This window comes from Lacerta agilis, chromosome 6, assembly GCF_009819535.1.
Source record: "Lacerta agilis isolate rLacAgi1 chromosome 6, rLacAgi1.pri, whole genome shotgun sequence".
In the NCBI taxonomy this organism is placed as follows: domain Eukaryota; kingdom Metazoa; phylum Chordata; class Lepidosauria; order Squamata; family Lacertidae; genus Lacerta; species Lacerta agilis.
The window spans coordinates 44,206,389-44,329,752 of NC_046317.1; the positions used below are offsets into that span (position 1 = coordinate 44,206,389).

General features: G+C 43.0%; 7 protein-coding genes, 1 long non-coding RNA gene and 4 other non-coding genes across 19 annotated transcripts; 8 read left to right on the forward strand and 4 right to left on the reverse strand.

Moving 5' to 3' along the window:
* Positions 1-435: 435 nt before the first annotated feature.
* LOC117048440 (riboflavin-binding protein-like) lies at positions 436-11,202 on the forward strand. Of its 2 annotated transcripts, none has more exons than XM_033152254.1 (6): positions 436-550; positions 646-817; positions 1,666-1,765; positions 2,645-2,773; positions 8,054-8,165; positions 10,832-11,202. In XM_033152254.1, exons 2-6 carry the CDS (start codon positions 676-678, stop codon positions 11,075-11,077), a joined length of 729 nt encoding a protein of 242 aa, XP_033008145.1. In that variant the 5' UTR covers positions 436-550; positions 646-675; the 3' UTR covers positions 11,078-11,202. The 2 variants fall into 2 exon arrangements, with proteins under 2 accessions (XP_033008145.1, XP_033008146.1); XM_033152255.1 differs by having other exon boundaries at positions 482-547; positions 644-817.
* Positions 11,203-17,840: 6,638 nt separating this feature from the next.
* On the forward strand, positions 17,841-28,838 carry IPP (intracisternal A particle-promoted polypeptide). 2 transcript variants are annotated; one of them, XM_033152256.1, is made up of 9 exons: positions 17,841-17,979; positions 18,714-19,059; positions 19,756-20,187; positions 21,556-21,711; positions 21,836-22,003; positions 24,682-24,819; positions 25,714-25,836; positions 26,696-26,916; positions 28,092-28,838. In XM_033152256.1, exons 2-9 carry the CDS (start codon positions 18,768-18,770, stop codon positions 28,314-28,316), a joined length of 1,755 nt encoding a protein of 584 aa, XP_033008147.1. In that variant the 5' UTR covers positions 17,841-17,979; positions 18,714-18,767; the 3' UTR covers positions 28,317-28,838. The 2 variants fall into 2 exon arrangements, with proteins under 2 accessions (XP_033008147.1, XP_033008148.1); XM_033152257.1 differs by lacking the exon at positions 17,841-17,979 and adding an exon at positions 18,241-18,380.
* Positions 28,839-31,154: 2,316 nt separating this feature from the next.
* On the reverse strand, positions 31,155-34,714 carry TMEM69 (transmembrane protein 69). 2 transcript variants are annotated; one of them, XM_033152262.1, is made up of 3 exons: positions 34,413-34,714; positions 33,244-33,299; positions 31,155-32,523 (listed from the first exon to the last, which is right to left on the reverse strand). In XM_033152262.1, exons 2-3 carry the CDS (start codon positions 33,286-33,288, stop codon positions 31,831-31,833), a joined length of 738 nt encoding a protein of 245 aa, XP_033008153.1. In that variant the 5' UTR covers positions 33,289-33,299; positions 34,413-34,714; the 3' UTR covers positions 31,155-31,830. The 2 variants fall into 2 exon arrangements, with proteins under 2 accessions (XP_033008153.1, XP_033008154.1); XM_033152263.1 differs by lacking the exon at positions 34,413-34,714 and adding an exon at positions 34,263-34,369.
* Positions 34,715-38,355: 3,641 nt separating this feature from the next.
* On the forward strand, positions 38,356-66,078 carry GPBP1L1 (GC-rich promoter binding protein 1 like 1). Of its 3 annotated transcripts, none has more exons than XM_033152260.1 (12): positions 38,356-38,481; positions 52,691-53,507; positions 54,840-54,955; positions 56,494-56,623; positions 57,588-57,862; positions 59,007-59,079; positions 60,407-60,600; positions 61,494-61,634; positions 61,811-61,969; positions 63,447-63,568; positions 64,818-64,920; positions 65,167-66,078. In XM_033152260.1, exons 3-12 carry the CDS (start codon positions 54,896-54,898, stop codon positions 65,314-65,316), a joined length of 1,407 nt encoding a protein of 468 aa, XP_033008151.1. In that variant the 5' UTR covers positions 38,356-38,481; positions 52,691-53,507; positions 54,840-54,895; the 3' UTR covers positions 65,317-66,078. The 3 variants fall into 3 exon arrangements, with proteins under 3 accessions (XP_033008151.1, XP_033008150.1, XP_033008152.1); XM_033152259.1 differs by lacking the exon at positions 38,356-38,481 and adding an exon at positions 38,549-38,752; XM_033152261.1 differs by lacking the exon at positions 38,356-38,481 and adding an exon at positions 39,835-39,854.
* On the reverse strand, positions 57,536-68,273 carry LOC117048445. 2 transcript variants are annotated; one of them, XR_004426845.1, is made up of 3 exons: positions 68,176-68,273; positions 61,204-61,346; positions 57,536-57,800 (listed from the first exon to the last, which is right to left on the reverse strand). It is a non-coding gene; the product is annotated as an uncharacterized LOC117048445 (long non-coding RNA). The 2 variants fall into 2 exon arrangements; XR_004426844.1 differs by having other exon boundaries at positions 61,204-61,349.
* Positions 68,274-68,353: 80 nt separating this feature from the next.
* RPS8 (ribosomal protein S8) lies at positions 68,354-73,302 on the forward strand. The gene is made up of 6 exons (XM_033152264.1): positions 68,354-68,477; positions 68,963-69,069; positions 69,983-70,082; positions 71,344-71,519; positions 72,389-72,518; positions 73,141-73,302. The coding sequence occupies exons 1-6, from the start codon at positions 68,474-68,476 to the stop codon at positions 73,248-73,250; spliced, it is 627 nt and encodes a 208-aa protein (XP_033008155.1). The 5' UTR covers positions 68,354-68,473; the 3' UTR covers positions 73,251-73,302.
* Positions 69,798-69,898, forward strand: LOC117049327. Its single transcript, XR_004426955.1, has one exon. It is a non-coding gene; the product is annotated as a small nucleolar RNA SNORD46 (small nucleolar RNA).
* Positions 71,618-71,689, forward strand: LOC117049325. The gene has a single exon (XR_004426953.1). It is a non-coding gene; the product is annotated as a small nucleolar RNA SNORD38 (small nucleolar RNA).
* LOC117049326 lies at positions 72,833-72,899 on the forward strand. The gene has a single exon (XR_004426954.1). It is a non-coding gene; the product is annotated as a small nucleolar RNA SNORD38 (small nucleolar RNA).
* Positions 73,303-74,137: 835 nt separating the features above from the next.
* LOC117049289 lies at positions 74,138-74,270 on the forward strand. The gene has a single exon (XR_004426927.1). It is a non-coding gene; the product is annotated as a small nucleolar RNA SNORA35 (small nucleolar RNA).
* A 1,056-nt stretch (positions 74,271-75,326) lies between these two features.
* BEST4 (bestrophin 4) lies at positions 75,327-88,108 on the reverse strand. The gene is made up of 10 exons (XM_033152265.1): positions 87,885-88,108; positions 84,511-84,695; positions 83,050-83,144; positions 80,993-81,226; positions 80,650-80,804; positions 79,598-79,675; positions 78,973-79,146; positions 77,480-77,560; positions 76,589-76,743; positions 75,327-76,087 (listed from the first exon to the last, which is right to left on the reverse strand). The coding sequence occupies exons 2-10, from the start codon at positions 84,660-84,662 to the stop codon at positions 75,667-75,669; spliced, it is 1,545 nt and encodes a 514-aa protein (XP_033008156.1). The 5' UTR covers positions 84,663-84,695; positions 87,885-88,108; the 3' UTR covers positions 75,327-75,666.
* Positions 88,109-93,342: 5,234 nt separating this feature from the next.
* Positions 93,343-106,099, reverse strand: LOC117048447. 2 transcript variants are annotated; one of them, XM_033152268.1, is made up of 2 exons: positions 105,794-106,099; positions 93,343-94,719 (listed from the first exon to the last, which is right to left on the reverse strand). In XM_033152268.1, exons 1-2 carry the CDS (start codon positions 105,810-105,812, stop codon positions 93,479-93,481), a joined length of 1,260 nt encoding a protein of 419 aa, XP_033008159.1. In that variant the 5' UTR covers positions 105,813-106,099; the 3' UTR covers positions 93,343-93,478. The 2 variants fall into 2 exon arrangements, with proteins under 2 accessions (XP_033008159.1, XP_033008158.1); XM_033152267.1 differs by lacking the exon at positions 105,794-106,099 and adding an exon at positions 95,272-95,683.
* Positions 106,100-123,364: the final 17,265 nt, after the last annotated feature.

Consider the following 123,364-nt stretch of genomic DNA (forward strand, 5'->3'; position numbering starts at 1 on the left):
CAATGAAACCCGCCCCCCCAAAAAATACGATAATACAATGAAGCCTATACAAAATAACAACAAATAATAATGGCACCCATTGACTTCCAACTTACCCAATGAATCTCATAGCCCTTAACTAGGCATGCCAAAAATTAAGTAGGCATTCTATGGCCTCAGTATCACTTCTATAAAGGCCCTGCTCTAACTTCTTAGGTTAATGCATGGTACAATATGGCCTAGCTGCTTCTGAGCCTTAAACTTCAATATATCTTTTCTGAGCAGCATTAGGTCACATTGTGCAGTCTGTTCTAGAGTCTTCTGACAGACTACTGTTGGAGACAGGATCCTAAACTAGATGGAAATAGCTATGTAAGTTATTATGCCTTTGCTGCAACTGACTCTGAGATAAGTCTGTTAGCTTTGCAAAGGGTCAGGGAACTTTTCTTGGCAAATAAACTATGGGTTTCTGCTGACGGGCAATGTATATATAGAGAGAGGAGAGAAAGAGCAGCAGCATTTTGTGTTCCAGCCTATCTCAGAGACGAAAGAAACAAAGCCAGCAAAAAAGGTGTGTTATGCCCTACATTTATTTCTGAAAATTTCATGGAGCTTGCTCCTCACCGTCCCCAAATTCTCTGACCATAATGTACTATTTCCATACAGGGCTATTAAAAAGACACCAGCAACGAGAATATGCTAAGGTTTTCAGTGCCCCTTTTCTTCGCTATCTTAGCAGTGTCAATAAGTGGAAAGAGGCAATGTCTGGAAGGAGCAGCTCACAAGCTCAGACCCAGCCAGGAGAATAACTTGCATGAATGCACCCTATACTCCAAATGTAAGTCCTGTGGAATCTGTGAAATATTTGCAAAACTATTTAAGTAAGCCTTAACTAACCAGCTCTGATGCCACCCATATTAATTTGATGCCCTGAAGAATTTATTAAAGTTGAGTTTTTATATTGATATATCAATATATAACCAATACATCCAATGGCACAAGAAAAGTCAGCTGTCCAATTGGTTATTTGCATCTATTGGATCTTAGTGAATGTATGTGTTTTGGCCCACATGTGAAATCTTATTATCACTTGCTCCAGGAATGATGTTAGGTTGTTGTAATTAACAATGTGTGATATCCTGTTTGTGCCTGAGCTTTATGCATCAGGGTTTTGCTTCTAAATGGGGCTTGCACTGGTTGGAGTGGGGTAAGAACTGTCTTTAGACATGTTGCTTGTGAATTTGTCAGTATCAACAATTTCAGCTTATGCTCATGATTTCCAAAGGGTCCCCCCAAGTCTTTTTTTTAATATAGAGATGATAAGTGCACTGAAGGAATGAAGATCACATTCTTTTGTATGAAAAGAAATCTGTATTACTGTATAATTTTATATCTGTATAATGTTAAATTGTCATTTCCAATATCAAATTTGAGTTTGAAGTATTTAATTAAGATATTTCCTTTGTAAATTTTAACTTCCCAGTATTCCTTTGGTTTTAAAACATGTTTTTAGTAGCATGTTTTTCATTTTACAAAAGTACATTAAAAATAATGAGGGAACTCACTTCCGATTTTTAACTAAGGGACCACTGTGAGGACTTAACAAAATTCTATGTCTTCAAAATTGTGATTATGTTACAAAGTAAACCTTCAGAATGAGATATATTTGTTTTTAATTCCCCACAGCCTCTTGTTGCTCTGAAGACATTACAAAGGAACTAGCTGATTCACCAGTGATTAAAGTAAATACCACCTATTGGAACCGATGTGGAAATAACAGTAAATTGTAAGTGACTTGCCCTTGTTCTTTTTCTCCAAGTGCATTCAATTTTTTCCCTTCATTCAAGGGTTCTTGTTTGCCAACAATCACCAGCATAACTTTGTGAAAAGCACAATATAAGGCTGCTGCCTTTTTTATGGCTTGTGTACCTTTAACAGTAGCATTGCATGCAGAAATTCATTGGGTTCAGTTATGCGTTTCATGAAACTGCAGTTCTTCAAATGTGGGCCCTTGTGTAGACAAAATGTTACTATTCATGCACCAGAGGGAAATATTTAGAGGCTTGGGGATCCCTGAAGTTTGCAAAAGTTCAATAGCTCTTACGAACGTTGACCAACTATTGTTTGGGATGGAGGTTGGAAAAATGAGGGGGGAAGGTAAAATGGAATAGAGTATCCTGGGAAAGGACAATGCTGGCTGGCTGAAACCCTAAGCAGGAACACTGAACACTGCAAGACTGGTGCAAATAACACTTGCTTGATAAAGCACAATGGCAGAATCTCCATAGAAGTGGGACAGATGCCTGTGGATAGTATGTGTTCCATAACCAAATAAGTTCTATTACAGAGTGTCTGACCATTTAAGTGGAGGTAGTCAAAGGTGTTAGGCTAGAGTAATGGCACATTATTCTCCTGTGTATTGCAAACCATAAATACATGCAGGTCTTGAAATATGTGAGTGCGAGGGGCTGAATGGCAGAACTCTAATTTTATTGTAAACCGCTTAGAAATGAAATAATAAAAATATTTTGCCTTGGTACCCTAGCCTAGCCTAAAGTGTTGCATTCCAATAAAGTTCTTTGGAAAAAATGCAGGCTGATCTCTTAGAACATAGAGGCAGTTGTTTATCATGTAATAACAATGGTTATTTCTAATGTAACAACAGATGTCAGAGCTATATGAAGAAGATAGAATGCTTTTACAGGTGTTCACCATATACTGCACATTGGGCACATCCCCTCTACGCAGCAGCTATTGTGTCTGTTCCCATGTGCCAAAACTTCTGTGACGACTGGTAAGTTGGGGGTTATGTTTCTCATTTTAATAAAGCAGTATATTTCAGCCATCAAATGCCCGGGTAAACAGGGAAGTTATAAAATTCCTATTAACAGTTAACAATTAGGGTGACAGACACACCTCAGGGTGGTTGATATTGAAGCAGGCACTCTGGATTCTTGGTTCCCAAGATATTTAGGGCTTTGCGGGTGGCGCTGTGGGTTAAACAACAGAGCCTAGGGCTTGCTGATCAGAAGGTTGGCGGTTCAAATCCCTGTGATGGGGTGAGCTCCCATTGCTCGGTCCCAGCTCCTTCCCACCTAGCAGTTCAAAAGCATGTCAAAGTGCAAGTAGATAAATAGGTACCGCTCCGGCGGGAAGGTAAACGGCGTTTCCGTGCACTGCTCTGGTTCTCCAGAAGCGGCTTTGTCATGCTGGCCACATGACCTGGAGGCTGTACGCCAGCTCCCTCGGCCAGTAACGCGAGATGAGCGCTGCAACCCCAGAGTCGGACACGACTGGACCTAATGGTCAGGGGTCCCTTTACCTTTTATGCTAGTACTAACAGCTTGAATTAGGTATGCACAAAACCTTGCACTGTCAGAACATTTGCCTTAGCGCTATTTTGAATACAACCCTGACATTCCCACCACCCCATTACATCCCTGTACCTGTTTTACAACATGCCCCTTATTTTAAGATAAAGGCAAACAATACAACACACATGCCAGTTCTACTGATGAACAACTTTATTCTACAACACTTCAGCTCCGTAGAATGGATGACAAAATTCCTGAACATCTCACAATAATCTAGAGAACCACACAACAAGCTCCACATTTACAGTGGAGATTTGAACTTCTGTTTCTTGACAAGAAGCAGAGGTTGCTGATAGACTTCTGTTCAAAGAACAGAGTTACAGATCCCATGGGGCATGTTCAAGACCTTAGATACAGCTTTCTGGATTGATGTCTACTCTCTGGGAGTGGTGTTCATGTGTGTTAGTAATAGGGCAGACTTGTTCCCAAATGATAAAATATTAGTAATTCCTCTCACAATATATTGCACCTATCTCTAGCCATCATCTAATTCACTGAGGAACACTTTGAAAAGACAGTGAGGAATAGTGAGCAGCACTTCTAACACTGCTCTGGCACCCCAGATACCACTTATTCACAACACTTTAACCTCCAGGTTCACAACTGGGGGACCAGGTAGCATTCTTCAAACAGCTGGATTTGACCTAGGGTGCTCAAGTTATTTACCCACAAATGAGTCTGCTTCAAGCTATATGCTGGGAAAACTTTGAACAATGTTTCTACTTCTCCTGCATACCCAAGGCGGAAGCTGCAGAATTCTTTTGTTATATAGACAGTAGAATATGTTTAACGTACTGCATGACTGCTAAGGATATCATCCCCATTCCCCACATCCTACAGAGATCCTTATTTCAAAATCCTCTGTACCTTTGTTGTAAAGGGTAATTTTCACAGTGTTCAGAAGAAACAAGAACTTGACTTTAAAGGACATAAGGAACCTTGCCTCAAGCTTTCCTCATTGTTTCTAATGGCTTGGAATTTCCTGCGCCAAAAGCTCATTTTTCAGTATATATGTGGACTTTGGAGAGCCCTTTGGGGTAGCTTCCCTTTCCAACCCACCTGCCAAAGAGTCCTTGGACAATTACAGAGGAAATGGTGAACTTGACACATTTAATAATTCTCAGCACTGACATAAGGATTTGTTTTAAATGAAAACAGATCTCTCTGGTGAATCATACTTTGGGAAAGTACATTGCTTTTTTGTTATTATTTCATTTATTTGACACTGTACACCATATGGTTTTTCTCCAGATGTCCTTTTCTCCAGCCCTCGGTATACTTTAAAGCTGGGTCATCATAAAGCACTTTTTTAAAAAAGGCAAACCAAGTAATTGATAAAGCCTCTAATTTTCTACACTCTTATTTGGAAGTAAATCCAATTGAAATAAATGGGACTAACTTCTGAGTGTGAATGCATTCTAGTGGGCTGCAATATAGTGACTATTTTATCATTCGTTGGCAGCTTGGAAGTAAGTTTGTCAGATCCAGTACAAGGTAGGCCTCCAGAGTTTTCAATAGTTTGACCAGGCAGAGATTAAACAAAGCTTTTCCTGTCATAGCGCTAGAATGAAAGGAGAAGCCGTGCTTGTGACATATCCCCCTCCTGTACAGTAATTAAAGTAGTTCCCTGTTGGATCTGACGATCACAGCTGCAAAATAACCATCCTGGAAAGCCAATGCTCTTGAGAGCTCTTGAGAAGGGGAAGGAGCTGCAGAAGGAAGAGACAGCTGTGTGCATATCCTGCCCTGCCCAAGCCTTCAAGAAGCACTGGGGGAAAGAGAAAGTGTGCTGCTAATACACTATCCTGTCACTCTGAGCTGGAAATGAAAGACAAGTCATTATATTGCCCATGGTGAGGGCTGTGGAAGGGAGCAGGCGATTAGTCTCTGATCCTGTTCCCACAAGGATCAGGGACATGCTGCCTTCTTCTTTCCTTTAACCTTCTCTCCCTTTGTCTGTAATTGTTGAAATGTCCTTTAAAAAAACTGACCTAGAATATTAATCAGAACAGGAGTTGTATCATCCCTACTTGTGTTGACAGTACATAGCCTTGAAAAGCAGAACATTAGGCAATACAAAATTCAGCAATGACACACATGTCGCAAGCAGTATTGCCAGGCTGCAACATGGGGAAGCAATAGAGACTTCTCTTGTCCTTTCCTTTGTTAGTCCTTTCATCTACTCTGCCCACTGCCAGCTCCCACGATCAGGCCACGCAGCAAGCAGTGGAGACACAGACAGAGAAGCCAAAGAAGAAATAAGTGTGGCAACTTATTTTCCTGCTTTAGAGAAAAGGTGGGGAAACTGGAGTCCAACCACATCTGCCCTTGCTGGCTAGGCTGATGGGAGCTGGAGTTCAACAACTTCTGGAGGTCCACAGGTTCCCCATCTCTGCTTTAAAGCTGCAGTGTAAATTTCAACGTTGTCACACAATTCACATCTAAATAGCAAACCTGCTTTGAGAAGATTAAAGTTCACCCTGGCATTAGCACATTATCGCAGGCACTGCTTACAGGCAGATTTTTACACCTGTAAGAAATGAAAACGTTACCTTTAGGAGCTAATCTTAATTTCAAAATCTTACTACATCTGCTAAGAATTGCCCAGAAGAGTCAACTGAGATGCTCATAGGAGCCTGTAGCTCGCGAGTTTCTATTATATTTATATATTTTCATGACCAGACTGGAATAATAAAACTGAAGAGATGCCTTTATAGCATATTAAACAATAAATTCTTCTAGCAAACCATGAATCTAGGGTAGTTTACCTTACTAACAGGAACTAATATTTCCGCTAGCCATATTTAAACTAAGGCATGCTTCTTATTTATAATATTAATGTGATTATACAAAATGGACTCTTTGATCCCAGTCAGAAGTTAGGGGGGTTGCTTGAGTTTTGCCAAGGCAAACTTCTACAAGATACAGGCTAAAAAGGCTGGCAAAAGATGAAAGGAGGAGGGGAGCCAATGTTGCTAGTGTTATTATGACTCAAACATATTTTTTCATTAATTTCCATGGCAACATAAACATCATACAGTGTCAGCTTTTGAAAAAAACATGCTATAAAAGACACAGAATTTTAAAAGTGTGTTCATATCATGCCTTTAATTTTAAGCACAGGTTGCATTCATATAAATGGTATGACTAAAGCCAAATATGAACTTACTGACCTGGTATTTGTAAACTAATAATATGCTGAGTACATAATAAAGAACTGTGCTTAATTCTGTAAAAAATTAGATAAATTTTCTTGCCAAACAAGAGATCATGCTTCAAAGTCCAGTTTGTGCAAACATGTTATTCTTTAAGCATTTTCTAGCTGAAAACAAGGTCAAAGGAACTGGTTCACCTGTTACTGAGGGCCCCTGCAGACAGGAATTTTAGTTTGTATTCAAGGTGATTTGTGTTCTTCTGGGTATCAGGATGGTCATATGTGATCTTGCATTCAGGGCAGTTCGCACCATCAAAATACTGGATCACACAGCATCTGTTACAAGCTTTGCGTGGCCCATAGCTTCCCTACCACCCAAATGTTACTTTTCAGATCACAAATGTTCTAGGTGCTTTTTAATCCAACATTTATAGTACTGCAGTGCTCAGCTACTCTGGCAATGCACAGACTTAAATTTGCTTCTTGGTGATGTCACTACTTCCACATACTTCCTATTGGTGCTGTTTTAGTGGAAACAACTGAACTTTTAGCACAACAATCACATAGAATCATAGAATCTTAGAGTTGGAAGGGACCCAAGGGTCATCTAGTCCAACCCCTGTAATGCAGGAATCTCAGCTAAAGCATCCATGACAGATGGCCATCCAACCTCTGCTTAAAAACCTCCATGAAAGGAGAGTCCACCATCATCTTTATACTCTTCTTTTTTTAAGGGTATAAGGTTGCACTAAAGTGGGATGCCACAATACTGTAAGGAGTGCAGGCTCATTCACTTCTACTGTTAGATCAGCTGGCATTTACTGAGCTGGCCAGCGGGTGGAAAGGAAAGGGATTGTGTGTGAGAAGTGTGTAGGGCCCTGTTACTGACCTTAACTGATTGGAGAACTGGGCCCAAACTAACAGAATGAATTTCAATAGGAATAAATACAATGTTCTATATTTTATTTATAATTTTCCACATTCACATTCACCTGCGTGGTGTAGTGGTTAAGAGTGGCAGACTCGTAATCTGGGGAACCGGGTTCGCGTCTCCGCTCCTCCACATGCAGCTGCTGGGTGACCTTGGGCTAGTCACACTTCTCTGAAGTCTGAAGGTGAGTCAGCCCCACTCACCTCACAGAGTGTTTGTTGTGGGGGAGGAAGGGAAAGGAGAATGTTAGCCGCTTTGAGACTCCTTCGGGTAGTGAAAAGCAGGATATCAAATCCAAACTCTTCTTCTTCTTCTTCTTCTTCTTCTTCTTCTTACAAAAACAATACACAAGGTTTTACACTTAGGCAGGAAGAACCAGATGCACAGATATAAGATGGGGGACACCTGGCTTGTCAGTAGTACATGTGAAAAGGATCTAGGGGTCTTAGTAAGCCACAAACTTAGCATGAGTCAACAGTGTGATGCAGCAGCTTTGAGCTAATGGAATGGAAGCAAACGCTATCAGCCCAGCCTACACACCTTCCTCTGTGTTGATTTATGAGAGATGGCACAAATGCTCATAAATCAGTCATCTATGCTTTCTTTACCTTGCAGGTATGAAGCTTGTAAAAATGACTTCACTTGTGTTAGCAACTGGCTGACAGACTGGGCAATTGACGAAAAAGGAGAAAACCACTGTAAGAATGCGTGCATCCCCTACCACGAGGTAGTGTATCATAATCAACCACAAACAGTGCGCGTATGTGAAGGAGCCAGAAAGCTACATAAGAGCTCTGCATTCAACACCAGGGATCTAGTCTAGTAGATGTTCCTTCAACAAGAAAAAACTCACCTACTCAAACCCCACCGGTATTCCAGTGTCCTTTAGTAGAACTTGTACACAGTAGCAGAGCAGTAAAGATGAACAATAATCTGCAACAAGTCACTTAATTGAATTTCTAAATTGTGACGTCCATAAGACAAATTCTAAACCATGTGTTAGAATGAAATGATGTGTTGTTATTTGTTAGAAATAGATATATCTAAAAATATGTTTTCCAAACTTCCAATAGCTGACCTACTTTTTCTGAATTAAAAGAGAGTTGTTTTAGAGTGAAAGGAGGAGCCTAACACCTGTGTTTGTGCACTGCTCTGAACTTTCATTCAGAAGTCATTTCCAGAGTGATCATACAAAGACACAAAAATTCAACCTTATCTTAAGGCAAATACTGGTAATTCTGCTTCATCTGTATTGGAAGGAATTGACAGTGCAGTCCTTTGCATGTCTATGCAGAGGACTTGCTCCTGGAGAAGTGGATCTAACAATAGCAGACTGAATTTATCTCAAGCATCTCTGTTGCAGCCCTAGTGGAGGCTGATTGAAAGGAAATAAAGGAAGAGCAGTGAGTGAGTATAGAGGGCTTTGTGAACCTAACAGTCCTCAGTTTGGGAATCACTGATATAGATTAAGAGGATGCAGGTTTTGTATTTATTCCTAACTTTTACATTGCACCTTTCCGCCAAGAAACTCAAGGCAATATGCATGGTTCCTCTCCATTTTTATCCACACAATGACTCTGAGGTGTATTAGGCTGAGAAGTAGTGACTGGCCCTAGGTCATCCAATGAGCTTTAAAGCTGAGTGGGGATTTCAATTTGAGTCTTCCCAGTCATAGTCTGCCACTCTTAACTACCACACTGGCTTTCTGCTTACTTTCTCAAAGCAATATCAATTTTGCCCTTTAATAATGGCCCATAATACATGCTAATTTACCAGCTTGCAGTCTGTTCATCAAACCACTTCCATTTGCTGCCCAATCACATCCCAAAGTATGTTACTGCTTCTACATTTGGCAAGATAGAAAGGGGCCATGTATCTCGGCTGGAGATGACTTGGGTGACATCCACACCATACTTGGGATGACTTGGGTGACATCCACACCATACACCATACATGACTTCCCCCAAATAATCTTGGGAATTGTAGTTTAAGGGTGCTGAGAATCAGAATTATGTGAGGGGTAAACTACAGTTCCCACAATTTAAAGTGTGCTTTAAATGTATTCCTGCCAACCTAGCAGTTCAAAAGCACATCAATGTGCAAGTAGATAAATAGGTACTGCTCCAGCGGGAAGGTAAACGGCATTTCCGTGCGCTGCTCTGGTGCGCTAGAAGCGGCTTAGTCATGCTGGCCACATGACCCAGAAGCTGTCTGTGGACAAGTGCCGGCTCCCTCGGCCAGTAAAGCGAGATGAGCGCTGCAATCCCGGAGTCCCTTTAGCTTCACCTTTAAATGTATGATGTGGATGTGACCATGCTTCACATGCAAAAATGTCCATACTTCTGTTCCTGGTTAAAAGGATCAGGCTAACTAGTGACAGGAAAAACCTCTGAGAGCCTAGAGAGCAATTGCCAGTCTGAGGAATTGCCAGTCTGAGACTCTGTCCATGCAGCTCCGGAGAAGTAGAGACTACAGACCATGTACTTCTCCGTTGCTGCTTTTATAGGGCTTTACGGAATGAACTTATCTCTCCGCTATTATGTGAGTCTCCTGGATGTCCCGAAGAACACTACGCCCATTGGCTCCTATCAGATGCCAACCCTAAGGTCACTGCTGCGGTGGCAAAGTTCTGTGCTGTCGCTATTAAGCTTCGGTCCGCACAATTAGGTGGCTCCTGATCCTTCTTTTGATTTAAGTATTATAATAATCTGAATTGTTGATTTTATAATTAATTTCTAAATTTATTCTTTTAAAGCAATAATTATTAATTTTAATGTACTTTAATTTTAATATGGCCAACCCCTTTTAGATCAAATCTCAGATCAATTTTAAATTGCATTTATTATTGATTCTGTATGTGTCTTTTTGTGTGTGTGTGTGCTGGTCGTTGACCGTAATAAAGTACTTACTGTAAACTGTAACTGCCAGTCTGAGCAGGTTAAAAAATGGGCTAGATGGAAACACTGTATAAGCCAGCTTCCTATGTTCTTGTGGAAGCAAAGAAAATTGAGATTTCTGTTTGAGTTGGCTCACAGCTGAAAATAAAAGTGACTAAGATCCAAAAGGAATAGAGCTGGACAGCGCACTGAGGGAAGAAGATTTGTCTCTTTATTTCCATTGCTTTTAGCTTGTACAGTTAAGCAGTCAGCCGCCCCGCCCCCATTTGTACAAGTGGCAGAAAGGAGCAGTGGAGGGCGAGTGCTATGTGCCCTAAATGGGCTGTTGTTAATCCTGGACCAAGCTTTGCCAAGCATGCCGTAGTAGAAAGATCTAGAGCAGGAGGAACATGTGGCCCAATTTTGCAAAGCTTGTGTGTGATCAAGAGCCATTTCATTTTGTGTCTATTGCATTGGATGTTGTAAATTTAGCCAGTTTTTTTTCTCTGACTCCTAGATGTATGGCAATGGGACTGACATGTGCAAGAGCATGTGGGGAGATTCACTGAAGGTAAGTGACTCCCCCTGTCTATGCCTTCAAATGGATGAGATGGATAGCAAGGTCGTCAAGCTCTTGGAGGAGAGGGCCTCCGGCAATAGTAGCAGTAGCAGCAGAAGTGATGAAGAGCAGTTCTGTCGCCTCAAGTTGGACAAAATAAAGAAGCTGAAGGAGCCGAAAGACGAAGGTGTGGAGACATTCTAAGTGCCAGGGTTTCTTTATGTTTTAAAGTGACACATGTTGCACCTTTCCATTATTAAAACAATACTCAGGGTGGCCGTCAGCCACACACACAAAAATACAATAAAGTGACTGAACAATTAAAATAACTTAAAAAAATTAAAAGCCTGAAAAGTAAACAGTGCGGCAGATAATGAAAGCATCAACCACCATTAAAAATGCCATGGCTAACCAAAAGCCTACCTCAACAAAATGGCCTTCACTTGGTGGCAGAAGCTAAAAGGAGAGGGAGGCAGACAAACCTCCACAGGAGAGAGTTCCATTACAGGGGGCTGGCACAGAAAAGACCCTGTTGTACATCACCAGTCAATGTCAGGATCCACAAAGGTGCCTTTTCACCAGATCTCAGAGTGCGGGCAGAATGGCATGGGAGGGCAGCAGTGCATAGGCATTTAGGACTTCATTTGTGATAACAGTTTGAATTGTCTAGATGTTGCTGGACTACAACTCCCATCATTACTGACTATTGCCCAAGCTGCCTGGGGTGATAAAAGTTGTAGTCCAACAACATTTGGAGGGCACCATGTTGACTGCTGTAGCTAGTTGGGTGCTGACTCTAGTGTGATTATTTCAGTTTGCCCTGCTCTCCATTTGGAAGAGTAGGCCACTTAATCAGCATTCTTCAGCCTAGGGTCCACAGATGTTGTTGGACTTCCAATTCCCATCATCCCCAGACCATTGGTTAAGCTGGCTGGGGATATGGAAGCTGAAATCCAACAACATTGGGATACAAGATTACATCATGCTGAAAGGCAACATAAATCAGCTGCTGGCTTAATCCCTTCACTCATTTACTTACACAGTGCATAATAGAATTACAAAGCCAGCTAATGAATACACAAGTGAGCAAGGAAGCAGTGCACCTGCAAATCCTAATGAATTGCAAAATTGTATTATTAGGTTCTTTCAGAACCCACTTCCAGCTCTGTTTAGCTGTATCCGTACTGAGCGGGTTTCCATAGCAACCAGACCTAACTGCACTCTTCACTAATCTGGTGTCAGCCTCCTAGCAGCCCTGCATAAGGAAGTGGGATAAAGTTCCAGGCTGCAGATATCGGCAGTTTTAACAATTCCTGCCTGTTACCTTTGGCATATGTCACTTGATTTGAACTCTGGAGTTCTGCTTGCCTTCATTGATTAGATACTTGGCAACAACTGAAGTCAAACCCACACCATACATTTATCCCAAAAAACCCTGGGAACTGCAGTCTGTTAGGTGTTGATGGTTATTAGAACCGCTGCCCCCCCCCGAGCTACAATTCCCAGCACTATTAACAGATTACAAAATATGACCTCTGACTAACATACGTAGTTTTAAAAACATTATATTGTCATTTTTCACAATAGAAGGGTTACAGACATAAGCAGTGAAAATAATTGTAAAAAAATAAATAAATGATAAGGGTACAGAAGGAAGGGAGGGAGGGAGAAAACCAGGAAAAACTGAGTGTGGAATTCAACATTACCATAATGGCTGCTCTTGGGAGGTCTGCAAGGGGTAGAATGGATGAAGTAATGATGGCCCTCTAGTTCCTTAGATAAAAACAATTAAAAAATTAGAAGAGCAATTGAATGCTTAACTAAGCATGAAATAAGTCAAATATTTGTGAAAAGGGATACCAGGTCTCTCTAGCTTTGACCATGGACAATTTTTGAACCTGCTGGATGTCTACTAAATACCTTCCCGCTCCAGAATATTGGGATCTACCTGATCATCCCCAGGATTTTCAGTATTGATACGAGATCAATAAAACTCAGGATACTGTACAGGAGCCTGCTACTGTAAGGAGGGATCAGAGTGGGCAAAGAATGCCCTAGCAGTAGCCAGCGCTTGCTCCAGGTTTTAGAAGACCCTGGCTAGTGTCCTCGGGTGGGCCCTCTTTTCATAGATTTATAGAATTGTAGAGTTGGAAGGGACCCAATCTAGTCCAACCCCCTGCAATGCAGGAATCTTAACTAGATCATACATGACAGGTGGCCATCCAGCCGCTGCTTAAAAACCTCCAGTGAAGGAGAGCCCACAACCTCTTGTAGCAGTTATCCTTTAGATATTTGAAGATGGCTATCATATCTCCTCTCAGTCTCCTCTGGACCAGGTTAAACATACTCAATTCCCTCAACCATTTCTCATAAGGTCGCCTTACATGTTACAAGCAATACTTGGAACTAGAGCTATGTGGAACCAGGTCTAGTAGCTTCAGCTGATGGCCATAATGAAATAACTGGCCCTTAGCTATTGGAGGAAATATTTTTGTTATGAGGGAAACATTGACAAAACTTCTGTCAAATCTATTTTGTGACACTAAAGCCGGTCCCAGTGAAGGCATTGCTCAATTGTGGATTTTGATTGTTTTCCCAACGAATCAGTAGTTTCCTCTCCTTTTTGTGTGTGCTGACTAAACAGTTACAACAAGTGTGAATCCTGAGAAGAGAAATGTGTGTGTGTGTACATATTTTTTCTTTCACTCCTCTGCAGCTCTTGCAGTGGGGGACCACACCCTTTAACTCCTGAGCCCTGCTGTGTCCCTGGTTTACCCCAACTCTAGAACGGACACATTGAATCCTTGGCAAATCAAGCTTTTGGGTCTCCTCTCACTCAACACAGCTGTAATCAATTAATTACACAGACTCTAGAGATAATTTTCTTGTTAAGCCATTTTCCTTCTCAAGAAGGTGATTGTCCCCAAGGGGGAAATGAAATGTACTGTAACTAGCATAATGTAACACTGAAGTTTTACAAGCAGTGCTCGGGATGTTTACTCATAAAAACAAGCTGCCTCAGTGGATTGTATCCAGGCTTAAGCGTTTAAACAACACTGTTCTCAGCTATACATATCAAATGTAAAACTCCTATAACAAAGGAGAAAGATTTTGTAGGGGCTCTGGCAAGCACAGCTTTTATGTCACAGTCCTACAGGAGCTGGGAAATCTGCACATGGAGCCTGCTTTCCCTCTGTAGTTTTGTTGTACAATTATGCTCCCATGTGCAGTTTTAGAGTTGGGTTAGACATATCCCATTTCACTGTTCTTGTCCTGACAGTAATGCCCCACACCAGATGGTGTTGGGACTCCAACTCTCATCGACTCCAACCTGCAAAGCCAAAGATCAGGAATGGTGGGAGTTGTAGTCCAACAACATCTGGAGGGCCACAGGTTCCCCACTCCTTCCGTAAAACTAAAGATATAATTTTGGTAGATTGCTGCAGAAATCAGAAACACTCACTGTTCTTTCAGTCTTTAATAATTTTATGAGGGATGGCTATTAACCAAGTCATAAGCCACTTGGTTCCCAAATCAATTTATTTATCTCCTGGCAATCCTGCCAAATAAAGGTATGGTAAAAAGCTTCTTGACCGAAACTAAAGTTGTTCTTAAAACATTCTAATAGAGAAAGTCTCCACATTGTAATGCTACATTTCTCATTGTATGGGGTGCCCCAGCCATGAGCCTGCAGCTGCAAACCCCTCTTACTGCTTGATAACATGTGATGGAGTCAGTGTGTGTAGCAAAATACACTTGTGTGTCACAGTAGCTCCCAACAACAAATAAGCTGGTCACCGCTGCACTAGTCACATAAAACTTCAAAATGTAAAACATGGAGCTACGTTTTCTGTATAGTCTGCAACTTTTGAGAACTTTAATTTCAGAGAGGCAATCTGGAAACCTCAGTACATCAGCAAATCTTTTTACTGGTGACTCAAATTGTAAACAAATGATGTCACTGGAAAACCATTGTATGCTTTAAGAGAAATGTGTTTCCCCAAAGTTGCCTATGTCCCTTTGAGAATATTAGTGAGAGAAATGTTGAACATGCTAATAAGTAAATTTTTCAGAAGAGGGAAAGCAAAGGATTTAAAGGCAGGAATTGTTAAGCAAAAATGGTTATAAATGAATAGTAAAATTGTTTCTGGTATCTGGTAAATCTGGTACCAAAAAAATGCATTAGGTGCACCCTGTCATTCACCTGGTATGTTTTTGCACTGAACAGTTTTATAAATCCTGTGTTATGAACCTCATACTAGTAGAAACTAAACAGAAGAGTCCCCACCCCTTCTATTCTGCTGTGACATTGTTCCCGGTATTCTGAACCATTATGCTACAAAGTTAAACAAATGGAACAGACTTTTTTTAGTAGATTAGCTACAAAACCTTAATAATGGAAGCAAATGTTATTACGGGCCACTTCCATAATAGTTAACCCTCCTCCTATATTAATCACTGTATTTAAAACATGTTGCAGTTGTGCCCCCTGCTGGAAGCATCCACCTCTGTTGTATTACTTGGAAAAATGTTAAGGATTCCCTCCTACTGGGATGATTTGTGGTCTCCCATTATCAAAAAAACCCCAGGAACTGTAAATGTGGTGTTAGGTTATCAAACCCTGAGAGTCAAGTTTCAAACAGCTGCAATCAGACTCTATTGCAATTGATCCATGTGCATTTCAAAACTGGTTAAACCACTTACTTTAAACCATGGGCGGGGGAATCTGTGGCCCTCCAGATGATTTTGGACCTCACCTGGCCCCAGCCAGCATGGCCAATGGTAAGATATTATGGGAGTTGTTGTCCATCAACATCGGGAGAGCCGCACGTTCCTGATCTCTCTATTAAACAGCACTTGTCTGATAATATGTCCAAGTTAAGTGATATGAACATCTGTGGTGACGTGTGAAAAAATAATTAAAAAGTATTTCAGTATACTGTATAAGAGTGCATTTCTGCATATGATAATGTTTGTATTTGCTAGTTAGGACAAAGACAAACTATAGAAACAGTGGTGCAACATTATTTCAAGTATAAAGTTGAAGCCATGATAAGGGAACTTTATCCTCTCTTAACAATTGTAAGGCTTAAAAGAGCTGCCATTTTCCTGCAAGCCCTGTCTTCTAAATACTGTAAGTTAAATTATACAGTATAATAATTTATCTAATTTTTCATTTAAAAAATGCAAATGTTTCTTCTCTTCAGCATCATGACTCCTGAAGTGACCAGATTGCTTGGCAGTAGGTCTGGTGTATCATGATTGAAGTAGTATTACGGCCAGGTGTAACAGCAAACAATGCTAACTCACTCCAGTCAAGGTGCATAGTACCCAACACTGGCTATGTTAGCCACAGGAATCAGGTGAGGTGAAAGCATGAAAAATCATCCACATACACCCCCAAAACCGCTGAACTTTCACACCATTAGTAACACCAGATATATCATATATTTTTACTTACTGAATTTTCTGCAGCAAGTGGAAATCCAGACTAAATGTAAAAAATAAAAAAGTATGGGCTGGCATTTTGCTGGTGACACACAGAACACGTGAAAATGTGTGAGCACGTGCACAAGCAGCACCAATTCCACAAGGAAGAAAAATAAGGATCGCCACTTGTGGTGCAGTACTGTATATGCAGAAAATAACTTGGTGTGTGCGATGTTCTCAGGCAAGCATACCACAGGAAAAATGCATACAAAATGCTAGGAGAAATAGAAGGCAAAAATAAAGGGGGTGGGGGCAAAGCTAACATCCCTTGAGAACCACGGTGATTCTTTGAGAGAAACGGGTTGACAAAATGAGGCAGAACTCTGCTCTGAAGCTGAGTGGGTGAGGCATGACACTTGCCACTCAGGAGTCCTAAACGATGGTGTCGTGGTGTAGCAGTGGCCCAAAAGGCCACAATGAATGTGTTAATGTGAACCCCTATAGATCTTTGAATATGCTTCTATAGAGACATTATTGTAACCTGTTGCTTTAAGAAACAGATGATTTGGCATGAGACCTTCCCAACTGGGAAAAAAGAACAAGCAAATGCTCAATCATAAAGACGCAATTCATAAGCTAGAACATAAGTTGATACATGGAACAAAGGCCTAACACAGGTTCCCATGCATTGCATACTAACAGAATGTAACAGATTATTAAGATCAAGGTTTATTTAGCAATGCTTATTGCACATGCGTATTAAATTAGGTAATGTACATGCGTACTAAACTAATGAGGTAATGAAGAAGTTGATTGGTTAATTTGAAATCCTTTTTTAAAATGTTATAAATACCCCTGCCCATACCTTTGGGCAGGGTTGCAGGCTTGCGAAAAGATTCGACTGTAACCTTTATTGCTTTGCAATAAATAAACAAAATGGACTCCTAGCTCCTCTCAAGTCTCTTAGTTTTATTGGCGTATCTCAGAAGATAGGCCTTTTCGCCATTACAACAATGGGGGGCACCTCAGAAATGTGTGCCACGGGCAATTGCCCCCCTCGCCCCGACCACGCTACTGTTCTGCTATTATGGGATATCTTGGACTTGGGGAGGGCAGAGTAACCCTACCCCTCGACTTTCAGCACCACGACCATAAAAAAACCCGTTTCTCTTGCGCTTTGGTCTGCTGCTCCTGATTTGATGGCTGTCACTCAGCTTTCCCGGTCCCAGCCAGTAGGGAGGCCGCCCCACCGCCCACCTTCCTGCGGCTGAAGGGCGGGCAGCGGCAGCAGCGCGCCCGGCTTTGCTCCTTCCTGCCTGCTCTGAGGGGATCATCCTGCCTCGACAACGAATGGATGCCTTTCTCGTGGGCGCAGCGTTCTCTCGCGTACGCACAACCACGTTCTCTTCCGCGCATTCTCTCTTCGACCCTCTCCTATTACGGGCAAAGACCTTCACAGTCTATAATGCGCAAGCGCCAAGAGTTGTCTTCCTTCTCCTGCCCGTCTCCGGCTCCCCGAGACATGCGCAGTGGTATCTCACGTCCCGGAGAGCGTTGAATGGACGCTTCTTCCCAACTTTCTCTGGTGCCGGAAAGGCCGGCGCTGGGGGCGGACGCAAAAGTTGTTGGGAAATCAGGGGAGGACCATGAATGGCTGAGTGGAAAAGAAGAAGAAGGTACTGTAGTGTCTACCGTCCGTTGCGCGCAAATGAACACGCAAGGCAATCCCGTGTTTTGATAGCTCACAGTCCCCGCCTCCCGCCCCGACTGTTAGTTTTAAGTATTATATGCAATAGATTTAGTAAGTTCTCCCACTGCGTCAGCCTTCCCTTGTTTTAGACCTGAGTGCCGATTAGCTTAATTCGGTACTGTAGTTGAGCACAGAAACATAGAAACAGAAGCTTGTCTCTGTGCGTGTGCGGAGTGCTAATTCCATTAATATTGTGCTCCCTTACGGAGCTTCCATTTCAGTAATGCCACCCAGACCGCTTCTTCTTTTCCCAATTCCGTATTCCTGTTCTGATTGTCATGCTGAGGATGTGACAAGGTCCCCATCTTTTTTCCTGAAGTGATGCAGGTAAAATGAATAGAGATTTCATTCTCAGGCCTTCTTAGTACAATACTGTACCTCAACAGATACGGTAAACGTTGTTTGTGTTGTGCCTGTCATGTTCCTTTTGGTGAAATTAAATTAGGGCTGCACCCCTAACAGGCTTATTTGGAAATAAATCTGATTGAAATCAACAGGATTTATTACCTGTGGAGACCAAAACTGAAATCCAGGCTGATCAGACCTGGAAGCATCCTTAGTTTATTAAAGGGGGGAAATGTTATTGTCACTCAAAATTATGTTCAGTACTAACCCTGTAATTAGATCTTTCATTTTCAAAGGGTTTCTTGTCCTTCCTAGATCATCATTGGGGGATGATGGGCATCACTCACTCCATTTCTCTGTGATCCTGCCATGGCTTGTGTGCCTTGTTCCAACACTAGCGAATTCCCCTTCTTGGCAGACAGACATGCTCGTCTTATACTGGCCCAGATCAACAAGATGAGATGTGGGCAGCACTTCTGTGATGTGCAGCTCCAGGTTGGTGAAGAAGTATTTAAAGTCCACCGGCTTGTCTTGGCTGCAAGCAGTCCTTATTTTGCAGCTCTGTTTGCAGGAGGGATGAAAGAGTCTTCAAAGGATGTTGTACGGATCCTAGGTGTGGAGGCTGACATCTTTCAGATCCTGCTGGACTTTATTTACACAGGTAGACTCCATTTCTGAAACATTTTTGAGACCTTGTTATGCTTTGTGACAATGCCTTAGTATCTTGGAGCTTGTGAATCAAATGTATGTGCTGTTTTATAACTTGTCACTGACTACATCACAGGCATCCCCCAAATTATGTCACAGGGTCTTCATTTGTCTGAATTGTAACACTTAGAGTTCATATGAGTTGCTCCCTTGACTGAATGTTCATCCATAAGAAAAGTTCACTCTGCATGAAAAAATTTAATGTGAGGTAGAGGGCTTCTAATCTAGTTTTCTCTGTCATGCTAATCATGTGCTGGGGTTTGGGGAGGGGTAAGGAGGAACATTTAGTCTTGTCAATGTCTATGTTCCCAGTTTGAAGTTATAATTGAGACACATTTGCAATTCTTTATGAACAGAGCTAGCTAATTACCATAGCATTAGCTGTTTCATCATCCGTTTAGTGGGGTGGGGGGAAACATTCAATCTGTGCTATTTGGTTTACTAAAAAGGGTGCCTGTGCTGTAATGTTTCCTGATCAGTTAATTATTTTGATGGCTGATGATACTCCCCCTAAGATATTAATAACATGACAATAATGTACGCCAGTAGTATCCTTCAAGGGACATTCACAATTTTTGTGGTCAAACCGTATGCTATTGTATTGGCAAGATTTTGTACCAGCTGAAATAGTTCTCTGTTGTGTGTTTAGGCATAGTCAGCATTGGTGAAAGTAATGTCCAGGAGTTGATTGTGGCAGCAGACATGTTCCAACTCACGGAAGTGGTAGACCTTTGCTGTGAATTTCTGAAGGGGCAGATTGATCCTTCAAACTGCATTGGACTCTTCCAGTTCTCCGAGCAAATTGCCTGTCACGATCTGCTAGAATTCACAGAGAATTACATCCATGCCCACTTCCTGGACATCCAGGACGGAGAGGAATTCCTGGCTCTGACAAAAGACCAGCTCATTAAGATCTTGCGAAGTGAGGAACTGAGCATAGAAGATGAGTATCAGGTTTTCATAGCTGCAATGCAATGGATTCTGAAGGACCTCGGGAGAAGAAAGAAACACGTGGTGGAAATACTGGATACAGTTCGATTTCCGCTGTTACCCCCACAAAGACTCTTGAAATACATAGAAGGTAACTCAGTGTAGGACAGTGTGTGTGTGTGTGTACTATAACTCTGTATCTAAATCTGTATATCTTTTCACATCACTCAGTGACCCATCGTGGGCTCTTTGGACTAATTTTGTGAAGCCTTAACAACTAGAAACACTGGCATCCCAGCAGAGCTCCAAAACCTCTGATTAGCATTTAGGTCTGGAATCACTATTACATTTAGCACCTGCCATATTGGTGCCTGTGATAAAGCTGAAAATCATTTTGGAAGTTTGCAGCTGTGGGTAGTACTGGGTAGATCCATTAAAAATACCTCACAAAATGAGGCAGAACATGGTGGCATTTCACTTCTAACAGGCAGGGAAACACTGGATACACACATAATTTTATCTGTATGCCGCCTTTCCATAGTTCAAACCATGCTCAAGGCAGCTAACAACATGAAAAAAATAACTACAACGTAACAAAAGTAGTCATAACACATTAGAAAGTACACAACCAAACTGAACAATTTCCACAAAAATCATGAAAAGATCTAAAATAATGATACAAAGAAACAACAGCAACAAACTCCCCCACCCTCACAAAATATGCTCCCATCTACCAGAAAACCCCAAATACTGGCGGTTTGGTCAGGGTGAGGGGTAAGGCTGAAAACTTCTGCAGGATGGGGTGTGGATGAGTATGTGCCTACATAAAAGTGGTTTATGTATCAAAGGAAAGGGTGAAGACTATAGTTCAACATAGAGCCTCTGTACTTTTTAATCTGGTCTGGCCTGTATTAATCTGGTCTGGGGTTAAGAAAGCAGGAGGAAAGTGATGTATTTTAGTATATGAGTTTATTGATTGTTTTTAAAAATGTGCTGTGACCTATGCTGAGCTCTTTGGCTGGGGGCAAGCTGCAAATCCAATAAATCAGTAGCGGGGAAAAAAATTTCTGCCCAAGGGCCGCATTCCCTTCTGGGGTCCACATACTAGTGATAGGTGGGGCTGGAGGAAAAAGTTGGGAGAGCAAGGAATTTCAATTTTACCTTTGTATAGTACACTAGTTTCTACACACACTTAAACATCTCTCTGTCTTCCATCCAGGTAAGCATGAGTCATTATCAGGGTTCAAAGACACATTCTAGCCACTCAAAAGCACCTAAAGAGAGTGTGATGCAAAGGCAGTGAGGGATGTGGCTTGGGGAGATGGTGGGTCTGGGGAAGAATAGATGATCTGGGGAGAGTCCCAAGGGTCAGGCAGGCAGGACTGCATTTGGCCCCCGACCTGAGGTTTCCAAGCCCTGCAATAAATCAGTAACAATGTAATTGCTAAAAACTACACATCCACCTGGTTTATCTGTAGATTGACTATCACTGATTGTCCCATGCTTTTGTCTTCTCAAGGGGTTCCTGATTTCAGCCTTCGAGTGGCCCTTCAAACCCTGTTAAAAGAATACTGTGAAGTTAGTAAATCTCCAAAGGAGAGCAAGGTTAGCAGTTTCCTGCAGGCGGCAAAGGCACGTCCCAGGAGGAAAGCCAGGAAGTACCTGTATGCAGTAGGTAGGAATCTTGTCTCCTCATTAGCATTTCATGTCTCTTCAGAACCTGAACTGCTAGAGAAATGCTGCATGAGAAGAGCCTGTGGAGCTGCTAATGGTGCCTGCCATCTTTGTTTTTTGAATAGGTGGATATACTCGCTTGCAGGGAGGCCGTTGGAGTGACAGCAGAGCTCTCAGTTGTGTGGAGCGTTTTGACACTTTCAGTCAGTACTGGACTACTGTGTCTTCTTTACACCAGGCTCGAAATGGGTTGGGAGTTGCAGTAGTCGGAGGAATGATCTATGCTATTGGAGGTAAGTGCAAAGAATTGCATTTCTGGGGGTGGGGTGGGGGATAGGCTGTTCTTTAGTACTTGCCACAGGTCTTTCTTATTATTCACTTAAAGGAAGGAACTCACCTAGAGACAACATGTAGCATTCTAAAGCCACAGTATACAATAGGTACAATGATGTCCTGAGTTTGACAGGGAGAATATCTGGGCCTTGCCATTTGGAATTCCTAGGGTGTGGGGACTCTGGTACATGCCACTTTCCCAGACTTCTTCAGTCCTTGCACCATGCAGACATAAACCTATTCATTGTCTTGCTAACATATACACGTGTATTTGATTGCAGACATTCATAGGTATGTAGTCAAACACACAGCTGTAGTTCCACTCACATATAGGGTTATCAAGGTAAAATGATCAATGACTTTACTCAGTGTCCCATTGTACCTTCCACCCCTGAAGATCTCTTTTTTCTGGAGGAGACTGGTTGAGCCCCTGTACTTTTTTCAGGGTGGCAGGAGGAAGAGGAAGAAAAAACATTGATCACATTTGCTTTTACCTTCCTGAAGCCTACATATTTTTGTATGATCACCTCTCACACTTGCATACACACACAAACCATGGTTTAGTACTACAGTGGTACCTCAGGTTACATACGTTTCAGGTTACATACGCTTCAGGTTACATACTCCGCTAACCCAGAAATAACGCTTCAAGTTAAGAACTGCTTCAGGATAAGAACAGAAATCGTGCTTTGGCAGCGCAGCGGCAGCAGGAGGTCCCATTAGCTAAAGTGGTGCTTCAGGTTAAGAACAGTTTCAGGTTAAGAACAGACCTCCAGAACGAATTAAGTTCTTAACCCAAGATACAACTGTATATGGATGAACTTGAGTGATGCATCAAGCTTGAGTGCTTCTCCCATGCAGCTGGGAGGTACACATTGAAGGAGTTTAGATCCTGACTTAAAACAAATTCTGATTAGCTGGTTTTGTAACCGTGGTTTGGAATTAAAAGAAGAAGAAGAAGAGTTTGGATTTGATATCCTGCTTTATCACTACTCAAAGGAGTCTCAAACATTCTCCTTTCCCTTCCTCCCCCACAACAAACACTCTGTGAGGTGAGTGGGGCTGAGAGACTTCAGAGAAGTGTGACTAGCCCAAGGTCACCCAGCAGCTGCATGTGGAGGAACGTAGACGCGAACCTGGTTCACCAGATTACAAGTCTATCGCTCTTAACCACTACACCACACTGGCATATTACAAATCTTAAGTTTGTTTTAAATCAGGATCCCTGGTTCATACATTACACTAAGACAGGATTCTGTAAAAGTTAAACTAAACTTAGCAGAAGGACATCTCCTTACTGCATTGGGGGTGAAGGGGGTGAGCTGGTTCTCAGATCCTTCATCTTGATCCACATAGCACTAAACCATAGTTTTGTATTAAATGGTTTACTGTTTTGCATTAAATGGTCACTGTTTTATTTATATATGCATATAAGCAACTATGAAACCTACCAGAAATTTGTGTGTTGCCAAATAAACGTAGATGCTTCAAATAATCTTCTTTCCTGCTCTACAGCCACCACTACTACTAAAAATATGATTGTTTGTTGTCATTCAATGGCAGATATTTTTTGTAGGTTTAAGGAAATGTAGGAAGCTGCCTTATACTAGGTCAGACTATTTGTCCACCTAGTGCAGTTCCACTCTAACTGGAAGTAGTTCTCCAGACTCTCAGGTGGAGAGAGGTCTTTCACATCACCTGCTACCTCATCATTTCAACAGGAGGTGTCAGAGATTCGAACCAGGAATCTTCTGCATGCAAAGTGTTTTTATTTATAAACTGGAACACCAGGCCCTCATAGGAGGCATTGCATCCAAAAGTGGAGATGTGCCTTATCTTAGTTATACTTGCTAAGGATGTGGTAAAGTTCCTGCCAAAAGCGAAAACTAAGGGCATCTGTAGTATACAGACTTCTGCTGTGTGAAATGAAAAGTTTTGTAAATACTGTTAACTGTTGAAGCATTCCATCCTGTGCTTGCAGGATACTCACTGTCCTATTAATTAACATCTTGCCATTGCTGTTCCTGCTGCATACTTTTCTTCCTTTTGCCATTTAACCCCTCAAACCTTTCAGTAGTTAGAATTTTGCAGAAATGCAATTATTGCATATTACTTAAAGAAGATGGTATGATTTACATTTTCCTTTATGCTGGATAACCTGTATTTTGGAGATAAAGTCATACCAGTTTTGACTGGCGGTACCTGTGCACCAGAGAACCCATTTAGAAATTGGGCATTTTGGGAAGGAGAGGACCTTTGGCTTCAGAAATAGAGCATTGCATCTTGCAACTATTCTAAGATGCTCAAATGGATGAACTATTCTGCTATTACAGGTAGGTAGCCGTGTTGGTCTGCCATAGTCAAAACAAAATAATAAATAAAAAAATTCCTTCCAGTAGCACCTTAGAGACTAACTAAGTTTGTTCGTGGTATGAGAAGTCTGGTGACTTCTGTTTCAGTGTATCTGAAGAAGTGTGCATGCACATGAAAGCTCATACCAAGAACAAACTTAGTTGGTCTCTAAGGTGCTACTGGAAGGAATTTTTTTATTTTATTCTGCTATTAGTTGATCAATATATTGAAGAGATAGCATACAAAATATGTTTTAACTTCTCTCTGTTTTTGCCTCTCTTCTAAGGTGAAAAAGACTCTATGATATTTGATTGTACTGAACGTTACGATCCTATTACTAAACAGTGGGCAGCTGTAGCATCTATGAACCATCCTCGCTGTGGACTTGGAGTGTGTGCTTGTTATGGTACCATCTATGCTTTTGGCAAGTCCTTTTACTCTACAAAATCCATTACCTCCTTAAGCTAGGGGCAGAGTTTCATTAGTGTCGTGTACTGTAGAAAATAGGAATAACACCCAAACGTGTATGGTAGCAACTAACTAGTAGCTTCTCTGGAAAAGTATCCTTTTTTCAGTAGCCAAACAAATATTTTCCTTCAGTAAATTCTTGAAGATTCCAAAGCCTGGAATATTTGTTGGTGTCGTAACTGAGAGCTGCCTTGCCTACAACTTGCTTGCTGTCCTGTTGGAGTCTCCAGACAGTTTGCAGAGAAATTAAGCTGCAATCCTGTCCTCTGGCTTGCAGTAGCAGAGCTTGATGGGGTGGTGCAGCCAGTGCTACATCTATAGCCCTGGAAAGTAGAAATGCAGGGGGGGGAAGCCATGAGGGGACAAGGGAAAATGTGCAAGAATAAATCTTGGCTCAGTGAAGATGCCAGGATTGGGCAAATTGCTATCATGTGATAGCAGCAGGGTTGGCTCAGGATCCAATGGATCCCATTTGGGGGGTTTCAACACTACGGTAGCTGTTGCTGACAGAGATAGTGAGATACTCATGCAGCAGAAGTTGCCCCCCGTTACTGTCACCACACAGAGGCAGCTTATGGTCCAAAATAGTTTACTGCTGCAGAAAATCAGGGTTCAGTAATACAGCCCCAGATAGCCTGTAGGCTTTGTAGATAAAGATATGTACAAATAGAAAACATTTATGTTGCTCTAGCAATCTGGTCTTCCAGATGTTGGGTTCCAACTTCATCAGCCCTAGCCACCTTAGTTTAGACAGCCTTTTTGGCTCAGCTGCCATTGTAGCTGCTTCAAAGAGATAGAAATGTTAACAATGTTTTCTATCCCTTGCCTTCAAACTTACTCTGGTTTTCAGGAGGCTGGGTTGGAGCAGAGATTGGCACCTCAATTGAACGTTTTGATCCTGAAGAGAATAGCTGGGAAGTGGTGGGCAGCATGGCTGTGCCACGCTACAATTTTGGGTGCTGTGAAATGCAAGGTGAGTGGGCTTGGATATTTGAATAATTGTTGCTTATTGTTAATACAGTCATAGACTACACTTGGGCTAGTCTGGCACTCCAACTTGTGCTAAACCCTGCAGCTAGACTGCGGATGGGGACAGACTATCGGCAGCACGTAACTTGCATGCTCAAAAGCTTGCACTAGCCCATAGACTATCAGGTCAGGTTCATGTTTCTTGTATTTATTTACAAGGCTGGTTCCAGGATACCTCAAGGCTTGTGTTCTAGGTGCCAGGTAGAGAGACATGGAAGGCTGCATGTGGTATACACACTTACCTCAGATTAAGTCACATTTCAATTGAACTTACTTCTGAGTAGGCATGCATAGAATTGAGGTGAGCATTTGGAAAAATTGATAACCTAACAAGTGGTGTGCTATCTTGAAGGGCATTGAGCAGACTACGTGCAACAATTTTGTTGCATTTTGCAAAAGAGCTGATTGTTTAGAAAGCAACTTCAAACTGCAATCCACAACCCACTAATTCAAGAACAGTCCTAGTAAGGAAGACCATTGAAATTCCTGGGAATTACTGGGCTGCAGATTACAGTCCACAGTGCATGTTTCCTAGAAATCCTTGAGTACCAACAGTGCTGATGTGGCATAGGTACACAGACGGAGGAAGAGGAGTGCGGGGGGAGCATACCTCCCCCGGCAGCACAATCCCGGTGGGGTGCCATCACAGCTGTCCCCCTGCCTGTGCTGGGCGCCATGCCCCTGCAGGCAGTGTGCCACACCCCCAGGACACACCCCAGCCCCCGCCTGCTCTCCACCCCCCAGTGCTGGAGCATGAAGCTCCGCCACTGCATAGGTATAATAGAAATTCCTTGCATTTGCAGGTTTAATTTATATTGTTGGGGGCATCGGTAATGAAGGAATAGAACTGTGTTCTGTCGAAGCCTATGATCCAATATCTAAGCGCTGGTCTGCACTCCCTGAAATGGGCACCAGAAGGGCATATCTGGGTGTGGCTGCTCTGAATGACTGTATCTATGCTATTGGAGGATGGAATGAGACTGAAGATGCCCTTCCAAGTGTTGAGAAATACTCTTTTGAAGAGGTAGGTTTCAGTTCCCATAAATCAGATTCCAAGGTGTATTCGTCATTTATGCTGGTTTGCAGTAGTTTGTCTCATTGATAGGTACAAAGAAATGAAGTTGTCAATAATGCATTCAACAGTACCCCAATGCAGCTGAAGTCGTGTTTGTGTGTGTGTGTGTGTGTGTGAAGTTATGTTCAGATGCACATAGTTAAAGCAATGAACCTGATGTTGGCCTATACTTAGTTTAGACTTCTCAACTGAATGACGTTCAGGAATATCCAGTTTTCCGTGTTTTCATAAGAAGCCAACTAGGTAGTGTATTAATTGACTGGTTCTTGTGGCAGCCATGAAGCCACTCACCTGTGCAAAGTGTCTGGTTGACCATTTTGGCTGCCACAAAGCCACTCTTGCCCAGAGTAATATTTTAAGTCTTAAGAAAACCAGATTGCTTCCGGGGGTGGGGTGTTTAAATGGATAAACGTACTAAGCAGGGAGAGAGGGGGAAGTAGAGCTCCTCCCACAGCAGAAACTTTCACCTGCTGCTGGAGGTTCTTATGTCCATATATAGCCTAAGGGTCCTACTTCCCAGGTCATGGTAAGTAGGCTAGTTATTATAAAATCTCATGCCACTATGCCAAGTAGTAACTAATGGGGATTACAGTCCTTCTGTTTTCCTGTTGTCACACCATGATACACTTGCTTTTGAATGTGCAAATATTCCTTTTTTTCCCCATCTCGTTTTTACTCAGAATTAATTTGAATAATTGCCACCCCCTGGTTCTGTACTTAGGCTCATTTGGGAGGAAAGATAGAAAAGAAATGCAACAGCAGCAGTAGTAAACAGTAGTAGTAAACCTGTGGGTATAGGACAGGCACCCCCAAACTCGGCCCTCTGTCTGTTTTGGGACTACAATTCCCATCATCCCTGACCACTGTTCCTATTAGCTAGGGATGATGGGAATTGTAGTCCCAAAATAGCTGGAGGGCTGAGTTTGGGGATGCCTGGTATAGGGCAGTATATCAATTTAATAAATAAAATTATGATGATGATGAATTAGAATTCCACTACTAAGAATACTGTGAATGGTCAGTTCAACACAGACCTTCCTACAGTTTCTTTACACCTGCACATCTCTGGAGAGGAACATACTACGTAGAAAACATTTTTTTTAATTATTTGTTTCATTCATTAGGAAAAATGGATAGAAGTTGCTTCAATGAAGGCCCCAAGAGCTGGAGTATGCGTTGTAGCTGTGAACGGCCTCCTTTACGCCACTGGAGGAAGGACTGCCAGTTACGATTCAGCTGCCCCAGTAACATCAGATTCTGTGGAGGTTTATAATCCGCATTTGGATACTTGGACTGAAATTGCTAACATGATCACCAGCCGCTGTGAGGGAGGTGTGGCAGTGCTCTGAAGAATAGAACACTTAAAAACAACTAAGATTGGGGAGTGGATTTTTAAGGAATGGTGACAATTTGGGCACCTTCTAAGAAAGATTGAATTTGGAGACTTCCATTCACAGGCTCTACTGAAACTGTATGCTTCTCCATGTGGAGCACAGACTTCATAGGTGATGGTTGGTTGGTGCCCTTGACACTTGGGAAACCCTTTGCTGTTCGTCACATGCCAAGACACAATCAGAATGCAGCTGGACTTGCTGTATTTGGAGTGGAGAAGGTTGAAATTGTCCTAACCACATTACTTCTTAATGGGGATCCTGAGCAACATAATTTTCGTCTCATGAAAATCCACTATATTATTTATTTATTTATGAGCTGACTTTGGCCTTCCATAGCCTAAATTAGTTTCCTTGGAGAAATGCAACAAAATGATAGAGCTGTTGTTTACGTACTTGTTTGGGACTTTTGTTTTAGCTGCTCATTGCCTTTAGGAATAAGTCAAACTTGCTTACAAAATGAAAGTAGTTTACATCTCACTCTTATTTATACGTACATACATACATACGCCACCTCTTTCCCTGATGGGACGCAAGGCAGCTTACAGATAAGAATGTTCCATTCCCTGGCTCATGTTGGGTATTAAGAACCTGCCCTTGGCTTTGGGCTTTTGTTCCACATATACATACTTAAGCTATGTAGGACTGTTTAACACAGGAGACAACTGGAATATTAAAAACCAAAAACAAATCTGTCTTCACATTTCCTTACAGACTGCCCAGTGTGACTTCCAAAGGATCCACATCATGCCCTGTGCTTCCATGGTAAAGCAAATAGTTAAAAGTAATAAAAACAAGCACAATAAAGCAGTTGGATGAGAGAGGGAAATGGCAGTAGCAAAATGATCTAACATCAGATGGTAGCCTAGCAGTTCATTTGTTATATCATAAATGCCTTTTCCATCTTTGTAGCGCCTTACCCCATACAGTTACATCTGTGGAGAAGCGTCACTATTTATGGCCGATTACCATTACCATGTCAGTGGAAAACAGTTCACTATCTTATGACACACAACTCTACTTCTCCTTTGCATCTGCAAGTGAGGCACTGGATGTGCTGGACCGATGTCTTGCCCCAGTAATGCACTGGATGACAGCCAACAAACTGAAGCTCAATCCAAAGAAGACTGAGGCAACTTAGACCAAATGGCTGAGAGGATGGGGTTACACTCCCTCTGAAGGAGCAGGTACATAGCTTGGGGGTACTCCTGGATCCTTTGCTGTTGCTTGAGGCTCAAGTGGCCTCGGTGGCACAGAGTGCCTTCCATCAGCTGTGGCTGGTGGCTCAGCTGCACCCTTTTCTGCGCCCCTAACTTCTGTTGTCTGTACTTTGGTAACCTCTATGTTAGATAACTGCAATGCCTTATACATAGGGCTGCCTCTGAAGACTGGAAGCTTCAGCTGGTGCAGAATTCGGCGGCCAGGTTGCTCACTGGGCTATATTACACAGATCCTGGCCCAACTGCTTTGGCTGTCAATTAGCTTCTGGTCCCAATTCAAAGTGCTGGTTTTGACCTATAAAGCCTTAAACGGCTCAGGACCACAAAATACACGAAGGGCTGCTTCTTCCCATATACAGTGGAACCTCTATTTGCAACCATAATCCGTTCCGGAGGTCAAAACAGATCGCTGGGAGAGGCACTGTTGTGTGCAGGCACCGATTGCCCACTTCTGCACATGTGTAAATGGCGATCGCTGCTCCGGCGCATGTGCAAATGGCAGCAAACCCACCGGTTACTTCCGGGTTTGCCGCAGTCGCGACTTGGAACAACCGTAAGAGGCGGTGGTAAGTAAGAGGTTTGACTGTACTGTCCCAGACTCCGCGTTCATCATCTGAGGCCTTTCTCCGTGTGCCTCCACATGAGGTTCGGAGGGTAACAACACAAGAACAGGCCTTTTCTGCAGTAGCTTCCCATTTGTAGCATGCTCTCCCCACAGAGCTGCACCTGGCACCTGCATTATGTATCTTTAGACACCAGAAAAAACGTACCTCTTCAACCAGTCTTTTGGCTGATTAATATTCTATAGCTTTTAAAATGTGTTTGTGGTAAGGAGGGATTGCTTTGTTTTGTTTTAAATATTTTCATCCATTTTTACCTTGTACTTTGTCCTGTGAACTGCCCTGAGATCTTATGATGAAGGGTGGTATATAAATCAAATCAAATCAAATAAATAAATAAATAAATAGCATGCAGGTCCTGCTCTTGGAACACTAATTATCCAAAATCTCAGTTATCAGAACCCAAAGAACTATACCCAAACCTTGTTATATGAATAGCTGATTCAGATATCCAAAAGGCCATTGTTTGTCTACTTCCCTATTTCTAAGGAGCAATTGGAGCAGGAGAAATCAGACAAATCATTTTTTCCTTTGGACAAATCACAGATTAGAAATGTTCCCATAGGAAATAATAAAAATCAGCTTGTTATGCAAATGCTTGCCTAACAATTTCCTGGGAATGCACTGTTTTGGGAAGCAGGACTTGTGTGTACTTTTATTGCAGTCTAACCATCCTTAACTAGAAGTCCCATTTATGTAGTACTAAATATGGGGAGCTTCCAGACTGGCTGTTTACTGAGCATCCATCCCCAATACATTTGCACAGAGATTGAACACCTACTACCAGCTAGTGGTTGCTATTACAGGCTTCTGCGTTAGCAGCCCACTGATCAGGATTTAGCAGAAAGCAAGTTCCATTAAAACAAGAGATTTACTGTCATTTAACAACTCTAGAATTTTTTTAAATAACATAATTGTCTATGGCTAGTAATAATTCACCCACAGCAGTTTTAAAAAATTGTGAAAGGGGAAAATATTTTACTCACTAAGAATTAGCCTATATAGAGAAACAGCAGCATACAACTTGTAGTTTACAAAGCAATGGATGGATGGCAGTTGAATAGGCTGTGGAAAAAGCAATGCAGTTAAGTACACCTTCCAGCTGAGCACCCCAGAAGTATTTAAAACCACAAGAATTTGATGGCTATTGAAGTTTCTCCGCTAAACTGGACATTTGTGGTGTTCTTTCAATATTCGGTGTGTATCAGAACATTCCACATTATCAAGAAGTTTCCACAAGTCTTATCTCTGGTATAATATTCAAAGAAGTAATTTTATTGTACAGGGAGAGAGATGTGCTCCACAGCAGTGGCTCAGCCACCTACCCATGGAAGATGCCCTAACTAATCTTTGTGCATTAGAGCAGAAACATTATCCACCTCTACTAAATTGTCATTAGCAAATTCATCTTAGGTCTTCAGTATCCACCCTTCCATGGAGCTTGTTCTTTCAGTCCATAAATTCAGCCATAAGTTCATAAGCAGAGAAGTCAACCAACTTTTTCTCATTCCCTCACAGTAATCTTCAGAGGGGAAAACATGTAAAACAGATTATGAAAATAGTTAAGGAGAGAGGCCCCCTCTCATTGGGCAGGCCAATGCATTTTTGGTTGTTTATTTCAATACTTCCATTTCACTTGCATCGCGACTTACGTTGTTTTTCTGGATACATGTTTGCAAGACATAGTGTGGTAATCAGAGAAACTGTGGCTACTATAGTCAGGATTGCCCTCATGGCTTTAAACCATTTGGGATAGGTGGGAAGAAGACTAAGATCATAATGCAAGGCTATCCCTAACCCTATTATAAGCATGACCCCAGCTTGAGTGAGATCATCTTTGAAAAGCAAAGTAAACCAGGCAAGTACTGAAGGAACAACACTGTTAGCCAGATTAATCCAATCAGGACTGGCAGGACTGCCTTCTGGCAAAGCAAATCCCCATCTGATCCCTCCTAAGAAAGATAGTACAGATGCACCATATGCAATCTGAGCAAACACCAACTCTGGGTAGGAGACCTTCTGGATAGCCATTAACAATGGCACTGAAACAAAGGGAATTAATCCTGCAATGCCCAAATACAGAGCAGGCTTTGGAGAGTCCTTGAGTGAGGGCATGTCATATCGCAACAAATCAAGCTGTCGCGGCTCAGGTTCCGGAGGTTTTTTCTTCTTCCAGCTGCAGCAGGAAGAATGGAAACCCTGTGCCTTCATTATCCTGGCAGATGCCTGCCTAAGCAGCTGTGATTTTGGCAGCACAGCCAAAGGGGCAGGAGAGCCAACTGCCTTACTCCTTCCAGGTTGCAGAAGTCTTTGAAGACACATCATCTGCAATTACAAATGCAAAAACACTTCACATCACTCAGCCTTGTGGTAGCTTAAAGAACCAACTACAGTACTTCATACTTTTCAGAAGGATGCTTCTTGCATCTAATAAAGTGGACCATAGTCCATAAACGCTTATATCATTAAAAATGTATTAGTCTTTAAGGTGCCATTAGACTTTGTTTTTGCTTCAGTTCTTAATTGGGGCCTCTGCTACAGCTAAGGGTTAGCAATTAACAGTGGTTTATATTTCCATTTTTATGCATTTGTCCAAGGGAGTAGGGTTCCCCACCACCACTTATGCATATTGGGAGGGATTCAACTAAGTTTTACTCAGAACAGATCCATTTAAAGTAATTGACTTAATCATGTTCATTAGTTTCAGTGGGTTGGGTCTACTCTGAGTAAAACTTAGCTGAACACTACCCATTATCTCTAGTTAAATCCCACCAACATATGAGAAACTCACCTAGGCAAGACTTGTATATTCTTTTAAATTTTGCACTTCTAAAAAGCTGCAAAGTAACATTTATTCCCACAGACATATATTAATTCCCTCCAACAACCACTCCAGTACAGAGCACCCGCGGAGCACATCCGTCGCATGGAGCGGTAGAACCGGAAGTCAAAGCAGCCTTATTTCACTTCAGTGAGCAATGAGAGTTTCAATATATAGACAGGTCTAAAAGCAAACAAAGATGCAACTGTTTTGGAGACTTTTACCTTGGAAGGAACTTGGAAACAACATCGCTGTAGAAGGTGAAACATTTTCAGAGATTCTGAAAGATAGGGATGGTTAGCGAAATATGCTCTTGCATTACCTCACCTGGAGTATAATACATGGATAAGGGTGCAATCCACCACATTTTCCATCCAGCACTAGAACTGGTGGATGAAATTCAGAATATCCCAGAGACATTTGGGAGGTCAAGTCCCACACAGTCCAGCAGTCAAAGCTGCTGTTTGAGGTGTGACCATATGAAATCATTTCCAGCCACACCAAGCCAGTAATAGGAACCACATGGTACTGTGGGCTTGCAAGCCCTGTGGCAATTGCACTATCTTCACTCCCCAGTTATGTTTAGGATTTGCTGGAACCTGGTTGCGTATGTTGGTGGATGATGTCAGCAACGGTGGATAGCTCCACAGACCTATTAAAACAAAATTAAAGTGGCACAGAAGCTAACACAGGCTTGCATCCAGTGCAGTGCTGAGTGAACATCCCATCAGAGTAAATGGAAATCTCTCCCCCTTTCCTTCCCCTGCATCTGCCTCAACCTTGCCCAAATCTGCCCTGAAGGGTTTGGGAAACCCCAGAACAAATGAAGGGGCATGCAGGGGGAATCCCATTGTACAAGCAGGAATCTTGCAATGATGTGATGCTTACTTAGTGCTGCACTGGGTATAAGTCAGACAAGCAAAGACATTCAAAACAAAATAGATACTATACGATATACTTGCATGTGCCCATTTATTTCCCTCCCACCCAAGTTGCTCCAAGGTAAAGGCAATGCTGGAGGCAATACAAAGTTATTGCAACCTCTCATCAGTTAATACAACCTTGTAAAGAGAAGGCTCATATTTTAAACCATAGCTGTCAACTTTCCCTTTTTTGCGGGAAATTCCCTTATTCCAGCACCGTTTCCCAATGCAAGAAAAAGGAAGGTTGACAGCTATGTTTTAAACATGTTTAACAAAGCCATTGTAGAATTTTAAGCCTGTGAACAAATCACGGGCCCTACCTAGTCCAATAGCCTGCTCCAGACAAGGTGTATCCCTAATAAATTTGTGCAAACTTTCTCAAAAGCAAAAGGTAACACATGCATGTTATGCACTTCCTCACATGAAGAACCGCACTCTTCCGCGCCTGTCACAAACCCATAGAGCCTCACCCTTTAGTAGCAGGGAAAAATCGAGGGCGTTGCAAGGGGCTCCCGGTTGACACTTTGGGCTGTAGTATCAACCTATTTCCTCATTATCTTTCACCTCTAAGCAGCAGACACAATAAACGCGAGTCGCAGCCTCTGTAGATTTCGTTTCGTTACAAAAACGTGCTTGATAAAATTGTCCCCGGTGCGGAAACTGACTGCCTTCCCAGCGGAATTCGCGTTTTCCAAGCTTTGCTCCAAAATCAGCAACTTTTCACAGCAACCTAAACACAACCCACATTCCGCCTGGAAAAGGGGCGTTTCCTGTCCCTTGTTTTAATTCCGCCGGGTGCGCGTGCGTCGCGCTTAGTCTCTCGGCTTGGAACAGAGGCTAGACTCCCGCCCTTGCGCACTAAAAGAAACTACGCACGAGCGGATCCTCCTCCTCGCGTTTAATGGCGTTGCAAGGCCAAAATGAAAGGCCCTATTGCCGCCATCTACAGGCAACAACATTATTGCACTTTCCTACACTTTTCCATAAAACCTTGTACAGTACTAGCTAGATCCAAACTCAACTTCTCCATAAGAAAAATAATCCACATCCAACTACAGTCCTCAAAATAACCATCCTTTCACCAGAGTTCCCACAGTGTGAGCTGAACAAAGTAGGCTACTCCCTCTAGCTTTCTTTAAAAAAAAAATCCCTACAAGGGCAAGTTCCATCTACACAAACTACACCAGACACCTGCACATTGCTGGCCATGAGCCAGTAAACTATGAACATTCCAACTCCTTATCTCAAGGCCAAACTTGTTATGTCTCGGGGCAGCTCAAAACCTCACAAGATGCAGATCCAGTCTTCCCTTCTTAATTTAACTGGCATCTCCATCTGCTCAAGGCATGTCTTCCCTGAGAATTGCAATGTACTTGGGCAGGAATCTGCAAACATTTTGGGAATGGAAAGTGGCACATTGATCCTATGTAGAAGTGTTTGGTGGCACTCCCTGACTCTGTTTAGGATTGGACTCCAAATATTTGAGGTTAATGCATACAACAAATAGAATTTAAGGACACACATAAAAGGTAGGTCTGAAAAATATTCCCAGGGAATCCTCTGCTCAGTAGGTAGCAATTGCAGTCTTCTCACAGCCCTAAGAACTGCAGTCTGTTACTCAAAGATAAATACTAATCTGATCTGCTTACATAGACATGCGTCTATGCATGCTCGAAACACCGTAGAGCTAAAAATCATAAATACTCTTAACTACTGTCTCCTATGGACGCGGGTGGCACTGTGGTCTAAACCACAGAGCTTAGGGTTTGCTGATCAGAAGGTCAGCAGTTCGAATCCCCACGACGGGGTGAGCTCCCATTGTTCGGTCGCAGCTCCTGCCCACCTAGCAGTTGGAAAGCACGTCAAAGTGCAAGTAGATAAATAGGTAGTGCTCCGGCAGGAAGGTAAACGGTGTTTCCGTGCGCTGCTCTGGTTCGCCAGAAGCGGCTTAGTCATGCTAGCCACATGACCTGGAAGCTGTACGCCGGCTCCCTCGGCCAATAAAGTGAGATGAGCGCCGCAACCCCAGAGTCGTCCGCGACTGGACCTAACGGTCAGGGGTCCCTTTACCTTTACTGTCTCCTATAAGTTAGAACAGGTGGTCATTAAGCCAATGGGAAGGAAGGCATTCCAGAAGTTAACCCCAAGTGATGTTCAGGCATACCTGGTGTTATTAAACTGACTATAAATGGTGACCACAGTACCCTTGTGAGTTGAGGCTGGTGTTGGTAGGCTGTATGCCTCAGTCCCTTCCAATTTCTGGAAGTGTTTGAGATAATGGGACTAGAAATAGGCAGAAGGCTGAGACGTAGAGTCACACTGATTTCATTTTTCATTACCTACAGCCAGTGCTTTTTTCTAAAAAAAATGTTTAGGGGTGCTATCATTTTGACTCAAGAAAATTACCATTTTATCGTTCAAATTATAAAATAAATAAATACAGTAAATGGACAAAAGTTCAAAGATTCACAAAATGTTTAGGGGTATGCGTACGCCTTTGTCCCCCCAGAAAAAAGCACTGTCTGCAGCACATAGCAAACATGTGAACAGCACATGTGCACAGCACTTGTCCCCCACCCCCTGCAAATAGGCTATTAAAAAGGCAGTCAGTGGTAATGAGGTGGCCTGATAAGGAGGTCCCAGAACTTGGTCAAAGAGGTCAAATCTTTAGAAAACATAGTCAAAGCCACAATAATAGAATCAGCTAAAATGTATACCACAGATCAGTGGGTTTCCCACTGACATCTGGTTAGCCAGTGTGGGAAAATATTGCTGGATTAGATAGGCCTTGAGTCTCAACCTGAAGGACTCCTCTTATGTACTTACTTGATGTTTTTACACACAAGTTGTTATGTATCCATTCATATACACTGTATATACTATAAATAATATACAGTAGATATCAACATGATAGTAATTAAGTTATATATCATTTCTGCTATGCTAATTCTCTGGTTTGCCGTCATGCTAACTCTCTGGTTTGCTCTTCATGCTGAGTCTTGTTGCTGCTGTCTCATCCTGCCTTGCAATGAATAAGGAAGTGTGAAAGACAGAAAGGGAGATACAGCATTTGAAGGAAACAGTTACATTATACATCTATTCCTGTCCATGAAATATATTTTTGAGTGCTGAAAGTACTGTAGAAAGCACTGAACAATTTTTGGGGGTTCGGGGACATTATAGTAACTTCTACACATAAATTCATGTTTCACAGCATATCTCACATCACACTCTTTCTAGCTTCGTTTGATCTTTATGGTTTGTGACTGTATGTATAATAATATTTGTATTCATCAGACAGCCATAATATATTAGTTCTTTCTCCCATTAATTTCTCCTTTACTTGCAGTAACCCAATTTTCCCACCCCATGTTTGATAGCTTTATGGAAATTAATTAGCTCTGCACAACACACCAGGAATCAGAATAACAGTGAAAAATGTACAAAGCTAGCATCTTTTGCCTGTTTATATGGCAAAAGAAAGCCAACTCCATGTAGTCAGCATTGTGTCAACATAAAGTAGTATAAAGCACAGGATCTGGCAGCTGCTGCTGTTTTTGCAATTTCAGTTTTCTGCATTTGCAAAGATTAGGTAAAGTTTATCTGTCCCCCCCCCCGTTCAAAATTATTTGCTGTAATGCTATTTATTCTAATCCTAAATCTGTTTTGGAGGGCACGATTGGTTTGTCTCTTTTTCCTTCCTGACAGTTAGCTATTGTCATGTAAGGTTTATGTGACAATACTTAATTATTTACTCTATAGAGTTGACTGACTTTAATCAGTGAGAGAATGGTGGAATCAGAAGACTGCAGCCTTTCTGGAGTCTGTCACTGCAAATTAGTTTGCTTGGCCCAGTTACCTAGACTTTGCTGTAGAAGAATGTATAAATTGCTTTGGCTCCATTTTAGGCCTGATTTATGCATACGAACGTAAAAGTCTGGTTAGATAAAGTTGCTTTTAAATTCCTGAGAATCATTATTAAAATTTATGTAGCCTGTGGTGGGGCTGTTTGCACTATTGGGCTCGCAGTCGCTGATGAATAGAAAACTACAGACAAACAAATGTTTCGGAAAGCTTTTTCTTTTCATTCCTATCAGCAATATTAGGCAGGTCTGCGCGTTTCTCGGTGGCGGAATGCCTGCTTGTTCCACCGGCTTAAATTCTTTGGGAGAATAAATGACTGCCTGGCGCTTTAAGAATGAAGAGACTTCAGAGCCATGGCTGGGGATAAGGGCGAAGGAGGAAGAAGCGAAGTCCATAATGTATTCCGGCAGCAGGACCTTAGCGTGCGGGGAAAGCGCACAGCATCACGGAAGTAGCTGTGAAAGGCTGGTTTGCCTGCAGCCTCCGATAACACAACCAGGAGGATACAAGCTCACGCATGCGCAGAGCAGAAATGGAAGGCGCGCGAGAGCCCTGAGCAGCCTCTTTGGTGGGCGGCACGCGAAAGACTACTTCGCCTGGCTCAGGCGAGCCAGAGCACGAGCGGCGGAAAGCGAGTGCGCGTGCGCCCCGGTCTTTGGCACGGGCTGGGTCCAGGTGGGTGTGTTTCCCCCTCTTCCCCCCCCTCTTCGCACGCGTGAGTAGCCCCGCCCCCTCCGGCCCCCGGCCGGGCTGGGCCGGGCAGCCATTTTGGGCAGAGCTTTGTTATGGTTCGGTGTGGGGAACTCAAGCGACACAGAGAGTGAGGCGGGAGGGGGTGAGTTGGGGCCTGGTCCCGTAAGCACGGCCTTGTGTGGAGAGAAGGGAAGAGGAGCTGGACTTGAGGCGGCGCTGAGCGGCAGCCAGTGGCCTTTGGGGAGAGAGTAAGGTAGGCAGCGAGCAGGGGGAAGCCCAGAGCAGGCGAGGGGGCGGGAGCATAAACAAGTGGAGGTTCTGTTGCAGGAAAGAGCCGAGGGGGCGGCGGAGGCCCTGTGGTGTCGCTTGGCGGCCGGGAGAGTTGCTCGGGGCAGTTGTTGGTTTGCGGAAGTGTCGGGGGTGTAACGCTCGGGACAAGGGGCTTCGCGGAGAGGTGCTTGGCAAGGGTTGGGGGGGGGGACGTGGAGGCGGTGATAGCTAAGAAGAGGGTAATGGGGGGACCTGCTTGGAGGTGTGTGCGCGGGCAATTGGGGGGCAGGGCAGGGGGGGCGACTGGAGGTGTGCGAGGAAGGATCAGCTGGAGTAAAGAGTGAATAGCGGAAGGAGGAGGCTACGGTAGGCCTCTTGAGTGCAAAGTTGAGCAGGAGGTGCAGAGTGCCCAGGGCAGGCAGTCGGTGGCATGTGATTTTCAGGGCAGGTGGGAGAGTTTTGTTTTGTTTTGTTTTGTTTTTTGTTGGCATGTGGGTGAAATGGATTTGGGGTTCCAGCGTGAGTATAGAAAGGGAGGGAGAAGCTGATCAAAGCAGTTGTGAGACTAGGCTAAGGTGGGGGGGGGTCTGAAGTGTGGTTGGGGGAGGCGGGGGGGCTGTCGAGTAGGGCACAGGATTTTATAAAGTGCGAGGAGTTATTCTTTAGAGGAAAGGGGGCAAATGCTGGCTTTTTGGACAACTTGTAGACAGCTTGTTTGAAAACTCGAGACAGCAAAGTGTGGTGGGTCAAAACTAGGAATATTTAAGAAAGAATGGTTGACTTGGCGTAGTTTCCTTATAGAACAGTTTTCGTTTTCTTTTTCACACACACCCGCCCCAAAAAACAACAGCGACTCTGTGTTCAGGAACAAATATACCAGTGTCAGGACTGGATAATTATCTCTTGCCTTCCATGCAGACTGCCTTGTAAAATCTAGCATTGTTGTTCTTGCTGAGCAGGCTGAGAAGGAGGGAGTTTACTTGTGGGTGTGTTTGTAGGGAGGTACAAATAGAGTATTTTGAATATTAAGGCAGGAGGAAGGCGTATATACTTGTGTAATACTTTTTTGCTGCATATGACTCAAGGTAAGGAGTAGAGTGTCAGATTCTGGCAGTTACTGGTAGATTTTTTTAATGCTTGAATGGAATGTGCACTTGTGTCTTTCCTGTTGGCTATATAACTCTAGATGCTGCTTGAAATTATTTGGGTGGGGGGTGTAAAACATTTTTTCTATAAAATTTGGGTGGCTGAGTTAAAATATAAATGTTAAATAGAATCTAGTGCAAGTGTGGAAGTTGTTTTGTGTCTTAAAAGAATAGTTGCTTTGCCTGTTCTGCACCAACATTGCTTGGGAAATAGGGCAATTTGTCTATATGCCTTCTATGTAGAAGATAGTCTGAAGGAAACTGAACAATTCTTAACTTTTAAAGAGAATGTACTAAAGTAGTACTTCAGCCCAGTAACCTTAACAGTAAGAATTTGCATCTAGAGATCCATCAGTAATGATTTAGGAAATAGTTTGACTTTTAGATGCAATAGAAAAAAAGAGTTCCAGTGACCAGTGTTTTCTTAGGAGTGGGGGGAGAGACTTCAGACTTATAGGATCTACTTTTGTTTTTTTCTGGAACCTCAAGATCCATCAACCAGAGTTGGGTGCAAAAGGCATACCTAAAATTAAAGAATTCTGAGCCCAAGAATTTGTTTTTAGTACCAGACCTGAACTGATCTGACAGTTCTTCCACACACATAATCCACTCCTTGTTGCTCCCTGCCACCCCATTGTCTTCATTTCAGCAATCTGATTTGTGCATCTTGCTATTATTAAGCAATTGATAGTAAGAAATCGTTGCCAACCTCCTGAAAATCACACAGATCTTCCATTAAATCCCCAATCTCCGCACCCCTGTCTTGGGTGATCATTGTCAGGGTAGGGATGAGAACTAAGTATATTATGAAAGGATAATAGAATTTTTCAGTCATTTTGATAGGTACTACATTTATATAAACTTGAACACACTTGTGCACGAGTCACATGTTCTTTTTTAGATGTATCTCAAAGAGATTAGTGGGTTTGGGATTATTTGTATGTCAGCTAATACTTTTTAGTCGATTTACTATTTGCAGTTCTCCCTTTCTACACAACAACCATAAGTGAAATCTAACCTTACAGTCCAAGTACTGATTGCTGCATTAACACTTCTGCTAATAGTAATAGACAGATACAACTAAGGGTGGGGATTTTTAAATTAGATTTTGAGTTGTGTTGTCAAATTTCTGCTTCTGTTATATACCCTACTGTAGTGAGAAATGGAAATAAGATTAGAAATTTTCTTAAATCCTGCAAAATATTAACATTGTTATGCTAAATGCTCTTCAAATATGTCCACCCAGTTAATAGTCTGCAGCATTCCTATTCACACTAACTTCAAGCTGCATTAAGTGTAGTGGAACTTCTGAGCTAACATGTGGTTTACTGCACAGTTTTGTTTTAGATACCTGAGTTAAACCCAAGTGCTTTGTACATAGTAAAGCTTATACAGAAACTTGTTTAACACTTAGGCATTCTGGTGCTTGCTAGTTTTTCTGCCTCTGTAAATTAAGAGAAGAGTGTAAGCCTCACCACTCTGGAAGACTTCACTGCACCCGAAACTTTGACTGCCCTAGTAACAAATTGTCAATATTTATTTACCCAATAGTAGCAGTGCAAAAACATTTAGTATTAGAAGAAACAACAGAACTGGGGGGAAAAATTCCCAAAGAGGATAGGTTTCCATTTAAGTTTCTAGAATTTTGTTAACGTTTAAGGAAAGAGATGAGAATGGCTGTGTTGCATTCAAAGCAAGTACTGAAAGAGAAGCCAGTACTGCCTCACCAGTTGATTTGCATGGTACTGTATTCTGTAGCCTTTACTGACTTATGGACAACTGTTAAGGGGGAAGGAATGACTATTGTGAAAGAAATATGTTAGTCCGCTTTTTTGCTCCAATCTCTGTATTTTAGAAAGAACACTATACTTTGAAATATGAGGTTTTGATACTTCCCATCTCTCCACTTCCCCGTTCCCTACTCCTTTAGCTGTAAAAATAGTTGAGTACTATAAGGTAAAGTCAAACTAGATTGAGACAGGTGCAATGCATTTCTAGGGCACACATTTCTTTAAAAAGGTAATGAGACTGATGCCTAATTTTTATTCTCTTTCCTGGCTCCTAACATGTCTCCTACAGTAGGCGGCAGCATGTTACTGATTTGTCATTAATAATGTTAAGCTCAATCACTTGTAGCATAAGCATATATCGGGTCGCCAACCTTTTTGGACCATTTTGAATGTTGAGAGAATGCTGATGGTGCCAGTTGCAATATGGCGGCCATGGGGGAATGGCATGGCACAAAATTAGAGAAAGTAAAGATATTGTAGATTTTCTGCCCCTGAGCAACCTCATGCTTACCGTGGGAAATCAGCTGTGGAGGTACTAATGTCAAAGGCACAATAGCCTTGTTTTCCCCAATGGCAGTCCTAAACCAAAGCATAAACTGCCACCCTGTATCTACGTACATGAGAACAAGCCCTGTTTAAAAAAAGAGAAAGTCTTCGGAAATAGACGTGTGTACTGTGAGAAAATAGTGCATACCTGGCCTTTCACATTTTTTGTAAAATGGTATAAATATGACCTTGTAACATAGTTGCAAGTACCGTATTAGGTCAGAAGAAGAAATGCAAAAAAATAAATTGTGATGGTCTTAAAATCTAAGCTTTTTTTTAAAGACTGTAATATGTTTGGTTCATGGTGGAAAGAAAATTCTGTTAGAGATAATAAAGATAAAGTCTGAAGGGTGAATTCCACTGTGTATTCAATCAAACATGGGATTCACTCATGGCACACTTAAAAAAAAGATTTTAAAAGTATGTAATAGATGCTACTGACAATTAATGCAGATACAGTATTTCATTGGCTTAATTTCTGGAGTGTACACAGATACTAGTATTTTACAGCTGTGTGGAAATATGGGAAGTAGTAATTCAGGTTCAGGTGTAACTGAATTACAAAAAAAAATGGTTAGTTGTGTAAAATGGCTGACTTGTCTTCAATTTGTCTGACATGACTTTAAAAAAATATATTGAAACAGACTGCTTTTATTTTAGAAATATAATACATTATTTTAAAAGGGGGAGACTCAAAACCACTTATTTAACAATGTATGGTGTTTATACCCAAATAATTTCATCACCAAAATAGCTATGTATTTGTACAGGCATTTAAATTTGCCTATACCAAAATTGGAGCTTACTTGCAGCCCACTATGGGTTGAATCCAGCAACCATTGGATAAATGGAATGACTTCTGCTCCTGCAATAGAACTTGTCCTCCCCATGACCCCCAAATCTGAGGTAGTGGGTTGGGGAGGTGGAGGTACATGAATGAAAGCCATTCCACTTGTGCAATGATGTTTTCAGATACAACCCAGAACATTTTAAAGCTTGGGAAGTTTTAAATAGTGTGGCAGTGGAACTGGTCACCTTAGACTTTGTTTTATGGATAAATATATATGTTGTGATGGTCATCACCATTTGATGTTGATAGACATCTGTATTAACCTGAGATTCAAACAAGAGTCAGCATCCTCACATAGCCAATTTCACTCCTTCCTTCACCAGAGTGAAGCAGAGGAAGCTGCATCCAGACCAGGAGCCATAGTTATGGCTTTCAAACAAACCAGAGTATGAAGCCATGGTATTAAGGTGGTCACTGCATTAACTAGTTCGTAGTGTGAATGTATCAAGAAGCTGTCTGCTGCAGCTTCCTGGCTTGCTCATTTGTGCAAAGGAAGAGGTGAAATGGTTGTATGTGAGTTCCTGAAACTTATGTAAATCTTGATTTACTAAGCCAAGATTATCCTCTGAACATCACCCATGTACAGTGGTACCTCTGGTTACGTACTTAATTCGTTCCGGAGGTCCGTTCTTAACCTGAAACCGTTCTTAACCTGAAGCACCACTTTAGCTAATGGGACCTGCCGCTGTGCTGCCAGAGCACGATTTCTGTTCTTATCCTGAAGCAAAGTTCTTAACCTGAAGCGTTATTTCTGGGTTAGCGGAGTATGTAACCTGAAGCATATGTAACCTGAAGCGTATGTAACCCGAGGTACCACTGTATAAAGTATGCATAAATTAATATGGGTTCAGCAAACAATATGTTGACTTGGATGAAGCAACTCAATGATCAATTTTCAGTTGAGCCATGGCTTATATGTGTGGCGTTATGGATGGCAAAAATAATAATAGTCTAGTAATAACCCACTTCACAGTGATATCAATAATGATGCCTCTCTTGTTTCAGTGTACAAAGGGTAAATTCTTTGTATGTTAACCTGTAGTTCTGATTTTCAAGGGTTTCACAAAAGCTTTAGTAGATTAATGTGGGACATATTAAGCTACTAGTGAAATGCTTGTTGTGATGGACATTATATGTGTGTGTGTGTGTGTGTGTGTGTGTATAAACGCACATGTGTGGAGATACCGTGTACACTACACACTTACCAGGGGCACCTGCAGTTTGTATATAGAAATACACCCTCTTGCCTAAATAGAAATATATGATTTTTGTGGCCACAATGTAGCCTACTGTACAAAGGTAACAGTGTTCGAAACTCCCATTGTTTTAGGCACATTGTGCGACAGGGAATTTTATTAGCTTGAGCAGTTTCTGAGCTCTGGGCACAGTACTACGCCTAAGATTTCAGATTAAAACTGCAGTGGAAGGAAGAGAGGACCTTTTCTGACTCCCCACTTCCAGCTACTCTCTGAAGACTGGAGAAGAGACCCTCTTAAGAATATTAGGGGGGTGGGCAAGGGAAGGACTAGACCATGTGAAAAATGAACATAATATTTTAGCTGCAGTTCACTCATTTTCAGCTTTGTCTTGTTATTGAAAAAGCATTCCATCGTTGTACCTATAACCTAGGTTTAAGGTGCCATTTAGCTCCTAGCTTTCATATCTGTTTCTAACATTGGAAGGTAAGAGATATTCTGTCCACTCTTGTACCTAGTCCTTTCTGCAGCCCTTTGGCTGAGACCTTTCTCACTGCCATTTAAAAGGTTAATACCAATACCAATAACACAAGCAAGATATGATTGCATAGCATTCTTGTTGGCAGTCTAGCTACAATAGTCTAAACTGCAGTTTCCAAAATGTCTTCAAAAACAACCCCTTGAAAAGCTCATTGCATTATTCCAGTCTAGAAATTAACCAGCCATAGCCAGGCTGTCACTTGTCAAGGGTTGCAGTCAGCATTTCAGGCATAGCTAATAAAAAGCACTACATGCCACTGAAGCAATCGCACGTTAAAATGGCAAAGTTGAAGCCATAAGCACCAACAGGATGCACACCTGATCCTTCAGGGAGAGTGAAATCCTTTTCAGAACTGGTTGAACAGCACCTCCCTGGGCAGATGAACCACCCACCAACAGCACTTCCATCTAGTTACAATTTATTGGTTCTCTGCCAAGTACCAGGATAGCAGTGCTTCATCAGGAATTGACAGAGCTGGGTGTCAAAAGCCCCATAACCCTTTATAGGACTTATGAGTTCCTCAGCAGATAAGTTGCTGCAGAATGGGTTCCCAATAAAATAAAAATCTGAAAACCACTGGTGTAAATCATAAGCACTGCAGCAGTTGTCTGAACCACCTAAGAACATCCCACCAATTCACCTTCTTCCATCTAATCAACCATATTCAAGGTTTCAGTGGAAGGAAATGAAGGTGGAAGAACCATCTCCAGAACATGGCTTGAAATTTCAGATTCAACATGATAGTTACTTGATTTGAAGCTTTCTCAGAATACATGCAGATCCCATTACCTGAACATAATGCGTTTCCAGAAAATCACTCATTAGGCGAACAATCGCATAATGATCTGATGAATCTCATATTCCCCTCCTAACATTTAGTTTTGCCTTCAGTCACTGCCTCTGCTCTGCAGGTTATATTAATCACATACCTTTTGAAATTTTTATTGATCAGGGTTGACCATACCAGTTTGAATTTTGTCATCCTAAGGATGGAAGTAAGGGCTGTTGTTCGCTTTTGTAGAAGGTGAAAAGATGTGGTGTGAAATGTTTGTACTCTGTTCTATATGAGTTGGGCCAGACTGCTGTTGCTCCTTTTTTCTGTGCTTGAAAATAAACTAGGATTTAGACTGAAGCAGTGTTAGTTTATTATACTGGTTCATCGTAAATACATTCTGCCATATTAAACTGAAAGATCAAATTCAAAATTGTTAATATATGAAGATGTTTTCTTTGGTGTGGGAATAAGTTCAATCCTTCAAGTTCTGAGTGTCCAGATGCTAGTGCTGCTTGTGACCTATGGGCCAGTAAGTCTTAGTATGTGGCTGAACAGCACATTCAAGTGTTTTTGCCTACCAGTGTCTTCCAATACAGAATTCCATTGCTCAAAATGCATTTACGGTATATGGGAAAATGCAATGTAGCACTAACTAGCAAAGAACTACCTGTACTTACATTGTGTTGGAAGTTATGCAATCAAGAGGTGTAAGGAACAAATTAGGTTTCAGAAGATGAACTGTGTTTTTAATTGAGAACATGGTAACTGATCATTATTGGGTAGAATTAATGGAATCTGGACTGGTTTTTTGCAGCTTTATGTTTAAGGTTAGATAGTACCGGTAAATCTCATGTGAATCACTCAGTAATTTGTTTATACCTAACAAACATTGAGCTGTAACTGTATGCATCAGTGATTAGAAAGCTGTATGCATAAAACATGCAGTTTTCTAGAGTAAACTAGGTAGGCTCTTCTGCACACTCAGCTGTTTGCCATATTGGTTTATTAGTTGCGCTTAAGTCACAGTTTCCTGTGAAGTTGTGGTTTGACAAACCTTTGAAGCATTGAAGTAAGGCACTCAAGAGGAGGTAATGAGATGGATGAATTGTCATATTGCTAACTTTCAGACAGATGAGTGATGTATTATCTGTCACATCAGGGGTAGGCAACCTAAGGCTCATGGGCCGGATGTGGCCCAATCGCCTTCTCAATCCAGCCCACGGACAGTCCGGGAATCAGCGTGTTTTTACATGAGTAGAACGTGTCCTTTTATTTAAAATGCATCTCTGGGTTATTTGTGGGGCATAGGAATTCGTTCATTTCCCCCCCTCCAAAATATAGTCCTGTCCACCATATGGCCTGAGGGACAGTGGACCGGCCATGGCTGAAAAAGGTTGCTGACGCCTGTGTCAGATTGTTGAGAGGCTCACTGGGACAGTAGGTTCATCTGATTTAAACATTTACACACAAGGTTTTGACCACTATAATATGGATGTGGCACACAAACTTGCAATATTACCGTATATACCCGAGTATAAGCCGACCCGAATATAAACCGAGGCACCTAATTTTCCTACAAAAACCTGGGAAAGCTTATTGACTCTAGTATAAGCCGGTTCACCTTTGCCACTGTGGAGGAGGAGGAGGAACGAGCAGCCCGAAAGCAGCCCTTTCGGCTGCTCCTTCCTCTTCTTCCTTTGCCAAGTTTGCATTTATGCGAGAAGTTCAGGAATGGAACAAGCTGCCTGGGGATAGTAAAGAACCGCCATTCTTGTACACTTCTTAAGGAATGGTTGACTGGGGAGAGCAGGTGGCGGCACGAGCGGAGAGAAAGGGCTTCTTTCTCGCCGTCCCCACCACCTGCCTCACTCGAGTATAAGCCGAGGGCAGCTTTTTCAGCACAAAAATGTGCTGAAAAACTAGGCTTATACTCAAGTATATACGGTACATATGTATACATTTTTGAAGGGGGCATGATTTCATAGTGTTTCACTAGATATAAATTGCAAAGCCACGAGACACGCAAATAGCCATTTTAAAACTCTTTAGAAAGGAGCAGTACTAAAAACATTATAAGTAAGGGCTATTCTATGGAGATTACACTTAAATTTTTGTTCTCAATTCTATTGGTTATTCAGTGTCTGTGGTAACATCTGTTAGGTCTTTAATAAATGCACAGATGTTTGCAGATTTACATGTAACTGCATAGTGTTAATTTAACCCTTCTCTGCTTTGCTTCTCAGGTAAACCTGTAGTAAGCTGAGCAATAGCGTGGAACATTTATCCCAAAATAAAACCCAGTTACAACTTTGTTGAAAGGAAAATAATTTTAGTATTTGAGTTAAGTGAATAACTTTTCCTCCCAAGAGTTGTAATGTTAAATTCCTGAATTATACTGTATATTAACTTTCACTTTAAGTTTAGACAAATATATTACATCATTCATTCTCAATTGTTATTTGCTAGAAGGGTAAATACTAGTTATCCTTGGATGAGCACCCAGCTGACACCATGCATCTGTTTCAGCTGGAGAGCTGTAGTGATAGATGCCACAGCACTGCAATGTGCTTTTCTATTAATAATACTGACATTTTTGAACAACTAAAAGTACACACCCAGAAACACAATAATTGAACAATAGGACAAAAACAACCTAACTTTAGGAATGGAAGCAAGAAAAAAGTATAATCGAATCTAAAGATACATGGTATACATCAGGGGTCCCCAAACTAAGGCCCACGGGCCCGATAAGGCCAAGGGACTTGTTTATCCGGCCCGTGGAGACCCCCGCTGCCCACTGCTGCTGCCTGCTCTTACCGGCACAGCGCTGCGCTGCGTGGCTGCCCACTTCCGGGTCAGAGGAGCACCAGAAATAACTTGTGCGCATGCGCAAGCGTTATTTCCGGTGCACATCCGGGTTGGAGGAGGCCCATGCACATGCACACAAGCTATTTCTGCTGCTCCTCCGACCCGGAAGTGCTCCGGAAATGGCGCATGGGCGCGCGCTCTGGCCCTAGGCACAGTAAGTCTGCTAACCCCTGGTATACATTCTACTTGTCTTTGTTTTCTTTGCCTTTGTTTTCCTTCAAAGGATCCTCACTTCTGAAGGGAAAGTTGAAGTTGGGATACAACCTTATCTTGCTGCACTTAAGCTACACTCTGTATAGGAAAAAGAGGTGGGGGAGATGCTTATGTGTAACATAGATCAGTAGAAGATGACTAATCAGAATCTAGAAAAGGGTTCTGTATTTTTTTCAAACAATTTAAAAGTTTGCTGCCTCTTGTAGCTCACCCACTTCTTGCATACCAAATCCAACATTCCAACCCGGGCTTTCAGCTGGGTCCTAGTCTTGACACCTAATGCTTTGCTCTACGCAGCACATTTAAACCATGAGGAGCCCTGTCGGATCAGACCAGGGGTCTATCTAATCCAGCTTTGTGTTCTCATAGTGGCCAACAGATGGAAGCCCACCCAAAGGACATGAGTGCTATGATACACTCCCACCTGTGATCCACAGCAACTGGTTTTTATAGGCACTCTGCCTCTGATGCTGATGTAATATAGCAACTGTGACTAGTTATTCTAAATGTAGAGTAATGGGTATCTCTGCTTGCATGATAGAATGATTGTGAGGGCGGTGCAGGTGGATGAGAGTGGGTAAGCCTCATTGCACCAGCAGAAACCCTTGTGTTGGCTCCTGCTAGCAGAACTACTTAGCCTAACAGGTCTATTGTCAGTAAAATATAACTGAGATCCACCCACAGGCTTTTGAGCATGCTAAAATCAAGTTACATTTTCAGTGCATTTTTAAATTAAAATTTAAACTGTGTAAGGCAGACGCCCCCAAACTTGGCCCTCCAGCTGTTTTGGGACTACAGTTCCCATCATCTCTGACCACTGGTCCTGTTAGCTAGTTGTAGTCCCAAAACAGCTGGAGGGCCAAGTTTGGGGATGGCTGGTTTAAAGGGAAGTGCTGCTGGCCTTACATTCTTGCCATGGTAAACCATACTTAATGATTTACTGTGAGCATACCTTTCTGGACTGTTACTATTTCCCTTCTAGGGCACAGTGGAAGAAAACTATGATCCCTGGCTTAGTATTGCATCTGAATTGGGAATTACTATTAATTTCACTCCCAAACAGACCATGGTTTGTGAATTATGCTTTATTTCTACTTGTGCTAGCAGAGAGAACACAACAGCCCAGCAAAACATGTTCACAATAAAATATTAAGTATGCAGTGTGATGTGTGAACTACAGTGTGTTGTCATGTCAAAAATATAAGTATTGTAATAAAAATCTGAAAAGCTTTGCATTTGTTTGGATATAATATCTAAATCACATTTAGTGTTTTGATTCCCTCTAACCCCATCATATATATAGCTGTCAACTTTTCCCTTTTCTTGTGAGGAATCCTATTCGGAATAAGGGAATTTCCCTTAAAAAAAGGGAAAAGTTGACAGTTATTATCATATATTTAAGTTCAAATACTCTTGGGAGCAGAATGGTGTGTAGATGAACTTTTGGTCTCATTCAGCAGGGTTCATCTTCTTAATTATTTTTTGAGATACTTCATTAGGTAAAACTAACCTATCTTTTTAGTTTTGTTTACTTCAATAAGTCAGAAATGTTAAATTGGAATCTATTCAGCTTAGGGCATCAGGATATGTTCCAGGAAATCAACATTTCTGGTTTGAGTTGAATCCTGAGAAGGCTTTTGTGTGTGTTAATGTCTCTTGCCAAATGTTGAATTCCCATCTAGGAGATATGGAGTTCAATTTCCAGGTTGCGAATGGATCGTTAACAACATCCCTTCCTGCCTTAATTGGTAAAAGAAAAGTTATCACTTCACTGGGGACCTGCATGACTAGAGGACCACAGTTCCTGGCCATGCTGGCTGCACTGATAAGAGTTGGAGTTCAGTAAAATCTGGAGAACCACAAATTTCCCATTCCCAGCAGAGTAATTATGGGGCTAGTATATTAAATCAGTGATTCTTTTAAAAAATAATGTGCCAATCTTGACATAGAACTTTTTGAATCAGGCTAGAGCGGCTTTCCCTGACTTGGAACCCCTTCCACCCCCAACTACAGCTCCAGCTAGCATAGCTAATGATTAGGGATGGTGGCAATTGTAGTCCAAAATGCCATGAGAGCATCAGGCTGGAAAAGGCTGGACTAGAGCATATCAGCTTACTACTTTGCCTTGATTATAGCTCCACATTGGGCTATATGAGATAATAGAATCTTAAGAGTTGGAGGGGATGCAGGGGTCATCTAGTCCAACCCCCTGCAATGCAGGAATCTCAGCTAAAGCATCCATGACAGGTGGTCATCCAACCTCTGCTTAAAAACCTCCAAGGAAGGAGAGTCCTCTGCCATTTGTGGGAGTCTGTTCTACAGCTGAACAGCTCTTACTGTCAGGAATTTTTTTCCAAATGTTTAGTCGGAATCTCCTGACAACTTGAAGGCATTGATTCAAGTCCTACCCTCCAGAGAGGGAGAAAACAAGCATGTTCCCTCTTCCACGTGACAGTCTTTAAGATATCTGAGGATGGCTATCATATCGCCTCTCCTCTTTTCCAGGCTAAACATACCCAGCTCCTTCAAGCGCTCCTTGTAAGCCTTAGTTTCTAGACCCTTAATCATCTTGGTTGCCCTCTGCACATGTTCCAGCTTGTCAACTTCCTTCTTAAATTGTGGTGCCCAGAATTGGACACAGTATTCCAGGTGTGGTCTGACCAAGGCAGAATAGAATGGTACTGTTACTTTGCTTGGACACTATACTTCTGTTGATGCAGCCTAGAATAGTGTTAAGCTTTTTTTTTTTTTTGCTGCTGCTGCTGCATTACATTGTTGACTCATGTTAAGCTTGTGGTCCACCAAGACCCCTAGATCCTTTTCACATTTACTGCTAGTATTCCAGGTGTCCTCCATCCTATATTTGTGCATCTGGTTCTTCCTGCCTAAGTGCATTTGTCCCTATTGAAATTCATTTTGTTGGTCTGGACCCAGTTCTCCAGTCAAATCTAACTTTAGTGGAAGTATGTATCAAAGTGAAATTCAGGCCTTAAAGAAATGAACTCTATGCAGAATACCTTAAATGCTGCTGTTCTGGTTTTTTTTTGACCAGTAGGAAACCTTCCATAATTTACCTTTTGTGATTGAAGGCCTATAATTTCTGCTATGGTGATAATGGAACATGGAATTTTTAAATTCTAAAATGCATAGCATCCCTAGTGATGTGCTGGTGTTGTTGTTGTGTGTGTATGCGTCCAATTTAAAATAAGTCATAGCTTAGTAGCTGTTAGGGTTGATTAATTATAGACACTGTATTAGTGAGGGTTATTTTGATAGGTAGTAAAATCTAAGATTTACATATTCAGCATTGCATAGTATTGACTGTGCTCAGTCCTCATTCAGTTGACTTTGCAGGTTTTGCCCCCTTGTAAAGTGGTTTGTGTTTTTTTTTTTGTATATATCTGCAAGCCTCAAGGTTCCCTCTGAGCAGGCAGACAACTTTCCTTTTATTTCTCTCTGGCTCTTTTTTGGGGCGCTTTTGTTGGTATTCACTGAATTTGCAATTAGAGAGTGTTATTTGTATCCTCTGTTGGTAGTGCATGTTGGCAGACCTGTGTTTGAACATGGCGGCACCTGCAAAGTAGGTATGTCTGGAGTGTTGTAGTTCAAATCCTTATTCATGAGGCTCACAAGGTAGCTTTGATGGTAATAATAATAATAATAATAATAATAATAATAATAATAATAATAATTTGTACCCCGCCTGTCTGGGTTGCCCCAACCACTGTGGGTGGTAAAGTCTCTCAGCCTAACCTACTTCATGAATCTATTTCATGAAGACAAAATAAGGTGGATGGATGGGGTACAAATAGGATAACTTTCAAGTTATGAATGCTGAAATAGGGTGTTGATTGAAAATAATCACAGGTAACTTAAAAGCTGGCTTGCTTCATGGATTTCAGTAGAAACTGAAGACATGGAAAACTTATAATATGTTATTGAGCTTTTATATCCTTTTTGCTTCATTTACTGATAGGTAATACTGTCTTTCTTTCAGAGAATACTTCGTGAATTCTACACTTTTCAGAAGATCGTCACCCAAATTCATTATAATTCACCAACTTTCTCTTTTTTAAAGCAACAACTCAACTAAATTAGTTCAGGGAGAGATATTTTCTGGCTTAGCCCTTACTTTTAGCTTTAATTGAATGCATTCATAGCAACAATAGGACAGAAATCATTGTGATCAAGTTGCTTTTAGTTCCTCTGCAAGGAAATTTAAGTTACATTATGTGAAAATCCTTTCAAGATACAGTTTTAAGAATGCTAACACCTTTTTTAGCAACTGTAAAAGTGGTGAAGATGAGTCTTGCATTTTAGAACTTCTACAAACAGAAGTTTTTAACAACATTTTCAGAATTTGCAAGATACTTCATGGTCCTGCCACCCACCTCCCCGCCCCCATTCCAAATCAAGTGTTGCAGAAGATGAACAGAGTGGATTTGTGGAGTTCACCATTAATCATGGTGTCTTTCTGAATGCTGTGCATATGTGATAAGTACTGTTTGTAATGTAAAGCTGAGTTGCATAGCATTGTAACAACAGCAAAATTAATGAGGTGAATGTAGTTGTGGCTTTTCAAAAATGCACACTCCCTTTTAGGTATTTTTTTCTCATATAAGTGCAGAGAGCAATTAAGATGAGCAGCTAGAGGGGTGAGGGGTGCAGTCAGGCACGAAGTGCGGCTTCTCGTGCTTCCTTTGGACTCACCCTTGCCACAAAGCTGGCATAGGTGCACCCTGGAGAAGGAAGAAATCTGGAGAGCCAAGAGAAGTGCTAAAAGTGAGAGTGGTGGACTGCAGAGGCCGGACTAGGTAAGTCATTGTGGGACTTCTTTTGTTTATAGCTATATGAAAATACACAATCTTTGCGCCTTCATTTCCATCTCTGTTGTGATATTTCACAACAGGTATGTTCAAATGATCATATCTTGATTTAATAAGAAGAAATATGAAGTCTTGTGCACCCAAATTGCAGCTGCTCCTTTCCTCTCTGCATGAGGTGGCAAACAACAGGGAAGTTTTTAGTTAAAAATATATCCCATTTAGTAGCTTAGGAACTCACCAAGATTTGAAGCCATGGCTTGAGGTTTCCTTCAGATGGTGTCTTAGAAGCATAGAATCGTAAGTTGGAAGGGACCCGAGTCATCAAGTTCAACCCCCTGCAATGCAGGAATCTTAATTAAGCATGATACATGACCATGCAACCTTTGCTTAAAATCCTCCATGAAGGAGAATGCACCACCTTACGAGAGAATCTTTTCCAAAAGAGAGAGAGAGAGAGAGAGTCTTTTCCACTGTTGAACAGCCTACTGTCAGAAAGTTCTTCCTGATGTTTAGTCAGTATCACCTTTCTTGTAACTTGAATCCTTTGGTTTGGGTCCTAGCCTCTGGGACAGGAGAAAACAAGCTTGCTCCATCCTCCACGTGGCAGTCCTTTAGATCAGGGGTAAGCAACCTAAGGCCTGTTGGCCGGATGTGGCCCAATCACCTTCTCAATCCGGCCCGCGAATGGTCTGGGAATCAGCATGTTTTTAGTAGAATGTGTCCTTTTATTTAAAATGCATCTCTGGGTTATTCATTCATTTTTTTCTTCAAAATATAGTCCAGCCCACCACATGGTCCAAGGGGCGGTGGACCGGCCCCATGCTGAAAAAGGTTGCTGACCCCTGCTTTAGATAATTGAAGAAGTTTGAACAGTTTTCCAGTTCAGACAAAATGGGAAATGGGATATTGTTGACTGTGGATTTCTTGTTATGTGTTCGTGCAAAAGTCATGATACTGTTCAAACATGCTTATTGTGAAAGAGGGAGACCTGAGTGAAATACTAATATGCTGGAGGGGAAATTAATCCTGAATTCTTCACCAACTTTTTCTAGTTCCCAGCAGCAACCAAAGAGGTTGATGGAGCTCAGTTTCTAGTTTTATTTGTTTGAATTGAGCATGGAGGGTGGAAAGCAACAGGAGCCATTGAACTACAGTAGTTCAGAATGGATCTATGTCAAGTTGTATATCCTTCAATTAGCTCTTGGAAAGATACTGAGTTGCTGTCCAAGCTGTTGGGGGCAGGCCCAGTGCTGTCCAAGCTGTGTTGTCTTTGCTCTGGGAAGGACTGACAGTGAATATGTGTTGTTCATCTTGTCTTAGATCCTGGCCATGAGGTTTGATGCCTCGCTTTATTGAAGGAGAGACACTGGACCTAAATGGCGCAGCATGACTTTGTTCCTGCCTGGCTTAACTTCTCTACACCACAGTCTGCGAAGGTAAATGATTGAATCTTGGATCAAACTCTTCAATAACATTTAGTCAAGTTATGGCCAGGTTGCCTATTTGATTATGAAATGCATACATGGCTTTGTAAAATAGTTAAGTTATATTGGCCATATTGAGCCTGCATTAAAGTGCATCAACAATAAACGGTAGGACATTGCTACCAGAGTTGATAGCCCATTTGTCAAACTAATGCTTGCATTAAAAAAACAAACAGAAAAATTGCATTTTTGGACAATTTGTCACTAATGATGTGGTGTCATCATGACATGGAAAAAGCTGCAAAACTTAAATGTAAACCATTGGCCTCTTCAAAACTGTTTCTTGCTTCATTGGGCAGGGGTTGGTTTAAACTCTTGTGTTTTGTGTGGCTGGAATGTAGCCTATTATACAGAGTTACATTAATTGATCCATGCACTTTTGCCTCTGGCCACACCCACCACTGGCATGCATCCCCTGGAAGGTTCCCAGGGAATGTAGACCTTGGGTTGAAAAAAGGTTCTCTACCCCTAGTTGGAATAGCCAGTCTCTTAAAGTCATGCACAGAGGAATCCAAACATTACCATTACAGCAACACACAAAATTGTTAATTATAGTGGTACCTCTAGTTACAAACTTAATTTGTTCCGGAGGTCCGTTCTTAACCTGAAACTATTCTTAACTAGAGGCGTGCTTTCGCTAATGGGGCCTCATGCTGCCGCTGTGCTCCCGGCACACAATTTCCGTTCTCAGCCTGGGGCCAAAGTTCTCAACTCGAGGTAACTCTTCAAGGTTAGCGGAGTTTGTAACCTGAGGCGTTTGTAACTCGAGGTACCACTGTAATGTGTGGGGCAAAGTGTGTGCCTTGAGGGACAAAGTGATGTTCTGGGAACAACAAATGCTACAATATGACGGAAGCTAAGTTGGTGTTGTCCTGGAAGCCAGACTACTGGGAGCCCCTTGTAAGAGTATATATATAATTTGGATAGCGTATTTACCCTCAAGATTAATATGTGCAGCATGGGAGTGTGACATTGCTCCTGTGTGCCCAGTAGCAGCTATAGCCAGAAGGCTTTTTGCTAGTTTTGATAGGTGCACCAGCATTCCTGTTCCTGGTTAGGACAGACCTGGTCGCAATAATTCACACTTAATATCCAGATTGGATTATCATAATGCATGGAACTATTATAATGCACTCAGTGCGCACTTTCAGTGGCTTCTTATAAATGAAGAATCTAAATGCCATTTTCCAATATGGGTCCTAAACTGTTTGGCAGTTGATCAATCTGTTACACTGAAATAATAGCATGATAACTTGCTGTCACAGTGTATTTAAAAGGCGCCAAGGAAGGAACAGATTCTACACAATTGCAAGCGTGTGGCTGAAGCTGGTACATGTACACATCTAGCTTTGTCGGTTGGTTCTGGTGGTCACTGGAATATCACTTTTGAACAAAGTAGGAAACAGTCTGTTGATAAACTCCTGAAAACTCATGTGGAGCTCATAATTCCAGAGCCTTTGCATGTTTTGATTATTATTTTTCCTTTATAGGCCCCTGGAACCACTCTTGAGAAGCACGGAGAGCATCTTCCTCGGGGAGAGGGCCGTTTTGGAGTAAGCCGGAGACGCCACAACTCTTCTGATGGCTTTTTTAATAATGGTCCGCTCAGAACTGCAGGAGGTATATAAAAGGGCTCATACTAGAAATTGTACACACTGGTCTTGTGTTTTATTACTCAGTTAGGTGCTGCAAACATTTAAATGCTTGAAAAACCTGATTGTCTGAGATAAAAGTGTGGAGGTTTTCAGCTTACCCAGGATTTGTAAAAATTGTTTCCTATGAGAGAGTAAACTGTGAGCACTCCGCCTTATAGAAAGTAGATGGTATTCTGATTTTCATAATGTGCTAGGAGTCTGTTGGCATACTTAAGCAAACATCAAGAAGACAGTTGTGATAGAAGACTATAATGTCATTGCTTGTATGGTAGAACGGTTAGGGTATATTGTTCACTTGGACTTCACAATAAAGGCTGTAGTTCCAAGATCTGGTTGGAGTAGTAAAGGTGATATTCTGAACTGACATAGAGCAGGGATGGGAGACTTTTCCTTCAGGTGGGCCAAATCTGTTTCTGCCCTACACCTTGCAGGCCAAATTTGGGCAGGGTCTCCCACCTGTCAATCACCCAATATCAAAATGAGGTGATGTGCCTCTTTGAAAGAGCACTCCCAATATGCCTTCAAAGAGGCTTGCTCCAGGATTGCTATGGTGTTTGCACTGAATGCCCTGCTAAAGTGAAGAATTTTCCCTCCTTTTGAGCATATGTTTCCATAAAAATCAACTAATGGGTGGTTAGTGTGCCCTGCTTCAGCAAGGGAACAGCGATGAGCTTTCTTCCAATTGTTCCTTTGAAGCCACTTCAGTAGCTGCATATGGCATGCGGGGGGGGGGGGGGGGAATAGATGGTGTGATTTGCCAGACATAGCTGGGGTGCATTGTAGGTCCAAACTGGCTCCTGCACCAGAGGTTCCCAACCCCTGACATAGTGCATTGTTGCTGCACACTGGCTTCATTAGAGATCTGTACTATGGCAGATATTTTAGGTACTGACTATTTTTATTCATACAAAAATCTTCCTCTCATGCAGACTGCTGGCATCAGCCTTCCCTGCACCGTCATGATTCTGTGGACTCTGGTGCTTCTAAAGGAGTTCATGTTGGGCTAGCTGGCAATCAACCTGGCTGGTATGGTTCTTCACGAGGCCATGATGGCATGAATCAAAGAGGAGGAACTGGATCCCATCGCCACTGGAATGGCAATTTCCACTCCCGAAAGGGTTCAGCCTTTCAGGAAAAGCCACCTACTGAGACGAGGGAGGAAAAGGAAGAAAAGGAGAAACTGCAATTTGAGGAGGAAGACTTTGTAAGTGTACAGTACTATGTTTTCAACAAGGTTTCCTGCTGATTTTTCACAAACACTGATTTCTTCTATGCTTTCACGTGTCTCTGTGTTTCCCCAAACTGCATAATGTGTGAATTCTCTGCTCCGAGAGATGTGTCCAGAACATGTGTCCACCTGCATGTTCATAGGAAAATTCCTTTCTTTGGATATAGATGGAAGTCCCCTCCCACATGCCAGTTGGGCAACCAGTATCATTTTAGTTCCTTGCTCCTTCCAACTCACTTTCACTAAGGCTAGATGCTGATTAGACATACAGTGGTACCTCGGGTTGCATATGCTTCAGGTTACATACTCCACTAACCCAGAAATAATGCTTCAGGTTAAGAACTTTGCTTCAGGATAAGAACAGAAATTGTGCTCTGGCGGCACAGCAGCAGCGGGAGGTCCCATTAGCTAAAGTGGTGCTTCAGGCTAAGAGCAGACCTCCAGAACGAATTAAGTATGTAACCAGAGGTACCACTGTACTGAGTATTCCATGTCTAGGCTATATAAAAAATTAAGTCTTCCTTCTTTTCATGCAGTACATCTGCTTCTCTTAAACCTATTTGTATCTCCAACCTAGTTCTTTAATAAACTTGCTATTTGCTCACACTGGTTTGCAGAGTAATTAAGTACAACAGCAAAGGAACACTGTCAAGATGTTGGTATATAAATTGTGAGAGAATAATTGTCAGGGCTGGTCGATTCCTCTTCACATTACCACACAAACGTCTCTTGGTCTTTTATAATTTTTATTAAGAATTCACAAACAGTATTAATGAATAGTTCTTAACTTCAACTATCACTCCACAGAGTCATTCAGTTCAGATACCTTCTGAGCTCTGCTTCTCCCCTGACCAGCAATTCTCAAAAGGTTTTTCCCGCTCTTTTTCTAACCTCCTAGTGAGGACTGGCTTGTACCTCCCCTCCCCCGAGTTGGAGTCATAACTTAACCCTTGCCTCTGTGAACATTCTAACTCTCTTTCTAACTCTACTCTGACAATAATGCTGAATTTAAATACAATTATTAAGTTTTTAAAACTTAGTCCTAACTAAGTAACTTGAAAATGAAGTTAATAAAATTCTGTATCATAGTAAGACATATGTTTTTCTTTTTGTTTTCTAGCCATCATTGAATCCAGAAGCTGGAAAACAGAACAGCCAGAGTAAACCAGTTGGGACTCCATCTGGTGTTTGGGGTAGGTATTGAGGCATCATCGAACAGCCATCTTCTTAGTAAAATATATAAATTGTCTTTCCATTTTCAATCTCAAGAATTCTGAAGCAGATTGAGCTGAATCTTAGAATTTTCAAAGATGCCTTGGATATTTAGTGGTAGAGTTGTAGAGTCCTTGGGTCTCACCAAGAAATGCCTGTGTTCTCTTCTCTTCTCCCCCCACCCCCATCATATTTGACATTCAGCATCCTAGACATTTAAATTCTGCCCTTTCAGTATCTAGAGCACTTCTCCAATTCTTTCCAGCATTGTGGAAAGTGCTGTGTTTCCCATCTAAGCACTTCCCTCATCCAAACCACCAGACACATGGCACAAGCAAGAGAGTGATGCTTGAGCCCTGAGCCTTAAGAAGCCACATAGTCTAAAGGAAGGAATCGATTCAATGAGTTATGGATCCTTTTTAATGCCCAAAGCAGCCCATGCCATCTACTAACCATTAATCACACATCTACTGTACCAATGCTTCAGCCATTTAATATCCAAAGTAGTCATTAACATTGTTAGGCCCTATGCATACCACTGGTTACAGACATATAGCCAGAATGGAATGTACTAATTGAAAGTTAGACTTTTTGTGAGAGGCCTAAGCTAAGCATGGCTACTTGCATCTTAGTGCTTACCTAAACTATATTGGGCATAAAGATGAGCTTGTAACAATATGCACAACTGATAATTCCTGCTGGTCCAGGTTTGTTCACTCCAAAGAAGAATCTAATGGAAGAATAGGGAATATAACTTGTTTCATCAGATTGCAATTATATAAAACACTGCCCTTTAGAATTGGGCTTTTGGTTGTTGTTGTTGTTCAGTCGTTCAGTCGTGTCCGACTCTTCGTGACCCCATGGACCAGAGCACGCCAGGCACGCCTATCCTTCACTGCCTCTCGCAGTTTGGCCAAACTCATGTTAGTAGCTTCGAGAACACTGTCCAACCATCTCATCCTCTGTCGTCCTCTTCTCCTTGTGCCCTCCATGAATTGGGCTTTATTTGAACTTAATATCCATCTTGGTTGAAAAACTAAAATAAATCTATTTGTTAACTACATTTCCAGACTAGTCCTTCTCAGATCCTATCCTATGATGACCTGTCACCAAATATTTCCTATTTGAGCAGGTGCTAAAATAACACAGCTGAGAAAAGAGTGAACTTGTAACTTTTGAGGACTATGTTTCTGCATTCCTATGATAACAAGTAACATCTATAAAACCACCCCTTCCCATTTGAACTAGGGATGAACTGCATTTTTAAAGAAAATTTGGTGTGTTTCTCTTCCCTACCCCTTTTACTAGAAAACCCTCCTAGTGCCAAGCAACCTACCAAGATGCTGGTCATCAAAAAGGTTTCAAAAGAAGATCCTGCTGCTGCCTTCTCAGCTGCATTTACGTCACCAGGGCCTCAGCTTTCAAATGGCAACAAGGCAACTACCATTGTCCCAAGTGTCTACAAAAATCTGGTTCCCAAGCCTGCAACACCCCCTTCCAAGGTATGCATAGGTTCACTCAGGTAAAAGGTAAAGGTACCACTGCAGGGGAAGTTTTAACATTCTGTTGACTAACCTAAGGGAAATATTAAATTGTGCTGTACTAAGCCTATACAATACTATTAGAATGTAAATGGAAATAAGGTGTTGATGTTGAAGGTTAAGTGTTTTTTTTTTTTTAAAAAACTGGTTATCTTGAGTTGGTGTTCTATATGCACTTCCCTCCCTTTCTCCCCGCTCCCCAATGTGAGGATGTGCCCTCCCTCCTTTGCTGAGAAGGGCTGCATTATGACAACCAAGCTTTCCAGTAGACACAGGAACATTTGGTATTAAGCTCTCAACAATCTCTATTTACTTGTGACTTAGGGACATGTGCCAGGTTCCCTCGTTACTCCCGTTCTGCATGCTTTCTCCCCAGCTGTTCCTGGCTTCTACTTTTGTTTTCCCTGTCTTCAACTCTTAGTGCTTTCTCTCCAGTTTAAATGTTTACACAGGGTGTTACCATATAATTGCCATGCACAACATGTGTCTTATAGGATAAATGCAGCCCCCTCTATTTGCACACATTCAGGGGGATTCTAATTGCCCACTGTTGCACCTTCTCACCTCCTTGTAGGAATAAGCAAGGCCTGCCAAATCCCGTCACAAGTAGAAATGGGGATGGGAAACTTTCTACATTACTCTGACCACTTTTCTTTTCCTTCTCCTTTTCCTGGATCCATGATGGGGCTGGTGCCAGTTTTTTCAGCCTGCTGACAAAAATATAAATAGTAATCAAGGTGACTGTCTAGTTTTAAGCAAGACAAAAAATTAAGTTACTAGATTAATTATTGATGTTGCTTTTATGCAGTTTCTTGCTCCCTAATGTTACTGTATTTGTTCTCTTCTCATGGTAGCCAAGCCAATGGAAAGCTAACAGAAGTGAACATAAAACAGGCTCGCTCTCCTCTAGCCGTGATTCTGCTTTTACAAGTCCAGTGTCTGTAACCAAACCTGCTGTACTGGCCAGTGGCTCTGTTCTCGCCTCTTCCAAAGAGGTAAGCTTGAAAGGTTGAATTAAAAAACTGGATTTGAAATTATTTGAACATCAGTGAACATACACTTATGATCACTCAGCTTAAATGATACAAATAGAAATGAGGTAGGGAGGACAGGATCCCTCTGGTAAAAAGTAAATTCTGGAAGATTTGCAGCATTTTTATTCTCTCTACAGAGTCCCTCCAGCATCACCCCTCCCATTGAAATAAACTCCTCTCGCTTGACAAAGCTGATGCGCCGCACCACAGATAAGAAGAGTGAGTTCTTGAAGGCCTTGAAGGATGACCGGAATGGGGAGTTGCCAGAGCGCCATGAGAGCAACAAATTGGAGGATGTAAGGGTGCAGTTTTGGTTTTTCTTTCTAGAGTATTAAAACGATAGGGATTTTTGAGTGTGAAATGAAATGCTGTGTTAAAGTATGAGAGTATGAGTTGCTTGACTTGTCTGGTAATCAGCTACTTTTTATGGGAATTTGAATTTTGGTTCTGTTCTTTGACTTGTGCAGATAGGTGATAAATGGTAGTTAAAGGGTGAGTTTTCGCATAAACAAAATGTGTCCTCTTCATGCACAGTATGTCTACTTAGCGAATAACCCTTGCGGTTTCCAGTACGTTTCCGAGCACAATTCAAAGTGTTGGTGCTGACATTTAAAGCCCTAAACGGCCTCGGTCCTGTAGACCTGAAGGAGCGCCTCCACCCCCATCGTCCAGCCCGGACACTGAGGTCCAGCACCAAGGGCCTTCTGGCAGGTCCCTCACTGAGAGAAGTGAGGTTACAGGGAACCAGGCAGAGGGCCTTCTTGGTGGTGGTGCCTGCCCTGGAATGCCCTCCCAACAGATGTCAAGGCAATAAGCAACTATTTTACTTTTAAAAGACAACTGAAGGCGGCCCTGTTTAGGGACGTTTTTAATGCTTGATGCTATATTGTTTTTAATATTCGGTTGAAATCCACTCAGAGTGGCTGGGGAAACCCAGCCAGATGGGCGGGGTATAAATAATAAATTATTATTATTATTATTGCAGAAATTCATTTTTAATCTATATATACTAGTTTTTTCAACAAATAAAGCTGTATTTAATTTTTAGAAATATAAAGTGCATAACACAAAAAAGTATAGAGATTTTCATTCTCCCACTCCCTAAATAATTGTGCTGGACTAGCACATTAAGGTAATTGGAAGCTTTTAAAGTCTTTTTACTTTTGGGAAAGGAAGGGTGATAGAGGTATTAAAGAGTACTGGCTAATGACCTTGGAAGCAAAAGACCTTATTGGTTACAATAAGGTTATAACTAAGCACTTTGTGAGATGTCTGTGCGACCAGATCTGATGTATGCAGAATACATGGTTAAGTTATTTGTTGGGAACCCATTCACAATCCTGATTGTAGGATGCATCAAGGCTCGAAAATTGTACACATAGCACCCTGTTGCACATGTGGTTTTACTTTGCTGGATTGTGTTCTTATCAGTAGGACTTGCTTAACATTCCAGAAACTACAGCTTCTAGATAGAGGGATCTTGAAAAAAAGAATATTTTTACAATGTAATTTGTTAGTATTAATTATGGTCAGGAAGGCTGGGTATATATTGATTCTTTTTCCAAAAGTATACTCCTTACAGAGCAATTTGTGCATGTTTTGAAGTCTTGCTGGGCTTATTCCATAGAAAGTGTGTTTTTGATTGGATAGATAGCAGGACAAGAGTGGTTGTTTTTTATGCTATGATCTAAGAGTAATTTAGACATATACAAGGTCCACCTAGCTCAGCAGCCTTCACCAGGCAATTTGACTTATTTTTTTCTCCCTTGCCAGATGGAGGATGGCAGCACACCAGAACCAAAGGAAAACTGGGAAGAGAATTGTCACCAGAATGGTCTTTCTCTGCCTTTAGAAGAAGGGGAGAACCTTTCTCACTCATTAGAAGCAGAACACAGGTGAGAGGGAAGACAGACTGCTGAGGAAAATATTTTTCTACCAGCGTTGTAAATAAATTAGTGGAATAAGAGTCAGAAGTAAAAGTAAAACCTGAAACTTCTTAAAGTTCTATCACCAACACAAGATATTGTCAGTTTTTGCTTCTATTGTTTGCAGCATAGTGTGCCATTTTGCTATCCTGCAGTGGGTGCTCATATACTGGGAGTGTCTTTGCACAGAAGCATATTATTTCAAAGGTGATGGAAAGGGTGACTCCCTAACAGCTATCTATCACACATAAGGCTAGAATGTTTTTGTAGAATAAATTAATAAGTCCTCTGACGCTGCCCCAGCTGTTTGAGCACGACAGTAGATATTTAATGTCACAGCTAGATCAGGCCTGCATAAACCTCTACCCAGTAACTGCTCAACCTCTGATGCAGTGCTGCTCCCTCAGAGCAGGCATAGGAGTAATTGCTCCTTATCTGTTAGGGATGCTTTAGGTGTGATTCCTGCATTGCAGGGAGTTGGACTAGATAAACCTTGGGATAGCTTCCAACTCCACAGTTCTATGATTCGTAACAGGAGTAGGGAGCAAGGTGTATTTGCCATCACTGTTGGCAGTGATGTTGCTGCCAGAAGGTAGAGTGAGTTGGGGAAGAGACATTTTCTCCCATTTGCTCTGGAAGAGGCAGATGACACAACTATTTTGCTTATAAAGGACTTTCTATTTTTCAGTCAAATCACCCCTCAGATTTTACATGCTGACAAGCACCTAATACATGCATGTCAGCATGCATACACACAAAAAACTATTCCTCAAGAATAGTTGCTTTCTTACTAATGATTAAAGAATACAAGAGGTGTATCCTACTCAGTTATAACCTGAGAGGGAGAAGGGGGCAACCCCATCCACTTGACTTCTAGCTTCACCCATCACTGGCCCAGTTCTTTCTCAGGGAGTGGGCCTGTCACAGAAAAGCTCTCCATTCCTGCCTTATTTCTTTTTCATTCCCCAGTCCCTCATAACCAGATCATTTACTTTCATTACCTAGGTCCTTCTTCATAAAGTCATCCCATGTTCCTTTGCAGCTGAATCATCTAGCAATGCTTGTTAAATAGAACTTAACTATTCATGTCAAAATCAGTGGTGGGTATCTATAGGAAACGTGTCAATTTTGTATGCATTGTGAGGTGAGGGTGGGTCTTTCTTCCATTGTTAATCCAACCTCTCTTTCTCAACCCACCCAATCTCCTTTAAATTGCTAGGTTATTGAAAGCAATGGGGTGGCAAGAGTACCCTGAAAATGATGAGAATTGCCTTCCCCTCACAGAGGATGAGCTCAAAGAGTTCCAAATAAAGTCAGAGCAGGTATGTTTAGCTTTTGTGCTTAATATTGTTATCAGTCTTCTAGCATTGGTTGTTTCCCAGTTTTATTTCATAAAACTTGTGAGATGATGACTGCAACAGTGTCTACTCAGTTTTTTTTTGCATGTGGACAAGCCTTTATAGACTTTGTTTTATATGTACAGTACATAGTATTAGAGTGTACTCAGCTTTGAGCTCTGAATGGAAAAGGGAAATAAATATGGATTCATTTTCCTTTCTTTCCTGCAGCTAAGAAGAAATGGCTTTAGGAAGAATGGATTTCTTCAAGGCCGTGGCAACAGTCAACTATTCTCCCACTGGAGAAGCACTTTTAAGACAGAGTTTGAGGAGTCGGATACAGAAACAAGTAGCAGTGAAACTTCAGACGATGATGCCTGAAAATAGGCACAAAAAACCCACAGTACAAAACCAACCCAGCAAACTCAGTTTGTAGTTCAGCACATAAATGTTTGGGGTTCAAATGAAGCAGAGTTTATTCTGTCTCTAGTCTGTTCAGTTTCTTTTTATTGTTGAAAACTTCATGCACAAGGGAAAGAATTATATCCCAAAGAAGAAAGCTATTGGCTTATTTTTGGTTTTGCCCTTCTATGCTTCATAGAGAACAGTCCATGCAGATGGGTGACTCATGGCCTTCTGGTGCAAGGCATAGTTTCAGTCTCATCAGCAGCAGGATGTAAGGGACTGAGTTGGGCAGCCACATGCTTCTCATACTGCCGTCCACATAGCAAAATGCTGTGCGGCAATAATGTGCTAAAACAATCATTGTCAATGACAAAATGGCTATGGAAGTTCTAATTGTGTTAAATTAATGCTAATAACATGGAACTTTTTTATTTTGTTTTTTGGCGGCTCGGGGAGCTTCATCACTTAACCAGGCGTGTTTGGTTTTTTCTTTTTTCTTTTTTGGGGGTACAGCTGTAAAATATTTGGATATAGGAATTGTTTGTGTTCTTGCAACCTTGATATTCAGGGTGGATTGTAAAATATAAATTTTTGTGGGACTTCAAAGATTAAGATTATTTTGATAACATTATTTACAGATTTAAAAAAGTGACTATCACATTGAGTCTGTATGAGGGGGAAAACTACTGCAACAAAAGATAACTAACTTGGAATAAATATTTTGCATCAGTTTGCCAATTCTGTGTCTCATTTTTCATGAAATACTATAGAAGTAAGGCAATTTGGCTATCCTTATTTTGTGTTTTTGTGGCCTTCATATAACAGAACCTGCTTTAAAAAAAGTATTGAGTAACTTGAATAAATCCTGATTTGGTTTTTAAGCAAGGGGTACCAGTTGAATAGTTGTGCTTCTCTTTCTGTATGTTGAGTAACTCTCTGTGCAGAGCAATTTTACATTACAATGCAGAGATTATCAGAACTGAACATAATTTAAATTAACATCTAAAGTGAGGGAGAGAGGCTAAACTGAAATGCTAATGTTCATACACTGAAGAAAATATAGAGAATTCAACCTACTTTAATTTGATACTCATTGCGTCAGTCTCAACCTAGACTAATCACAGGGTTGTTCTGAGGATAAAATAGGGGGTGGGGAACCAAGTACACACACACACACAATTTATTTAATTTGTGTACTGCCCTATATCTGCAGGTCTCGGGGTGTTTACAATATAAAATCGCAAAATACATCGAGTTCCTTGGGGGAAAGTGGGAAATATTATAATCCACAGGCTCTAGAAACAGCTTCAATTCATAAAATTCAAAGACACAATTATTGCACCCAAATAACTTAGTTCCTTATGCTCAGGAGTTCCTTGGACTTGAAGCTTCCTGAACAACACTCTCATTGCTACATGGCAGATCACTTCTAAAAGCAATGCATTATACAGCATGGGGACCTGCTATTCAACAACAAAACCTCACTAGGAATGTGCAATCTTATGAGGGCCTTTGCATCAGATTCAACATGAACAACCAAAATATTTAATTTGCAGAAATAGCAGGAATATATTATGAATCAACATACAACAGGCAACTTATATATACAGCCACCATAGGAGACTGTATCCTCTGCTTGCCGATATGCAGAAATCATCTGCTTTAAGTACTGTACTCTCAATCGCATGTTCAGGTAACAGCAGAGGAATGCTGACTCGCCAAAGGATAACATTTCTTGTGACTGGACTACTGTAATAAAAAATACTCTTAGCTGAACATGTAGGATGGCTACATAGGTTCACATGTACTTAAACATTTATCAACTCCTTTCAAATTAATTTCAACTAGGTTGCAGGAGTTGCATAGTAAAATCCGGAACTTTCCTAGAGCGGTATTGATATGACATGACTAGACTCTCAGCTGGAGATATGACTGTTGTTTGCTTGGCAAAACACAGGTGACATTTCTGAAGAATCTGGCTCATGTTAGTATTCATGCACAGTGGAGGATTAGAATGGGGTATTGGGTTTTTTCCTAACCAAATCTTGGGTCTGTTTGAGATTTTGTAGATTTTCTGCATCACCAAAGAGTTGAACTTCAAGGTCCCATCCAACTCTGAATCTATGATGAAATACTGGCTTTCCTGCATTGACAATCTAAAGCAGATTTATTGTGGTACATGCTTTCATAAACTAGAGCCCATTTGTTAGATGTATAAAGCATTGTCTTCAATGTGCGTGTGTTTTTGTGTGTGTGTGTGTGTGTGTGTGTGTGTATGGGGCGTAGTGGGTTTTTGACATACCGGTATCTACGCAAAGCCCAAATTTAGAGAAGATACCCTTATAATAGTTATAACTGATGTTCCTTCGTATCTAATTTAGCATTTGTCGTGGGGGGATAATGTGATTGGAGTAAGATTTGTTGAGAAATCCTAGTTTTTAATTCAAGTAGTATTACTTTTGAGATCAGCACTAGCCTATTCCAAATGTTCTGGTTTCCATCTTTCTCAGACTGTTACAACCCTTCACTGTATGCCATTGTCGTCAATGTCGTATCAAACTGAAGGATAGGCGTAGTTGGTACCACCTAAATTTTGTGTTAATTCTGCCTTTCCGTTTCGTTGCGTGAGTATTTTTAAAACTACCGGATACAATTATTTTACAAGAGCCCGTGTATTTTTTTAACGGTCATGCAGGAGAGGGAACATTAGCAGGCTTAGCTTGCCTGTCATGGCTGCAGAGCTGCGGAAAACAGCACGTGCGAGAAGCTCCCTTTTCTACAGCTACTGCAAGTGGAGAAACCTTCCTACGCGTTTGCTTGGGGCCAGTAACATACCTGCGCAGAGTACCAAAGCACAGAAGTCACCGTTAATGCGCCGTGGAGCGGTCATCCATGGCTGGGTACAAATAGCTCATTCTCCTCCGCGGATACCTGCCCTCGGACACACTTCGATTCTTGTCTTTGCCGCGGTCGCTTCCTTCGCCAACCGCGCAGGCGCGTCTCACTTCGATGACGTTCAGACGCCAGAGGACGCGCTGAGCTCACGCAAAAGGCATCGCGAGATTTGACGGGCAACAAACCGCCCCGTGGTGCTTTGCGGCCTTCTCTTTGCAGTCGGCGCCTCCGGAGAAGGATGGGTGAGTAGCTTCGGAGACTGGAGAGTGAGGTCTTTCCATCCGTTTCCATCCGGCCAGGTGGTTGATCCAGCGGGGATGCAGCTCAAGTAATGGGGGACGGGGGCGTTTGCACGATTCAATGCAGGGTCTATTTGGGCCGGTGGCTCATTTTTGCCGCTTTCATGGTTGGGCCCCGCCTCGGTCGCAGGTTGTGCCTGGGCCTGCGTGCCTTTGCCATCTTGACGCGTTGGCTGCCTACCCTGGAGGAAGAGTCTGCGGGAAGCGGCCTCCCACTCGCGCTGGCCAAGGGCCCCCTTCGCGTTCCTTTGCCCCGTGTTGCTGTGATGAAGCATCTTCCACCGAGAATCCCGTGCGGAAACATTTTTTACCTTGGAGAGCTGAGTAACTCTGGGCATAAGGAACTCTTGCAGTCGGCTGAGGTGAAAAGGCCCTGCTCTGTGTCGCGCGCTCGTCTTCACCATTTGGCTTTTGTTCTGTCCGCTCAGGTATCTCCAGGGACAACTGGCACAAGCGCCGCAAGACCGGGGGAAAGCGAAAGCCCTACCACAAGAAGAGGAAGTATGAGTTGGGACGACCCCCTGCCAATACCAAAGTATGTGCTTGTAGCTCTCTAGCGAATAATTACTTGTGCAGCTAGCTGCCTCTTTGTGTTTTTGATGCTCAGCTTATGACTGCAAAATTCCTGTTTAAATTAGAAAGCATATATATGTTTTTGAAGTACTGTACTTGAGACCTCCATGCACAGCTCAGGACCCCTCAGTATTCGTTGAAGGGGTGCTTTGTTCTTGAGTAACCTGAAAGAGCACACTTTAAAACGCTGATCGTATGGGATTATCCTAGTTTAGAGTCATCAAAGGTTCATGCTATAAAGGAGGTTTATGTTATAAAAGATATTAATCTATTTTTGTGTGCTTGGCCTGGAAGCAGTATGAATGTGCAACAATTAGACTATATTCAGAGTAAAACTCATAAATTATAACTTAATAAAAGTGTGCCCCTGAATTTCCCAGTAGTAACTGTTCTCCAGAGTTTATTTTTCTAACTGCGAGTAGCATGCAGCAATTCCTTTCTTGTACTTCTATGTATGGACCAGGATCCAATCTACTTTGTGTGCATTCAAGTGCACGGGCACTCTTGATGGGAGGCTTGACTTCAAGCAACTGAAGCACACCACAAATGTGCCATTTCACAAATTGCGTCTGAATTTCCCCTTAGACTCCATAGTGCAGCATGGGGAGTTAAACACAAGTCCAAAGTCTGGTGTGCTGGAGTAGTTGCATAAATAATTAGATCTGAACCATTATATTTGTAATGGGAGGCAACTGGAGTGATGAGAGCTACACCTTAGGTGGGTGCTAGACCGTTTTGGTCATTGTTGCACTCACCAATGCTAGGGGTTGTCATAGTTACACTGACCGTGTTGCCATGTGGTTTGAGTATTTGTAAGAAGATTTTAATGCTGTGTATCCATGTGGTTTGACCCAGTCTGTTATGTTTTGTTGTAGATTGGCCCTAGGAGAATTCACACAGTAAGGGTACGTGGAGGGAATAAAAAATATCGTGCTCTGCGTCTCGATGTTGGAAACTTCTCTTGGGGGTCTGAATGTAAGTGCAAAGTGGCTCCTCTGTGTGGCATTAGCTAGGGTGTTACATACTAGTGACCTGGAAGCTAAAACAAGAGAACAGTGATGATAACTTTGACCTTAAGAGAGTTTTGGTGAATTCCTAAACTCTTGGTGATGGCAGTGTCATAGTTACCCTGAGTGAGTGCATTGTAGCTTCAAGGGCAGTTATGTAAATTTAAAGGGGAAACAAAATTGTTTGTATACTACGTTTGAGGTGTATTTTTCCAAGAATTTTATTAACATTGAGTAATGTTGTGAGATGTTAAAGATGGATTGAAAAACTTCAATTCTGTGACCAAGGGACAAGAAGGGGGGAGGCCTTGCTTAAACATTTTGTGGCTACAGAGACTGTAGCAGGCAAAGAAAATCCCCTGCAGTGAAAATCAAATATTGGGTGTACATTGAGTGTCAGATTACAATCTTGTTACTATCTTTTTCTAATTGGTGGAGATTATTTGCTTGATTGCAGATTCTGTATTTCCACTATTCCATATTTAATATTGAACTTGATCATTAAAATTTTGTGCAGATGGGCAATTGGAACACACCTTTTCATTAATTGATTGTAGACCATTGGCTTATGACCAATATTCCAGAATATCTTCCAAAGGCAAAAGGTAATCATAAATTTAAAAACAGAAGGTACAGGCGCACGTTCAGTTGATGTGGAACCTTCAACATGTGGGTTGTTTTCAACCTGGAAGGGGACGGGGTGGGCTTAAGTGCGCTGTGCCAACGTGTGAAGACCCAGAACGCAACCCATTCACAGACAGGGAGTTGCTTGTAAAGCATTTGCCTGTCACAGAAAGGGATAAGTTGTTCTACTGTAATCGGGAAATACTGCACATTTCTAGGGCTGCTTCTATGCTATTGTTTTGTCTTATAGTAGTGGTGCAGAAAATGCTCCTTCCCTATGGTGCTGCACTGTAACAGATTATATTGTTTTTTAAAGTTGAGGTTTGCAGAAAGAGTGGGTTGGTTAAACTAGGTTCTGGGGAAATTCTTTCCAAATTGTAGTATGCAAATTCCAATTTTCCTCATAATCTTTAAATGGGTGTTTAAAAGTAGATGCGATAGAAACTTCATAGCTGTATTTTTAAAGCAGAAGCTGTACAGATCCTGCAAACTTCAACCTCCAAGGGGATTTCGGGGCCAATCATTTTTATGTACATGAGAGGCTCTTTTGCCATGGATTTGTATTTTGCTCTTGAAATTTGTAACATGAGCTCTTCTCTTTACAGGCTGTACCCGCAAAACCAGAATCATTGACGTAGTGTACAATGCATCTAACAATGAGTTGGTGCGCACAAAGACCCTGGTCAAAAATTGCATTGTCCTCATTGACAGCACACCATACCGACAGTGGTATGAAGCCCACTATGCCTTGCCACTCGGGCGCAAAAAGGGTGCCAAGTTGGTATGTATTAAGTGGGCCTGCAGAGGCAGATGGTTGTCCTGTGCTTTTTAATTGTTAAGTGTTCAGCCACTATGCCCTAGAGTTTAGGGTTCTTCTGTCTTCTGGTGAGGATACCTTTGTCCAGTTCTGCTGCTGAATGGAGAGCGATGACAGACATTAATCTGAAGAAGACATCTGACCACCCTCCATTGATGGTTCTTGTCTAATTACAGCATCTCTTTGCTGATATGGGTACAGATGTTTTGAATTAAAAAATGCAGAAAGTTAAATGAATTCTTAATGTACACAGTGCTGGTACTGGCTCTTTCTGTTACTTGTCACTTGGCCAGGCTCTGATCCTCAATATTGTAATCATAGAATCTTAAGAGTTGGAAGGGACCCCAAGGGTCACCTTGTCCAACCCCCTGCAATGCAGGAATCTCAGCTAAAGCATCCATGACAGATGACCATCCAACCTCTGTTTAAAAACCTCCAAGGAAGGAGAGTCCACCACATCACTACTGAACAGCTCTTACTGTCAGAAAGTTTTTCTGAATGTTTAGTCTCCTTTCTTGGAACTTGAAGCCATTGGTTTGAATCCTACCCTCCAGAGCAGGAGAAAACAAGCATGCTCCCTCCTCCATGTCACAGCCCTTAAGATATTTGAAGATGGCTATCTCCTCTCAGTCTCCTCTTTTCCAGGCTAAACATTCCCAGCTCATTCAAGCGCCTTCAATCACTTGGTAGTAATTTATATACTGCTTAATGCCAAATGAGGCATCTACATTGTATACAAAAACCAATTACATAATCATTAAATGGGTGAAATTATGGGAACTGACTACCAGTTGAACTCCAGTTCTATTCACATGCTTCTGCACTTGTTCCAGACTCCTGAGGAAGAAGAAATCTTAAACAAGAAGCGTTCAAAGAAAATTCAGAAGAAGTATGATGAAAGAAAAAAGAATGCCAAGATTAGTAGTCTTCTGGAAGAACAGTTCCAACAAGGGAAGCTACTTGGTGAGACTCTGAAACCGAGAAGGGTGCTCTGTTTGCCAGTAGCCTAGGTGCTGTGGTGGGCGGATGCTGTTTACCTTATCGTTATTATAAAGTTGCATTTTATTACTTTCTGGGTTCCTGGAAACTATGGTACTAATTCAGCAAATCTGACTTTGCATTGCTGATTTGCTCATTCAACTCTTGGAATAGTAGTTGGCAAAAGCTGAGAGACTGTACTAGAAAAGCGTTACAGGCTTTTCTCAACCACGATTGCCACATGTGTAAAGCCATTCAAGTGGCAGGCAACATCTTGTTCCCTGGTGTTTTGAAGTTGGCCTTGTGACGAAAACTTTGTCCAGTTCTGCTGCTGAATGCAAGTGGTGACAATTCAAATTCTGAAGGTGGCTTCATCAGGATGGTTTTGGTGGTTCCTTAGGCTTTGCAACTTGGGGAGGGGAGATGGTATGATCCACCCACCCCAATTTGGGAAAAAGATGGGTTCATTAGCATTAAATTGCTTTGTCTCCTGAGGTTAGCGATGATGTCCTAGCATGAAAGACTGGCAAGAAGTACATTACGCAGGGAAAAGCAGCTCAGTTCTTACTTGATATTTCCCCATTTCTAATACGATTTCATTTTGCAGCTTGTATTGCCTCCCGACCTGGGCAGTGTGGTCGAGCAGATGGATATCTTCTGGAAGGCAAGGAACTAGAATTCTACCTGAGGAAGATCAAAGCCAGGAAAGGCAAATAAACAGTCACTGTATCTAATGTGCTGAATAAATACCTACAGAGTCTTGTATAAATGATTGATGTGATTATTTATGGACAGTGAGGCTAAGACTTGGTTATGGTTTACTGTGACCATGTGAACGTGTTGGTTGCTGGCGAGGAGCTCACACCTACTTTGCTTTTTCCCAGGATTTTTAAGTGCTATGGGATGAAAGCTAATGCAAGGTTTGTCTTAATATGTCTTCTGAGCCTGGGATCCTAGTTAGGGTTTCTTCTCGTTAACCATGATCTGTAGCCAAGGTTTGTCCTGTGGTTACAGGTTGTGGTTGAGGAGAGACATTAACCAGGATCTTGGGTTTGGACAAAATACTAAGCCAGACATTTGCTTAGCTGCTGTGCTACATTAATATTAAAAGCCCAAGGAGCAGTTGCAACCTCCTGTTTGGGAGCTAGTGCATTCACACTAAATATGCTTGTATGGAAGTTTTTTTAAAAAAAAAATGAGTTAAAATTGTTTGACTTGATAGCGTTGTCTGTTCTAAAGCTAATAACTGTTAAGTTTTCCTGAATAGGGTTGAACTGTCATTATACATTATGGCACTATAAATGTTAGCAGCACAGCTGTGTTGTGTGCTATTTGTTCTCCCAGTTCACTTGCAACATGAGCTTTGTAGTGTGCACTTCAAATATCCTGCTTTTGGTGGCCCCATGGAGAACAGATTTTCAGAGTCTTCAATGCATAGCATACATTTCTAATGATTAGGTATGTGCACAGGGTATTAATGAATGAAAGCTGAGAAAATTATTGATGAGTTGAGTTTGTTGCATTGTTGGCAGTTGAACTGCCAAAATTGGAAGCTGTTAGTTGCATTTTTTACATGATTAGTACTACATGTAGCGACAAAACCGGTGCACTGCTAAGTGTCTGGATTGTCTTCTTCGTGACATTCTGGTCTCATTCCAGTGCAAGATTAACTCCCTTCTAGCAGAAGGACCAGGCCTCTTTCCAAAGGTCTGGTCCTTTCGAAGGCTGGGAACAATACTATCTTCTAACAGTTACATTTTTATCTGAGATGGTAAGACTTCCACATAACTGCAGAAAGCATATGCCTAGCCAGATGGGCGGGGTATAAATAATAAATAATTATTATGCAGCTAGATACAGTGCTCATCCCACCACTAAAATTTGAGGGGTGGGCAACATGTAACCTTACAAACAGATGTAAGATTTTTATGGGTGTGGAGCCTAGAATGGTGAGTGCACATGTATGTCACCAGGTTGCACTCTGCTTTTTGACTGTACAGCAGCCAGTCAGACGTGCAACACCCATATTTGCCACTTTTGGAACTGCATTGATCATAAAATTGGTATGATAATGACTGAACAATATGCAACTGGAATGGATACAATAATAGTTTAAAATCAAAGTTGGAATTAACTTATTCAGGAGATTATCCTAAGAAAAGTATTCTGTGTGTACTGTATAGCTCTTTAGGCATTCATATGGTCAGATATCAATGCCTTCATAGCCCCTTTTCAGGCAGCACTCTAAAATATGCTTACTAACAAGTAAGCCCCATTGACCTGTTTACTAATACCATATTTTCCGGCGTATAAGATGACCCCCAACTTTTCCAGTTAAAATATAGAGTTTGAGATATACTCGACCGCAGATTCTCCACCCGGCGTATAAGACGACCCCCGACTTTTGAGAAGATTTCCCTGGATTAAAAAGTAGTCTTATACACCAGAATATACAGTAAATATGCATATTTATACTAATAGGAGGGATAGTGCAATCCTGTACAGGATTGCAGCCTTAAAATAAACATTTTGAAAGTAAGCTTTGAATTTGTTTCATTGTGCTTCCCTAGAATTTCCTCCCAATATTTCAGTTTAACCACACACATTTCTCTATTGAAAAAACCTTTCAGCTATCTTTATAGCATGTAAAACAAACTTCTTAGATTTAGTTTAATTTATATTTTTCAAACAAATCAAATCTTCAATTGAGTGCTGATTCAAAAAAGCTGCATCACTGCAAGTACCTGTTCATTCAAACTTTTTTTTTATCTGTTCAAGGACAACTCTGCTAGGTGAAAGGATGTTTGTTTGTGTGTGCATATGTCAGTACTTTCTTCCTATTTCAGGACCCACAAAGTAATTGCAGTGTGGAAGCACTGCTTTGCAGCATGTGGTTGGGCTAAACAAATATTTCAAATCCTTATATTGTTCCTACCCATAGACAGTTGTCTTGAGTTATTTCTTGAGTACGTGGCTTTCAGTATGAGAATGGGCAGCTGCAAATCTTTGGCATTAGTAGTGTTTTTATCCCTTCATGTATGCATGTTTGGATGGGTCCAGTACAAGAGAAACTATGTGGCTTGAGTGGAGCATTAGTCCTAAATCCTTTCTTAAAAGGCCATGCTAGTGGGCCTTAGCTAGATGGCTGGTCACTGATACTGATCTCATCTGGGGGCTCCACCACTGTAATGCTGGGCAGCTCCTTTCTCAAAATCTCAGCGTTTGTGTTCTTATGGGGGACTTTGAGGTGGAAGCCAGGGGAGGAGGTTTCACTAAGTCTGGTCTCTTCGTCCTCCATGTCTTCTTCGTCAATGCGACCAACTGCTTCAGGATCTTCCCTGCGGTAGAAGCTGGGGCTGGAAGAGGGGAAGGTGCCCTCTGTCCTTAGGCGCAGTAGCTGGGAATGCTGAATCCGACTGCCCTTGCCAAAATTTTTGAGGCTGACTGCAGGAGAGGCAGCTGCAGTAAGGAAGCGGTTGAGCAGGGGAGTCTGAATGCGGCTCATGCTGGGTGATGCTTCCACCTGCTGGCTCTGCTCTGGGTCATCGCTCATCCTGCAGAAGGGGAACAGACTGGGTAAAGTAAACATACACCTGATTGTAACACTGAAATTGGTCTATACCATCAGAATGGTCAGATTTCCTACTACAAAATAAAATTCAAAGGAAAATGATGTGACAGCATTATTGGGGTGGATGCATTCATTCAATATTACCAAATTATCTGATATTGTTGTAGGTTCTTGTATCTAAAAAGTGGTTGGGCCTGTATCTAACCATGATTTGGGTTAGGCCACTTTGCCATTTTTGGGTGTGGCCCTGTTGCTCACAGTATGCATCCTGTGTTCACTATGCATTGTGCAAATACAGTACTCCCTCTTGACACTGGATTCAGGGCTAATTGTTAATCAAAGCTCTATAAGTAAAGGCTGAGGTGGTAAAATGCAATCCAGGAAAATGGTCCCCTCCCTTATAGCTGATGGGAAAGATAGTATCTGGCAACATTGCCAGGCTCAGGTTGTCAGCCTTTTGCCATGGCAACATAGCTGAACTTACCGCATGTCAAAGGTAGAACCCATGAAGGAAGGTTTCAAGGTCTCCGCCACTGTGGCCATTGTGTATGGGGGCTGAGCTGTAGATTCATTCCAGTATTTGTCTTTTCCAGTTGGTGGTAAGTTCTGATACATGTCATCCACCGAAAGCAAAGACACCTGAGCAGACAAAGGAGTATTTCTCTCACCAAAGGAGACCTGCATAAGACTTGTAATTGCTTTAATTACAATTGTGCTTTAACACAAGGTTCTCAATAGGAAAAAGTATCAAAAGAACATTTATTTGCTTTGTGCAAAAAGTCTCATGTGACTTGCAAATCTGTAAAATGCAAACAAAAATCAGTTAATAACCAGAAAGAAAACAAGATCCAATAAACATGATCAGAGAGTGCCCCACATGATACTACAAAAAGGACATATCACCTCACTAAATGCCACTTTTCCTGTGTTAATGGAGATTTGAAGTAAGCCAATTGGTTGTCCCAATAAAAGGTGAACTGGGTTATGTCCACGCCTACAAGAGGATCCTGTGTACTATCAAAGAAAGTATCCTGTCAAAAGTGGGAAGGGGAGCATTAATAGACAAATGAAATATTCAGGGGCCTATATTCAGCATGCAGGTAAAAAATTGATTCTTTGCATCCATTGCTTTGCATAAAAAGTTTAGAGAAAGATAAAGGCTAGAATAGCAGAAGTGGGAAGGGAGGTACAGTATACACAGAGGTAGAACAGTATAGATGACAAATAGCTTACCAGATTTTTCAGGCTAGCATGGCAGTCATTAAGCATTTTAAAAAATACCCAAACACCCAGGATGCCAAGTTGTATGCTGCATATACTTGTGTGAAGTGTGACTAGCATATTTTCCCTCCTAGCCCTTCATTTTAAGACTCACTTGAAGGTTCCTGTCTATCAGTTTGTTAGTTTCAAAGTCATCGTCATCCTCTCCAAAGGGATTAATTATCTGCTCTGCCACCTATAGGAAAAGAAAGGTGTACCATATGAATATGCCGTATTTGAAAGTGGGAGGCAGCTGAGTGTCATTAGAGCTATCCTTTTTTGTAAATTTTAGCTGGCAGCCCTTCTAAGCACAGTCTTGTCTAGCATGTCTTCACTGCCGATGGCACCCTCAGGAAAACAGAGACAAACATTCCAAAGCATTCTGCTTTGATGTGATTAAAGGTAAAGTAAAGGGACCCCTGACCATTAGGTCCAGTCGCGGACAACGGGTTGCGGCGCTCATCTCACTTTATTGGCCGAGGGAGCCAGCATACAGCTTCCAGGTCATGTGAACCAGAGCAGCACACAGAAACACTGTTTACCTTCCTGCCGGAGCAGTACCTATTTACTTGCACTTTGATGTGCTTTCGAGCTGCTAGGTTGCCAGGAGCAGGGACCAAGCAACGGGAGCTCACCCTGTCGTGGGGATTTGAACCACCGACTTGATCGGAAAGCCCTAGGCTCTGGTTTAACCCACAGCACCACCCGCATCCCGTTGATGTGATTAAAAAGCATTAAAGAGGTAGCTGAGCTGCTGTGTTGCATATACTAATACGCTTGCCAGTTCTTTGGGTGCTGGTTCTTCCATATCCACAATGGCAGTATATGTGCATGCGTGCACACACACACACACACACAAAAAACATAGTGCATGCAATCCAGAACAGTGGATGCTGCTGTATTTTAGCCATGTTCATGCCTGAACACACAAATGTTCAAACTCTGAATGGGGTGGCTGGCGTGTTGCATATGCAATCTTTACCTTCAGTATCCCCACATGCATGAAACCTCCACCATTGAGATTTACTGGGGTCCTTGATCTTGTGGAGGATTCTACTCCAGCGGGCACAAGCAGAAGTCCTCTGCAGATCTTCCCCACTCAACAGAAAGGCTGGGGACTGAGCATCCACAATCAGAACAGTTTACTTCTTCAGGTGAGCATCTGACTTGCACCTTCTGTTGCAAGTCTTTGCTCCCTTTATTTCCAGCATTTAGGCTGTCAGTGTTGTTTATATAGGCAAATCATCACCACCCTGCTACAAGGAGAGGTAACAGCAGGCTGGGGGAACCTTACAGTGTGCAAAGGTTTAAAAGACCTTCAGGGGAGGGACCGCAATAAACCAGCCCAACGAGGACTGCACATGCTCAGTCAGGATGCCGACTCTACGGCAGGGAGAGTGGAATCAAGGCTGGAAAGGGAGAACACCCACAGCCCACTTCTCTTTACAACACTGTAAAATCCAGAAGGGACAGAATCTGCAGGTGGCAACAGCCTCTTGAACCCCTGGATCTTCCCATCTGGTTCAAACAATGCATGGGACCCATTGATGCTCACAGCAACTCTGTCTCAGCACCCCATATCTTATAAATGGGAGCCAAAATCCTCACCTTCAGCCAACCAGCATAGAAGAAGAACTGTAGAAGAGTGGGTAAGGGAACATACAGATCTAGGTCCTCATCTTTTTTTGTCATTGTTTTGTTTTGACTTTGGTCCACAGGTTGTAGGAACTGACGCCCAATCACACACAAAGCAAAGAAGGAATAGACGGCGATGGTGACCACCTGTGGAGAAGCGGCTGTTAAACGTTTGCCAGGGTTTCAAGAGAGCATCATGGAACTATGCTTTTCATTGCAGAAACCAAAACATTCTCCTATAGTACAGGAGATCTGCATATTATGTGCTAGCATGTCCTGCGCACCCTACCAATTCAAAAACAATTAAGCTGGCACTTTCACAAACTGATCTATTTCCTAGCTTGTTAGTCAGCTGTTTCCCAATGAACATCAAATATTTTGGAGCTGGAAACTTGTTCCTTTCTTCTGCAATAAAAAAATGAGATGTGAAGTAAAGCTAAGTAGAGTTGTGCTGTGGAGATGCACCAAGAGAGACAGATTTAGAAAGTGTGTGGGAAAAGTAACCTTTAGTCTACTCATAGGAACAAAACTGCTACTGAGAGGATGAGCATTGAGACGTGCAAGAGTATCCAGAGGATGTGGAGTGCTCCTTGCTCACCTGTGTGTACACCAAGGGGATGCTTATCCAGTCATAGTGGAAAAGCATGCTGCATTTGGAGCGGTAGAGGTTCAGTTCCTAGACAGAGAAAGACAGGTGGTTATTTCACGTTTGCATAGCTGGTAAAGCAATGCTCACTTCTTGAGTGTGAAATCCCAAGCCTCCTAAACCACCTTTCCGCCTGTCAATATTGTTAAAACTGATAATACTTTGCTTTTTCAATTGGGCTGAGAAATAAGCACTAGCTAAAGTAGTCCGAGGCCACACCCAAACCATGCATTTAAAGCACTCATTTCTCTTTAATAGCCATGGAAAATCCTGGGAACTGTAGTCTATTAAGGGTTCTTTGAGGGAAAGGCATGACTGTGAAAGCAGTATAAGAGTGCTCTATGCCATTTGGTGGGAATTAATCACTTACGTTAAAGCAAATCACAATGCTCCAATGCATGAAATTTTGAACTCATAACTGCAAGTTGTGGAATTCACTTTTGTATTACCTAATTCTGGGTATTATATGTACAGCTATCAGATGGTCTAGCACTCCTGTTTTTCTTAACTGTATCTCCCAACCATTTTTGTTCTTATTGTTCTAAATAAGAAAGAACTTTCAAAAAGTTGTCTAATAGTGGTTTAAAAGAATGGTGTGAGTACTGTACTGCCTTTTTTTGAAGCACACAGGCTGCAATACCTCAAGGATCACCTCTCCCCATATGAACTGACCCAGACTCAGCAATCATCATGAGGCCCCTCTTCATGCGCCCCTTCCAAGAGAGGTCCAGAGGGTGGCAACATGAGAATGGGCCTTTTCTACAGTACTCCCCAGGGAGAATTGCCAGACACCTAGTACTGGAAGGAACAAAAAAGAAGTCTCACATATGTAAAATATTTTAGCCGCATTCCACTTTAAATTCTCCATTGCCGAACACTGAGTCTAAGCAAGCAAGGATGGAAAGAAAGAAGAAAAACACAACCCTGCCAGGTAGTGCAGAACAAGGAGCTGGTTGGTTAAAGGTTGCCAGCTAGCAGCCACCTCCCCTGTTGCTTCAACTTACATCTATGAGCAATCTGAGTGCCACGTCATCCCGGACCCTTCCTTCCCGCCTGGCTTGGGCTGCTAGATTAGTGAACCACACACAAGGGATCCAATACTTGTTGAAGTCTGAGTGGTGACTCTCAAACTTCTTGCGTTCATCTTGTGTCATGAAACCTGCAAGAGAGCAATGGAAAGTTGGAGAACTACCTTTCCATCTCCTCCTTGATACTGGGAAGAGCCTTGGGGGCCACCAGTCCTAATAAATTCTAGTGGAATAATCTCTTGATCCCTGTGGCACCTTAGAAAGACTAATAAAGGTAGACTCCCAGACCATCCTGGTCATTTCTCCAAGTTAAACTCACCAGCTTCAACTAAGTGGTCCATAGTGGGGAATCTCTTAAGGACTCTAGCACTGACCGAGCGCAGGATGAGCACAGAGGAGAGGTTGGCGTAACGGATGAGAGTGCGGCGCAAGATGCGGCCCTTGTCATCCTTCCCATGCACATTGCTGGAAATGACGCACATGAGCTGGTCTGGCAGAGGAATGCTGGTATACTGCGCCCACCAGCGGTTCACAATCAGTGTGACATAGAAACCTGCCCAGAGAGAGAGGTGGAAGGGGCATTAGCAGGGATGAGGGATGAGGACTTGGAAACAGTGAGAAAGCATGAGGCAAGGTCATCAGGCATAATGAACTGCTGCCATTTTAGCATGTTGGCACTGAGACCAGAAACATTCTACCCATTTGAGCTCTAGAAGTTGGTTAACTTGTCAAATAATTTTGTTGAGGAATTGTTAAAGAAGTTATCTGTATGACACAAGACAAAATTCCACTCCCCTTTTTGTTGTTTGGTCATCTTTACAAAAAAGAAGCAAAAACATTTATGAAAGCTACAAAACTAAAGATTTATGAAGTTGTCAAATTATTTTTTACATTTAGAATTTGGTAATGAAAAGTTTCAGCATACTGTGTACCTCATAGCTTGCTATTTCTTGTTAGGTAAATAAAATTCTTTAATACTTAATGCAGAAGTCTGCAATCACAATTTAGAGGCAGTTTATTTACAAAAATCCTTCAAAGAGTCCACACATGTTAATGGTGGGAACCATTTCTCTATGAAATTGCCAGGTGCTTAGGATTTGTCATAAACTTCAATTGTGTACTGATATTATCTGCTGAAATTTCACTCTGTTACATTTTTCAGGCTGTGGCTGAGTCAAAAACCAAACAGCAGCCATACAAAACAGGGAAGTGCAAAGAGTTATATTTATCTATATTCAGGGATTCTGGCAGGCATGGAGGCAAAACCAGCCCTTGCTCTTATCTAGATTTGCACATATAAACAAAAGATCAACACATTCAAAACCACTGGGTTTCCCCCTGCCCTCCCATTTTCCCTTCTTGCAGCTTTCCTATGAGAGGGGAAATGGTATGTTTCATATCCAGGCAAAGAACCAAGAGGGTTCCTCTTTCCCACCCCACCTGCATATTGCATGTAGAGAAATGGAGTTGACAACTGATGTGCCAGCAACCTCAACCATGCCTGAAGGCTAGCTTAGGAAGTGCAGGGCAGGCCCCATGGTACACACAGATCTCTGCCTTCCAACACCTCACCTCTGGTCCTTAGTCCTCAGCATCTTCTGCTTGAGGCAGCTCCCCCATCTGCCTAATAGAAGGGTTGTCCCCTCTTACCCTTCCTTTCCAATGCTTGCTATGGCATGATATAGGCTTCTTGGAAGCTCGAAAGAACACCTGGCTTGCGTGGAGAGTCATTGTTTACTCCTTCCAGTGCCTTTTACAGTAAAGTTTTGCAAAGGCAATGAAAATTCACAAGGAAATCATTTTTAAGCAGATCAATTTAGGCTTGCATTTCTGATATAGACTCTTTGTTCTAATGGGAAAACTAGGTCTGTTTACTCAGGAGAGTCAGGCGTGCTCATTATGCATTTTTGCAGCCCTAGCTGTACATCATTTAGACACAAACTCTCTCACCTGTCAAGCTGTCACTTCCTTTTCAATTTTAATTATCCATCTCCTACTTTTTCACTTCCCTTTTTTCATTTTGTGACACCACTCACAATTCTTTTTTCGTGGTGTGGTGTTTGCTGCATTAATCTCACTTTCACACACACACACAAACGCCAGGGTCAGCCTCCACAGTAATTCAGAGCAAGGCTTTTAGAGTGGTCTATGGCAAAAGTCCTTCAGATCACCTGACTCCTCATTCACTCCTGGATGCATACCATGAGCTCTGCCACTGATTTGTGGTACCTCCCAATGGGAAATAATTTGGGATTCTGTGCAATCGAAAGATTAAAGGGGCTTTTGCCAATTGCATGCATCTGGCCTTAATTAAAGCAAGCAATCAAGAAACCATAGCAAGAAGGCCTCCTGTCAAGAGCAGGTACATAATCATACCTAGCACAAAGGACAGAGGGATGAGGTCAGTGGAGCGGTTGCAGTATTCAGCCACCTTTGCAAAGAGACGTTTCTGATCCACATTCAGAAGGTGCCTACAGGAAATGGGGAAGAATAACAGGCTTGAACTCTCTCATGGTATAAACATTCTTCTTCAATCAAACAGGAGCCAGGGCTCTTCTCTGTCGCTGCCAAAGCAATCCCTCTGCTTGGTTAAGTACCAAAATAACTGTCACTATGGCAAACAATAGGATTCAAGGAATATTAAAACAACAACAACAACACTAATACCACCGCCAACAGATTTCACCAGCAGGTCCCAGGGCTGGTTACAACTATTTAAAATTCTGTACAAAAAACAGCTAAAACAAATTGCAGTTACAGGAATAGGGTAGGTCCCCAAAATACACAGCACTGGTATCAAAGGCCAGGGTACAGAGGTGTATCTTCAGCATTTGCTAAGAGCTATATAAAGAACATGCCAGCAACACCCTTGTGGGGTGGGACCACCACAACTTAGGGGCTGCTACAGATAATGCCTTCTTGGGAAGGTGGCACCCCTCAAAGCCCTACCAAGAGGACTCTCTGCTGATCTAAACACTCCATCAAGTCTGTAAGGACAGTGGTGGTCTTTCAGATATTTGCGGCCTAAGTCATTTATGGGTTGCAGGGCATGAGCATCTAGGCATAAATGTGGCAGTCTCTGTAGTCTAAGCTCTACCCTTCTCAGCAGAATCCAACAATACCCCACTCACCCATCCTGGCCAACTAATAATGTTCAGGGGAAACAGATTATCCTGAATGTTAGAACAATTTGATTTATTTACTAGAATGATTACTATTACTATTATTTTATTTATATGTCTCCCATCTGACTTGGTTGGCCCAGTCTGGGTGGCTCCCAACAAAATATTAAAAACACAATATTAAAAACACACGAGGGCAACCCATAGCTCTTTGCAGGCCATCTGTGCAGCCCATTGCAGGTATTCAGTCTGAGCTCCCACAGCCAAATTTGCCCCTTGCGCACTGCCAAATTTTGCTCCAGGGCTGACGGGGTGGGGAGCACCATGTATTTGGTGCTCCATGCAGCCCATTTGGTGGTCTGGAAAGAGCATGATTGTGATGGGAAGAAAGCCTGGAGAGTCATCCCCATGGAAATGACCTGGTGGGCTGAGTGGAATGCAATTGTAATGGAGAGAAAAGCCCTGCAGGAAAGTCACCCCTGGGAGCCTTCCTCCCCGCTAAACAGTCTAATTCTGAAGTTGGTTTAAAGGGGGGCAGGCAGATTGGTAATGAAGCTCTGAAAATTGAGAGCAAAAGTTCCACAACATTGAAAGCTTCCAAAAAAAGAAAAGGAAAAAAAGAACAGCAATTTAAGTTCTTCAACCATTTCAGACATCTTTGACTATGTCCCCCTGGAGAGGTTTCATTCCATTAAACAGGGTGTTGCCAACTTACCGGTAGATGACACTTAGCATTCCGTAAAGCAAGACGAAGACAATGAACTCCTTGTAGAGCAGCTTGTAGATGCTCCCTTTCCAACGAAAAAGTAGTTTGGAGAAGCCCCCAAAGCGAGCATTGGCCACTTTCAAGGTGTAGGAGACTGTCATGGCTGCCTTGTCTGTGCCTCATGCAGGCACCAGCTGAGACACAGAGAGAAATAACAACCAGGGGGGGGGGGAAATATCACTTCTCTTTAATTCTCTCCTGCCACCTTGATTATGGAAAGCTAAGTGCAGGGCTGGACCTGCCGGGAGCTGCATTGATCCACAGGGCTCAGGCAACAAATTGGGAGAGGAAGTGAATTGTGGGCCAAAACTCCCGCCCATAGAGCTGCCTGCGAATGATTGGTCAGCCACTGAGTCACTGGAGCTACTGTACAATCTGTTCACCACTCTTCCTCCCTTCTGCCTTTGCCTGCTCAACTGCTCAACTGATCACCCACCTGCTGCTAACGAAGTAACGGTAAGAGCACGCCAGGCATCATTCTGAGGGAAGGGTTCTCACTCACCCATTCATCGTTGACAAAGTGGTTGCAGTGTGAGCACCCTGGACCTCAGTCTGAGGAAGGGGTCCTCCCCCAGAGTGTGGCATTGCAGGGCAGGCCATCCAGGTGAGTCCAAGTGCTGCTGTCACTTTTATCCAGCAGTGGCAAGTGAAGTAACTATTTTAATTCACTTGAAGCCATCTAAGGTTTTGGGGTGATTTTACACAGTAGTTTGCTAAGCTGGCCCTGTTTAAAAGTTGGTAGCCGGTACAAAGAATCAATCAAATATCAGAAAGGCCATTTACTTCACCATGAGATCTACAGGAATGGTTTTGCACAGTGCTATTTTTCTAGAAAAAGTGGTGCCAGAACTCACCACGGCTGCCTCCCTTGTTTTCTAATAATGGCAATGGCACCCACCTGAGAGGTGCAGAAACGCAGTTCTGGAAAGTTCCGGTTGATAAAAGCCCTGATTTGTACAAGCCCTGGTTTGATAGTATGTCCTTGCCTTATTCAAGGGACTTACTCAAGGGCCACTAACTGCACCCATTAGTTACATCCAGATAATCTGACCTTTTCCTAGTCACAGATCTTTCCATTTTCACAATTACCCATCAGCTTCAGGGACAACAGTTCTTTTCTGGTGATCCAAATAGATGGCTTTTCTCCAAGGCCTAGCAACAGAATTATACAGGAAAATGAGTCCCACCGCACAGCATGTTTTGCAATCTTTCCAGAGAGTGTTGGCATGTGTGTAACATGTGAGTAGCCCCTTCCTAGAGGAAATTTCATGTGACAATAGAATAGAATAGAATAGAATAGAATAGAATAGAATAGAATAGTTCTTGTGGCATAAGAACTAAACAAGATCAAGGACCTGTATTTTTACTGTGATAGGAACATAATCAGAGTCCTGCAGGATCAGGCAAATGGCCCATCTAGTCCAGTATTCCATTTCCCAAACATGCTCATGGGAGGCCCAGAAGCAAGACATGAGAGCAATTTGAGTCCTCTCTCAGGGTTGTTCCCCAGCAACTGGTATGCATAGGCAAGGGGGCGGCGTGTCAGATCCTGGAGGCGACATGTACCCAATAAAAAAGTATAAAGCCAATAAAGGTGTCAATAAAACACTACTGAACTGAGTGCTTCCCATGTGAGGCTAGATTTCACTACAATTAAAAGAAATGATGAGAAGAAAGCAGTAATTGGAGCCTCCTGCATGAGACAATCAAGAGAGGCTTTTCAGTGGTGGATATATATGCAATTTATCACTAATCCCCGACTCCTGTTCATTGGAAAGCAATAAAACAGGAAGGGTTTAATTAAAGGCACAAGAGCCGTTAAAAGCCTCAGTCCTGCATTTCCTGTCCACACAGGTCAAGCTGGTGCTGCCACTGAAATTTATTACCAAAAGAAAATGGCAAGAAAACTGGGTATGGAAGAAACCATAGAGGACTAAACAGAAAACACTAGAACGCAATGAGCTGAGATCATCATCATCATATGGGTGTTCTATAAAAAGTGAGTGAACAGGTAATGGCAATCTCAAGGGGGCAGGAACTGCTAATGTGGTAGCAAAGCAAGCCTCAGCTTTTACACCATTGCCAGGGATTACAACTAATAGGGCTGCCATATTTCAAAAAATGAAAACTGGACACAAAAACTGTTGAGCAAAATCTCCCCAAAACATTTTAAGCTATTTCGGGGGAAATTCACAAAAAATCAACACTTCTGATACAGGGTGCTATTGGACATTTTGTCCAATTTTCAAACTTTGCGCCCAGACACTATTTTTGACAGCCGAATCCCAATATGTCCAGGAAATTCTGGAGGTATGGCAGCCATAATAATAATAATTATTATGTATGGCTTCCAACAAAATATTAAAATACAATGGTCTGTTAAACATTAAAAGCTTCCCTAAACAGGGCTGCCTTCAGATGTCTTCTAAAAGTCTGGTAGTTGTTTTTCCCTTTGACATCTGGTGGGAGGGCGTTCCACAGGGTGGGCGCCACTACTGAGAAGGCCCTCTGCCTGGTTCCCTGTAACTTGGCTTCTCGTAGTGAGAGAACTGCCAGAAGGCCCTCAGTGCTGGACCTCAGCATCTGGGCAGAATGATGGGGTGGAGATGCTTCTTCAGGTATACTGGACCGAGGCTGTTTAGGGCTTTAAAGGTCAGCACCAACACTTTGAATTGTGCTTGGAAACGTACTGGGAGCCAATGTAGATCTTTCAATACTACTACTCATGTCTGGAAGCCAAGGAACAGTGAGCTATGTCTGGAGAGATACTGAAGCTTTCCTCACCTCCCGAGAAACAACAGTGGAGGTGAACCGGGGGGGGGGGGGGACCTAAGAAAGTAAATAGGAGAAGACGAGAGAGTAACTCGGATTTGGAGGTCCACAAAAACATAGCAGGCAGCATAAGATGACTTTCCATTGGCCGCAATTCTAGGCATACTTACAATGGAGTAAGTCCCATTGAAACCAAAGGGTCTTATATTTGGGTAAACATGCTTAGACTTGCACTGTTAGTCTCAGAATTACAGGCAATCTTGAGCAAGACATCTGCCGGGACACATGGAGAAATGAAAGGCTGCTTGCATGGCCAGCCCAGCGCTGGAGCTGCTGTGTGTGAGAGAGAGCTCCTCTGCCTTTGGCTTACTAAGTGGATATTCAGCAGGCGTGAGCAGCATTAGATAAAATTATTGCTGTCGCTGTTAGGTTTCTACTGCCATTCAGTCAATAAAGGCACAGGAGCTTTGCATAGGGCAGAGTGGAAGAGTGGAGTGGCAAAGCACAAAGTGACAATACCTCCCTGATGAAAAGAAGCTAGAACTTCTTACCTGTCCTGGGAGTTCAGTTGAGGCTGGTTATAACTGTCTCACTAATGTAAAGAAAGAAGAAAAGCTGTTACCCACTTCCTTTAAATATCTTACTCATGGTAAACAAACTAGACTGCTCAGAATGATTGATGGTAGGCTGTTAGCAGCCCAAGAACAGGGAACTGTGTAAATGCCTATGTGATGTTCATGGTTATAATTTACTCTTGTGAAAATTAAGCCATGGGTGGAAATTCCATTCTAATTTATTTATTACATTTACACCTCACCTTTTTTCCCTAAAGAGCTTAAGGTAGTGTTCTCTTCTCTCTTCCCCCACTTTTATAGCAGGTCTGCCTCTAAATTGGACAAAGTTCAATGTGTTACTATTAGAACTTAGCAAGTTGGGACTAGTTTACTTGCAGGATTGCCTACCCTATATATGCCCACTTGAGTGCTTTGCTTTGCTCTGCAGAACTGGCACTGCTACATCTGCCATACAGCACTCATTCTCTAAGAAACCAATCTTCTAGTGTGGCACTTTGGAACTCCCTGCCTATTGACACCAGGCAGGCACCTTCACTGTCCTCTTTCCAATGCCTGTTTAAAACATTTTTGTTTAGGCAAGCTTATGCAGACGTGTAGAAGTTATATGTGTTTTAATTGTGGTTTAGCTTTTGTTGCTTTAAAGTAGTTTTTGAATGTTTTTAAAGACCTGCTTTTAACTTTAATTTTTAATTATTATTATTTTGTAAACTGCTCTTGAGGTTTTACGACAATCAAGCAGTATATGAATTATGTTAAATAAATAAGGAAACAAACAAAAACCTTAAAGACTACTGATGCTTCAAGACACCAGGTATGTCTGTAATGTATATCACATCAATACTACTCCAAGCCATGTGTGCTGCTCTTGTCTGTACAGATCATGCAATCTCGTGCTGTGTTTATTCTGGTAAGGTTTCCACAATTCCAAACTAACACAACCATAATTGTGAGAAGCTGATCTCCTGATGCAGCCTTAGGCACACTCCACACTTTATAGGATGAGCATGTGTCTATGTGTATAAAGAACATAGCCACACATATAGATGTATATTGCCGGTGCATTGCTGTGACTTTAGCTTTTCTGGATCTTCATTATTGAGTGACCAGGGTTTCAGCCAAAGAATGTTAATGTTCATTAATGTGTTCCTTATGGCTTCAGCACTAAAGGCATTTTTGTTTGCTTGTGATATTCGGATGAAAAGATTTGGGGGGGGGGAGAGAACCATAATAAAATAATAGCAGAAAGGGAAGACACAGCAGATTCGATCACAGTTGCTCCCTCATCCACATGCTCACTCACTGGACATCTACAAAAGGGCTGTGGATTAACCTGCATCAGATAGCCTGGTGCCAGAAACAGAGAACAGGAGTGAACAAGGAGCATTAGCTCAGAAACACCTGCCTGCAGGAGACCTACATCATTGTTCATTGATTCCCATTTCACACCCTGCCATAGTAACTTGTTGCTAACAGTTGTTTCTGAAGAATGGATGAAATATATCCTCTGCGAGAATTCCCCTGGGAAACATAGCTGGACTTTACACAGATAATTAATTTATAGCTCTGCGGTGTCATAAAGTAGTAATTTATCCCATGGGGATGTAGGCTTGGGTTGCAATGGTTATTGCTGCTTGTAAATCCATCCTTCAAGAGAGCTTTCTCATTTGCTTTAGGGAAGGGTTGTAGTTCATTAGCAGAGCATCTGCGTTGAGGCAGAAGGTCCCAGGGTTCAATCCACAGCATCTCCAGGTAGGGCTGCGATTGTTACTTTCCTGCGATTGTCCACTGCTGCCAGCCAGCATGAATAATACTGAGCTAGATAGACAAATTGCCTGACTCTATACAAGGTAGTCTTTGTCATAAGCAGCATGTTGCTGATCTAAATCTAATTTTTCAGTTCTTCAGGGTTAAAGCAAACTCACCTGTTTCCCACCTGTCCCTCTTGTTTCGGAGTTCAGCAATCTAAAGATTGTTGGATAATTTAAGTAATGCCTTTCAAAATTACAATGAATTATTTTCCCCAGCCAGTTCCAATGGGGGGGGGGAGTGTAGTAAGAGGAAGCATTAAAGCAGAGCTGACCAAAATACATCCACAAAAGTTGTGACACAATTGTAGTCTGGATTGTGTTAGGCTAAGTTGTGGTAAAGGTAAAGGTAAAGGACACCTGACCATTAGGTCCAGTTGCGGACGACTCTGGGGTTGTGGTGCTCATCTAGCTTTACTGGCCAAGGGAGCCGGCGTACAGCTTCCAGGTTATGTGGCCAGCATGACTAAGCCGCTTCTGGCAAAACCAGAGCAGCACATGGAAACGCCGTTTACCTTCCCGCCGGAGCGGTACCTATTTATCTACTTGCATTTTGACGTGCTTTCGAACTGCTAGGTTGGCAGGAGCTGGGACTGAACAACGGGAGCTCACCCTCTTGCAGGGATTTGAACCGCCAACCTTCTGATCGACAAGTCCTAGGCTCTGTGGTTTAACCCACAGCGCCACCCGCGTCCCAAGTTGTGGTGGGTGGGTGGTATTGCCTGGTAGAACAGAGCATATGCCACAGTTGTAAATCTTTGATGAAAAGAGCATATTCTGCAGGTATAGTAAGTCATTAATGTTGCACCTGCTGAATGTCTGTCTCAATAGGCAAATCCCACCCAGTTGTTCCACAACGTCTCATTCTGAGTAAGGGTGAAGATGAAGAAAAATGGCTGCAGGAAGAGGAGAAGCCAGCAGCAAATCTATCACTGCAGCATGGGGGGCAGTATTTAGGAGGAGGAAGAGCTGGGGTGGCAGGGACATCATTTGTTGGTCCACCTCAGGTGGCAAAATATCTGTCCATATAACAGCAAGACGAAAGCAAGACACGCTTTTGCATCTTTGTTAAACTCTTACAAAAGGTAAGAGTAGCAATTTATTCCATGTTATTTACATCCCCATACACACATACACTAGTATTCTTTTCTTCTCTTTTTGAAAGGGATGCAGTCCAGAAAGATCATAGATATATTAGTTTAGTGCAAAAGTTAGATCAGAACAAATATATATGTTAAGTCTTTTACATTCAGTGTATTGTGATTTATAACGATGGGGAGTTAAGATGCCAGTGTCTCTTTGGCAAGCAGAGCTTTCATCTGTCATATGGAACATGTTTATACAGCTATACATCTTGCTCTTGAAAAAACCAGGAAGCATTGCAACACAGCAGAAAGAGTTTTACAATATCACAATTCAAGGACACAGTATAACCAGAGAAAAGCACTTCAGGTGGTTGTGGAGCAGGAGTAGTGTAAGGCATGGGGAGAGCCCCAGGGGGCCAGAGGGAGAGGGGGGGGGGGAGAGAGAGAGAGAGAGAGAGAGAGAGAGAGAGAGAGAGAGAGAGAGAGAGAGAGATGCATTAGACACCCTGCAGGCCTGAGGTGTCTCATCCTCAGCCTAGACCAGGGTTTCCCAAACTTGGGTCTCCAGCTGTTGTTGGACTACAATTCCCATCATCCCTGACCACTGGTCCTGGTTAGCTAGGGATGATCGGAGTTGTAGTCCAACAACAGCTGGAGACCCAAGTTTGGGAAACCCTGGCCTAGACCCTGACAAATCCTGTTGTACCTTGAAGACTTACATAGAAGGGTCCAGCTGAGGACATTTTATGCCTTGAGGTACAGTACAAGATTGGGTGTGCTGCCATACTCTCTTTCAGTTCCACATACACAATTAGATTGCTGGCAACTGAATCTTATCTTAACATTGGTGGCATCTCAGTATCCTCTACAGCAGCTGATGGGGCAACACCCCTACGAGGAAAGGCTGCAGCATTTGAGACGTTTTAGGTGAGTAAATGGTGATATGGCAGAAGTTTATGAAATTATGCATAATGTGAAGAAAGCAGATAGAAAAGTGTTCTTTCTCTGTTGTAACATTAGAACTCGTGGATATCCAATGAGGTTGAATGTTGAAGGGCAGATAAAAGTGCTTCTTCATGCAGTGCAGTTAAGCTATGGAATTAGCTACCAGAGGAGGAAGTGATGGTCACTAACTCAAGAAAGGATTAGACAAATATATGGAGGACAAGGCTATTGATGGCTAGCAGCCATGATGGTTATGTGCTGCCTTTATAGTCGGAGACAGTAATGCTTCTGAATACCAGTTGCTGGGGGGGCTCAGGTGGGCAGAGGGTTGTTGTGCTCATGTCCAGCTTGCAGGCTTCCCATAGGCTTTTGGTTGGCCAACGTGAAAACAGGATGCTGGATTAGATGGGCCATTGGCCTGATCCAGCACTCTCTTCTCACATTCTTATGAGAGCAGAAGCCTAGCTTAGGAAGCTTGGCACACACCACTCTGTCTACCAACTTCTTGCTAATGATCTGCACCCCCAGCATCTGCTACCTGAGGCACTTGCCTCTGTATGGCAAATGGAATGGCCGGTGCTGAGAAGGGGAATTATGCCATTTGTGGCTTCTCCTGCCAATGGCAGTCCTAAGGGGAAAATATGAAACAAGAACTCTCTGTGTGTGTGAATTTCATATGTTGATTTCCACTAACCAGCCACTCTAGTTTCATTAACCTCTGTGCCACATAAACTTCTGTGATGCTCAGCTGCTGAATCATAAAATCAGAAGGGGCCAAAACACCATCTTTAAAACAGGAGTCAGGACCACTCACCCACCTACCTGTCACCCCAGATCAGGCTACATGCATAGCAAGTTCTATGAGAATAAACAGAAGGAAATGAATGCACTTAACTTAGATCAGAGAAATGTTAATTGGATGTAGTGAAAATATGCTGGAAAAGTTTTTCAATGTTTAGAAGGATGGCAGAAAGAAAGGTGGCTATGTGCAGACCTTTCCACTAGATGTCACTCTCCTTGCAGAGGAAACCTGAGCCATTAAATAACTGGAGGAGATTCTTGGAATGCAGAGCCCATCTATGATTGGTGTTTGATACGGAAAGAAACTGAAGTGCAGAGACCAGCTCACACAGCAGAAAAGAAGGTCAGTGAAGAGGGTTTGGGGATTTAGGTGGGAGCTTCAGGCAAAGCCAGGCAAGGATATGTAATACCCAAAAAAATCTCAAAATGCCAAAAAAATCTCAAAATAAAATGGCAGATTAAAAAATAACGGGTACAGCTGTTATCCTGTCCCAGTTTGCAACCTTTATCCCTGCTCATATGGGCTCCTCAGTGCCCCCAAGTCTTGTGTTCCACATCTTATTTCCTGGAAGGAGCTAGATCATGAGAAATCTTCACCTCTACTGGAAACTGCAATACAATTTTTTTAAAATTAATTCTATCAAAGGGCTAGAAACTGCAGCTCATACTGTCCCTCCATCACACACACCCCAAACTGGAACAGATCCTAATACAAATGTTCTTCTAGGCATATTAATAACAACACCTGTGTCATTACAAAGGCTCAGAAGAAAGAAGAACAAATCCCGGAACACAAAATCATTTACAAGAAAACTCTCATTATTTGTGAAATTTGCATAATGTTGGGAGCTGGTGGTCCTGCTGCCCCTTTCATAAACTGGATAAGAATTAGCCTACTTTGTGTTCTTATCACACTATGGATCAACAAGCAGCCTCAGCAAAGGTCAACATTCTCATATTCCATGTGGTCCGAGTCCTCCAGTTCAATGCCGGGAACCAGGTTGTAATAATCTACTGACTGGTTCATATAGAGCTTTTCACGGTCTGCAGAATCCTTCAGAACGTCTGTCACACTCACTGTCTCAGCTTCAGACTCCCCACCTGTGTAACCCTCCTCCGCAACGGTCAGTTTTTTGGATCCCGACTTATCTTGCTCAAGGCTTTCCCCATTGGCCTTCACCAACGAATCATCAGAAGCCCCCAGTTTGATCTCCACCTCTTCATAGAGGTCCCTGCTGCTCCCTAGTAGTGCAGCTGAAGGCTTAAGCAAGACCTGGTTCCTCAACAAGATGTTCTTCTCGCTCTCTGCAGCCGATGCCATAGGCAGCTCACATGGGATGTAGCAGTGATGGTCCCCAGGCTCTTTGGCACCGTTTCTCTCCACTGTAGCCAGCCGGCATTCCTTCCCAGCGTGAGGGTGGTAGCTGGTTTTCTTCTGCCGCCTGCAAAAGCACCAGGTGACCAAAACCAGAATAGCCACCACAGGCAGGCAAACAAAGAGAGCCGTTAGGCTGTGGTTGCGGCACACCTCCTGCTTAGGGATGTCTCCGAGATTCATGCCATGGTAACGCTCTGGGGTGCTACAAGTCACTTCAGCGTTAAATGGTGCAGGTAGGCATTTTTCCAGATCTTCAAGCAAGTTGCAAGTACAGTGCCAGCTGTTGTTGGAGAGACCTAGCGTGTGGAGGGAGGGTTTGAAAATCCCTGAAGGAAGGGAAGACAAGTTATTGAAGGCAAGGTGGATCTCCTGGATTTGGTTGGATTCTTTCAGGAATGACTCGGGCAGCTTCTGGAGTTGGTTGCTCTCCAAATGAATGAGGCGCAAGCTGGGTGCATTTCTTAGGAAACCATCTGGGAGCCAACTTAGCTGGTTATTGTCTAAGTGTAGAATCTCCAACGTAGAAGAGCCATTCTCTGCATTGATAATGTCTGATATGCCACAGTTTGATAGGTAGAGCTCCCTCAAACCCACAGTTCTGGCGAAGATGCTCCAGTCCAAGGAGTTGATTTTAGTCCTGGTGAGATTTAAGCAACACATCTCAGGAGCCAATTTGGTCTGCAGTTCCTGGAAATCAACTTCTGCGCTGCAGTTGCATGTCTCTTCCAGAGCTCCTAACACGAGTTCTCTTGCTAAGAGGACCACGCCAAAGAGTATGAATGTCCACCTCTTCTGACCTATAGCAAAAAGATGATAAGCATCAGTGATTTCTCACAGGTTAGAGGCTGAAACTAGATGGCAACACTGTTGTTCCTGGTTCACTCACTCACTCACAGACGTGACAGACAATAATCTGTGAAGTGCCATTGCCTCTAAATTGGATTCCAGTGGTTGTTCACCAAATTCACAAATAATGCATAGGTATTATATATACACACACACATACACACAATATTTCTAAGCTAAAATTCATATTATAATGTGAATTAGGTTTTAAAGAACCAGGAATACCATTTCATTTAATGCATTAGCACCCCCTAGTGGCAATGTATGCTTAAACACAGTAAACGTCCAATTAAATTCTTAAAAGTTTTAACTGGGATGGATTTGGGTTCATATGCCCTCTTTGGAAATTTAACCCCTGTCCAGTGAAACCTATAATGAGTATCAGCTTCAGCTCACTGCAAAAGGAGCTTAGAGTGGTACATATTTGACTATTCCGTTCTTGCAATTATAACTTACGAAGCAAAAACTCCATTACTTCCTAGCATATCAGTGGAAACACACACCTGGAGGCTTCTGGTGGCTGCGTGGGCTGATGGCATCATTAGTTTGTGCCCCTGCTGGTCGCTGGAGCTTATTACCATACAGGTGTGGCATCTCAGAACAATATTCTTCCTTGAAAGTCAGTAAGGATCGAGACCCAGAGGCCAAAGGATTGAGTGCTCTCCTCCTCTTATCAGCAACCAAGCACTCTGAGGAAGACTGTCCTATACCACTGCACCTGTACGTTGCCCAACCCCCCCCCCCAAATAGCCTGGTGACCTTAATCACACCACACTTGTCACTGGGGGCACTGTGGAGTCACAGTGAGCAGCATGACTCTCCTCCAAGTGCTAAGTTGCTGGTATGAGAAAGGGCAGCTACTACTGACCAGATTCAGGCAGCAGGATGTCCAAATCTGGGCCTGGATATATACAGCCTGTTAGAATCATAGAATCATAGAGTTGGAAGAGACCACAAGGGCCATCCAGTCCAACCCCCTGCCAAGCAGGAAACACCATCAAAGCATTCCTGACATATGGCTGTCAAGCCTCTGCTTAAAGACCTCCAAAGAAGGAGACTCCACCACACTCCTTGGTAGCAAATTCCACTGCCGAACAGCTCTTACTGTCAGGAAGTTCTTCCTAATGTTTAGGTGGAATCTTCTTTCTTGTAGTTTGAATCCATTGCCCCGTGTCTGCTTCTCTGGAGCAGCAGAAAACAACCTTTCACCCTGCTCTATATGACATCCTTTTATATATTTGAACATGGCTATCATATCACCCCTTAACCTTCTCTTCTCCAGGCTAAACATACCCAGCTCCCTAAGCCGTTCCTCATAAGGCATTGTTTCCAGGCCTTTGACCATTTTGGTTACCCTCTTCTGGACACGTTGCAGCTTGTCAGTATCCTTCTTGAACTGTGGTGCCCAGAACTGGACACAGTATTCCAGGTGAGGTCTGACCAGAGCAGAATATAGTGGTACTATTACCTCCCTGTTGGTTGAGGCCATTTAAACTTCATAACTTACAGCTTTATAACTTATGTGGCTCAAAAGGAACATTGCTGGAGCCTACCACTGACTCACGCTCCATCATGGAAAGATATTTTGGGATAGATTTTTGATACTTTAATTTTTTTTTGCAGATTTCTAGACATTAACAACGCTGCTAATAATATGTGATGTAATACTTGAGAATGTAAACCTTTCTTTTTGTGAGCTTATACGACACTTAGATTTCTCTCTTTTATTTCATTTTTGCTTTAAGTGTTTCCCCCTTTCTTCTATTCATTTATTAATTTCTATACACACACACACCACTTGATTGTAACAAAACCTCAAAGTAGTTTACAAAAACCTCAAAGCCATATACAATGTATAAGCATTTTCTTTATTACAAAATTACAATAAAAATATTTTCAACAAAATCAAACAAAAACACATCTTCCCACCTGTATAATCCTAGGAACTGTAGGTGCTTGGAATTATAGCACTGCGATGGGGTAAGCTACAGTTCCCGGGATTTTTGGGGTGTGGGTGTGCTTTAAATGTGTGGTGTACACACAGCCCAAACATCTGGTGGACACCAGGTTCAGGAAGGTTAAGCTGACAGGTTAAGCAGCATACGTTGTTACAATTTTCACAGCAGATAAGGGTTTGTTTGGGCTTCTTTCTCAATATGTGGCCTAGGACCCTCGTACCTATGGGGCCGCCTCTCCTGGTATGCCCCGCGGAGGCCGCCTCTCCTGGTATGCCCCGCGGAGGACCTTAAGGTCCATTAATAACAACACTTTGGAGGTCTCAAGCCTCAAGGAGGTTTCAACTAGGGCCAGGGCCTTTTCAGCACTGGCCCCGACATGGTGGCATGCTCTGTCACAAGAGACTAGGACCCTGCGGGATTTGACATCTTTCCGCAGGGCCTGCAAGACAGAGCTGTTCAGCCTGGCCTTCGGCTTAGACTCACTCTGACCCCTTATATGGGATTTGGTATATAAAGTTTCCCTTGGCTTTTTTGCTGGCTTGGGTGAATATCTGATGTTTCCTCCCTTTATGGTCTTGATTTATGGGCTACTACTAAAATGAGGCTGCATTTTAAGCTGTATTTTAATTAACTGTTTGTTTGTTTGTTTTGTTTTGTTTTTATTACATTTTATTGTAATTAATATTTGGTGTTAGCCACCCTGAGCCTGGCCCTGGCCGGGGAGGGCGGGGTATAAATATTTTTTAAATATTAATAATAATAATAATAATAATAATAATAATAATAATAATAATAATAATAATATATTATTATTATTATATAATTCCGATTTGTAGAAAGTCACTCCTTTAGCATTGCATCACCTGCCCTCTGGAATTATTGACACTAGGCAGGCACCCCTTCACTATACTGTTTCAGATGCTTGCTAAAAACTCGTCTGTTTCAGCAAACCTATCCAGACACATAATTTTGCGCTTGCATTGGCCATCAATCACTGATTCGAACACCTAGCCCAAGGAAGAGACATTTGCAACTGTTTAGTATTATAATCCTCTGAATCGAAGGAGGCTGCCTTCCGGGCAGCTGGAACCATTCCCTATGCAATAAAAGCATTTTTAATCTCCTGAACCTAGCCTTTCAGTCCCTTTCCAGTAGCTGCAACAAGCCATGCAAGGCAAGGGTTGAACACACAAGTGCTAGGCTGGGTCTACTGTATCTAAAACTAGCATTGTTGGGCTCCAACTCCCTTTAGCCCCAGCCAGCTTGGCCAGTGGTCAGGGATGATGGCAGCTGTAGCCCAACAATATCTGGAGTGCCACACATTCTCCTCTCCTTCTGTAAGGGAGTCAGGAAGAAGGATCTGAGTAATTGTATTCCCTCTAGGTTTGCCCCACTGATCTTCAGTGCAGAGCCAACCACTCCCTGCCACTTGTATTGGGGTGTCTCCCTCAGCCCTCCATGCGTTGGTTACCTAGGCACTCTCATATGCTGATAGTGTTTCTGAAGCAACCAGACCAAATGCAAACAAAGAATTGCCTCCAAATCCCTTGCAAACAGTGATTAGCTCCATCTTTGCTGTTAACACAGCTCAGAGAAGTAATCACATTCTTGCTAAGGTGGCCTTTAGACATTCTATCAGCACCAGGGGAGGCATTTTTCAAGGAGTGAGTGAGCCCGTAGTACATATATTACTCACCACAGCCTGGGCAGGGCTGGGCATGAAGACTTTTCCTTGGAATTGTTACCTATCCTCCCAGAAGGGGTTTTGATTCTGTGATGGGGGGGGGGGGAACCTGCAAACTGGTCCTATCCATGTGGTCCTGGGGTTCAAATGGTACTGCCCTACTGTGGAATGAACAAACAGCTCCCAAACCAGTGTTAGAAACTGAGATGTGAAAGGTAGGAGCTAAATGGCACCTTAAACCTAGCACAAAAACAGAATGTCTAGGCACACTTTTAATAACAAGAATACAGTGATACCTTGGGTTACGAACTTAATTCGTTCCGGAGGTCCGTTCTTAACCCGGAACCGTTCTTAACCTGAGGTGCGCTTTTGCTAATGGGGCCTCCCGCTGCCACTGCGCCACCGGTGCACGATTTCTGTTCTCATCCTGGGGCAAAGTTTGTAACCCGAGGTACTACTTTTGGGTTAGCGGAGTTTGTAACCTGAAGCGTTTGTAACCTAAGGTGTTTGTAAGGGGGTACCACTGTACAAAGCTGAAAATGAATGAACTGCTGCTAAAATCTTATGTTCATTTTTGACGTGGTCTAATCCTCATCTCAAGACTTCAAAAAACAAAGCCATGCTTCCCTGCCCACCCCCCTAATATTCTTAAGAGGGTCCCTTCTGCAGTCTTCAGAGAGTGGCTGGAAGTGGGGAGGCAGAGAAAGGTCCTCCTTTCCTTCCACTCTGCGGACAAGCCCTGGATTATCCTTTCCCCCCTTTCCTTCATATAAATATATCTTTTTGGCACCACAATTAACACATATTAAAGGCCTATACAGCTGATGGCAGAGACACCCACCTTGAGTGTCCAGTTCGCAAACCTTAGACTTAAGGGTCCTTAAATGATACCACTCCAAAATTTGATTTTAAACATCACTGTGAGAGTCTGAGGTAGATAACACTTTAACATGCACTACTTAAACCATTGTAACTAACTGGCTAGTATATTTCAAATTAAAAGCACATCAAAGAAAAGAAAGTTTTCAGGTCCCCAATCCATGCATGTTTTACTTGGGAGGAAGCCCCATTGAACTTGGTTGGGACTTCCTTCTGAGTAACAATGGCAATTTTAATCTGAAATCTTAGATGCATTGCTGCGCCTAAGAGCTCAGAACTGTTCACGTTCATTAAATTCCCTGTCACAAAACGCACCTAGAACAATGGGAGTTTCAAACGCTGTCCCAAACTGCTGTGATAACATTTCTCTCAGTCTAGCCTACCTCACAGGGTTGTTCTGAGGATAAAATTGGGGGTGGGAGAACCATCTACACCACCTTGTGCTCCTTGGAGAAGAGGTAGGCTCAAAATATAATAAATAAATAAAATGAATGAAAAGTTTCTCTGGAATGCAATATGGAGCACCTTAAAAGGTTAGTTCATAGGTCAAGTAATATAATAGGCATGCTGGTTTTCATGGGACCAGAAGGATCCACTGAAAGGATCCACTCTACTAGGCAAAGGTTAGGCAGACAGCACATACCGATAGTTCAGGGGAAGTGAACACAATGCGATCTCACTGAGTGCTTGAAGCATTTTTAGAGCATCTGAAGCTACTTCTAATAAACATTACACACGGGGAGAGGAAAGTTGGCTGCAGACAAACCCTACTGCAGTGGTGCCATCAGGGTAGGGCTTTGGGGCTGATGCCTGGGTTACCACTCCACAGAAGGAGCAGGAGGTTCCCCCAAACACAGAAGGGCTGTCTTGTTGCATTTTGAAGCAAGCAAAGTCATAATAATCTAAAAAGGGCATTCCCAGAAGTCCAGAGTCTAAAACAAATTGCTAGTGTTTGCTACTTCCTCTCTGTCAGCCATGTAGTGACCTTCTGACGGTATGGAAAAAAGGAAACAAGAATGATTGGAACTGTGTTTCTGAAACTTTTGTAACCTGGAATAGGGTGTTTGGGGTTTTTTATGGATTAGAGCTGAAAGCACAATTTACTCTTGCACTCAAAAGAGAGATGCTCTAATGGTAGCCAAGAGGCTGATATTGATGAACTGGAAGAATAAAGATTGGATTGATAATAACACTTGCAACCTACGAACGGACTGCTTACAGACATAGACTCTGCTTGGATAAATAAGACAATATTTGGAATAAATTTATACAAAATGTAGTAGACTATTAATATTTCTATTAGGATAATATCAAATTTATCAAAGAATGTATGGGTTAGGGTAATGTCCCCCTCCCCTTTACACAGTTCTGTGTTTTGTTCCTTTCCCTTTTCTTCTTCTTTTTGTATCACTTTACTGCTTTATATTTGATTTTTTTCCCAATAAAATATAAATTAATTAAGAGAGAGAGAGAGAGAGACGTATATATTTTGTTGGTCTGCTCCCAGAATGATGGGCAGGCATCCTTGCAACTGGAGGGTAACCTAATGATCAATATTGCCCGCAACACTGTCCACTCTTCCCCTTTACTCAAGGGTTCGGGATGAGGCCAGGCTTCCTGGGCAATGGTGATGTTTCTGGAATTCTCTCATGCCTCTCAGGGAGACTCATTCCCTTGGAAAGATGCCACTGCCCATGTATGGGCAGAAAGAGGGAGGATCGATGCTGCTTGGGGCCTCTGTGTTTCAACAGGCATAGAGTGGTGGATGAATCCAAAACACTAGCTTAACTTTTTTAAGGCATGTCTTGGCACACGGTTTGGAAATCCCTGGACTAGAATGTACCATGTAGAAACTCTTGCTAGTAGATTCCAGGGGCATGGAAGCACAACATCAAACTGGTGTGCGCTCTCACTCTCTCTTTATATATATATATATATATATATATATATATATATATATATATATATATATATATATATATATATATATATATATATATATATATATATATATATATATAATGTATTTACATTTATCTGCTGTAACTGGATGTCATTTTACTTATATAAATAAATGACTTTGTCTCAAATATCTGAAAGACAGTCCCCTTCCTTACAGCCCCTCTTGGGTGTTAAAGTCCTCCACCCTCAGAAGCTCAGGGGTGGGGTTGACCCATGAGAGAGAGTTCTCTGTGGCTGCCCATACATTGTGGAGTTCAGTCCCCACAGAGGTATGTCTGGCACTTTCATTGTACAGCTTTCATCCTGTGCTGAAAATACACACCTCTTAATCCTTGCCTTTGACACTTGAGAGAAATAAATAAATTTAATACCCACTCTAGTTGCGATTGTAATTTGTTTTAAGGTGTTTTTAAAGCTGTATTTTGCATTGTTCTGATCTACACTGGGACAGCTTAATCTTGAGCTTTTAAGACCTCAGACCTAGATTTCTAAAAGCTAAATTGCTTCTTACTTTTCTCTCTTGAAAACCTCCCATCATATAGCCAAGCCAGCCGCTACTTGTGTTTCTATAATGTTATGCTTCTGCCATTGTGTGTAATCGGAAGCTGTGGTGCTTTGGAACCCGTTCAGGAGACATTGATTTTATCTAGGCAGTGCTGGAACAATTAAAATACCTTGAGCCGGAATAGGGTCCCTCCCTGGACTCTTCCTGAGCAGCGATGACAGCTTTTCCTCCCCAGGCTATTGTCCTTAAAGGTCCAGTGACAATTCCCAACTCGTAAAGCAGCTTATTAAAATTAGTGCCCGATTCCCTGAGAAATGTAAAAGTGTCAAAGAGCAGCAGCCGTACCTTTGTTGGTGTGAACAGAAACCTGCACTATTTTGTCCAGGAGCATTTTTTCCCACCAGAAGGGTCATGATTAAACTGTAGATTTGTATTTGTCATGGAATCATAGGATGTAAATTAGTACAGTACAAATGAGTTTCCAAAAAAACTGAGATGAATTCATGGTAGTCGGGCCAAAACAATATCTGTTAAGGTACAATTTTGTGGGAGGGACACAGACCCCAAATTTTCTAGCTGCTAAAATCATATGCTTGACAACGGATGGCTTGCTTCACAAATGTGCTTTTGTTGTACCACTTCCTTTGAAGCATCTGACTCAGGCTGCTGTTAGGCACAGGATATTAGATTAGATCCATAGCATTCACAAGGCAGTCTGTGGTCCCTTTGTTTACAGTCTCCAAGCCGGCCCTAACATTATGCCAAGTGAGGCGGTTGCCTCGAGCAGTGGATACTGGATGGTGGCAGCAGCAAACCATCCTCCCTGAGCTGGCAGAAGTAAGATTCCAGTAGTGGGAGTGCTTGCTGTGTCGCCTAGGCTCCTTCTCCCAATGTGTCACAGACAGCACAACTGTGAGAAGGCAAAGAGACACCACACAGCCCAGGCTATGAACTCCCACACGAATCACACATGCATTACTCCACTCATGTGATATGTATTGGTGCAGCTGCTGCAACACAGCATTACTTTCTGCAGGTAGCATGCAGGTGTCAAGTAGAGTGGCAGCAAGGTGCTGGAAGACAGAACTCTCTCTGTGTGTGTGTGTGTGTGTGTGTGTATATGTGTGTGATGCAACCTGGCCTGCACCCCATTAGCACATAAGAAAAGCCCTGCTGGATCAAACCAAAGCCCCATCTAGTACAGCATTCTGTTCTCAACATGGTCAACACGTTGATGTCCACAGGAAGCCCACAGGCAATATGTGAGCATGACAACACTCTCCCTACCCACTAAGCTAGCCTGCTGCCCTTGGGTGAAGTGAGAGATGCTGCCCCATCAAAAGCATTGAAGTAGGATTCAGCTGCTAGTCTAGTCTGCGTCTGTGTGTGCAATTGAGGAGGGAATATTGTCCTTTGCCCCAGGCAGCAAAATTATTGGATCAGCTATGAGTTTTATTCTTCTTACCCCATTTCTCATACCTGGCCCAGGTACCTCTCTCAGGTAGTGAGTGCACATCTCTCCCCCGCCTCCATTTATAGCATAACATGCACATGGAAAGCTGAAGCATATATCCCTGATAGGTAAGGCAGAATGCACAACTCTCTCCCTGCTAGGGGAGTTCATGAGTTCTCCGTTTCCATGTTATTCTGAAAGCACAAAATACAGGTATGCAGCTGACTCACAGGCACACTCACACCATTTCCTGCATTGTGAAATACTGCCCTAAGGTGACCACTTCCCGTCGCAAGACCTCTGTTTACAGCCTTGTTACCAGGGTAAAATAGTTCTCTTGCGGGCAGAAACAAATGACCAGAATGCTCATGGGTGCTAGGCATTGCACCGTTTCACAGTGAGGTGAAAGACTGCCTATTTTAATACTTCCCATGTACACTAGACCACAGTTGTCTGTCTGCAAGGAGTGGGATGTAGCATCTCATTTGCTTCCTAACAGTGATTCAGAATTTACCATCACCACATACTGTACTTGTTGCTCAGACATCCTAGCAATGGCTCTAATGTTCTTTTCTGCCTAACCCGTCAGGCAAGCTACCCTGCTTGCCCTACCCTGCTCCACACCTTACACCCAGGTCTGCATTGTGATATCTTGCAGTAGGGTGCCTATATCCCTCACTGTAAGCCCTGTGAGCGACACTGCTCTTTTCACCTGCTCCCTTCTCATAGGCAGCCCCTCCAGTCTCACATGCTACATTGGGCCAGAATAGACAAATGGCGTGTTGCGTCCATGCTGTGCAACTTGCACAAGTGACGTGAGGACGTCACACAACCTGCATGCACGCCGTGTGCACGGTTGCCATGGAATTTTGAGGTGGCTCAGCCCCTACTTGAAAATGTGGGGGGCCCTCAGCCTCCGCCCCCCCCCAATAGTGCCCCTGCCCCCTACACACCACAATTCTATGTACAGAAGCTGACGTGACAGGTTCTTGAATCTTACTTCAACATTTGTGACACCACACGAGGGCAGGCACCTGCAGCACACACAGCTCCACCCTCCAATACCTGCTTGCCGCCCCTGAGCATTTGCCACCTGAGACAACTGCTTCACTTTGCCTAATGGTAGGAGTGGCTCCGGGACCAGCTCTGGCTATTCCTTCCCCAGCTTTTATTCAAAAGAGGAGTAGAACTTGGGGGTGCTGACACACAAACGCATGGTGCAGCCACTGGACGCTGGACGTTCCCCCAGTAACCAATTCTGTGCCAGGGGAAGTATGTAAACCTGGAGAGAAAGCAGCTACCTCAGGGGAATTGCCTGCCTGGTGTGTAACAATTATACCAGCACAGGCATTGCTCTGCTCGGTGCACCCTTGGTGACCTTTCCTTAAGTTTGCTTGGTTACAAAAAATACAGCAAACAAGCTATCAAGCCTTTACAGAGCCATCCATTCCTCTCCCAGGGACTGCTGCCCCCTAAAGCCCTGGGGGTGCAAGTGACTCGGAGAGAAGGGCAATTGAGGAACTGTGGGAAACCCGGCCGAAAAGATGGAAAGCGATACCCTCCCTTGGACCTGCTTCGCGCCGCCAGGCAGTGGCGATGAGAGAAACGTTTCATTTCTCCCCCCAGAATGGCTGAATGCTGCCCTGATGCTCACGCACTTTCACCCACGAGAATACGGTCCAGCAAGAGGTATCTTTTTACCTTCTTTTGTTACGTCCTGCGGCACACAAAATACTCTGAAGCGCAGACCTATCCCCCACCCCCACCCCACGTTTGCGTTTTTGAAAAGGGTGAAGACTCCCCCCCCCCCTATCATGTTTGGCTAAAAAGAGGAGAAACGGATACTCAGGTCTCTTTGACTGCGGGGCAAACCAGGGAGGCAAGAAAGCGGATTTTCCTCCTCAGTGGCCGCCTCTCCCCCCCCCCCCCTCGCCTGGATCAGACTTGGAACAATGAGGCCCCTGTTTCTTTAAGACTCGCCGGCCGAAACTCCGCGTTCTTCTCCCTCAAAATAACTTGACCAGAGGGGAGCCTGGTCTCCCGGGATACAAGGTCAGAAACAGAGGGCATCTTCTCTCTGCTTCATGGCAAACCACCTCGGGCCGAGCCGAGAAATGGCAGGGAGACCCTCATCGCAGTCCCAGATTGCTTCCCCCTTGCCTTGACAGATAAGCCAGCGCTCCTGGGAACAGCGCAGCTCGCTCCCCCCCCCCCGTGACACATAGGCGAGAAGGGCAGCAGCGTCGCGCGATCGTCGCCCCCAAACTCAGGGTATATTGGGGATTAGACGAGGGCTCCCCCTATAGATGGGTGGAGATACAACCTGCCGCCCACCCCACCCCCGCCTCGCACGTTGCCTTTTCCTTGTTCAGTTTCTGCGCGCCTGACCCAAAGTCTCATTGACCCACTGATTCATTGATCCAATATCTCGGCTGCGCTTGACGGACACGCGTAAGGGAGGAAGAAACGCAAGAGGGCGCTCTCGGGCGGGAGGGGTGTAAGGGAAACCCTAGGCGAACCCCACCCGCCTCGCTCAGGGCGGCAGGGGTGGCGCGCCCAGCCCTCAAGATGTCCAGTCACTCACCTGCCCCGTCCCGTCCCATTCTCCGGGCGCTTTGCGGGGAGCCTCTCTCAAGGCTCTTCCATACCTCGGGCGCTCCGGGCTGCCTGGCGGTGCGCGATCTCTGCCGCCGGGCAGCACTTGGCTCTGCCTTCTTCCCCGGGGCGTGGCCCCCGCGGAACTGTTGCAAACGGCGCCTCGCCTGAGCTAGAAGCAAGTCGGCAGGCGCGTCAACGCCACGATCCGCTCCTTCTCCGCTCACCCAGTACACTGGAATTTCAGGGCAGCTGCGCGCATCTAAAACCCAAGGCAAACCTCTTTCCCCCACCTTGCATTTGGGTTCTGCTGAGAGAAATGTTGCGTGGTTCTCTTGGTTTCCTGGCCTCTGTTCTTTACCCAGGCTGCGAAATCCACCTTGTGATCACCTGCTGAAGAGTTCTGTGCAACTGGGAAGTTTGCACCAAGAGAAATTGATCTAATAGAAGCATCATCTTTTTATATTTTAGATTCATGCTAGATATTTAAACGAATATTAGTGTGTGTGTGTGTGTGTGTGTGTGTATCATGTTTACAGCTCCAGCTTTCATGGTGTGGTTTTGTAATACAGTAGCCTACTATCACCTTACCGACAAAAAAGGTCCGTATAGTTAAAGCTATGGTTTTCCCAGTAGTAATGTATGAAAATGAGAGCTGGACTATAAAGAAGACTGATGGCCAAAGAATTGATGCTTTTGAATTACGGTGCTGGAGGAGACTCTTCAGAGTCCCATAGACTGCAAAAAGATCAAACTTAGCCATCCTTAAAGAAATCAGCCCTGAGTGTTCACTGGAACGACAGATCCTGAAGTTGAGGCTCCAGTACTTTGGCCACCTCATGAGAAGAGAAGACTCCCTGGAAAAGACCCTGATGTTGGGAAAGATGGAGGGCACAAGGAGAAGGGGACGACAAAGGATGAGATGGTTGGACAGTGTTCTCGAAGCGACTGGCATGAGTTCGGCCAAACTGCGGGAGGCAGTGAAAGATAGGCATGCCTGGCGTGCTCTGGTCCATGGGGTCACGAAGAGTCGGACACGACTGAACAACAACAACAACAACAAAAGCCTACTATCATCGTCAGTAATAATATTTGCATTCCCATTGTCTATTGTCTGCTTGACAACTTGGTATGTTCACCAGGATACCTCAACCACTTATCTGGTCAAAATGATATATACAGTTGCCTATAAAGGTTCATCTCATCATTAAAGAGCAGTACTGACCAGGGAATTCACTGGAATAAATGGAAGTAGTACAGCCAAAGCATTCATTTCAGAACTTGCTTGTGGGGACTAGATCCTTTGCCTCTAAGGGAAGAGAGATTGTTTTTAACCCCTTGACATTCTATTATACATCTGACTTACATGGGAGGAAGGTGCATGAAAATAAATTACACTGTATTTCCAAGTGAGCACAATTAGGACCAGTCATTCAATAGAATGCAGTGTGAATGCCTGAGAGGGGCAGGTGGGGGGGGGCTGTCTGAGTCAGTGATTTCAGAGGCCATTTGTGTACCCTGATGCCAAGATGTTTGCCCAGACAGTGCAGCAGGAACATAGACACCCCGTCCCCATGGCTTATGGCCCCCAAAGCATGTACAATTCAAGCCCCTTTCCAGTGATCCACCACCTAGCCTGGTTTTACTGATTTATTAATTCTGAATCCCACATTGCAACATTAACCAGGGAGAAGCAATTTTGTTACAGTTTAACTCTGTGGTGCTTTGCTTTACATCCACCCACTGTTAATCACCTTTTGCACACAGCTCCTTTTCTCTGCTAGCCCTTTTCCTTTTCCACTCCTATCACAGGAATACTATTTTTTCTCTGCACTCAGGGTCAAATGCACTCTTTCCTCTCTTTGCACAAGATCTCCATCCTTCCCTCACTTGTGCCGCTATTATTCTCTTTCCCCATCTGCAGTTCTCATAACTTCCCCATTCACAGAGCTTGCTGCTTTCCCAGACACCTCAAATATACATCCTCATTGCACCTCATAGTAGCCTACTACAGCAAATACCCCACCTCTATGTCACCCAACCTTTCTCCTTCTCCAACCCCCGGGGCCTCTCTAAGCTTCTGTATTTGGTTTCTCTCTCTACCCTACTGAGTTCAGTGGCATTAGCCCACAGGGCTTTTGCTCTTCCAGCAACCCACATGTTAAAGGAGATGCAAGATGGCCATGTAATGTGGCTCTGGCTGGAAAAAGGGGTTCTACTCCCACTGCCACCTGCCTGAATCCCTTCTGGAAGCAGGTATACCAGCATTTGCCAACATAGGAGGGGTGGGTGGGGTGTTCCAAAACTTTGCTTTCCAGCCAGTTGCTGGAAATCTGGCTTTTGCCACTCCCTTCTTGACGATACCCCTCCCTGCTGCCTCTGCAATGGATCTTCCTGCTCATCAATGTTCCTTCGCCAAACTGGAGGGAGGATTTGAGTGGGCCAGTTTTGTTAGCTCAACTTCACAGTAAACAATAATTGGCTTTAGAATTACAAGCATAAAGTAGATTATTAATATAAGCAAATTAACATTGGGGGTTCCCTTCTTGCCCAACCAAAAGAGGTAGAAACAATCTTCCCTATATGCACTGATGTACTGATTAATTGGCCACTTGGGCCTGATGTTGGGTAACTCTTACTACCCAGGGAGAAACCCAGGCTAGTGGTTTACTGTGAAACAAAGGCACCTGGGGGAGAATGAACTGATTGGCTGATTAATTAGCCACTGGGGCCTCTCAACAGCAGCTCTACCAATGTATATCTGCTCTGGAAAGGTCTATTTGGATATGCTTACCCAGTTCCATTTTAGTATTGTGCCTTGAGATTTGGGTCATCTGACAGTAGAACCAGATGACACAAATCCAAAAGCGCAAAATTTGGAGCCAACAATTTGTGTAAAGAATGCTTGTGTGAAGAAGGAATGATTGAAACCAACCTGCACACTCTCCAACATTTCTCCAATGAAAATAGGGACATTCTAAGGAAAAGTGGGACATTTCGGGATCAAATCAGAAACTGGGATGGCTTCTCTAAATCAGGGACGTCCCTGAAAAATAGGGACACTTGGAAGGCCTGAACCTGCACCGCTTGGCATCTTTTAGCTTTCATTCCAAGACTGAGTAAGAGTTATGTGTAATCCAAAAGCTTGCTTCCGTCATGTTTTCACAACCAGTTGTTTTAAAACTATATAATTGCATTTTGTGTGTGTGCTTTGTGGGGCTGATCCAGCTACCAAACACTCTGATCCTCTCAATCCTCAATTAGAGCCTTGGGTTTATGAGACTGCTGAGATCACTGGTGCTTCACAATTTTTATGTTCCGTATAGGTCAAATGAAGGTTGGCAGTTCAAAATGTTAAGCTGTCTTCCTGATCTTGCCATGATCAATTGCAAAATTTGCATTGGACATAACAGGATCAAGACATCTCCCTAGAAACCTTTCCTTCTACTGATAGCAGAGCTTTTGGAAGGTGGCATGAGGCTCTGGCAGGGTCCTAGAGTCCTCCAGCTCCTTCCTAAAGCTGGGAAAGCACTGGTTTTGGGAAGGAGAAGGGGAGGGGACTCTAGGACCCTGCCAGAGCCCTCACGCCTCCTTCCCAAAGCTTAGCACCTTGCTTACCTGGCTTTGGGAAGGCAGAATAGTGGCTGCTGCATGTTGGACCCTCCTGGCCTAGAGAGTCCAATCCTGCATTTGGCCTGCAGGCCAGAGCATCTCTACCCCTGATGCAGGGCTTCCCAATGTGATTGAGTTGGTTGCCAGGGCACAGCTTTCACACAGCCGTGGGGGGAAATTATGCTTCATTATAGGAATCAGCCTAGAGAAGGGCCAAAGTAGAATGGGATTTATTATTATTTTTGGATCTGTTTGGAATGACTTTGCTTGCTTTCTTGGTGATAACTTCTCTTCTACAAGATCAGTTTTATCCCACAATCAGAAGTCTTTTATCTACTGAATGAATTATGATGGGACCATCCAGCAAAGGAATATTAAGCACTCTATATAGATCAGCCAGCAGAAGAGATTGACTGTACAGTATCTTAACAGATTCAGAAACAGAGAGAAGTCTGTGTACATCAAGGGAATGTCGGAGGGCTCTGCAAAGACTAGTTTAGCATAGGTACATCATTCCTCAGCACCCTGTGAACAATACAAGTCTCATAGCAACAGGCACAACAGTATTCTCGCCCCAGGGACTTTCAGGGGGAAAACAAGAAAAAGTGGTGTGCAGAAAAAGGGAAACAAGACCAGAGGAACTTCCCCTTTCAGGATATGGGAGAGGAAATAGTTTTAGGTAGTGGCAGACAGTTCCTGGATGGGAACTTATGAAACATTCTGAGATGGAAGCACTTGCTGCATGTGGCATTGGAATCTTTCCTGGTGGAATTACTGAATGGGTGAAGTGGGAACCTGTGGGAATACACTTCGTGGGTTCCTTTGAACCCGCGATTATTTGCTTTAAGTTAATGTTAATGTTATGCACTATTTTATGTATCCTTCCGTTTAGAAGTGAAAGCAAAAGCAGGGCTCAGTAGGCGTCTCGCCACTGAGATCCCTCCGCCTAGACTTTTTGGTTCCAGAGGTTTAAATTTTGAATGATCAGTTAATCTGCTTCCCGCCTTTTGGGGGGGCAGCAACAGCGTTCCTATTGGCAAATTATTCGATCATGACGTTGCACTTGGTTGTCAATAAAAGGCTGCGGCTCCCCGTATTAGGCGGACAGTCAGAGTTAGGGTTCAGATGATTCAGATGTAGATAGTTGGGGTTTCGGGGAACGGGTTGGTTGGGTTGGTTGGGTTGGAAGCGCGTGCAGGAGGTAGAGAGGTTAGCTTGCAGAAGATTTGGCGGTTTAGGCTTAGATAACTTTAGTCTTAGGTAGCCTAGAACTTGCGGAAGAATTGGCGGTTCAGGGTCGGCTAGCCTAGGGAATGTTAGAATAGCTTAGGCATAGAAAAAGGGAATAGCCTATGCGGGTCAGCCAAAGCCATCTAAAAGAAACAGTGATTGTCTGTCTTTATTTCGTCTCAATTTTATTTTTCGTAGTCTATGGGCGCTTTTTCCTGGCCGTAGTTTTGGCCACCTTTTATTTGGGTACATTAACTAAGGGAACAACTTAGGAGGTAGCAAGTGCTCGCAGGTACTTTTACGAGGCACTATTTTTCGTCGGACTACTCACACACCTTCAGATTTAGCCTGGTGGACAACGGCCGGTGTGAGTTTAAGCTCCGGAATTATCGGCCGTCCCGTTCGCAGGCTTGGCCGGTGCCCGTGCGGGAACGCATGTGAGGCGCTGGCCGCAGATCCCCGGCAACTGGAATCCCGTGTGCAGTTGACCTAGTCCTGCACGCGGGAGGCTCCAGCAAAGAATCCCCGCAGGAACCTGGAATATGATGAGGCTGAGAGTTGTGAGTCTGTCCCACAGGTGTGTCAGTGACCTAGAGATATAGAGCTGTTTGCAAGTCATCCCAACAGTGCAAATGACTGAGGCAGCAACACACAATGTACCTTTAAAGAAGCAAGCACCACATCTTCATAACTAATGCCAGATGAAGTCTTAGGATGCTTTCCTGGCCTCTAAAATGTAAAGGGACCCCTGGCCATTAGGTCCAGTAGTGGACGACTCTGGGGTTGCGGCGCTCATCTTGCTTTATTGGCCAAGGGAGCCTGCGTACAGCTTCCGGGTCATGTGGACAGCATGACTAAGCCACTTCTAGCAAACCAGAGCAGCGCACGGAAATGCCGTTTACCTTCCCACCGGAGCGGTACCTATTTATCTACTTGTACTTTGACGTGTTTTCGAACTGCTAGGTTGGCAGGAGCTGGGACCGAACAATGGGAGCTCACCCCGTCATGGGGATTCGAACCGCCGACCTTCTGATCGGCAAGCCCTAGGCTCTGTGGTTTAGACCACAGTGCCACCCGCTGGCCTCTACACCACTGCATTTCCAAAGGGGGCCAATCTGCTCACCCAAATTATGTGTTCTTTATCCTTCTAGCATGAATCAAGAGGAGCAAGAGGGTCTGAATTTTTATCTTGGAAGCTGGTAGCTCTGTAGATTATAATTTCTTCTGTCCTGGTTGAGATAATCCACTCCAGGACCACCATGCCTTCCATTTCTCTATTCTTCAGCTCAACATCACTGGCTTCTTGTCTCAGTGTTTTAGGCCCAGCATATGGGTAGAGGTGGTGGCATAATTATTTATATGCAGGGTCTGATTTCGAGAGGGTCTCAACTCTGTCTGTTACTCACAACACAACTGATGTGTTGTCATTTGTATTTGAGGCTAGTGGTTACAGCTAGGTAACTTTAGACTAGTGACTTGTATCCAATGCAGCACTAAGTCTTCTTCTTTGGCAATCAAGTGTAGCTGAGTAAGATTGTCTTCTATTGAACATGGTCGTAACAGTGAGTCCATAAGTGACTGTGGGGAGGCCAATTCTGGATCCACACGTCCTTCCACAGTGGGGACATAGGTTTCCAGGCGGGAGTTGATTAAGGTTGAGAGTTTGCCAAATGTACCTTCCTTTTAGCTCGTTTCTCCCTTTCATCCTGAGTTTGAGCATCTTCAAAGCCCATGGTAAAGGCTGTTCTCCAATTGGAGTGCTCACAGGCCAGTGTTTCCCAGTTGTCAGTGTTTATACTACAGTACATTTTTTTAGATTTGCCTTGAGAGAGTCTTTAAACCTCTTTTGTTGACCACCAACATTACGCTTTCCATTTTTAAGTTCTGAATAGAGTAGTTACTTTGGAAGATGATAATCAGGCATCCAAATAACATGACCAGTCCAACGAAGTTGATGTTGAAGAATCATTGCTTTGACACTGGTGATCTTTGCTTCTTCCAATACATTGACATTAGTTTGCCTGTCTTTCCAAGTGATATGTAAAAATTTTCAGAGACACTGTTGACGGAATCTTTCAAGGAGCTGGAGATGGCATTTATAAGTGGTCCATGTTACATAAGCATACAGTAAGGTTGGTAGTACTGTCAGAACCATGGGATGGAAAGCCAGCTGGACAGACCCCAGCTGGAGCATCTCCCTTCTCAGCCTTGCCACTGCGGAGATCCATCAGTCATCCTCCAACATGCATCCGCGACTCATGCTGCTGTGCATGAGCACACGTTACTCGGCAGAGTAAACACACAACAGATCTGGCTTGAGGCGTGGATAGTAGGCTACGTTTATTGAACATAAATCAGGACAAAGAAAACATGGCTTCTCTTGTCATTCCTCTCGGAGAGATAGAAAACAAAAGCAATGCAGAGCAGATGTTCCACTCATGAGACTCCAACAATCTGTGCTGGAATGTTAACAGACATGTGACATGTAACAATCCCACACATCTGCAGCATGGGAGGAATGGAATTCCCAACAAGTACAATAGCTTTGTAAACAAGCATTTTGGTTTCCCTGCGAATGTCCTGGTTCTCAAACACTCTGCGCTTCAATCGGGAGAAAGCTGTACTCGCCAAGCTCAGGCCCTTGTGGAAAGGTAACTGCCCAGGTAGGAGAAGTGACCAACATTTTCCAATATTGCACCACTGAGTTGGATTTGTGGCACTGCAGAGGGGTTGTTTTGTGCTTGTTGGTACAGCACTTCTTCCTTTTTGGATTTTGAGTGATAGGCCAAGCTTTTTATAGGTTTCTGTGAAGATATTTAGGATGGTTTGGAGGTCATCCTCTGAGTTTGCATCGGATACAAGCCCAGTGGTGTTATGCTCCTCTCACTCTGCAGAGGAGTCCCCTGGATTTCTGCCCCAAAGTCAAGGCCCAAGACTGCAGATTTGGTGAGGTCTCTTGTGTTTGCTTGGCTAGGGTAGGGAGGTGATATTTCGAAACAAGCCTAGGATAAGGAGATGACATTTCCAAACACAGGTGAAGCAAGAGCACAGGCAGTTTTTGCTAAACAGGTCCTTCCAGACATGCAGGGGTAAGGTCCAATGTCTGGCCATGACCTCTCTCCCATGAAGAAGCTGCCTGCACATTATTGTTGTGTCACTAACAATTGTTAGGTGATCACATAGCCTCTTGATGCTTTGTTGTTTCAAGCAGTTATAGCTTCAGGCCTCTTGAGCTGAACATGGTAATGTTATGCCAATTTGGATATAAGATACCTTTAAAATAGTATCTAGGCTGCATGGTGAAAACTTCAATGAAGTGCTTTCTTTATTAACAGGTGAGACCTATGGTCCCGCAGTTCTGTTGTGCCAGGGCTATTGCCAACATTTATTATTTAATTTATATACCACCATTTCCTTCAAGGAGCTCAAGTGGTGTACATGAATTTCTGTTCCTTGTTTTATCCTCACAACAACCTTCTGAGGTAGGTTAGCCTGAGAGACAGCGACTGGCCTAAGGTTACCCAGTGAGCTTCATGGCTGAGTACAGATTTGAACCCTGGTCTTCCAGGTCACAGTTCAAAATAATAACAATAATTTTAATTATAAATTTCTTATACCCCACCCATCTGACTGGGCAGCTTCCAACAATAATACAAGGGGGAAAAACAACAATAAACATTAAAAGCTTCTTGAAACAGGGATACCTTCAGATGTCTTCTAAAAGTCAAATAGTTGTTTATCTATTTGACCTCTGATGGGAAGGGCATTTCACAGGGTGGGCACCACTACCAAGAAAGTCCTATGCCTGGTTCCCTGTAGCTTAACATCTCACAGTGAGGGAACCACAAGAAGGCATCAGAGCTGGACCACAGTGTCCAGGCTGAACGATGGGGGTGGAGACAGGGCCGTCTCATCCATAGGGGCTAGTGGTGCGGCGCGCCGGCCCCCCAGGGGCGCCCCGCGAGCCCGCCGGCATACCAGGCGCCCCCCTCCCCAACCCGCCCCCGCCCCCACCGGCGGGCTGTCGGCCAGGCGCTCGCGAGCCAGTGGCGCAGCCACTGCCGCCCATGCCGGTCCCGGGCGGCCTGCAAGCCGGCTGCCCTCGCCTCCCGTCCTGGGAGCACTGGAAGGGCGCACAGAGCCCCGCGCCGCTCCAGCGCCACGCCCCTCATCCCCCGCTCGCCCACCCCCCTCCCGAGGGGCGGCAAGCGTGGGAGGGAGGCGGTGGAGAGGCTGCATGCCGGGGGCGCCAGAGGGATCGCCGCGCCACGGTGGCCGATCTCCCTAAGACGGCCCTGGGTGGAGATGCTCCTTCAGGTATACTGGGCTGAAGCTGTGTAGGACTTTAACATTACACCACACCGGTCTCACATAACATAGCTCGAAAGCTTATCCCTAGGCACTAAAGCAAAGCAGAAAACAACAAACTAGCAGCAGAAATAACAACTAATATGCTAACCAAGACAGCCGCCCCATGAAGCATCCCTAGCAACTCTGTTACCACACACCAGTCAGAATGACTCTCGTTGATCTGATGTAATTATCAGTTTATGGGAGGTGTTAATCAACGTGCAGCAAGAGTAACAAGTTGTGAAGGGAACATGAGTCTTTAAGAAAATAATTTGATTAAGCCTTGCTATTGCCATGCATGCCACACCCCTGACTCCATCTCCACTACCTTATATTGGTAGTGTCCTGCTAGCAGCAGGGTTCCACAGGCAATAGGATACTACAGATATAAGGATGTCAGTGTGTGCATTCACTGGCACAATTCTGATTTTCCTAGCCCACACGAACACCAGTAGTAATCCTCTCCTCATCTAGTGAGCATAACTTGAGATAGAATTGTATTGTGAGATGCTTTACTTAATTAAGAACATTCCACCTTTCTTCATTTGTAATATATATAGGTATATTATGTTAGAATATGATCTTTCCTATTCATAAGTGAATTATTGTTTCTCATTCATCAGCCTCTGTTTTGTCTGCCCTTCTTAGCAATAGGTCCTAAGCAATTATTCCCCCACCTGAAACATGTCATAGCAAATCCTTCAGCCGAAGACACTTTTAAAATGTGATTGCTTCCAAGTTGTAAATAATAATAATAATAGTAATTTATAGTAATAATTTAAAATCTGAATTTTGAGGAGGAAATAAAAATTTCACCATTTTTAATCAGCTGATCTGCATAACACTGCCTCATTCTCCCCCTATTGGCGAGAATGGTACAGTACAGTCTGATTTTGTGCCTACACATTAGGTATGTGTAGATAAGATATGCAACTGGTTCATATAACTGACCCATGTGATTTGCCTTGCAGGTGTGTATGGTCAGAGGCATGGTTGTACTGAACTGCACTATATCAGGAATAGTAATGCTATTGATCCCTCCAGGGCTATAAATAAAATTTGAACCCACTCTCATGGGTGTAGCCGGGGGGGCAGGGGGGCCCTCTGCTCTCCTGAATCAATACAAATCTGAGGTTCTTCCATCCCCCAACAAAAACCTGCCCCCAAACAAAAATCCTGGCTATGCCTATGCCCACTCTGGTAGTTTTAAAAATCCCTGTGGAAATATTTGGAGATCCGACTTAACCTTGGGAGTTGAAGGGCTTTTCCACACCAGAGCACAATATGGACCCCATCCCACTGTTATATCACTCCCAAGGGCATACTTAGGGTTTGGTCAGGTTGGCTGCTGCCAAGCATGCAGGCCCTGGGGGGGCACAAAAATTGTGCCTCCCCCCTCTGACTCGGAGTGGCTAGGAGCCCACCTCCCCCCCCCCCGCACACTCACCTTGAAAAAGCCCTTTTAAATGCAGGCTTTTCAGTTCTGGCTATTTTAGACTTTACAGGTTAAAGCAGGGGTCAGCAAACATTTTCAGCAGGGGGCCGTTCCACTGTCCCTCAGACCTTGTGGGGGGCCAGGCTATATTGAAAAAAAAGAATGAATTCCTGTGTCCCACAAATAATCCAGAGATGCATTTTAAATAAAAGCACACATTCTACTCATGTAAAAACATGCTGATTCCCGGACTGTCTGCAGGCTGGATTCAGAAGGTGATTGGGCTGGATCCGGCCCCCCAGGCCTGTTTGCCACCCATGGGTTAAAGTCACTACCTACATGTTTTTTTCTCTATACCCATGTGTATACATAGATAACCTACCTGTCTACTTAGGATTTCACGTTATGCATTTAATATTTTGGAATCTAGTCCATGAACGCTTAAAGGTAAAAGGTAAAGGACCCCTGACAGTTAAGTCACAGACAACTCTGGGCTTGCGGCGCTCATCTCGCTTCACAGCCCGAGGGAGCTTTATGCCGTAATAAATTTGTTAGATTTTTAAGGCACCACAAGACTCCTTATTGCTTTCACAATAAGTGTTATCATCTTGTATTGTCTGCACATGAAGCCGGTCTTAAAAGGAAAGCTACAGGGACCTGATGAGAAGCTGGCAACCCTAGCAAAAATCTCATGTTTGTCAAAGACGTTGTCACCCCCACCCCAGGGTTTGTTTGCCTTAGAAACAAAGATTGCAGGAACCACATCCATTCCCACAATAGATATCAAAAGGCAGGAAACCCAGCTAAGCTCCATTTGCCTTCCACATCCTAAACCCGTCCCATGCTGTAATTTATCTGGGTGTTTGCAATTAATTAGCTGTGCCACATGGAAGTGTGACTTTTGCTAGACTTGCTCAAAATGAATCTCATCTGGGAAGAAAGGAGCAAGCAAAGTTCTGCACAATCCTTTGATTGGTCAGTAGAGGGCAGTGCCTTCCTGTCATTATTAATATTGCTCATTCATTGCTGGGTGGAAATGTGGTACAGTATTTGCTTCCTGTGCTTTGGGACTGTGTCAGCAGCAACCCCTGGTGGAAATATATTGCAAAAAAGTTATCAGGTGGAAATATTTTAGAAATATTGTTTTCTCCCTCGTCAGAAACAGATAATAAAACACAATTTACACCTTTAACCCAACCCACTACAGTAACAGCTTATTCCTTTCAAGCAAGCCTCAGTGTGTCAGGATCTCTAAAGCCCTTCTTTATCTTTGGTGCACAATTCTAGTCAGTTCTGTATCCAAACAGCTTACCTGGTCCCCACACTTGCATGCCTAATATGATGGGTTTAAGACATATTTAATTTAAGCCAGGATTACAAACCTCAGTACATGACCCAAAGTCCTTGTTCATTCTTTCCTTTGTGCCACTGCAGCACAAGCAGCTTTCAAAGACACATTGACCTTTCAGAATAATTCCTACACATCACCACAAACATGCAAAAAGCACAAATTAGCAGCATTTCAAAAACCATTGCCAAAACTTGCGGGAAGGATCCCTGCAGCAAATCAGTACATAGTACCCAAAATCAGAAACCTCCACCTACATGGCTCTTAGTCTTGGGATTTCACAGAGTTCTCAGTAGACCAACAGCTACCACTTCAGGGCTCAAATCACAGGTCACATCACAGCAAACTCTGCCCTCAAAACTTAGGCTTTATCCTTCTAACTATTTACAGGTAGGTAGCCGTGTTGGTCTGCAGTAGTTGGAAAGAAAAAAAAATCCTTCCAGTAGCACCTTAGAGACCAACTAAGTTTGTCATTGGTATGAGCTTTTGTGTGCATGCACACTTCTGAAGAAGTTAGTCTCTAAGGTGCTACTAGAAGGGTTTTTTTATTTTATTTTGTTCCTTCTAACTATATTAGAGCTGGAGAAAAGGCCCCACTCATTTGCCAATCTGGCACAGAGCCCCCTCTCCTTTGCTCTCTTAATTACCCTCTTCTCTTCTCTTTTGTTCTCTTAATGGCCCATCACCCAGGCAATTACCTGAAGCTAGCCTGGCTTCTATTTTAACATTTGTTGCTTCCAGGGGTTGGAAGGGGTCTCATACCCGCAATCTTGTAACATTATGAACCTGCTTCTTCAGAGAGTGTGAGAAGAATTGCATTCATAAAAGGTATCTCCTCAAGTGTTTCACTGAGTCACCATTATTTTGTGTTATTATTACATATTTAAATGGCTGAGCTACCTTACATTTCCCTCCATACAGGTCTGTAGTTTGCATGCTGTTAATAAACACACTTCACCAACCTAGCATCCTCCAGATATTTTGGACTATGACTCCCATCAGCCTTAGTCAGCACCTGCTGGTTGCAGTTGATGGAGGGTGTGGTCTAAAGTATTTGGAGTGTGCCAGGTTGGCAAAGGCTGCTATAATTGCATGAGTTTTCCCACTAAGTTAGCTGAATAGAACAGTGAGGTGACCATATAAGGGGAAGTAGCTGTATTCACACTGGTTTCTGACCCAGCTGTGGAGAACTGAGATAGAGAAATAGCTTGGAAATTGGGATCAGTTCCAGACGGCCTGATTATAGAGCATTCATTCTGGTTTGTTTGTGTACAGATTAGATGGTTCAATCAAGTGTTAGCCAGTACATTTCCCTCATCACTTTCCCTATAGCAAAAAGTCTGATTTCCTGAAGAAGTGTGATTGTTGCACAAGAGTTCCAAATCAACTGCAATTGGCTAGCCTGAATTTAGCTGTAAGTGGTTGAATCCAACTGGAAAATAGCAGTCTAGAAGCACCCAGACTCCATGCAGGTGGGGGGGGGGTTTCCTCTGAGAACTGAACAAACTTCAGACAACAAAAGTTAAGGTCAGGTGGCTCTCTACAGATAATTTTCCTTCTGCTTACACTAAACACATAGACACAGGGACTTTTAAATAGTTTTATCATTTCCAATGACTGTGCCATTACAACAAAACCCAGCACGGGCATAGACTGTTCTCTTGAAGGATATTTGCGTGGTCAGGGGCAAAGGAGGACAGGGCCTCTGTGGTGCAGAAGCAGGGATGTTGGCCGATGCAACTGGTAAGGCACTTGCTGAAATGTCCTTTTCCTTTGCCTCTAGGTGGCATAAAGTACTGCACAGTTGCATCTGGCACTTTTAGGCCAGTGTTTCCACGTCTAACCATTTGGCACTTTTAGGTCAGTGTTTCCACGTATAACTGGAAAAGCAGGAACATTCCCTTAAAAATGTGCATACTTTTGCTTCTGGGGTGTTCTGAAGTACCGATACTGGAAAGCTGTCTCTGCGAACGCCACAACCCACACTTGCCTTGTGCACTCACTTGAAAGTAATGCAGATGGGTAGGGACCCAACACACGCTAAAGATCACAGCACAAATGGATTGTAGAAATTTGGATGTGCTGCATTGACAGACACATAAAACCACCACTCCCATGAAGAAGTTTGTTTGGTATTACAGCATGTCTGCAGGGACAAGACAAACAATGCTGTCATCATCCTTCTCCCCCGCCAACGTGTGAAAGCAGACAGTGATGAAAGAGAAGCCATAGCTGGTTCTTCACTCGTGGTATGAATAGCTTCACAGTAGACACGATAAACATCCATACCAGCAAGCTGGTTCAACCACTAGACTTGCCTTTCTTAGGATTCAGGTAGATTGTCTGCTTTGTTCTACAAAACTTTTTCTTTCTTTCTTTCAACAGCTAGAAAAAAAATACTCTGGCGACTAGGGAGGGTGGTGTATTGATGATGTTATAAAAACTAGCCAACTGGTGCTCCCCCCGCCCCCAAAGCTGGCTTTTCCCCAGGTCAGATTCACTTCTGTACTCTCTCCCTTCTGACCCAGTCTGCACAAATTGCTCAGAGGGGGGAGCGCAAGAGAAGTGGAGGAGGCTGCTCTGTGTTCCTCTTTCTTGCCATTGCTCAGAGAGGGCAGGTGAACTGACAGCGACACCGCAGAGGAGGGCCATGAGGCCTGGAGTGTGGCAGTGGGCCTTGTCAGGTGCCCAGTAACTCCTATCTCTGATGCAAGTCCAGATTCTATAGGAGATAAGTTATCAGTGGGGCGCCCATGGGTGCCTGTGTGCCCACCAGTAAAAGGCCATGATACCCACAAAAAGTTCTTAGTAAACATCCCCTCAAAAGTCTACATTGCAGAAGAAGTTGCTATTCCTGCTCAGTTTCTGTTTGCCTTGGCTCAGCCTCTCTTACATTGAATATTACACCTTGAATATGTCATTGGATGCCAAAGTCAGATACCCTCCCTTCTAGACTGAACAGAGAAGAGGTGCAGAGCTTCCTTCTGTATTCACAGAATAGTGGCTGGTGTAGGTGCCTTCCTGCCCCCCCCCCCCCCGCCACCACAACAACTGATGGGAACTTGTAATCTTGTGGCAGCGTATTTTTCTGCATTTTTAGATGTGGCAGCCATTTTTTTTAATGCCACAGTCCCATGGCAGCCATTCTGTGACTGGTGTCCACAACACTTTCTCAAAGTTCCAAATGTGCCCATTGGCCCAAAAAAGATTGTCAATCTCTGCTATAGTATATTAGATGAAAAGGTGCATTGATTCCCCATATCTTCAGACATGAGCATCATGGGGGAAAGTCACAAAGGAAAACAGGTGTGCCCAATTTTTTGTGTGACTTTATATGCCCAGGATCTGGTTTGAGAGGCAAAACTGCACACAGAAGAAACATATCCTGAAGGATGCTAAGCAGAATCTAAATATCAGCATATAAACTGAAGCAGAGTAGCTCTAGTAATTTCTTATCTCTCATTTGTTTTATTCTTTGAACAGTAAATAAAATGCTCTTTTCTACACAATTTTATTTTGCACATATATTTTTTTTAGATTTGGGGGTTGTTTTAACCAGCAAACAAATGAAGGAAATGGACTCTTATCTGCAGACATCAAGTGTATGGAACCATTCTGAAATGAGTTCTACTTACATAGAAAAGTATAGCTATTCTCCTCCGCACCCTCACACATGATATTTGCCTTCAACGTATACATACATTTTTGTATCTACTGGGCATGCCCAATTGGCAATTCTGAGATTCTACATTGTTGTTGTTCAGTCATTCAGTCGTGTCCAACTCTTCGTGACCCCAGCAGAGAAAAAGAAGCCACATACATTATGTAATTCGTACACTTTGGCTACATACAGGTATACATCATGTCTGGAGTATGGAGGAGCTAATTCACATATATATGCCATGCAGGATTCTACCCACAAGTTTCAAAGTGTTAACCCAACTTATTTTTGGGTGCTTTCGTGTTTAAAATTGTTTCCTTACAAAGAGGAACCTCCTCCACATGGCCCCAAAGTACTGTTGCCATGGCAGTTGTGTTGTTGCTTCAGTGTACTTTTTAAGGGACAAAATAACTATTTCCAGTCGGCAGAACAAACAAAAGGACAGAAAAAACTGGGTAGGGAAATGGTGTCATACCTAGAAACTCACCCACTACTCCAAACCCACCTGAATTCCTCGGGGGGGGGGATCGCCATAGGACAATTAAAACAGAGGAAAAGAAGTGTTAGCTACATTTTCCATTCTAATATGAAATCAAATACAAACATCTGGAAAATAAATTCAGGGGAGATGGTAAGTTGGGTGGGGAAGACTTTAAAGAGCTTCTTTTAAATTTGTCTACCTGTTTAACCAATAAGTTATTTTAAAAAGAGTTTCCAACTGACACCCCCCTAAGTACCTGATCTATTATTGTGTGGCAGGAGTAACTTGATCTGTGAATAAATAAGCAAGTGAAGCTTTAAGGTGTGGAGATGAACATCATCACCAGCTAATATTTCCACACCAAACTGCTCTTAAAGGCACTGTTACAAAGGTGTTTGGAAAAGTTGGAAGCACTGTTGAAAAGAGCAGATAATTTAGTTTTGTTTTAAAGTTGCATTGGCAATTGTAATAAGCTTGCATTCAATATCTTGAAGCAAGAGGGTTTTTATTAAATAGAAGTTACAACAACTAGTTTTCCCCCTGAAGCTCCTTCAGCTGGTCAGGCTCCACCCACTCATAGATTATCCAGGGATCATCTTCCAACTCCCATCCCAGTGTTTCTTATACGGAAAAGTCTCTCAATTACTACAATCACCACAGTCACCTTATGCAATCCTAGTTCACAGGATGGATAATTTTTGGGAGTACACAGGTGCATTCCCATCAACTTGTGGTATGGGGAATCAAGCATCCTGTCAGGTCACAATCCCACAAATTTAGGTTCATAATAGAGTTACTTTTAGCTGTGAAGCTTTTCCTTTAATGCTTGCTTGATGTGCAGAGTTTAGCAGATTATAATGCTTTTCTCCATGCTGTGAACATAGCCGGGCCATATCACCGCCTGAGGTGAAATGGGAAAGTGCTGCCCTCCCTTTGATTACTGGGGCAACATGACTGCAGCTTCTGGGTTCTGGTGAGATCTTGTGAGAGGTCTGAGATCTCACCAGAACCGGGAAACCAAAGTTGCTTCTCCTCAATTCTCCGGCATTGGTGGCAGAGGTGGGCACAGTGAGGGTGCCACTCCTTGGGATTCTGCCATCCGAGGCGGCTATCTCAGACCTCCTCATGGGCAGGGCGGCCCTGGAACATAGGGAATTGCCTTATACCAGGTCAAACTTCTAAAACAAAGAAGGACTGCAAATTCTAACATAATGAGGAACCTGTGGGACTACCACCCATCATCTTTGACCATGCTGGGTGGGTCTGATGAGAGTTGGAGTCCAAAATGTCATCCAGGTGTATTACAACTCCCACCAGACCCAGAAAGCATGACTGATGCTCAACAGCGGGTGGAGGGCACCGGGTTGACAAAGACTCCTCTAGCCAGTCCAGCACGGTTAAGATGGAGTAGGCTGAAAATTAGTTTTAAAACCAGAACATAAA

Excerpts from the sequence above, each read along its gene's own strand:
- GPBP1L1 (XM_033152260.1), top strand. The coding sequence starts at position 54,896 with ATGGCGCAGCATGACTTTGTTCCTGCCTGGCTTAACTTCTCTACACCA. Across the intron at positions 60,601-61,493 it reads CTGCAACACCCCCTTCCAAG|CCAAGCCAATGGAAAGCTAA; the intron begins GTATGCATAGGT and ends TTCTCATGGTAG. Across the intron at positions 64,921-65,166 it reads TCCAAATAAAGTCAGAGCAG|CTAAGAAGAAATGGCTTTAG; the intron begins GTATGTTTAGCT and ends TCTTTCCTGCAG.
- TMEM69 (XM_033152262.1), bottom strand. The coding sequence starts at position 33,288 with ATGTTTCACCTTCTACAGCGATGTTGTTTCCAAGTTCCTTCCAAG. Across the intron at positions 32,524-33,243 it reads GTTTCCAAGTTCCTTCCAAG|ATGATGTGTCTTCAAAGACT; the intron begins GTAAAAGTCTCC and ends TTGTAATTGCAG.
- LOC117048440 (XM_033152254.1), top strand. The coding sequence starts at position 676 with ATGCTAAGGTTTTCAGTGCCCCTTTTCTTCGCTATCTTAGCAGTGTCA. Across the intron at positions 818-1,665 it reads ATGCACCCTATACTCCAAAT|CCTCTTGTTGCTCTGAAGAC; the intron begins GTAAGTCCTGTG and ends AATTCCCCACAG. Across the intron at positions 8,166-10,831 it reads CGTGCATCCCCTACCACGAG|ATGTATGGCAATGGGACTGA; the intron begins GTAGTGTATCAT and ends TCTGACTCCTAG.
- LOC117048447 (XM_033152267.1), bottom strand. The coding sequence starts at position 95,362 with ATGCCACACCTGTATGGTAATAAGCTCCAGCGACCAGCAGGGGCACAA. Across the intron at positions 94,720-95,271 it reads CAGCCACCAGAAGCCTCCAG|GTCAGAAGAGGTGGACATTC; the intron begins GTGTGTGTTTCC and ends TTTTTGCTATAG.
- BEST4 (XM_033152265.1), bottom strand. The coding sequence starts at position 84,662 with ATGACAGTCTCCTACACCTTGAAAGTGGCCAATGCTCGCTTTGGGGGC. Across the intron at positions 83,145-84,510 it reads ATGCTAAGTGTCATCTACCG|GCACCTTCTGAATGTGGATC; the intron begins GTAAGTTGGCAA and ends CATTTCCTGTAG. Across the intron at positions 76,088-76,588 it reads GGTTCTACCTTTGACATGCG|GATGAGCGATGACCCAGAGC; the intron begins GTAAGTTCAGCT and ends CCCCTTCTGCAG.
- RPS8 (XM_033152264.1), top strand. Across the intron at positions 70,083-71,343 it reads CTTCTCTTGGGGGTCTGAAT|GCTGTACCCGCAAAACCAGA; the intron begins GTAAGTGCAAAG and ends TTCTCTTTACAG. Across the intron at positions 72,519-73,140 it reads CCAACAAGGGAAGCTACTTG|CTTGTATTGCCTCCCGACCT; the intron begins GTGAGACTCTGA and ends TTCATTTTGCAG.
- IPP (XM_033152256.1), top strand. The coding sequence starts at position 18,768 with ATGGCTTGTGTGCCTTGTTCCAACACTAGCGAATTCCCCTTCTTGGCA. Across the intron at positions 21,712-21,835 it reads GAAGTACCTGTATGCAGTAG|GTGGATATACTCGCTTGCAG; the intron begins GTAGGAATCTTG and ends TTTTTTGAATAG. Across the intron at positions 24,820-25,713 it reads TGGTACCATCTATGCTTTTG|GAGGCTGGGTTGGAGCAGAG; the intron begins GCAAGTCCTTTT and ends TCTGGTTTTCAG.